Source organism: Carex rostrata, chromosome 17 (genome assembly GCF_964058835.1).
Source record: "Carex rostrata chromosome 17, lpCarRost1.2, whole genome shotgun sequence".
Taxonomy (NCBI): Eukaryota; Viridiplantae; Streptophyta; class Magnoliopsida; order Poales; family Cyperaceae; genus Carex; species Carex rostrata.
In genome coordinates this window covers 4,841,974-4,985,077 of record NC_135934.1, presented here as the reverse complement: position 1 = coordinate 4,985,077, position 143,104 = coordinate 4,841,974, and the positions used below count along the sequence as shown (strand labels likewise).

The window sequence follows — 143,104 nt, the reverse complement described above, 5'->3', positions numbered from 1 at the left end:
GCCAATCCGGATTTTATCCATCTTAATAAATTATCCGGATCCGTATCCGGAACTATCCGCTCCGTTTAAATTCGGATACGGATTCGGAGCGGATATCCGTCGGATTATCCGACTCCGTTTTCACCCCTACTCGTGAGCCATTAGTATTTGTTTTCTTTTAAATCTGACTTGTGTTTATTGGTTTGTCATGAGAAAGAAATGATAACTGAAATTAAAGAAAATCATTCCTAGTTTTTTTTTTATAAAGTTGAAGGTCAGTCACCAACTAATTTAATATTTAATATTAAAAAAAAAATACATTTAACCTATAATCTCTCACACAGAAAATATTATCTTTACTACGTACTAGATCAGAAGACTGATTCTCAATTAATCATCTCTAGTTTTGAAAAAATATTATTCAAGACTAAACAAAAATGGGGAAAATGCATATACAAGTTCAGTTTTTCATCAATTCATGATATAATCAGAACCAACTATTTCAGATCCTAGTTGACGTGGCACATGCTGACAAGAGAGAAATGTGTGATCAGAATTGATCTGAATCATTGATGCGAAAATAGATCGCTCACATTTTTCTGTTTTTTTCTTAAAACCGTGTCAGAAGCTGAACGGTAGATTTTGACAAGTTAGGCACTGTTCGGACCCACTAGATTTGGTGGGATTTTCAATCCGATTAGAATTTTTTTCAACAATCTCTTGGGATGTCATTTTTTTTTTTTGAGATGGAATTTAATATAATTTTCAACTTTATTCTCATTTCCTTTGTTATTTTGTGGAAAAAGAACATTTTGATTGGACTGAATATTATTTTCCACTTATTACTTGTTGCCTCTCTGACTCTCTCTCCACAATTTTCATTCTTAAATTAAGAAACAACACTTTTAATATGTGATAATGAAACTCTCTATAGCCAGGGACGGATCCAGAATTTTCATCGGGGGGCAAAAAAATATCGAATCGGGTGTAAATAACTTATCGGATTTAAACCCATTAACTAATTGGGTACTCGATAAAAAAATAATGTTTGACTTATATTTTCCAATACCCTGACTTATAATTTATGACCCTATAACTTATAATTAATATTACCAATTATAATTCAAGAAATTTATTTTGATTTTAACACTAAATTTAACCTGAATTACAAATTAAACATCCAGAGGAGGACAAATTTTTTTTCAGAGTGAGACAAAGTCAATTAGTACCAATAGATCACCGCTAAAACTCGAAATCTAGGAGGGCGGCTGCCCCCCTGTGCTACAGTAGATCCGCCCCTGTCTATCGCCCCTGTTCACAATTTTCATTCAAGTGACTTTCATTTCAAATCTCTGATAATTGTTTGTAGTTATGTTGTTGAATTTATGTTAAGTCTATTTAATTTATCTATAGTGCGACATTTATAAAATAACATACCGATAATTACAAGATATCATTTATTAATATAAATTATAATAACTTGCAAATTAGTACAAGATACTAACAACCTTCAAATAAATTTAATATATTTTTTTAATAAATATATTTATCTTAAAACAAATCACGATTGGATCAATTTACTAATTTATTTTTTATTTGAATTTTCGGTGTCTGGATAATAAGTTACGGGCAAAAGTCTCATTATGAAATAATATTTAATAAATAATGTTATGTTATAGTTTAACGAGGAGGGCTTAAATGCTGCCATTACTTTTATGCCTCAATTATATCTCACATTTTTATCTTCGATTTCAAAGTTCAAATAGATAATCTGAACTTCTCAAAATGATATCCATATTAAAATGTGCTTAGAGCCTTAGAGACCAAATTTTATTTTTTTTTAAATTTTTTATTATTATTTTAAAGATAGATACAAAATCATTGTTTTTAGATAGTCCAAATTTTTTTGAAAAAATAGTAATTTTGTCCCTATCTTGAAAATAGTAAAAAAAAAAAAAAATCCAAAAAATATAAAATCTGGTGTCCAAGCACATTTTAATGTTGAGACTATGTTGAGCGGTTTGAATCGTCTATTTGAACTTTGAAACCGAAGATAAAAATATGGGGTATGATTGGAGCATGAAAGCAATGGGGTATTTGAACCCTCCTCCTCCTGTTTAAATCATTTTATTTAATTACATTAATAATTACTAATAAGAATAAATATTCTTACGAAACAACTGAACACTAATTTCAACATATGATCATGGGTTCCCGTAAATTAATTTGTGGATTTTCATACCCGTAAAATCCTATCTCGCATAATCCTGTAACATTCGAACATGCCGAAAACACTGGTAGATCTATTATAATTTGTCTTTTAATTTTGTACCTACCTTTTTTTAAAAGGGGTGGTTTTTGTTTAAAGAACTTTGAATAAATGCTTGTCTAAAATTGAACCTAAATGGTCTGATTTGTATCAAAATTCGTACGAACTTATTAGATTCAGAGACTGTTTAATTTATTAAATTTTAAAATTGTTCGCACAAATCTCAACACAATAGAACCATTTAAGTTCACTTTATATAAAATTTATTCAAAGTCCTAAAAAAACCCAACTTTTAATTTATTTTTTAAATATGCTCCTGAATGTGGGGGAAAAGAAGTTACCCAGAGGATGTGCAGCGGAGGAGACCAATCCCATGCCACAATGGACCATGTCTGGATAAATGGGGGAATTAAATAATTACACTATTAATTGTAATTAATGGGATTGATTTAATGAAGGTCCCACTACAAAAATTAAAGAATAATTAAGTGACCACGAGGGGACATTCGAATCCGCATCACCCAGGTACCTGAGGTGCAAGTGATGAATCTGGACCGTTCATTTCACTTGACACGAATCTCAAAGCAGCCCCCTAAGCCTCAACATGCACCGGATTGAGTTTGATATGAATGAAATAGATCTTGGCCGTCCATTGTTTTCAATTGCACCTCCGGTACCTGAGGTGATACGGACTCGGGACATTCTCGTATCAAACGTTCAACCATTAAAGCAATAGACTATAAACATGTTTCACAACTGCATAGACCAGGTCCTTAGTCTATTTATAGGTATCTTCTTAAAAAAATGATTGGCTTAAATGCAATTTATATCAATTTCTTTTATGTTTTATCTCTCCATGACATGAAAAAAAATCATGTTTTTTTCTTCTATAAAAAAAAAAATACAATGTACATTTATGTACTTTTCTAATGTTATGCATTTTCATAAAGTCTTTCATTAACATTTTATAAGTAGTGTCAATTCAATCAAAAAGTTGAAATTACAATTTAAATGCTACAAATTTTAAACGATACATGACAACAACAAAAATTAGTGGAGGAAATGAAATAGAAAATTGAATTTTCAGTATATTATTTGTCAATGAAACAATATGCCTTTTAAGCATGCTATTTGCATTTGATTGAGTTCTATCCACAAGTATCTCACTATCAGTGTTTAAGATAGAATCAATTATCTAATTTAAGTAAATGAAAATTTTGTCTCCAAATTTGCTGAAAGAATTCAAGTCACAATAATAAATGTATGGAAAAAGACAAATAATAACGAACCTTAAAAATTATAAATAGGTTGAACTAGTTGATAAGCCATGCCATGTATTATTTTGTCTCTCCTTGCAAAGATAAATAACATTTTGTTCAGTATATTGTCATATGATATGGTTATGCTTACTTTGTTAGTGTATTTTTGTTTGGAGTATGTGTTCAGATTATGAAATTATTATTTTCTATGTACTTGTATTTAATTCTTGTAATGAAATGCTTACAACTTTTAAATATAAAAAAAAGAAAATGATTTCAAAGGCTAAATCACTTTTATATAAAGTTAGACACAGTTTTAGATTTAACAATTAACATTTTACAAGATATTAAATAGATTTTAGAAGATATAATAAAATAAATATTTTGTTCTTTAAATATATCACTAGAGCTTATATGATTATTCTAATCTTCGCAAAATTAAATTTGATAAATATTCACACCAAGTCAACGAAGCTAGTTATCAGTTATCACTCAACGATCAGTTTGAAATTCATACATCTAATAAAAGACCGAGTGCAGCAAGTAATATCTCCTATTCTACTGTCCTTTCTTTAGTTTTGGAATTCATACATTTCATAATGAACCTGGTGCAGCTAGTAATATTCCTGTCCAACTGAAGCACGAATCCTTTTCACCCCAGGTACCTGAGTGCATGTCACAAATCTGGACCGTTATTTTCATGTGGCACGAATCTCAAAGCAGACCCACCCAGCCCAACTGCCTCCGGGCTGAGTTTGATCCAGCTGGAATTAATCTGGCCCGTTCATTTTTTAAAATTGTGCCTCAGGTACCTGGGTGTACACGGACTCAGTGAGCACTGGGACTGCCTCCTCCGAGACGAGAACTACCATGGATTTTTTACTGAATTGTTAGAGACAAAAAACTTCTTTGCGCTTGTCTCACCTCTTTACCTCACTTCTATTCTCTCCCCTTTCACACTCTCACTACCTCTTTTGGCTCCCATAACTTGGTTTCTAAAAGGGAACGCAGGATCTTCCTTTTACCTTTCTCTATCGATCCTATTCTACGCCACCTAACACATCCAAATCAAAGCTCCCACCTTTGTCCCTTTTTACCACTATTATTGAGAAAATAGGAACTTGGGTTTGAACTGAAGGAACTGAATTTTTTATTCCAGTTCGGTTTGGTTTGCTCTTAGCCTATTTTGTGCCTCAGTGTTAGGTTACCAAAAGTGCTCAAAATACTTCTTCTCTCACTTTCTCTATCTATCTAACCTCAGCTACTCTCGAATCAAAGAGGTCTCATTTATACGATAAGACAATGGGTTTTGGTTGAATGTGCTTAGGAGAGAGATGAATGCTTGAATTTTGGTCGAGAAGCAGAGAATTCGATACCTATCCTTTGTTGTTTCATTTGAAAGGTCCAGGTCTCTTCAATTTTGTTCAATGGAGGCTTCAACAAGTGACGAGGCTTCAGCTCAAGAAGCTTTGCTTTTCTCTGACAGCCTCAAGGTCAGATTCTATCATTTCGAATGTACATTCTATTCCTTTTTGGGCATTTTTTTTATTGTATTGTGCCCAACTTTGGCAACTAGAGATGAAACTTTTCAGCTTATTAATTCACTAGGAAAATGGTAAAATAAAACTTCTTTTCTAATTATGGATAAGAGCTGACCGCTTGACCTTATGCCATTTTATTTTATTTTATTTTGTTTGGGCATAAATTATACTTTCAGGATTTGAAGAATTTGAGGTCTCAGTTGTACTCAGCTGCTGATTATTTTGAATTGTTTTACAGAAATAATTCACAGAAACCTGGGTATGTTCACCTTTTACATATATTTCGATGCAATTTAAGTTTCAGCACCAGTATATTCCAATTTATACTTAGTAGTTTGCATATAGACCCTTAAAGAGAGATCATTTTGTTAGAAAGCTCAAGTTTCCAACAAATAATAAGTCTCTGACATAAAAAGGCTTTAACCAGAAAAAATGGTTTAATGCTAACGTGGCATGTGTAATGTGTTATTATATAATAAACACAAAATATGCCCCCAAGAGATTGAAGAATTATATTGGATTATTATAAATGGAAGTTTGCTGTTGTTTTCATATGTTAAGACCTCTAAATTTAGAAATTCTGTTTGCTTCCTGATTAAAATCCCAGTAACCAATAGAATTGCACCATGTATTGTGTCATTTTATTTAGTGACCGGGGAATTGTACCATGTATTGTGCAACATAACATGATAAAAAATACACACTGAATGTTTTGGATTTTCCTTTTGTCCTTTCTCTTTGAAACAGTATATTGGTTTTGTAACTCAGAGTAGTCAAGTATATAAAGTTGGGATAATAGGCAAAATAATCCAAATGGGACGTTCAGTTGCATGTTTTCACTATAGGTATTTTATCGACACAGCTTATTAGTGAGGTGCTCTTATTAACTTTGTTTCTTTTAAATTTTTTTGGGTTGGTGTAGAATGATAAACGGCTTGAAAGATTACACGGTTGAAGCCCTCGTAAGTACTGTAGACCACCTTGGTTTTGTTTCATATAAGGTGAATAATCTCTTAACGGAGAAGGTTGATGAAGTATCCGAAGCGGAGTTTATGGTTTCCACTGTTGAGCAGGTTCATTTATGTCTCTAATGTGGTTATTTTTAGTTCAATTTGGGGATAATAAATTAGGAAATTAAATTACAAACAAAAGTGTTATATATTTAATGGAATGTACAGACATCATTTTTTAAGGTAGCAAATTAGATGTCATGTCCAAATATGGTCCTAATGTGGGAACTGTTATGTGCTATTTGTTAGTACAATACAATAATGGGTCTTATTTTCCATAAGCGACTTTATATTACTCCTTTTTGCATCATGTATCTTGAATTCGTAGTTTTAGAGGGGTGAATTTGGTACCCCCTTTGGTTTGAAAACTTGAAATGAAATTTACAAATTTGCCTTTCGGTCTTGTGCCAGCATAAATTATGTTTTTTTTTTTTTTAATTTCTCAAGAACCTCACTGGGGATTGAATCATAGAAAATTTACTAGCCTATCTCTTTAGTAATTTTATCTTTACTATCTTATTTTTATTACCATTTTATTGCTTCTTAAATTAGAGAATAAGAACATGCCAAGAAGTAATAGACCAGGAAGGAAGGTCGCAACAATCTCTCATAATCAGAGCACCGAAGTTTCACAAACATTATATTGTTCCAGGCAATTTTCAGACTCTAGATTTTTCTTTCCTACTTTATTCTCCTAGAGATGATTTTAACAAATTATGTCTTTGTTTTTCTCAACTAAAGGTACCAACTTGCTCGACTCAGAAGTTCATCCAATAAAAACATACCAACGACCAAATCATTATACTACGAGTGAGAAATTGGATAAAATGCATTCAGGTAAAAAAAACCTTTCTTACAATATATGAAACAAAACGGTGATTTTTTATTAAAGTTTGACTCTCGACTATTTGTGTTTGTGTATTGCAGTTATAGCACCGCCAATAAAGAGACCTCCTATTGTAAGGTAATTATTGCTCTTTCTCGTGTAACGAGATTTTTGAAACTCTGACATGCTATATGACATCTCTTATTAATTTTTATTTTCACAGGAATATTAATACGTGTTCTTCTTCGAACTCTAACAACAGCCCAAGGTCACGGTCTGTATCTCCTTCTAAAAGGGGGCGATCTCCATCTCCATCCCCACAGATCATGACTCCGTCTTCAAGAGGTGTTTAAACAGATATATATATTTTTTTAAAGTGATAAAATTTGCTCTCTATCACCTTATACTTTTAAAGTGGCGTGATGATTAACTTAGTACCGGAGAAGGTTCAGTTTCTATTTAGCTCACGAAAGTCTCACATTTTTTGTTGTTATTTTTTTTTGCTTCAGTAATGCAAATATTGTGTCGATTTCATTTTTTTTTGTGTTGATCCTGAAGTTTACGGTTTCCCCTTTGTGATTTCTATAATTTCCATACTACAGTACAGTCTAAAAGTAAGACAGGATTTCTAGAATTAGTGTTATGGCGATTCTCATTTTTTATCTAATTTTGGTTGATTTTGACTGTAATCCTTGAATCTTTCTCTTTGTTAAGAACTTACTGTTGTACAAATCTCCCGTTTTATGTAACAAAACAATACAATTTTCTCGATTGGGTTTGACAGTAGGACAACAGTTGCATTGTACCATCCACTATGTTTGTGGACTAAATTGAAATTTTGTCCAAATTTTGGGGACTGAAGTGAGAAATATGTAGGCATAACATTTCAAGGAGTACATTTTTTCCTTCTTTTCTTCTGATTTTATATATTTATTTGAGTTCATGATTTTTTATTCGCAGAAAAGAGATCAATGTCGCCTCTACCAACTTCAAGGCTGCTGTCTCGAGCTGCTTCTCTTGTAAGCAGACCTGCTTCTCCCAACAGAAATCTTGGACGAAGGGTAATAACAGGGACCAATTTTACTATTTTAGGTTTTGTTTTGAATTATTATAAGAGTGAGGCTATGGTACTATGCATGGTACACATTGATCCGTACTTTGGATCAATATCTTTGTTTACAAAATCCAAGCAGCCAATCTGAACCATTTTAGATGATCTCCATATGAAAATGTACTCGTAGATCAAATTTTACATTTTTTTAGAGCTTTTGTAAAAATTTGTAGATAGGTAGAAAATCACTCAGGTCTAAAAATTTTAGACCATTCAAAACTAGTGATTTTCTGCCTATTTAAAAAAATAGTAAAATGATTCTAAAAAATGGAAACTTTAGTCTGCCAGTACTTTTATATGGGGATCATGTTGAACGGTTTAGATCGACTATTTAGACTTTGAAAACGAAGATATATATCCATAGTATGGACCAATGTGCGCTATGCATAGTACCATAGCCTCATTCTATTTAAAATATGGACTATAAGAATCTATGGTTCTCGCAACCTTCAACTTTTGTGCCTTCTTATGTCCAAGTGCGGACCTAATTATCTATTATAATGTCCACTACTTGGAGGCATTGTTCGCATATCTTGTGCCTAGTTATCTGTATCCACTTCCAAAATTTAAAATCATATCCTTATCCGTATCGGCTTAAACCGTATCTGTATCTATATCCATAATCCATATCTACAAATATTCAGATACTGGATATTATTGTCTGCAAAAGTCCAAATTTGGATTTGGATACAGACGTATAATATCCAATCTGGCACCCTTAATAGTAAATATACCTGTTAGCTGTAAATTTTTAAAAGCAAGCATTTAATGATTGTATGCTTTGATTTTTTTTTTGTAGAATAATAATTACATCTATGTATCTAGAGAACAAAAAAGAATGTCATATATATATATATAGAGAGAGAGAGAGAGAGAGAGATGGGCTACGGTGAGTTGCGAAGTAAAACGCGTTTCTACTTCACGCCGTATTTTTATTTTGAAAGTCCAAACGACCGATCCGAACCGTTAGATGTTTAATCCATATTGAAATGTGCTTGGAGATCAAATTTTACATTTTTTGGAATTTTTTTACTATTTATTAAGCATTTTTGAAAATTGCTGTTTTGCTGTGAACAGTGAAAAACAGTAAAATTTTCTGGACCATCAGATCAACGACTTTCAAAATTGCTTAATAAATAGTAAAAAAATTCCAAAAAATGTAAAATTTGGTCTCCAAGCACATTTTAATATGGAGAACAAGATGAACGGTTCGGATCGACGTTTTGAACTTTAAAATCGCAAAATATGAGCGTGAAGTAAAATAGTCGGTTTACTTCGCAACTCACCGTAGCCCATCGCAAAATATGATCCAACGGTGGCTTCTGATTTTACTGTTTTGTTAAGCCACCGTTGGATCAACGATTTTCAAAGTGGCTTAATAGATAGTAAAAAAATTCAAAAAAATGTAAAATTTGGTCTCCAAGCACAATTTAATATGGAGAACAACTTGAACGGTTTGGATTGACGTTTTGAACTTTGAAAATTGAAAAACGAATTGGTAGCACCAAAGCTCAAGAACTACCACTTTGATCTTAGCCAACCTCTATATATATATATATATATCTGTATCCTGGGTTTCTAGAAATTGTTGTATTGCCAATCCATGTCAACATCCATGCAGCATAGATAATGACCTTGTAATTTAGATTCAAACACTAGTCTATTATGTATTATTTTCTTAACTGTTCCTTATTGTATAATTCTCTAGCACTTCTATTATTTAGTAATATGAAAAAAAGTGAGAAAAACCAAACCTCAAAACATGAAAAAAAAAAATTAAAACTAGGATATTCTCTGTAAAATCGCAGAAAGTGGAACCCGAAAAAGGTTCACAGACATTGACCGTGACTTCCTAATTCTATAAATTTGCAATTTTGGGTTCCTCTATTTCTCCTTTTCATATTACTAAATAATAAAGGGGTACTTCCAATCAGCAGTTGCTTGTCCCATGAGTGAAAAGAAAACCCACTTGCTGCTTTTTGTAAAGGTGGGAATTGTCCAAGAAAAAACACAGTAGTTCTGCAAATACCAAACATCTTGGGTATTTATGCAAATTCCTTGTTGATTTGGTAAAAGACCTATTTGGTTTTGTTTGTCTATTTAGTGTGAGCCAATATTTGCAATTGTAGTCATAGAAGCACTAAATATCTTTGCTTTTGTTTTCGATGGTCCAACAGTATTCAATGGAGAGTCAAAGAACGGTACAATTGCACTCTGAAAGGAACTATCAGAAGGAGATGGAAAGGAACTCGAATAAAAGCAAAGGCCTCTTAAAATCCTTGCTTACTAGGCGTCGGTCAAAGAATCCCGACGAGTCATTGTATAGTTATCTAGATGAGTATTAACAAGATTTATAACAACCATGTCAGCTTCCAAAAAACCAGTATGAACTTTTATGTAATTTTCTAAATATTTGCGGTGTCATTTCTTTTCAATATTTTTTTAGAAAGCAAATGTTTTCAATTGTCAATAGAAACTCTCTGTATGATTTAGTTCTAGTCTTATTCATCAACAATTGTTATCGGTTCGATACACAATTCTGAATTTCCTACGAGTTTATTTGAATTTACACAACTCGAGGGTCACATTTGTAAATAGAACCTTAAAGGGTAGCTTTTTGAAAATTTTGAGACAACCTTTAGGCCTTGATAGGGATAGCAGGAAGAACTTTTGATTTCTACCCGCATTTGATAAAAAATAACAATAATATATCTTATTTCAATGAGACCTGGAGTTTAAAGGCATGCATTCATCCAACACATACTGGGAATCTTGAAAAACACAATTACATGATTTTAATTATGTTATTATTCGAAACATAGGGACATTTGTTTTAGACATGATTGAACACAAATTCCATTAGATCTCGACAGATTTTGAATTCTTGGTGCCAGAGCAGCAGGCATAGCCGAAATTTTATTCGTAACTTATAAATAATTCAAATTAAAAACGTAACATCGTTTACGAATAACTTGTTAATGTAACCTTCCCTCTAGATAATCCAGCTGGTTGTATGGAAGGTGAATCCATCTCAAGTACCTGACTCGAGCAAATTACAAATGGCCGGCTCAGATTAATTCCAGCCAGGCCGAAGTCAATCCTGTAACTATAAAAAGTTAAAAACTATAGGAGATTTGTTTTGAGATTCGTGCCAAGTTAAAAAAAACTAACATGGCCTGTCCGTTTGTAATTTGCTTGAGTCAGGTACCTGGGGTGATCTGAATTCAAGGAAGATCCCGCTGGATTATCCAATGGGTCTTACGTAGCCTGGACCCTTGGTCTGGGTAGATAATCCAGCGAGTTTGGAAATTTAATTGAGTTCCCCCATATATTTCTTATTTTCTCTCTCTTCAACCTACAAATTCACTTTGCAAATAACTAGAAGAACATTGAAGGCAATCAGAAGAAAATGAAATACAATTGAAAGAAGATGAAAAACAACAAATACAAAAAAATAACTAGAAAAAGATGAAATACAATCAGTAGAATATGAAAAATATCATGTACAAGATGAAAGACAACTAGAAAATATGAATAACAACTAATACATCATGAAAAAACAACTAGAAGAAAATGAAAGACAACCAGTAAAACATTAAAGAAAACCAGCAGTAGATGAAATTCAACTAGAAGAACATGAAAGAAACCAGTATAAGATTAAAAATAACTATTAGAAGATGAAAGACAACCAGTAGAAGATGAAAGACAACTAGTAGAAGATGAAAGACAACTCGAAAAAAATAAAATACAACTCAAAGAAAATGAAATACAACTTGAACAAGATGAAATACAACTCGAAAAAGATGAAATACAACTCGAAAAAGATGAAATACAATAAGTAGAACATGAAAGACAACCAGTAGAAGATGAAAAACAACTCGAAAAAAATAAAATACAACTTGAACAAGATGAAATACAACTCGAAAAAGATAAAATACAATAAGTAATAAATGAAAAACAACAAGTACAAGATGAAAGACAACTAAAAGAAGTTGAAAAACAATTAGTAGAAAATAAAAAACAACTAGAAGAAGATAAAAGACAATTAGTGGAACATGAAAGACGACCATCACAAGATTAAATACAACTAGAAGAAGTTAAAATACAATTAATAATAGATGAAAGACAACCAACAAAATATGAAAGGCAACCAGTAGAACATAAAAGACAATCAGTATAAGCTGAAAAACAATTAGAAGAAGATGAAAAACAACAAGTAGAAGATGAAAGACACCTGGTGGAACATTAAATACAACCAGCTTTTAGATGAAAAAAAATAGAACTAGAAGAAGATGAAATACAACTAATATAATATAAAAGATAACTAGAATAAGATGAAATACAACTAGAAGAAGATGTAATACAACTAGCAGAACATGAAAGACAAGCAGTAGAACATGAAAGACAAATAATACAAGATAAAAAATAACTAGAAGATGATGAAAAATAATTAGTAGAATACAAAAGACATATAGTACAAAATGAAAAACAACTAGTAAAATATGAAATACAACCAGTATAAGATGAATGACAACTAGAAGAAGATAAAATACAACTAGAAGAAGATGAAAGGCAACCAGTAGAACATTAAAAACAACCAGTAGAATATGAAAGACAACCAATAAAAGATGAAAAAAACTAGTAGAAGATGAAAAACAACTAGAATAAAATGAAAGACAATTAGTAGAACATGAGAGATGACTAGTACAAGATGAAATACAACTAGAAGAAGATGAAATACAACAAATAGAATATTAAAGACAACCAGTACAACATTACAAAGAAGAAGAAGAAGATGAAATGCAACTAGAAGCAGATGAAGGATAACCCATACAGAATGAAAGACAACTAGAAAAAGATGAAATACATCTTGAAAAAAATTAAATAAAACAAGTAATATATGAAAGACAACCAGTAAAACATGAAAGACAACCAGTACACGATGTAAGACAACTTGAAGAAGATGAAAAATAACAATTAGAAGATGAAAGATAACCTGTAGAACATGAAAGAGAACCAGTACAATATGAAAATCAACAACAACAAGATTAAATACAACTAGAAGAAGATGAAAGACAACCAGTATAACATTAAAGACAACTAATACATTATGAAGGACAACTAGATGACGACAAAATACAACTAGAAGAAGACAAATCAGAACCAAGGATAGATTAATGACAACCACAAGAAAATAAAAGACAACTAATAAAACATGAAAGACAACCAATACAAGATAAGATAACTAGAAAAAGAAGAAATATAACTATAAGAAGATTAAAATACAACATGTAGTAGATCAAAGACAACGAGCAGAACATGAAAAAAAACTGTACAAGATGAAATACAACTAGAAGAAATTGAAAAGCAATTAGTAGAAGAGAAAAACAATTACAAGAAGATTAAAGACAATTCGTAGAACATGAATGACAACAAGTACTAGATGAAAGATAACTAGAAGAAAATGAAATATAACCAGTAGTAGAATATGAAAGACAACAAGTAGAATATGAACGACAACCTGTGCACGACGAAAGACAACAAGAAAAAGATGAAAGAAACAAGTAGAAGATGAAAAAAACCCAGTAGAACACGAACCATTAGAACATGAATGACAACAAGAAGAATATGGAATACAACAAGAAGAAGATGAAAAATAACCGGTAGAATGTGAAAGACAACCAGTACAATATGAAATACAACTAGAAGAAGATCAAATACAATAAAAGAAGTTGAAATACAACCATGGGTTGATGAAAAATAAGCATGGAACATGAAAGACAACCAGTACAAGTAGAAAAATAACTATTAGAAGATGAAAAACATCTAAATGAAGATGAAAGGCAGATAGTAAAACATGAAAGACGACCAGCCTTATTATCTTGCTATCTGGAGACACTACTAGAGTACTCCAAACACCATCAATATGAGTGTTGTATTAGGGTTGTAAATGTCCTATTATCTTGCCATATGAAGACTTTACTATTGTGCTCCAAGCACCTTCAATTGGCGTATTGTACTACGGTTGCAAATGCCTTATTATCATGTTATTTGGAGACACTATTAGAGTGCTCCAAACACCTTCAATTGGAATGTTGTATTAGAGTTGTAAACGCCCTTTTATCTTGTCATATAGAGACACTATTAGAGTGTTTCAAACACTTTCAATTGGAGTGTTGTATTAGGGTTGTAAATGCTCTATTATCTTGCTATATAGAGTCACTACTAGAGTGCTCCAAACACTTTCAATTGGAGTGTTGTATTAGGGTTGTAAATGTCCTATTATCTTGCCATATAGACACCACTAGAGTCCTCCAAACACCTTCAATTGGAGTATTGTTAGGGTTGCAATTGCCCTCTTCTCTTGCCATCCAGAGACACTACTAGAGTGATCCAAACACTTTCAATTGGAGTGTTTTATTAGGGTTGTAAATGCCCTATTATCTTGCCATCTGAAGACACTACTAGAGTGATCCAAACACTTTCAATTGGAGTGTTGTATTAGGGTTGCAACTGTCCTATTCTCTTTCCATCAAGAGACACTACTAGAGTGCTCCAAACACCTTCAATTTAAGTGTTCTATTAGGATCGTAAATTCCCTATCATCTTGCCATCTAGAGACACTACTAGAGTGCTCCAAAGACTTTCAATTGGGGTGTTGTATTAGGGTTGTAAATGTCATATTATCTTGTCACCTGGAGACACTACTAGAGTGCTCAAGACACATTCAATTGGAGTGTTGTATTACGATTGCAACTGCTCTCTTCTCTAGCTATCTGGAGGCATTCCAAGAGTGCTCCAAACATCATCAATTGGAATGTTGTATTAGTGTTGTAAATGCTCTATTATCTTACCATCTGGAGACACTACTAGAGTGCTCCAAACACCTTCAATTTTAGTGCTGTAATAGGGTTGTAAATGCCCTATTATCTTGTCATATGAAGACAATAGAAGAGTTTTCCAAACACCTTCAATTGGAGTGTTGTATTATGGTTGTAAATGCCCTATTATCTTGCCATATAGAAACACTACTAGAGTGCTCCAAACACCTTCAATTAGAGTGTAGTATTAGGGTTGTAAATGCCCTATTATCTTGCCATATAGAGACACGACTAGAGTGCTACAAACAACTTCAAATGGGGTGTTGTATTAGGATTGTAAATGTCCTATCATCTTGCCATATAGAAACACTACTAGAGTGCTCCAAACACCATCAATTAGAGTGCTGTATTAGGGTTGTAAATGTCATATTATCACGCCATCTGGAGATCCTACTAGAGTGCTCCAAACACCTTCAATTAGAGTGTTTTATTAGGATTGTAAATGCCTTATTGTCTTGCCATTTTGAGACACTACTAGAGTGCTCCAAACACCTTCAATTGGAGTGTTGTTTTGGGTTGCACCTGCCCTCCTCTCTTGCTATATAGAGACACAACTAGAGTGCTCCAAACACTTTCAATTGGAGTGTTGTATTAGGGTTGTAAATGTCCTATTATCTTACCATATAGAGCCACTACTAGACTGCTCCAAACACCTTCAATTAGAGGGTTGTATTAGGGTTGTAAATGCCTTATTATCTTGCCATATAGATACATTACTAGAGTCCTCCACACACCTTCAATTGGAATGTTGTATTAGGGTTGCAAACGCTCCTTTATCTTACCATATAGAGACACAACAAGAGAGCACCAAACACCTTAAATTGGGGTGTTATATTAGAATTGTAAATGCCATATTATCTTACCATATAGAAACACTACTAGAGTGCTCCAAACACCATAAATTGAAGTGCTATATAAGGGTTATAAATGCTGTATTGTCTTGCCATCTGGATACACTATTAGAGTGCTCCAAACACCTTCAATTAGAGTGTTTTATTAGGGTAGAAAATGCCCAATTATCTTGCCATCTGGAGACACTACTAGAGTGCTTCAAACACCATCCATTGGAGTGTTGTATTAGGGTTGTAAATACTATATTATCTTGCTATCTGGACACACCACTAGAGTGCTTTAGACACCTTAAGTTGGATTGTTGTATTAGGATTGTAAATGACTTATTATTTTGCAATATAGAGCCGCTACTATAGTGCTCCAAACACCATCAATTGGAGTGTTGTATTAGGGTTGTAAATGCCCTATTGAGCCACTATTAGAGTCCTCCACACACCATCAATTGGAATGTTGTATTAGGGTTGTAAATGCCCTATTGAGACACTTCTAGAGTGCTCCAAACACCTTCAATTGGAGTGTTGTATTAGGGTTGTAAATGCCATATTATCTTGCCATATAGAGACACTACTAGAGTGCTCCAAACACCTTCAATTGAAGTGTTGTATTAGGGTTGTAAATGCCCTATTATCTTCCTATATAGAGTTACTACTAGAGTGCTCCAAACACCTTCAATTGGAGTGTTGTATTAGGGTTGCAACTGCCCTCTTCTCTTGCTATCTAGAGACACTACTAAAGTGGTCGAAACAGTTTCAATTGGAGTGTTCTATTGGGGTTATAAATGTCTGATTATCTTGCCATCTGGAGACACTACTAGAATGCTCCAAACACCTTCAATTGGAGTATTGTATTACGGTTCCAAATGCCTTGTTATATTGCTGTCAGGAGACACTAGTAGAGTGCTCCAAATGTCTTCAATTGTAGTGTTGTATTAGGGTTGTAAACGCCATTTCATCTGGCCATCTGGAGACATTAATAGAGTGCTCCGAACAGCTTCAATTGGAGCGTTGTATTAGGATTGTAAATGCTCTATTATCTTGTCATACAGAGACACTACTAGAGTGCTCCAAACACATTCAATTGAAGTGTTGTATTAGTGTTGTAAATGCCCTATTATCTTCCTAAATAAAGTTACTACTAGATTACTCCAAACACCTTCAATTTGAGTGTTGTATTAGGGTTGGAATTGCCCTCTTCTTTTTCTATCAAGAGACACTAATAAAGTGGTCAAAAGACCTTCAATTGGAGTGTTCTATTGGGGTCGTAAATGCCCTATTATCTTGTCATCTAGAGACACTACTAGGGTGCTCCAAAGACCTTCAATTGGAGTATTGTATTACGGTTGCAAATGCCTTTGTATATTGCTGTCTGGAGACACTAGCAGAGTGCACTGAACATCTTCAATTGGAGTGTTGTATTAGGGTTGTAAACGCCATTTCATCTTGCCATCTGGAGACACTAATAGAGTGCTCTAAACAGCTTCAATTGGAGCGTTGTATTAGGATTGTAAATGCTCTATTATCTTGTCATACAGAGACACTACTAGAGTGCTCCAAACACATTCAATTAAAGTGTTGTATTAGTGTTGTAAATGCCCTATTATCTTTCTAAATAAAGTTACTACTAGATTGCTCCAAACAACTTCAATTTGAGTGTTGTATTAGGGTTGGAATTGCCCTCTTCTTTTTCTATCAAGAGACACTAATAAAGTGGTCAAAAGACCTTCAATTGGAGTGTTCTATTGGGGTTGTAAGTGCCCTATTATCTTGTCATCTAGAGACACTACTAGGGTGCTCCAAAGACCTTCAATTGGAGTATTGTATTACGGTTGCAAATGCCTTTGTATATTGCTGTCTGGAGACACTAGTAGAGTGCACCGAACATCTTCAATTGGAGTGTTGTATTAGGGTTGTAAACGCTATTTCATCTTGCCATCTGGAGACACTAATAGAGTGCTCTAAACAGCTTCAATTGGAGTGTTTTATTAGGACTCTAAATGCCCTATTATCTTGTCATATAGAGACACTTATAGAGTGCTCCAAACACCTTCAATTGGAGCGTTGTATTAGGGTTGTAAACGCCATTTTATCTTGCCATCTGAACACACTAATAGAGTGCTCGAAACACCTTCAATTGGAGTGTTGGATTAGGACTGTAAATGCCCTATTATCTTCATATATAAAGTTACTACTAGAGTGCTCCAAACACCTTCAATTTGAGTTTTGTATTAGGGTAGCAATTGCCCTCTTCTTTTTCTATCTAGAGACACTAATAAAATGGCCTAAACACCTTCAATTGGAGTGTTCTATTGGGGTTGTAAATGCCCTATTATCTTGTCATCTAGAGACACTACTAGGGTCTTCCAAAGACCTTCAATTGGAGTATTGTATTACGGTTGCAAATGCCTTATTATATTGCTGTCTGGAGACACTAGTAGCGTGCACCGAACATCTTCAATTGGAGTGTTGTATTAGGGTTGTAAACGCCATTTCATCTTGCCATCAGGAGACACTAATAGAGTGCTCTGAACAGCTTCAATTGGAGTGTTGTAGTAGGATTCTAAATGCCCTATTATCTTGTCATATAGAGACACTTATAGAGTGCTCCAAACACCTTCAATTGGAACGTTGTATTAGGGTTGTAAACGCCATTTTATCTTGCCATCTGGAGACACTAATAGAGTGCTCCAAACACCTTCAATTGGAGTGTTGTATTAAGATTGTAAATGCCCTATTGTCTTGTCATATAGAGACACTTCTAGAGTTCTCCAAACATCTTCAATTGGAGTGTTGTATTAGGGTTGTAAATGCCATATTATCTTCCCATATAGAGACACTAATAGAGTGCTCCAAACACCTTCAATTGAAGTGTTGTATTAGGGTTTTAAATGCCCTATTATCTTCCTATATCGAGTTACTAATAGAGTGCTCCAAACACCTTCAATTGGAGTGTTGTATTAGGGTTGGAATTGCAATCTTCTCTTGCTATCTAGAGACACTACTAAAGTGGTCGAAAAACCATCAATTGGAGTGTTCATGTCCTTTTATCTTGCTATCTGGAAACACTACTAGAGTGATCCAAACACCTTCAATTGGAGTATCGTATTACGGTTGCGAATGCCATATTATATTGCTGTCTGGAGACACTAGTAGAGTGCTCCAAACATCTTCAATTGGAGTGTTGTATTAGGATTGTAAACGCCATTTTATCTTGCCATCTGGAGACTCTAATAGCGTGCTCCAAACACCTTCAATTGGAGTGCTGTATTAGGATTCTAAATGCCCTATTATCTTGTCACACTTCTAGAGTGCTCCAAGCACCTTCATTTGGAGTGTTGTATTAGGGTTGTAAACGCCACTTTATCTTGCCGTCTGGAGACACTAATAGAGTGCTCCAAGCACCTTCAAATGGGATGTTGTATTAAGATTCTAGATGCCCTATTATCTTCTTATATGGAGTTACTACTAGAGTGCTCCAAACACTTTCAATTGGAGTGCTGTATTCGGGTTGCAATTGCCCTCTTCTCTTGCTATCTAGAGACACTACTAAAGTGGTCCGAACACCTTCAATTGGAGTGTTCTATTGGGGTTGTAAATGCCCTATTATCTTGCCATCTGGAGACACTACTAGAGTGCTCCAAACACCTTCAATTGGAGTATTATATTACGATTGCTAATACCTTATTATCTTGCTGTCTAGAGACACTAGTAGAGTACTCCAAACACCTTCAATTGGACTATTGTATTAGGGTTGTAAATGCCATATTATCTTGCCATATAGAGACACTACTAGAGTGCTCTAAACACGTCCAATTTGAGTGTAGTATTAGGGTTGTAAATGTCCTATTATCTTCCTATACAGAGTTACTACTAGAGTGCTCCATAAACCATCAATTGAAGTGTTGTATTAGGGTTGCAATTGCCCTCTTCTCTTGCTATCTAGAGACACTACTAAAGTGGTCCAACCACCTTTATTCGGAGTGTTCTATTGGGATTCGAAATGCCCTATTGTCTTGCCATCTGGAGACACTTCTAGAGTGCTCCAAACACCTTCAATTGGAGTATTGTATTACGGTTGCAAATGCCTTATTATCTTGCTGTATGGAGATACTAGAAGGGTACTCCAAACATCTTTAATTGGAGTGCTGTATTCGGGTCGTCAACTCCATTTTATCTTGCCGTCTGGAGATACTAATAGAGTGCTCCAAACACCTTCAATTGGAGTGTTGTATTAGGATTGTAAATGCGCTATTATCTTGTCATATAGAGACACTTCTAGAGTGCTCCAAACACCTTCAATTGGAGTGTTGTATTAGGGTTGTAAATGCCATATTATCTTGCCATATAGAGACACTACTAGAGTGCTCCAAACACCTTCAATTGAAGTGTTGTATTAGGGTTGTAAATGCCCTATTATCTTCCTATATGGAGTTACTACTAGAGTGCTCCAAACACCTTCAATTGAAGTGTTGTATTAGGGTTGCAAGTGCCATCTTCTCTTGCTATCTAGAGACACTACTAAAGTGGTCGAAACACCTTCAATTGGTTTGTTCTATTGGGGTTATATATGTTCTATTATCTTTCCATCTGGAGACACTATTAGAGTGCTCCAAACACCTTCAATTGGAGTGTTGTATTCGGGTCGTCAACTCCATTTTATCTTGCCGTCTGGAGATACTAATAGAGTTCTCCAAATACCTTCAATTGGAGTGTTGTATTAGAATTGTAAATGCCCTATTATCTTGTCATATAAAGACACTTCTCGAGTGTTCCAAACATCTTCAATTGGAGTGTTGTATTAGAGTTGTGAATGCCATATTATCTTGCCATATAGAGACACTACTAGAGTGCTCCAAACACATTCAATTGAAGTGTTGTATTAGTGTTGTAAATGCCCTATTATCTTCCTAAATAAGGTTACTACTAGATTGCTCCAAACACATTCAATTTGAGTGCTGTATTAGGGTTGCAATTGCCCTCTTCTCTTGCTATCTAGAGACACTAATAAAGTGGTCAAAAGACCTTCAAGTGGAGTGTTCTATTGGGTTGTAAATGCCCTATTATCTTGCCATCTGGAGACACTATTAAAGTGCTCCAAACACCTTCAATTGGAGTATTATATTACGGTTGCAAATGCCTTATTATAATGCTGTTTGGGGACATTAGTAGAGTGCTTCGAACATCTTCAAGTGGAGTGTTGTATTAGGGTTTTAAACGACATTTTATCTTGCCATCTTGAGACACTAATAGAGTGCTCCAAACACCTTCAATTGGAGTGTTGTATTAGGATTCTAAATGCCCTATTATCTTGTCATATAAAGACACTTCTAGATTGGTCCAAACACGTTCAATTGGAGCGTTGTATTAGGGTTGTAAACGCCATTTTATGTTGCCATCTTGAGACACTAATAGAGTGCTCCAAACACCTTCAGTTGGAGTGTTGTATTAGGATTCTAAATGCCCTATTATCTTGTTCTATAGAAACACTATTAGAATGTTCCAAACACCTTCAATTAGAGTGTTGTATAAGGGTTGTAAATTCCCTATTATTTTGCTTTATAGAGTCACTACTTGAGTGCTCCAAACACCTTCAATTGTAGTGTTGTATTAGGGTTGTAAAAGCCCTATTATCTTGCCATCAGGAGACACTACTATTGTGCTCCAAACACTTTCTATTGGAGTTGTGTTAGGTTGTAAATGTCATTTTATCTTGCCATATAGAGACTCGATTAGAGTGCTCCAAACACATTCAATTGGAGTGTCGTATTAGGATTGTATTTGCCTTATTATCCTGTCATATAGAGACACCTGTAGAGGGCTCCAAACACATTCAATTGGAGTGTCGTATTAGGATTGTATTAGTCGTGTTGTAATAGGTGGGGATAATTCTCGTATGCGAGAATCATTGCTCTCATGGTGGGATTGTTTGTCTGGGTGAGGATGTTCAAGTGGGTTTATGACGGGGTTTTCGATTGGAATTTCCTTGTTGTGAATGTCGTCTTCTTCGTCCTCAAAAATCATGGAAAAAGGGTTTCTCCCAAGACTCATAGAATGCTGAAAAAGAACTAAAGTTAGTTTCCAAAACAAAGAGTGAAAGAAAATCTGAAATAAATTTTTTAAATTAAAAAACTTCGTATTTAACTATACTCCCCCGGCAATGGCGCCAAAAAGTTTGATGAGTATTTTGGAGATACGAAATTATGCTTGGATTATACTCTTTTATGCCTTTAAATTTATTTTCCTTAATAGCCAAAGAAAGGTTTGTTGCAAGCGCAACACCTATCTATGTAGTACTTAGGGTGTCGAACCACAAGGAGTATGTTTAGATACTAGGCTTAAACTTTAATAATTAATTTCAGAAAATAAAAGGAAAGTAAAGTGCAAATAAAGTAAATTGGGGGAGTTTTGTTCTAACAATCCTAAAATTGGGTTTAATACCCAAAGAAATGAATTTAAAACAATAAAAATAAATAAAATAAAGTTTGGTTTGCTTTCTAGTTGAGGAGATCTAGGGGTATTCGGTCTACAAGGGATTCCATCTATTTGGTATTTGTTTAAGTTCATGTATGATTTGATGAGGTTTCTAACCTAATATGTCATTAAGGGTCACTTTCGTGAATTAATAACGTGTCTAAGTAATTCGGACTTCACGATTAGGTCCTTCACCCTAGCTACCTAGACCATAAGTTCTTGTTAGTCTCTCATCTCCTCAAATATTGATATTTCACAATAAAGTCAATCATACCAATACCCGATTCGATTTGAGATGTCCTAATTAGGGTTTGACTTCACGGTTAGGTCCTTCACCAAGTCCCTAACCTTAATTTCTATAGTTCCGGCTTAGATTACAAATTGGTTAGATCCTAATTCAAACCTAGGGTATTTGCATTCATAATTTGGTACTATCCTATTGGTCCTAGTAAATTTTGTTTCTTTCGAATCCAAAATGGGATAACTACAATTCAAGCACTAATTATGTAATTAACACAAATGATAAATCACATAAATTAACAATCAAATCCCATAAAATAATCATAACAAAACCAAATATCCAAGTAAAATAGAATTAAACAAGTTCATGCATTGATCTAAACTCCTAGAGAGTCTACTCTCTCTTGGAATCCATTACAAAAATTGGCAAAAATAATAAGAAATAGAATAAAGAAATGATTACACCCTTTATCAAATTAAAAACCTCAATCTTGCCGAAATCTTGGAAAGATCTTCTCATTCTCCTTCCTAGAAAAGCCTCTGGAACGGAAATTGCTGCAGATTTATCGTTGTATTTTATGGAAATGGACATGCACCAAAGAGGAAAGAGAGAGATGAGAGTTGTGTGTTTGAATGGGAATGAACCTCCTCTTTTATAGCCAAGGGCTATGCCCAATTAAGGGGCTAGGAAGTGGAGTTAGTGGGTGCTATATTTGGATTGTTTCCCAGATTGCCTTGTCCACATTTGACTGTAAAAACGCGTCCCTGGTGCACCATAAATAGAAAAACTGTCAAACCGAGTAAATCTGGTTGTCTGCGGGTCCAGTGCGTTCGCACTGATGGTGAGTGCGGATGGATGACCCGCGAAAATATCCTTAGTGCTATTAAACTAAATGCACCTCTAATTGAATAAAAACTGAAATTAAATTGCAATTGAAAGTAAATAGATGAGTTTAGAGAAATTTGACACGCGGGATGTTAATGGAGTTCGGCAAAACAAAGGCCTACGTCTCCGGGGCTTCGTAACCTTGAGTGGTGCGCCTTTCTATTATCCAATACGAAAAGATTACAACTTGTGAACCGTTGAGCCCTTACACACCAAGCGGGAAGTCAAACGGCCAACTTAAAGAGATGAGAACAAGGTCTCTTAGTTTAAGCTACTCAAGAGAAACACTCAATAGATCACTCTAACCTAATCTAATTTGAGATTAGTGAAGCGTGTTTGAGGTTGTTTGAGGGATTTTGAAGTTTTAAGCTCTCACAATAATGGAGTAGTCTTAGAAAATCGCTTTTTAGAAGATTAGGGTCGGCTTAGATTAATTGGGAGAAAAACCCAATCACCTATTTATAGAGTCAGCTCAAAAATGAGCTGTTTGTTCTAAAACGTTACAACGTTTTATCTCATAATGCGATTCTAGGTTTCAATTTTCTGAAAGCTCAGTTAAAGATCAAAAACGTTACAACGATTGTATAACGTTTTTATAACATTTTGCACTGTAAAAATCTTGATCAAAAATAGGATTTTTGAAGCTCAAAATTAATTAAAACGTTATAACGTTTGTGACTCGATTTTTGAATTTGATACAGCTGTTTTTAACATTCTGACATTTTTGAAACGTTATAATGTTTCTATAAAAACGTTGTAACGTTTCAAGTTGTTTCTAAACAGCTGTGCTTCAGCAGTTCTGACAATCCTAAAACGTTACCAACGTTTTTATAAACGTTACCAACGTTTTAGATTCCTTCTGTGTTTTGATCAAGAATTGCTAAAAACGTTACAACGTTTTACCAATGTTTTAGTAACGTTTCTCTCTGTTTAAACAGACTCAAGCTTACTTCACTAAGCTTCTGATTTTACATTTTATGTTCTTCAGAAACGTCTTCATGATTTCTTCAGTCCAAGCTCTCCATAATGTAATTCCATTTGACTTGAACCTACATATCTTTAAAAGTAGAAGAAATCGTAAAATTCAATAATTGTATGTTTTTGCAAATTAGTCAAATAGACGAAAATGATTATTGCATGAGCAACAATCTCTCCCTTTTGACGATTTGCAAAAACATACAATGCGAGTAAGTGCATATAAAAATTATTTTGCATGTCTAGCATTCATTACCCATTTCTCCCCCTTTTTGGAAATCGACGAAAGGGAGAAAAATTAGCACTCATTTAAGGTGCTCCCCCTCAAAATATGCACTCCCCCTTAATTTAGCAATAATATACCGAAAAATCACAAATGAAAGTATAATTGAGGATAAGCTTCAAACAATTTTTATGACAATTTACTATTTTATTTCAATTCGCAAACTTTGAAAGATTTTGGCAAACAACATTTCAATTTATCCATATCACCATGCATATATCATATAACTTGTCAAGGTTTTATATATGTCTATGCATTCACAATTTTGCAGTTTATCCCTTTGACAAATTATTGATTCATGCACATTCAACAATTTTGCAATATCAACCTCGAGAAGTTAACAACTCAAGCATTCAATTCCTTATGTCATCCACACATACATCTCAAATATCAAATGTTTAATTATATAACAATTTAATTAAGTCATGCATTTCAAAAATTATAAACAATTGAAACATTTCACCCAATTGACATTTTACATTTAAAAACCATAAATCATCCAAGATGCACTAATTAATCCATAACTCATTAATGCAAACAACACAAGCAATTAAATCAATTTAAAAACACAATTTAGTCTAATTAAAATTAAAGTTAAACATGCAACTAACAAGAATTGTTCATGCAACCAAACATAGCAATCAAATTAGTTAAGTTTTAAAACTAGAGTTTGAGAAAGTTTTTAAAATGAAAACTAATCATCATGCATGTCATTTCTTCCCGCATCCACATCTTCTAGCTCCTCATCCTCGCCATCATCCTCAAGGACTTCCTCATCAATGGGATCATCAAGCTCTTCATCTTCATTTCCACCTTGTTGAGGTTGAGGAATTGGTTGGGATGCCGACGTGCTTTCGACACCGTATTGATTGATGAATTGCTGTGTGAGACTTGATTGCGATTCACGGAGCAATCCAATTTCCCTGTAATTACGATTGACTCGTAATCGAACTTGCTGCAGCTCCCTTCTCATTGCTTGACTCTCAAGCCGTTGAGCATGAACCTCACGGCAAAGGAATTCCATTTGAGCTTCGGGTCCTTGTGGGAGTACAAATGGACCCATTGGAGGCATTGCGAAGGGTTGAGAATTGACCGGTGGGTCTTGTTCTTGGGTTTCTTGTTGGAGAACTTCCTCGGGATCCCAATATTGGTTTGGTGCGGCATCTAAGGCATTTATCCAAGAGTTTACATCCCTTTGATAGGGTGCATAGCGCCGTAGACCTGAATCGGAATAATGTTGAACCCAACCAATCTTTGTCAAGTGATCAACCATGGAGTAGGCTAAGCTCTCACAACAATGGAGTAGGCTAAGCTCTCAGAAAATCGCTTTTTAGAAGATTAGGGTCGGCTCAGATTAATTGGGAGAAAAGCCCAATCACCTATTTATAGAGTCAGCTCAAAAATGAGATGTTTGTTCTAAAACGTTACAATGTTTTATCTCGTAATGCGATTCTAGGTTTCAATTTTTTGAAAGCTCAGTTAAAGATAAAAAACGTTACAATGATTGTATAACGTTTTGATAACGTTTTGCACTGTAAAAATCTTGATCAAAAACATGATTTTTGAAGCTCAAAATTAATTAAAACGTTACAACGTTTCTTAAAACGTTATAACGTTTGTGACTCGATTTTTGAATTTGATACAGCTGTTTTTAACATTCTGACATTTCTGAAACGTTATAACGTTTCTATAAAAACGGTGTAACGTTTCAAGTTGTTTCTGAACAGCTGTGCTTCAGCAGTTCTGACAATCCTAAAACGTTATAACGTTTTTATAAACGTTACCAACGTTTTAGATTCCTTCTGTGTTTTGATCAAGAATTGCTAAAAACGTTACAACGTTTTACCAACGTTTTAGTAACGTTTGTCCCTGTTTAAACAGACTCAAGCTTACTTCACTAAGCTTCTGATTTTACATTTTATGTTCTTCAGAAACGTCTTCATGATTTCTTCAGTCCAAGCTCTCCATAATGTAATTCCATTTGACTTGAACCTACATATCTTTAAAAGTAGAAGAAATCGTAAAATTCAATAATTGTATGTTTTTGCAAATTAGTCAAATAGACGAAAATGATTATTGCATGAGCAACAAGTGCGTCTGCACTAGATTTTAGTGCGGGTGGATCACCGCACTAGATGATTTTCTGTGTTGTTCCAAAGTTCCTGAAATCAGTTTAAGTCTTGAGTGCGGATGGATGACCCGCATTGGAGAATGAATGCGGACGCATTACGCTCAAACTTTTTCTTCTGAGGCTCTGTGATGCTGGAAATTTGGCTAAGTGCTGAGTGCGTCCGCACTGATGGTGAGTGCGAATGGATGACCCGCACTGAGAGCCTTTTTTCTTCATTTTTCATCTTTTCCTGCATTTTAAAGCCAAACAACCGCAGTAACTTGATTCTAGGTGTATTCTAATAACTTTTCATTCAAAATACATCATATTTGGTATTGCTTTTATAATAAAATCTAGATCGAATGTGTATATATTTTATACTTATCATATTAGGATTGTAAATGCCCTATTATCTTGTCATATAGAGACACTTCTAAAGTGCTCCAAACACCTTAAATTGGAGTGTTGTATTAGGATTGTAAATGCCATATTATCTTGCTGTCTGGAGACACTAGTAGAGTACTCCAACATCTTCAATTGGAGTGTTGTATTAGGGCCGTAAACGTCATTTTATCTTGCCATCTGGAGACACTAATAGAGTGCTCCAAACAACTTCAATTGGAGTGTTGTATTAGGATTCTTAATGCCTTATTATCTTGTCATATAGAGACACTTCTAGAGTGCTCCAAACACCTTTAATTGGAGCATTGTATTAGGGTTGTAAACGCCATACAAGTCAAATCAGTATGAGCCGAGTCTAGAGGTGTAGTCAGGACTTTTATCAGTGACAAATAAAAGATTTTACTTATATAACTAGCGAGTAGCGGACTGTTCAATGGTAGACAATTTAAAAAAAAAAATAGACAACAATTCAATTATACATGACTTATATCTGTTTTTCAAAATTCATGTCTACCCCTAGTTCAATGTGTCTTTGTCACTGACTTAGTTAAGTTTAAACTCAATCTTATGTCAGAACGAGTTCAGCTTATTAATATCTCAAGTAGGATTCAAGTGAAGTAATTATAAAAAAAAAAATCGAGTTAATTTTGAGAGTCATGAGCTACAATTTTTTATTTACTATACCTAAAAACGACTAGCGTAGTATACTAATAATATTTACTGAAAAAGGAACTCAAGACTAGAGGATAATTGATGGGAAGTCACTAGCTATCACCTCCTTTTCTCTCTCATCTGAAACAATTGGTTTGCCATTTTGGGGGGGGGGGGGGGGGGGGGGGGGCAAGGCTTTTTCGAATGTCTCAAAAGAAAATCATTTTATTTCTTTTCATTGATCCAGTGGAGAGAATTTGTACCAAGTGCACACATTTCATTACACAATTTGATAAAAGCCATTCATTTCTCTAGGGACCACTGCACCAGTAAATAATGATAGCAACAAGTTGCCTAGCCAAGTGAATTGTATAATATAAGTTTTTTTTTTTTTTAAAAAAAGAGCCTGAACATTACAATTATTTTACTTTCTTTTTCTTTTTTGCTATAATTATTTTACCTTTTTATTGTCTGCATTTTACAAACATAGCATGCTGTCTTCTTTCCAGCTTTCCACATCTTTTTTTTTTTTTTCAATTTGTTACCACCACCTACACTATTAATAATTATTATTCTTTCTACAAAATTGTGGCTTCGTTGTTTACCTTTTTTTTATTGGTGTAATTTTAGCATCTATTAATTTTTTGTGTACATTCATTTAATATCTTACAGATACCGTTTAAATTGAAAAACCTTGTATTGTAGATATCTTCTCATTTTATGAATACCACATTTATTAAATTTCGATCGATTTGAAAGACTTTTAAATTTTTCCATCCACATTTTTTATGATAGAATTTTAATAGCTCTACGTTGAATAATTGAGAAAATATAAAAAAAAAATTATTTGAACGATATTTTGAGAACATATCAAAATATCGAGAATAGCAATGTACAATGAAAAGTAAAATGCATGCGAAAATACCCCTTTTATTGATATAAAACACAATATTTTCAACACATCATATAAAACCTAAGCATCCTACTAAATTTTATATAATCAAATCCTTGACCAATTATAAGCATACCGGTGCTAACCCTGTACCACCTGCTATGTGCACATTTGCATCAATTCCCTGGAATCAAGAGGAATTTATGCCATGCCCTCTGTTTAGCCTCAATTCCAGCATATCTTGCAAATTGGCCACCGCTTCTATTTCAATCTACAAAGGAATATCTCTGTATTATTATCTGATACCAGATTCTTTTTGCAATAAATCCATTGATCTCTCAAATCAATAATCCAATTTTTTTTTTTTTGAAGGTCAGCTAGCAAGAAGCCAGCTGACAATATATTGATAAAAAAATTATTTACATACAATCATCCAAATTTAGTGTCAGCAATAATCATGGATATCAGAACAATATTACTTATTCCTGATTTCAAAATCTATAACCTTCCACACGGAAAACAAGCCTTTGTCACTCGACTAAAGATTGATTCTGTCTTTTATCTCTTAAAATTTGTCCGTAATATGCTAAATCCCAATTACAAAGCAACTTCCAAAGGAGATACTTTTGTAATATGCTAACCTCTGCCAAGTTGGCTTGATATAATGAACAAGCAAGTGGTCAACAACTTCAACATAAAATATTGTCTCAAGTTCAAAAACAATACCAATCCATTCCTGCTTAAAATATATATTGTCAGTTCAAAATTATATCTTTTCATTAAACACATTAAACATTTCACTCTGAAAGGTACTTCACAATTTCCAAATCTGCCCCTGATGTGCAATATTAATTCTATCAAAATAACCACTTGTACAAAAACTTAACAAAGAAATTGTACTTGCGCATGCACCAATCTCAGAAAGTCTGTGATCGTTCATTATTGGAGAGAGCACCATGAGGTAGAACCAGGTATTTAAATCCAACCATTTTTTAACAAAACCCCTCTACTGTTTAAAAAATTGATATTAGGCCATCCCAAGTCTCTTTCCCAAGAACCCTGGGGATTATCATAATTCATAACAGCTAGTATTGTAAATGTTTACCATAATACCAATCTTCAACAATGGTAATATTATTGTAGAAATAACGTGTTAGTTTATGTCTAATTGTTTTTTTGGATAATTTTAACGTACATTTAAACATTTATTATTCATTTGATATCTTAAAACATGCATATTGTCTTTTTTTTTTTTTTGAGAAAAAATGTGGCTCATGTCTCTATTTGATTTCATTAAGGTTACAAAGTTTTTGTAACTACAAGTTGAAAAAGGAAGACAAAGCTCAATACATTTGACCTACAGAAATAAATGTAAATAAGAGAAACGGAAAACATGAAATGAGTCTAAGAAAAGCACAAGTAAAAATATAAAAGAAAATTTTCTCGTACCAGAACTCTTACCAGAATTCAACCCTGCTGGATCTCCAAAGCCGGTTTTGGATTGCTGCATAGGTGTACTGCCTTCTTTACATTCCCCTCTACTCGTCTGTTCAAGTATTTAGCATAGCAGCGCCGTTTTCCTCCTCCCCCTTTTCTTCTCTGCTATTTTTTTTTCGATTTTTCGGGTATTTTTTTGGACAGGACGATGGTCCTTTCGTCTATCTGGGCATGGAGCACATGAGCCGTCAGGCTGAACCGACAGCGGTCTCCATAAACCATGAGGGACAGCGGATAGACTTTGTTCTAACTCGATCGTTTTATTTTGATAAGCGCGGCTCGTGTGAACTGTGAGATCAGTCGGCGATTCCATTCCTTGCACCGAATCGGAAATAAATCTGCTGTGATTCTTTTTGGAATGCACAAATCTCAACAATACTTATTTTTAATGCACGAATCTCTAAACAAATAAATGGATGGATTTGGAATAACAGGGTCCTGCGACCCCTTTAGAATCACAGCACCGAATCTCTCTCTGTTCCTTCTTGACAAAACCCAGAAGGTTAAATTGTGGGGATTTTTGAGTATATCATAGAATTCCTTTGATATTGAATGTTTATTTATTTATTGGAAAAGTCACGAAATTTAGGGTTTTCGGCATTCTCATACAATTCTTTTGCTATATTCTATGAGTTTTTAATTAAATTAGAATTTGTTTGAAAAATTCATAAAAACAATTTGGCACATTTCGGGCGTGTTCGGCAGACGGACGGGAATAGGAATAGGAATGGGATTGCAAAATTTTTGAACTAAATTTTACTGTTCACGTGGGAAAAAAAAATTCAGTATGAGTGAATTTTTTTTTTCCCACGTGAACAGTAAAATCCGAACACACCCTTCATGAATTCAAGATTCTGGGTATATTCTCTGATTTTAGGGTTTTAGGATCTTTTGTGGATTTTTAGCGCACACATTTTTCTGTAATGCTATTCAGATGATCATTTTTGCTGGTCAATCTTTAATGAATATTATATTTTTCAATCAAAATTTTGTGCAGTCAAAGTTATTTCTCAAAGTGAATGAAACTTAATAGAACAAAGTAAAACAGACCAATAAATATGTATCTTTGCATATAGTATTCATAATTCATTTGATTTTTTTCGTACATGATTTCATTAAATTTTGTAGTACACAAACATAACCATCAACACAATTCAACATATATATAGTGCGCGCGTAAAACTAGAGTGTGATGTGCTCACCAAGAGAGATTGATGAGCACACCTTCAAAGACTATTTCATTGACTTCGTGAGTGATGCATACATATACAAAAAATTTAGCACGTATGCAATTCAAATAGTTGAAATCTATGTACTTTGTGAGTGATGCATGCATATGCAAAATTTTTAAAGTTTTGAATTTATTTAGCACATGGTCAAGCGGTCAAAACAATAAATATTTCATACATTATTTTTTTAATTGTTTTATGTATTAATTTTTCATTATTTTTTTGACATGGTTATCATGTGCTAAATGAATTCGAAACTTTAAAATTTTTGCATGTGCATGCATCACTCACGAAGTACATAGATTTCAATGGTTTGAATTTCTAGTTCAAAGTCAATCAAATAGTCTTTGAAGGTGTGCTCACCAATCTCTCTTGGTGAGCACATTACACCCTAGTTTTACGCACGCGCGCGCACATATATATATGTTGAATTGTATTGATGGTTATGTATTGTGTACTACAAAATTTAATGAAATCATGTATGAAAAAAAAATCAAATGAATTATGTATTTGTGTGTGTGTGTGTGTGTGTGAGAGATGGGCTACGGTGAGTTGCGAAATAAAACGACTATTTTACTTCACGCTCATATTTTGCGATTTTAAAGTTCAAAACGTCGATCCGAACCGTTCATCTTGTTCTTCATATTGAAATGTGCTTGGAGACCAAATTTTACATTTTTTGGAATTTTTTTACTATTTATTAAGCAATTTTGAAAGTCGCTGATCTGATGGTCCAGAAAATTTTACTGTTTTTTACTGTTCACAGCAAAACAACAATTTTCAAAAATGCTTAATAAATAGTAAAAAAAATTCCAAAAAAATATAAAATTTGGTCTCCAAGCACATTTCAATATGGATTAAACATCTAACGGTTTGGATCGGTTGTTTGGACTTTCAAAATAAAAATATGGCGTGAAGTAGAAACGTGTTTTACTTCGCAACTCACCGTAACTCATCTCATATATATATATATATATATAACTTAATAAAATCATGTATATATATAAAAAAAATCATGTATGAAAAATTATTTTTGCATGTGCATGCATCACTCACGAAGTTTTTTGGAGTTGTGCTCACCAATCTCTCTTAATACAGGGGCAGAACTAGAAAATTTGAATAGAGAGACTAATCTATAAAATGTAATATGTGAAAAAAAAAAATGTGTGGTTAGTGGAAGTTGAACCCATAACCTTGCACATACCAACTGAGCTCAAACCACTAGACCACCAATACACTTTTGTTATTTTACAAGGGGACTAGATTAATATAAAAATTAAAAGAACTTTTGTTCAATTATATTCTTATATATATCAAGGGTTTTTATTGAAACTTGTCAACTCAGCAAAACTCTACCGGTTAAAAAAATGTATTATACGATTTTTAATTTGTAATTAATGAAGAAACATTAATGATGAACTTTACATTAATGATACATTAAGAGATGCATGTATAGTATACATTAATGATGAACTTTACTTTTTTATGAAGAAATTATGGTTCTAAATAGCAATTATAGCATTATAGCTTTTAAGGTTCAAAAAAGTTATAGCATAGCTACAGCGCAACCATAGCTAGCTATTTAGAATCATTATAAAAGAAAATCGATAAAAATAACGTTATAGATTTTTAGGTCCAAAAATGCTATAGTGCAGCTATCACTAGGGGTGAAAACGGGTCGGATATTATCCGATCGAATTCGGATCTGTATCTGAATTTTTCGAATTCAAATAGTCGGATACGGATAATTTGCGGATACGGATATGATTTATCTGGATACGAATTCGGTTTTAATTTCGGAAGCGGATACGGATACAAATTCAGATAATTATCCGGATCTGGATATATTGAGTTTTCAGATATCCGAATTTTGCAATTTTCGGATATATTTTTTGGATAATCAGATAATTTTTTAGATATCCAGATTTTTAAATTTTTTGGATATTCGGATACGGATACGGATGGGGTCCGCCTGTAATAGAAATAGACAGAAGAGAAGAAAGATGTGGGATCTGTGTAGCCATCCGTGAGTGAGGGGTCCTGCCATGGGACCCCATTGACATTCAAACAACATTTTGAATTTTTATTTATTTGTTTAAGTTGAATCTTAGGTTTAAAAATTCATAATAAATTTTCAAAAATGCTAATAATCATTTTAATTTTTTTAATTATTTTCTCATTTAATTAATTGAGTTTTGATGTAATTTATTGTTTATGATAGGTCATTTTATTTTTATTAAATAATACATTAATTAATTAGTTTTGTTCTGATTTCAAATGTGGATACTTGTTGTTTTACAATTAAAAAAATTAATTCACTCCATTGATGTTATACAATCTTGTTGTAATATATATATATATATATATATATATATATCCGAATTAGGGATTCGATTTATATCCATATCCGTATTTGTATTCAACTAATATCCGATCCGTATTCGTATCCGATTAATATCCGAGTTGTATCCGTATCCGAAAAATAAAAACGGATACGAATATGGTTTTATCACTATCCGATCTGTATTCGATCCGTTTTCACCCCTAGTATCACGTAGCTATAGCTAGTTATTTAAAACCCTGGAAGAAACACACATTCGATTGAGAAAAACTTTTATTTTAGAAAAAAAAAAATTGGTTAGTCATGAGATTAAAAATTTATAACCCAAATATTCAGAATCAAATTAAAAATCTCAACAAAGGCCGGCTCGGTGTAACACCTTGTTGGCATGTAAAAGTGAGATAATAAGCAATCTTTTTACACTATAAATGATGAGAAGCTGAGAACTTAATATGTATCAGATGAAAGCATAATTTTGTCAAAATAAATTAATTAATTTAAGCACAAGAAGAAAATTTAAAAATATAATTAAATGTAACTAGTCTCATTATGTTTGATCACATCACGTTACATATTATTTTTTTATCACGTAACATGACGTAATATGATTAAATTACGACATATTAATCATGATGCAACACATGTTTTTCTTTAATAGTGTCTAACATATCATATCACAATATTTGTCCTTGCCCTTGAAATTTACTCTTAGTATATAGCGGCGGAATCATAAAATTAAAATCGAAGATTGTACAGAGGAAAGGTACTGTAATAATTCTTATAAAGAAAATTACAAACTTTTAATTTATAAAAGTTGCTTAACATCCTGTCCTCCGAAATTTTTATTTATACCATAAAAAAATCACGTTTTCTTCAAGGCCATCAATTCAATCTGCGGTCTCATTCTTGAGGAACCGCAGATTGAATTGGAAGCTCTCGAAAAATCAAAAATTACATTGTAACATACTGATATTTAGATTTTTGAGACTTTCGAGAAAGGGGAGGTAGCATAATTGGCTAAGAATAAGTCCTAGAATTGTTGTACCCAAAGATCAAGAGTTCGATTCTTCCTTACAATTTCGCAGCTTTTGCGAAGATTTTCAAAAAAAAAAAAAGAATTTTGAGACTTTCAATTCAATGTACAGTCTCTTGATATTTTTCGAATTCTCCAATTTGGAAATATTTTTTTTTATAAATAGTATTAATAAAAATTTCGGTCCTTTTCCGTAGATGTTCTTTCGCCATGCAAATATGCTAGATCCCAATAACAGAGCAACTTCCAGAGGAGATATTTAGTAATACGTTAACCACCGCCCAAGTTGGCTTGACAAAATGAACAATCAAGTGGTCAACAATTTCAGCAACATCACAAAAAACAATTTGCAATGCCAATCCAACCCTGTTTAAAATATTCTCTATAGTTCAGAATTATCTTTCTTTTCACTAACCACATAAAACATTTCACACTCAAAGGTGCTTTACAATTTCCAAATCTGCCCCTGATGTGCAATATTAATTCTTTCAAAATAACCACTTGTACAGAAACTTAATAAAGAAATTGTTCTTGTGTTGTCAGTGTTGGAAATCACCATTGCAAGGACCACAAATTTTTATGTTTAGAAATGTATTCAATAGTTGTAAAGAATAAAAAAGGTGAAACTTTATTTTCAATGTCATAGAAAAAACCGAATTATTAATTCGATTCCGTTAGATATTTTTTGCAAAATCAAATTGATATGATTTCTTAGAGTTTGTATGCAGATTAGATATTTTCCCTCGTTAAGAATTGATACATGCAAAGAAACCAAATTGTTGATTTGGTATTTTCTAATGTATTGAAAAGAGTTTCTATATTTTTCATTTCGTACAAAATATATAAAAATATATCTCTAAAAATAAAAATTACGCAAGGACCAAGTACGTAAACGTCTCTTTCACAACACAAGAACATTGGATATTATCAAGAGACTCACAGTAATATATATGCTCTGTCCTCTTGAAAAATCCAAGGCGCCGAGAAAGGGGAGGTAGCACAATTGGCTAGGAATAAGTTCTAGAGTTGTTGTATTCAAAGGTTGAGAATTCAATTCCTCCTCACGACTTCACAACTTCTGCGAAGATTTTCAAAAAAAAAAATATCCAAGGCGCCACTGAAAGTCGAGTCCATACATGGAAATAAACCTGCTGTTATTCCAAAGGGATAATAGTACCATGTTATTTCGATCTCAGTCGTTGATGTCGTGATTCGCACATGAAAAATATTTTTTTTTTGAGATTTGCACGTGAAAAACTATGATGGTTGGGATAGAATTAGAAATAACAGGATCCTGTTATCTCTTTGGAATAACAGCATATTTATTTCCGTCCATACTTATTCTATGAGGTAAGATAATATTTCTTTTTAGATCCAGACCGTCCGATTAGAATTCTGTCTGATCTGGTTTAAGGTGAAATTCACGTGAATTCTTTAATATTCATATGGATTATGATCGAGCAATTCCGATCTAAACAGTATTAATCTATAATTTAAATAGAGTGTAAACACATCACTCATTCACTCGTGAAATATAACAATTTTAACATATTGAATTTGTCATTTAAAATCAATAATAAGTTTTAGAGTTTAAGCTCATTTTGAGTTTTACTTTTAATTTGATGTTAACAACTGCAAAACTTAATAACACTCCGAATTTTACTTCATAATCAAACTTCGGTGAGTTAAAAACACCCAGATTTTCACCTTTAGTTTGATATTAACAAGTTTAAAACGCATAGAACAAAAAAAAAAGTTCTATTTTAGAGGACTGTTAAGGGGCGGATGTCAATATATGAGGTCAATTGATTTCTATTTATTTAAAAAAATATATATATACTTACACCGTAATCTTCTATATATAATTTAGAGTAAAATGGTATTTAATTGTAAATTAATCTTCATTAGCAACAAATTTTTTTTATATAATTGATCACTATAGCGTAAAAGTCTAACTTCAACCCTAGGGGGGCGTTTGGTTCGCGCTATAGATCATTCCAGGGAATAGAAGGATTCCAGGGAATGTAATGCCAGGGAATGTCATTCCAGGGAATATGTTATTACCATGTTTGGTTCACGCATAGCTATTGCTTTAGCATTCCAGGAAATATGTGTTATTACCATGTTTGGTTCGCGCATAGCTATTGTAATAGCTATCAAGACATGACTTCACTATTTTTAAATTATTAACTAAATTTTTTCAAAAAAAAATATTTTATTTCACATCAAGGAGTTATACCAAATTACTATTGTTGGCCCATAATTAGACTGATTCGAAAAAATTACTGGCAGATAAAAAGTTCTTTGCCTACTAGCACATAAGAAAAATATTGCCTACCATTTGTATATATCTTTCGAAGCAGTACAAAAGAATATTAGCCTGTGCTTGGATCTAAAATATTTGAATTTGTACCAAAAGAAAATTAGATTAATTGTGAAAAAAATCAACACATATCTCTTTAGAGTAACAAAAACAAAATGCTAAATAGATGAAAATAAAAAGGAAAATCCTACAAAATTGTTACATCTTGCAACCACCTAAGACCCAATTCACATACTCTAACTTAGCATCATCTGCTAAAGAAAAAAAATAATTGGTCTTGTTAGTGTCTCCTGAGATGACAGCCCCAGCTTTTATACGATCTAACAGAGATAAGCCTTGTATTTTTTTCAATCTCTTTAGATACTCCATCTTTTTTATTTGCATCATCTGCCATGAATTGAAAACAACCGGCTAATTTTGCGATGTTATCGCTAGCTGTCCCAAACATACTCCCCATAGAGCATATTGATTGAGCAATTGACTCATTAAGCTCCTTTGCACTTGACATTTTTCTTTTTCTAGATTTTTTGGACACGCTACCGTCAGTTCTCTGTGTTGGTGAAATGTTTGCTTGGCTTCCATGAACGGGACTATCAACCAACTCCTTATGATCGCCTAAGTTATCATTCATGTCTACAACATTTCTTGCTCCATCTTCATTAGTTGCTTCCTCTCGATCAATATCTTCTACTGCATCAGCTAAGGACTCTGCTCCTAATCCATTGGCATGATCCCTGCCAAAGACAACAGACCACTCCTCCATTATCACCTCTCCAATTTCCAGATTCTAAAAGTTGAAGCAAGCACTCTATCAACTTCTTATCTTCCTCCTTATCCCACATATGCTTAGTATTGTTTCTACTCTGATTAGTTGGTTGTCCTTCCATGTCTATGCAAGAAATTTTTTCTTAATATTTATGAAGAAAGTAATGTAAACTCATGCACACAGTGTGACCTAGAGTTAACCACACAACAACACTTGGTATACTGGACTCTAAACAAACCCTTAGACTCAACCAAAAGTCGGTACCAGTGACAAACTCAAGGCAATACATAGCAACACTCAACTGGTATGCCAAAGGCATAAAATGACCACCAGCTGAAACATAAACAAGAACTACTGATAAATTGACCAAATAACAAAACCAACATCACAATTGAATAAAGGACTAAAAAAACACACAATCTAGACCAATACTTTGCATTCTTACGATTTTCTAAGCATTTACTAAATATTTTTAAGGTTCATACTTTCAAAACACAAAAAAAATGATATTGCCTGCACTTTTACCAGTATGCCCCTGCATTAAATCACCTGTTAGGCATAATTACAAAACCCCAAAAATTTTGGAACTTGATAAGTATTTAGGTTAGGTCTTTGTCTATATTTCCATAAAAAGAAATAAAAATTTGATGTAGAGGTTTGCTCAGAATTACATCTTTAATGTTGCTTGTCAGGAAATGAAATAACAAAAACAGTGTTATGCAAGCTATAATAAAATACAATAGTCAAAACCTCATAAAAAATCTCGTAGGACATTTAAAACTGATCTAGATACAGTCCTGACCTCAAACTAAATACGAAACAATGATCACCATCTACATGCAAATAGAATCGATTTGTGATTTTTGTATGAAGAAGTCAACTGGAACAGGATAATCTATGTTTGCAAGTTGAACGTCTTGAATGAAATTAATCTAAGCAAATATATCCTTAAGAAAATTTGATTATGACTATCTTTGGATGATCTGAAACTTTGAATTGATGGAACATGTGCTAACAAGATAGATTAGTTTGATTAAGGAGGAATAAAATAGTAAATACTTACACGTATTCCAAAATAGCCAAGTTCGGTACCAGTACCGGCTTCAATTGAACTCAAAATGCTAAATTAATAATTTGAATATATATAAACAACATTGCCCTTACAAAAAACAAAACAGATAGACCCGAATCAAGAAAGTATGCTAAAAAATCTCTATCACAAGCTTTCACAATTGACGGTGGAGAGACGTTCGGACTAATATAATGGTCGTCAATCTCCGACAAGGGCACCGTTGAACTCACCATGACAAGACGACGTTGACCATGTTCGGTGACACAGAAAGCTTCAGTCCCAATTCTACCCAATTTCCAAGATAGAGAGAGATGGCTGACGTACCTCTTGAAATAATGAAAAGAAGCGTTGTTGGACAAAAAGAAGCGGAGGAAAGGTCAGCAGTGAAAGAGAAGAATAGAGAAGGAGAAGGAGCGATGGAAAGAGGAAATAGTTTGGGAGAAAATATTGGCGCGAATGGAAAATAGCGATTCCTGCCAAGCGGTAATTTAGAAAATCCACGTTTATGGTGGCCAGCGTGATAGCCATTGAGGGAATCCGGATGGCAAGGAATAAGGGATTACCATTTTTATTCCATTGTCAATTTCACCAAACATGGTAATAGAAATGTATGGCATTGAAATGCCTGAGAATTTCCTTCTAAAAGCACCAACCAAATGCCTCCTAGGACCGCTAACAATTGTCCGAAACTAGCACCATGCTATTTTCACGCGCAATGCAAAATCTGATGTGGAATTTACATTAACTTAATCTATTAATTTAGAAAGAATTCACACTTAATTAAAATTAGTCAATCAATACAATTCAAATTTAAATAAATTTCTCATTTCTGTTGCATCAAAATTCACACGTGTATTGTATGGATTCACACATATAATGCATCAAAATAATACAAGTGATTCATTAATATTAAAAGTTATTGTAGATTCGAAGAATTAGACATTTTTCCTTACCTTTTTCTATTTATTTTGAAATGTATATGGTCAAGTTTGTAACGCGTTTGTTTCAAATTGAGAAAATTAATATGAACCAATCGTTGAAGCCTATCCAATCCTTTATGTACTCCTGTCAAAATCAAAAGGCTTGCTTGCCCAATTTGCATTAAAAACATGGAAACTAGCAATTGGATGTATCTTTTTTCTTTTGACAAGACAACATTCCATGATGTCTACTAATTTACTCGTTAGTGCATTTAATGTAGTCTTCCACCAAAATGGACAAAGGAAATGAAACATTTTGCAATTTTTTGAGTTTACCATAGACTTTCAAATTTTAGTCAACATGGAGAAGTCAACTTTTTTTAACAAGGTGTAACAATTTTTTTTTTAAGTGAAAGGTGAAGATTTAGCCAATTAAATTTTTTCAAATTTCTGTTTATATTACAAAATATTTTCTTTACCTTGTGGGTTTTAAATCCATGACTTTTCACATGAAAGTCATGTGCCTTTACCATTAGATAAAAAGTTGTTTCTCATGTAGCAATTTTTTTTATTGAGACATAATTTTATAATTATTCTGAATATTAAGTATATTTTTACATATTTTTTAAAGCATAGAAATATAAATATATTTTTAGAAAAAAAATTAAGGTAGGCCATAACTTTATAATTTGTTTGAATCTTTAGTATTTTTATATTTTTTCTGAAAAAAAATAAAGCATATTTTTGAGTTAGAAACACTACGTGGTTCCATCCTGTTAGTCAATAAGGATAGAAATGATTTTTAAATGGTTTTGTTCTAAATTTTGAACTCGCCAAATCAAATTAATATAGATTATTTTTATTAATAAAAAGAGATTGATTTTTTCCGATTTCTGTTGTCCGGTTCAAAGTTGAATGACACGTAATTCTAAATAAACTTCTTGTGCTTTACTTAACTTATTATGACGAAATTCAGCCTTCATTTGAAACAGTTAATTATAAATTATCTTTCATGTTATATATGTAAATATATAGAGAATAAGACAGTAAAACTTTATTAAATTTAGATTGAAATAGTTAAGAGAGACACCAATAAATAAATATTATAAAAAACTTCTTAGTGATGAAAAACAATAATTATAATTTAATTTGTATTTCTATTCTGACATGTATTGTGTAGTCTACAAAGGAAAAAAATAATATTATTGTGGTACTTTCTGAATTTAATTTGAGTAACAAAAAACTACTACAAAATAAAAATATATATTATTGTACTAATATAAAATTATTTATTAGAGCTAATATTAGCCTCATATATAAATTATAGTTTCCTACAGATTATCTATTCATATAAATAATAAATAAATAAACATGCTAGAGATATATATGTTGAATCTCCATTGAGCTTATGCCTCAATACATAAAAAAGTGAAGGAGATTTATTCCCTGTTGTTTATGACTTGATCGCGTCAGATTCGTGTAGAAATTTCTATATCAATTATTATTTATATTATTTTACTAATATACGCCATTTGCAATTTTGCATAGAATATTTCAGTTCCACACAACCACCATCTTCACATGACTAATTTTTTAAGGCAAATTGTTGACCAATTTGTCCCTATCTGGAGGCAGTACATGGTTTGCATTTTAGCAAGTTTAATTTGACATTTCATAAGAATAGATAATTAACAATTAATATATGAGTTCAGAGTCAACTATCATTTTTAACTGAATTAAATTGATTGCAAGCTAATATTTGATCACAAATTAATTTCTATATAGATTGCACTTTTAAATATTCATTATATTCAAAATAATTATGAAAAACATGATGCATTTGTAAACTACTAAACTTTGATATTTTTAACATTTATTACGAAGTTGAGAATCAATATTTGGTCTAGTGACTAAAACAATCTTCTTTGTACAAAGAAATTCAAATGAAAATTTCTTGTGAGATTTAAAATAAACATAATGTAATAATTTTAATATTTGAAATCATCACTACTGATCACTTGAATGTTCCTGTGTAGTGACCCCATCTCTTATCTCAAAAAAGAAGAGAAAAAAAGTTACCCATGAAGTGGGTTTAACATTATTCCACCAAAGCATTAACACAACACATAAAATTTAGTGTCCAATGTTCCTGTGTAGTGACCCCTTTAGTGTTTGATGCATTAACACACCACATTTCATATCACTTAAATCATCACTACTTCACTTGTCAAACATAAAATTTATTTTTAAGAGGAGTTACTGATTTTTAATAAGAACATATTTATTATAAATATAAATTATAATAAGATTACTTTTATATCTTATTATTTAATTCATTTTCAATAAAATAATATAACCACCCAAAATCAAATAATTTGAATCATCTCAATGAATTTGAAACAACTACAATACTATTACATCTAAAAATTGGACAACTACAGAACACAGGAACAGAAGAGCCTGAGAATTCCAAAGTCAACTCAGAAACAACAGGAGGCACTTCTGATTTGTGCTTGTTCCTTTTTTTTTCGCTTTTTCCGTTTTTGTACTGGCAGGTGCTGCCATCAATATAATTAATTAATTCATGGATTCTGATGTGGGTCCCCTTGTCATTCATTGGGCAACATACAGTTTGTCCCATCTTTCAACTTTCCAGCAACCATACCCAAAATATACGAAACCTGGATAAACAAAAGTACAAAACCAAGCATTATATTTTTATATTTATACTGTGTGTGACAAACATTTTATGAACTTGCTCCTGAATCCTGATAAAGACGAAAGAGAAAGAACTATACAGTTAGCGCCACAGAAAATCCCACAAATAAGTTATTCGCCAGAGGTCAAGACCAAGTCTGAAGCTCCTGACCCCAACATTCAGGCGTCTCTTTAATAGAGTTTAGTTTGTTCCCGCCATGCTGTGATGCGGCGGTACGGTGTCCTTTTCAGATCTTGGTCTCTCAACCGACCCGCTACACACAGCCATTCCAAAACACACAACACCCGTACCATCCAATTACAAATCGACAGTTAGACAAATTAATTTATTTTACCAATCAACATCTCGGCCTATCCACTGATTGATCTGCGCAGACCATCAGATCCTGTGAAGGGGGATTAAGAATAAGAATAATTCAGAAACAGCACTAACAAATTTCTCAAGCATCGATCTTTGCATGAGCTGCTAGGAGGTGGGAGAAAAAGAGAAGAGCATCGGAATCATCGCCGAGACACAACCATGGACGTCGACGGCGATGACGTGGCCTCTACCTGGCAGTTTGATTCGTTCTCATCGCCTTCCCAGAGTCTCGTGAATCTACAATTCGCTTCTACTCCTTCACAGAGCCTCTTGAATCTACAGTTCGCCTCCCCGCCTTCCCCCCTTTGGGTTTTTGACGAACGAGCTATGCCTCTGGACGCCTCCAGTTCTGATCTGGAATTCTCTCGCTTCCTCGCTGGTGGGTTTGACTTTGGTATGTTCCTTCGTCTCCTCATTTTTCCTTAGATAATTATGTCTCTTGTTAAGTCTGTTAATATTACTATCAAGTGAACAGTATCTCCGATATTTTAGTTGCAATCAGGATAACTTTAGCTTCAGATGCTTTTATATCTATTCTAAATTGGGAATCTTATCTTTTGGTTATCTTCTACTTGTAAATAATTCTTTGCATGGATCAGTGAGCCATAAGCAATAGGTAAGATACCTGTTTAATTACTAAAATACAGATTGTCTTTCTAAAGTAATTAGGAGACCTGAAATTTAGTTGCCTGAATTAGTAATTGTATAATGATAGTAGTATGCCATTCCAACAATTTTTGGTTTTGAAACATTGAAATTTACTTTCTTCTTTTAGCTTTGTAACGGATCATCTGCAATATATATATATATATATATATATATATATATATATATATTTTATAGCCGTTAACATAGTACTTATGCATCCACTTCAAAATTTGCTTAGCATCTTTTTAATTCCATAAAACCTGTTATTTTTCCTAGTAAAAGGTACTGCCAACCCAACAGAAAGAAAGAATGATGCAACCAGTGGTAAAAACCAGCTTCGGCCGCTGCCATTGGAAGACAGTATGTCTGACAAGTCCCGCTTGATCAAAGAAAAGCTAACACAAGCCCTTCGATTCTTCAAGGAATCAACAGATCAGAAAATACTGGTTCAGGTGTGGGCCCCCATCAGGAAAGGAGACCGGTGTGTGCTCACCACTTCTGGCCAGCCCTTTGTTCTTGACTCGGAAAGCATTGGACTCGTTCAGTACCGAACTGTGTCGCTGACGTATGTTTTCGCAGTTGATGGAGAAAATAATGCTGATCTCGGGCTTCCAGGCCGAGTGTACAGGTATTGTGCTATGCTGCATAATTTTTTTTTTAATATTCTTTATTATAAATAATTCCTTTCAAGACCACCCAACTCACACACTCTACTAGCATGCATTCGCACACACTTCACACAAATGTTTCAGAGCTTGATTTGGTTGCAGGTCAAATAGTATTGTGGTACAATAGCTATCAGTCTGTGATGATACGTGTCAATTGCTATCTAGCCTCTATAGTTGGCAAACGCTACGTTTCATTTCTCTATTTATGCTTGTTGCAGGAATATATATCCTGGAAAATGGAAATACCCTGGGCCCCATATCATTTTATATAATTCTGGTGAGACTCAATAATAGCATGTACCAGCGGGTACATCTTAATACCACCTATGTTGTTGTCCATGATTTAACTCTGATGAAGTTCCTTTGACATACGTGTAGGCAAAAGGTGCCTGAATGGACTCCTAATGTGCAGTACTATAGCGTCAAGGAGTATCCAAGGCTAAACCATGCTGTCAATTATAATGTGTGTGGCACAGTTGCATTGCCAGTGTTTGAACCTTCAACTCAGTCTTGTGTTGCTGTGCTGGAGCTCATAATGACGTCTCCCAGGATTAACTACACAAGTGAGGTCGATAAAGTCTGCAAGGCTCTTGAGGTTGTTCCTCTTTTAGTTTTTTTTTGTTTTATTTTTTTTTGGCAGTATTCCTGCCATATGATAGAGCACTACTAGAAAGGTTTGGAATGATCAATCCTATAAAAAAAAAGGCTATGGAACTATCACAAATTTTTTTTTTGTATCAATGAAATTGGAAAACATTTTTTTTTTTTTAACTTCCAAAAGTTCCTTGTTTTGTTGGAAAATTCAATGGCTCAAGGGTTAAGTTGGTGAGTCTGTTCGACAATGTGAGAACTATTACTAATATTGCAATAGATGCATCTTTTCAGGAAATATGAGATATTTTGTGGCAAAATTCTGATGCAAGTACTATATACTGATTTGTAATGTATTTGTTTCCATTTTTGCAGGCGGTAGATCTGAGAAGTACAGAAATCTCTGATCACCCAAATGTTCAGGTAAATTAATTACATCTCTCAACTTCTGATTTCTTGCTTATTTGTCTTTTAGTTTCGCAATATTTACATGTTAATTGGACCAACTGAAAAAGGGTAGATTATAAAGGGGAATTATGACATTTTCAGATCGGGCTTACCCCTATAAAGGAGCCCTTTGATTAAAAAAAAAAGGGGAGCTTGTCTAAACTTCTCATAATTAATTTGATACATTCCTATTACCAGATATGCAATGAAGGCCGTCAATCAGCTCTCGTTGAAATACTTGAAACGCTAACAGCTGTCTGTGAGTCACAAAAGCTAGCTCTTGCTCAGACCTGGGTCCCATGTTGGCACCGCAGCATCCTAGCTCATGGTGGCGGCATAAACAAGACTTGCTCGAGCATAGACAACACTTGTAACGGTGGCCAGGTGTGCATGTCAGCCAGTGACGTGGCATTCACTGTCATTGATGCCCACTCGTGGGGTTTTCGAGATGCTTGTATTGAACACCATCTGCAGAAAGGCCAGGGTGCAGCTGGCCGTGCCTTCTCGTCTCGAAAACCGTGCTTCGTCAGAGACATCACTAAGTTTTCTAAAGTCGAGTATCCCCTCGTGCATTATGCAAAGATGTTTAAGCTGGGTGCGAGTTTTGCGGTTTGTTTGCAAAGCGACTACACCGGTGCAGATGAGTATGTTCTCGAGTTCTTTCTCCCAGCAGAGTGTAAAGAAGAAGCTGAGCAAATGACTCTTTTGGAGAACATCATTAGGATTATGAAGGACCATTTTCGCAGTTTAAAACCTGTTGATGGTGTTATGATGTCGATTGGGTCTGTTGTGATGGTCTCCTTAGAAGGTGAAAATTCTAATGATACCACATGTAATGGATCTAGTGTAGTTGGTGACACCTTCGAGAGAATGTTGGATGCTAATGATAGTAAAGAAGTGATGAAGGCAAATGGTACAGAGACTTCCGCTCCTGGACCGGTTGTGAAAAGTGGGAAGAAAAGGGGAAAGGCTGAGAAAATGATCAGTTTGGAGGTTCTTCAACAGTATTTTTCGGGAAGTCTGAAAAGTGCTGCCAAAAGCCTTGGAGGTATTTCTCTAACCATTATGTAATTACTCCTTCCAGTATATACATTTGATTTGGGTACTTATTCCCAAGGGCAGAACAATTCATAATGTGTGGCCACTGGGATTTGAACCCAAGTCTCCACAACACAAAATATAATTTAAACCACTAGGCTACAAGCATACATTTGACATTTTATGAGGGGGGCTGAACTATATAAAAACTTAAAAAAAATGATATCTCAATTAAATTTCTATACACAAGCTGAAATTTTTAAATCATGGGGATGGCTAAGCACCCTCTATGTTACCTTAAGATCCGCCCCTGATTGTTCCTTCAAACCTATGAGAGAAAATAATTGCTAGTACTTTAGTGTTAAAGTATTAACTATGTGTTTGAGAAAGTTGTGAATGCCCCTCCTTTATCATTGTTAGCACAAAGTTAACATAAAATGAGAACTAGAAATTAAGCCTCCTACGGAGCCAGTTGTTCGTTGCATCTTCAAGATCATTATTACCTCCCCTCTTCCTTGCATGGAAATCTTGGGATATGACACAATGCATATACTACATGTATTTATTATTCACAGATCACAGTGCATAACATGATATATTTTTATAGCATATATAATATGTATATTGAACTTGGAACCTTTTGAAAATCCTAATAAAAAAAATGTAAACATGATATTCTCTTTTCAAGAAATGCCAATTACATTTCTTTTTTACTGCAATTTTAATTATGTCTCTTATTCTCTCTCTTTTGTCGGTTCAGTGTGCCCAACAACAATGAAGCGCATATGCCGGCATCACGGGATTACACGTTGGCCATCACGCAAGATCAACAAGGTTAACCGCTCCCTCTCGAAACTCAAACAAGTAATTGAGTCTGTTCAAGAGCAAGGCGGGGCCCACGGGGGATTCACTCTCCCCACTCTTACAAGCCCACTCAACATGCCTGGTACCAACATAGAAGCAAGTCTACCGATTCAAAATAATCCCTCAATAGCACCTAATAATATCAATAACACACCCAGTCCACCTTCTAGGTCTAAGAGTTCGTCAGGAGAAGACAGTATAAATTCCCGCACCACTGAAGGGTCATGCCCCATTCCCGAACAATCACAAGCACAACTCGGAAGGATGCTTCTAGAGGATTCTGGAAGCTCGAAGGATCTCAAGGATCTCTGCGGAGAGCCTCCCGTCCACAATTTAATGACTGTAACTATTAAAGCGAGTTACAAGGATGATATCATAAGGTTTCGATTTGTTGTACCCGGAAGTCTTGTTATCTTGAGAGAGGAGGTATCGAGTAGACTCAAGCTTGAGATTGGTACATTTGAAATAAAATACTTGGATGATGACCAAGAATGGGTTAATTTGGCGCGTGATGCTGATTTGGAAGAGTGCATGGAGATTTCAAGGGTTTCCAGTAAAAATGGAATTGTACGTCTATTGGTTAGTGATATTGCAGTTAATTTGGGGAGCTCATGTGAGAGCACTGGTGGAGTAAACGAGTGAAATTTTTACTTGTTATTAATTGTAAATTATATTTGTGTCGGGTTTTTTTTTTGTAAGGTTAGATTTTGTTTGTCAGGCTAGTATATGGTTTTTGTAATTTGTATGAGCATGTGATGTACAGTCAGAAGTTGTATGGTTCTCTATGTGCTGTATATCTTACTTGCATCATGCATTTAAAACAAGTGTTATTATTTGTCTAACTACCATCTGAGACTTAACATGCTTTGTTTCTGAGGTGAATAGCTCACATTTGGAACATTGCATACAAGTAAAATTGAGGGATAAAATACATGACACACTTCATATGTTGTATATCTGACAGCTGTCCGTGCTGGATGTATTGGAAACTGTGCTGCTGATCAAGGAGCTATTCATAATTGTTGGATCTGTGCAGGACATTTCCATGAGAACTTGAAGTAGATGGTAGTTCTGTTCCTGCAACTCAGTTACTTGGTCTTGGGTTGTTGTCAGCTGTGACTGGAGTTGCTGGATGTAGTTTTGCAGGTAAATGACAGCGCTTGTGCAACCATAAACCGGGTCCTGGAGCCTCGCATTGGCTTCATACACCAAACTTTTTACTGCATCCTCTCTTGTTGCCTCAACAAGTGTCTGATTGGGAGTGCATAGTTTGGGACAAAATTAGATAGGATTTCCTTTCATACTTTACCACATAAATTACACAAGGTATCTCCTGATATCTGATATGAATATTCGTCACCAATAATTTTTATAGATCAAGTGAATGGCTAAGATTCGCAAGTGTTACTTTTTATTTACCAATGGTAATATTGCAATGTTTTACTATTGTTTTTCCTATCTAACACCTAAAAACTGATGTGTTAGTGTCAAGAGAAAGTCCAATTAACGCGGGAAAATAATGAAATATACAAAAATCAGACAGTTATCCTCTCACATCCATTGAATTGCCTGATAAACATTCGATCTTTGTTTCAACATTCATACTTAGAATTGCCAGACATGGGTATCAGTACAGCACCAGTGTACCCAGTTTGTGTTGTACTAGCATAATTCCAGACAGGTTGTACCAGTATCTAGGCTGACAATGGGTTATGTCTGGTCAAGAAATATACCAGCCTGACTGCTACTTTATGGGGCCCCAAATGTCAGGCTTTCTATAGTCAAATTTAGATGGATAGATAAATTTTATATAATCTGATGTACAAATAACAACGATTAAAATAAACAGGTCAATTTGAATTTTTTAACATTTTATATTTAAAAAAGTCTGGTTCAAAATTGCAAGCCTTACCAGTGAGTAGCAAGGCCTGGATTGGTGGTACCATTTTCTTTGGTACTAGCTGGAGAATCTGTTTACACTATCCCGAGATGTACTTCATTTTATCTTATGTGGCAATTTTTCTTTTTGGCCCCTGTACAAGTGTCAAAGAGTTTCACAATTCAGGTAAAAATTGGATTGGAGACAGCTTACTTGGAGGATTTTGACGACATTACTTGCGCCAAACACTTTGTGCACGATCACAAACTTGTTGGGTTGATCTGTCGGGAAATGTGGGGCCAAAATGCAGTCAGTGCTGCACTTTCGGTGAAGCAGCCGGCATCCGGCACACGGTAATTCAGGCATTCTACTAACCCTAGAATATGAGCCCATGCACAGCCAATAAGTAGTTGAAATTGTTTAGGTGTGTAACTTTGAAGCAAGAGCTAGAGAGGTGAGAGGTTTTATGACAGTGGAGGGGTTTATATAAAGAGCATGTCTGTCTATGAGGAGGAACAATTTGAGAAATAGAAGGGAAAATGGTCTAATTATTTCTGACTCCCCTCTTGGTTGTTAGCTGTTATATATGAAACAACTGAAGTAAAGAAATGCTGACTACCACAAAAACCTAATTAAGGATCTTATATTTAGAATTTGAGGTGACAATAACCTACTTCTTTAGAAATAATGAGGCATTTCAAATTTCTCTTGATTGAAGCATGCATGTAATTCCAATTGGATTTAATCTCGGCAAAGAAATTGGGGTTGGAGCCAATAAATTATTCAACGGCTCAACAGCTTATTCTCGTCTGTTTGCATTTAGTCGGTTTCAATTGTGAAATTGAAGGACGCAAGTACGCACGTTGCATTGAATTTTTGATGAAATTTTGACTGTATTATCAAGTTTCTTTGACTTGAGCCATGTAAATAAATATTTGTTTGGCTTTAGTCCAATCATGTATTTTGTTCATTTTGTGAGGGTAGGTGAACTAAACATTGATTGTCTGATACTATGATGTAGCAACTTCAATCCCGTTTTGGAGACCTTCAATTAGGAATGTAAAAATCATATATATATTCGTATTTTATTTAGAGAGTCTAAATAGGGATATAAACGTAGATACGATATATGTGTCTAAATTCATAATCAAAACTGCCGAAATTTGTATTAATAGGAAAATAAATAAATAAAATATTGAGAATGAGGAAAGATTTTGCTGAAATTTGATATATAAGAAAAACGCGATGGTATATGACATCCAGAAGACGTTATAGATGACAACGTTCAGATTAATGAATTATAATTAACCAACTAATTATGTGATGGTCCTGGACGTTAGTCAAGTTACAGAGAATCACGTCCAGCGGTCTTGAAAAAAAAATTAGACGTTATTCTTGAGAACGTCCAGAGATCAAAAACAAAAACAAAAACAAAAAAAGCAGCGGACTAACAAAATTTCTTTTTTTTTTTTATCCTGATTTGAAGTTTGTACTCTGAACGTTGCTAAGCATCACGTCCTTTTTTTCATCAATCGGTAATTTAAATTCGCTAATCAGAACGGGATGGTCTATAACGTTCTTTGGACGTTATAGATCATCACGTTTTTCTTACATATCAAATTTCTCCAAACTGCTTTCCCATTATGATATTTTTTTTTTACATTTTTCTATTAATAAAAATTTCGGAAGAAACGAAGAGACGAAGAGTATTTAGGCGAAGAAAGGTTTTTTTGGGGAGTAAATCTTCTATTATTCCAAAGGAATACAGGAACCTGTTATTCAGACACCAACCGTTGATCTTGGTTAAGATTCACGCATGAAAAAACTTGTTTATTCAGATTTGCGCATGGAAATATTCAGGTTCCTGTTATTATGGAATAACAACAGGTTTATTTTCGTTTTTCGGAAGAGAGAATAAGGGGTCGGATTAAAGAAAACCGTAAACCGTAAACTCTAAACTCGCAACCCGACAAGTTTTACCAATTTAATAAGACCAACCCAAACTATTCTGTGCTTGAATGCAAAAAAGATACATGGCTGTTGAATATAAAAATTGTGACCAGGAGAGACCGAGAGAGCGACTATTATAACTGTTCTATACATAAAGAAATTGTTAACTCAATCCAATACTTGTTCACAAATCACAGGTTCATGCAAACTTGGAATTTGAAATTAAGATTAATTGTAAAGATTTAAAATTGTGAACTGGTCTAATGGACCTAAAAACAAAATATCACTACGGGCTAATATGAGAGTTTGTAGGGAATAAAACATTTGCTTATCAGATAAAGCTATGCCTACCCGTCTGATACGGTCTCCGATACTTGGTTGACCCCTGTCGATACTGCCCGAAACGTCTGATACGGACTGGACACGCCCGTGGACACCCACCCGCTCCTGTGGACCGAAGAAAATAATTGCTAGCAGTGAGATTCGAACCTTGGACCTCTCAAATGAGAGTCAAAACCTTTAACTACTACACCAAACATTCTTATATGTTATGTTTTAATAGTATAATATTTAATATACTTATATGAAGTCTTTATTTTCTAAACAAATTTAATTTAAGTTATAATTATCTAAATACAATATATAAATTAATAAAAAATAATATATATAATAAACGTGTCGTATTCTAGATTTTTTAAAATTACCGTGTCGTTGTACCCGTGTCGTATCCGACACGATACCCATACCTGTATCCATGCAACATAGAGATAAAGAAACACCGAATCTTTCTATTATATCCCTAAAAAATGAAAAATTACAAAAATGCCCAGACTGTTGTGAGAATCCTGACGGTTCTGGCTATTTACATGACGTTCTTATTGTATAAATAAAATAGTCTTTTAAATGTAGAAATCAGAGGTTAGCCACAGTAATTTTGATTGAGTGGCAAAACAGTCTTTTAAATGTTTTATATACATTAAACTTAAATTTTAAGTGGTTAAATTAAGATATAGGGATATAAATAAAATAATTGAGTTTTGATGGCGAAATAACTAAATTTTGAATTTCAATGGGGATATATATAAATTTCTCATAAAACAATAATGTCTGGGTGGTGTAGTTAGTTATAATGTTTGCATCACATACGAAAGTCTCAAGTTCGATTTCCAGCTTTAGACAAACTTTTTCATTTTAAAATGAGGTTCATATTTTTGAAATCACTTTTTCATTTTAAAATGAGATTCATGTTTTTGAAAATCAGTCTTTTAATAAACACAAGTGATTTACATTCTTTTGAGTTAATGTTTTATCTTTCTCTCTCAGACAAATTAATTTATTTACATTCTTTTGAGTTAATTTATTTACATTCTTTTTAATTAATTCATTTACAAAAGGAACCTCTACATTTTGTGTCAATGACAAATTCATATCCTCTACATTCTTTTGAGTTAATGAATCTCAACCATTCGATTTGTTTTAAGATTCGTGTGAGCTGAATTGACTCCGTTTTTTTGAACGGTTGATCTCCTCCCCCCCCCCCCCCCCCCCCCCCCAAAAAAAAAAAAGCGCCTAAAACCTCTTCATTTCTTGACGCCCCTACCAAAAAAGGAGAGAGAGAGAGAGAGTCTAAAACCTCTTCGTTTCTTGACGCAAGCACGGCTTCCAATTCCCAAATCAATCACATCCACAATCTCTTTTAAATAATTTAACCACCATTCTTGAGTCCGTTAGATTCGAAGTTCCAGGCAACCGCCGCTGGAACCAAGCTCAATGGAAAACAACAACGAAGCACACTCGGCTCCGGTGAAAATTGAAGCTCTTGACGAAGCCCTCTCTGTGTCTCAGGCGGCGCCTCCATCATCACAGCTGGCGGTTCATTTGCTGGCACCAGAATCTGGATGTGGAAACCTCGACCTACCACCGTCTCCACCTCCATTACCACTCGTCTCTGAGTTGATAGTACCCGAAATTCACGAAGAACTCTCTATGGAGATGGGCCCACCTGCACACCAAATTACAAATGAGCCACCACTGAAGAAGCGGAGAAACATGCACCAGAAGCCTGACCAATCGATCGAGTCATGTAAAATTGAGGTCGAGATGGTCCCACTTGTGAGTGGAACAGCTGAGATAGATACTCATGAAGAGGAACAAGTTGGGTCCCCACAGATGGATCTGAATTACTGGGAAGATGAGGTCTCCGACAGATCACCGGAAGAGATGGTCCCACAGGAGAGCATTCCAAGGAATTTGGAGACACATGCCTCATCTGGAAGTGATACAATAGATTCAACTGGTCAAAGAGGAACGATTACTCAGGATACTCCTTCAGGTGGGTCCCACTCTAATTTAAATTATTTTCTTCATATCTCTTTAGATAAATTGATCATGCACCTATCAAACTTGTGTTATTAGATTTGATATTTCACAATGCAACTGCAAACTCAAGTTTGCTTAGTATTTCTAAAAGGCTGATCAATTATTTAGATGAAAATAACTTAATTAAACTTAAAAATTTAGACATTGAATGCTTTGAAAGGTGAATATCAAATTCAAAGTTTTGATGAGAAAATTGACAATGACCAAATATTTGGTATATGAATAATGATTCTTGTTTCAATGAACAAAAGCAAATCCATGAAGCGTGCTTTGTCATGTTAAGCCTTTCCAACTATGAACTTATTTGTTGCAACAGTAACGATGTCAGATTCCCACCTTTTTAATAGATGCTGGCTGCCACCTACTATTTTTCACTCCTGAGATCTCCTCCTCTATCTTCACTCAAGTTCTGACATGTTTCCTAAACTCTGACCCCACAAGATCCTCTTCTTCCTCTGCTCTCCTCCCTAGACCACCACTCTAGCCTTTCTCTCTCCTTGCCTCGCTTAACCTATTTTTCTTATTTGGTAGGGGCTGGTGACGCAACGACAGCATTATCACAAGGTGATGTTTGTCATATTCAGGTATTTTTTTCCCAAGCCTCTAATTTTACTGGTATTGTATGAAGTGGTTTGAGTTTTGTAAATTTGCTACAATTTTTAATTGTAAGAGTATGGACATATATTGTTGTTAATTATGGCATTCAATTTTAGTTATTTATTAATATCCTTTAGTTGTTGTCAACTGTACAAATTGTAGTTAGCTTAAAGGATTTGTTTTACCTTTTTAATAAATTGTTTCTGGAGTTTAGTTGACACATTAGTTCCAATAGAAAAGTATATACTAATTATTCATTCTATTATTAGTTTAATTGTTGATATTTTGAATTCTAACACAGAATTGTTATTTATGAACAAGTTTAATTTGGTAATTTTATTACAATATTTTTTCTAAGTAGTGGTATTCTAGTACCACTAATTTTGCATTAAAAGTTTAAAAACCTAGTACAATAATAGCGACAACAATGTTTGTTTATTTCCCTCCTATCCAGGGCCCAAGGAGGCAAGGCCAAACCAATGTAAAAAACAAGAGGCCAGACAGCAAAGTCCTATCACACAAAATACATCAAAAGAGGTATCAACCTAGCCGAATTTTTTCTTAGCATTTTAAAAATAAAATCTAAATTCAAAAGGTAGCCAGCCTTTTAAAAAAAATCGAAACGTAGCTGGTACGTAGACTGGATCTACGCATCTCAAATGGGGAATTCGTTTAGAAACCATAATTAAAAAAAAAGTAACTAAAGGGGATGATGGCGGGTAAATTTACAAAAAGCATCAGTACCGAAAGTAGAATTCAGTACCACACAGGGGGTATCGAAATCTAGGTTCGATACACCCCTGTCATGACCTCCACACTACACCCGGCTATAGAGAATCCCAAATGAGGAGGTACTGAATTCCTTGTTTGGTCAACCCCCCATGTACCGAATTTTAAATTTTGTCCCCCCCCCCACACACACACACATTTTTCATATGCCATAACCTCTCTCTCTCTTTCTCTCTGTCTCCTTCCTCCAACAGCCATGATTTTTTTAAAAGTGCCATAACCGCCAGGATTCATGGCGGTTCTTATCCTTACTGAACCTCGAGTAATTGTGGTGGTTCTTAAAGAATAGAACCGTCAGGAATTCTGGTGGTTCTATGGTCTATAAATAAGTGTGCTCTTCCACCGAATTTGCCCCATCTCGTTTCAATTTTTTGCACTCTCTCTCTCCTCTCTTTCTCTTTTTCTCCATCAAATCTCCAGCACTTTTGCAAGTAAGTCCCTCAACTTTCTTTTTATCTATTTTGTAGTCCAAAATGTTAGGATATGTTAGAAATTGTATATTAGTTTATAAATGGTATCTTTTGTAGTCCAAATTGGTATATATTGTTTAGAAATTATTATAATTGATATAAATGATTATAAATTGTTATAAGTTATTATAAATTAATATAAATTGCTGTAAATGGTTAGAAATTTTTTTTTAAAATTAGCATGCCTAGAGGACGGAGACAACATGAGCCAACAGAGAGTTCTGAGGCTCCCATTCCGTTACAGAGCTCAGAGCATTTCAGTCCTCTTTTATGGATCCCCCACCATCAACACCGTGTTATTTTAGCTTCTTGCGAGGTACGTTAGCATTTTGCATAATTTAAATATTAAAATTTCATATGTTATATAAATAATATAAACTATTGACATCATTCTTCAATTTAGGATGAGACGCCTCTCACTGTTCGACATCGCAAATGCCTGCTGAAGTACCACCCTAAGATTGAGCGGTATATCCTTAACCTTGGTTTGTATCAGATAGCCCTCATGCCACAGAGCATTATCGATGCAGCTCTGATTCATGGTCTAGTGGAGCGATGGCGTCCTGAGACCCATTCATTTCATCTACCGGTTGGGGAGATGACCGTTACTCTGCAGGATGTCAGTGCCCTATGGGGTTTACGGATTGATGGCGTCCCCATAGGTGGTGTCTCTGATAATCCCGACTATCTGGGTCTGATTGAGGATTTGTTGGGGATGCTGCCAGAAGAGCTCCAGAAGAAGAGGACAAAGAATGAAGAGGAGAGTAAGTATTCTGAGTACCATTTGAGTCTCGCCTCCTTGCGCGAGCACTTCAAGGGAGGTCTTTCAGAGGATTCCACTGACGACGATGTGCAGAGGTGATATTAAATATAGAAAAGTTCAATTTGGTTATGTTTTGAAGTAAAATTTGCTAACTAGATTTTTATTGCAGATATACTCGGGCGTTTGTGATGGACCTATTAGGTACCGTCATGTTCCTTGATTCTAGTGGTGATAGCGTCCCGATTATGTATCTGTCTCTATTGGAGGACCTTGAGTCGCCTCCTAAGTACAACTGGGGTGGGGCTGTTCTTGCCTACCTCTACCGGCAGCTGTGCTCCGCTTGCTTAGTAAGTCCCTATTTATCTTCTTATTTTCTTATTTTTTTAGACTTGGTTCATTTGGTGAAAATATTGTTTTAATAAAATCAGACTTGGTCCGAACCTTGATTTTAAAAATATCAAAATTCAGGTTAAAACCAAGCAGATTGCTGGGCCCCTTCTTTTACTCCAGCAATGGTCATGGTCGCGGCTACCAGTTTGTCGGCCGCTTATGGCCAACCCTCCTCCCCTCTGGGGCATCCCAGACCTTGACAGAGCCCCAGCATACGGTGCGATTTGGGGCAGTATGCACAACTATCAGGGTACGGGCCACGGAAAAACAATAGGGGTGGTGTATGTCCGCAATCAGCTGCAGAGTCTTGTTGAGGAGAACATTGAGTGGGAGCCATATCGTCTGCACTACAAACACAAGTGGTTACCGCAGATGACACTAGATCAAACAGAGGGCTGGCGCTACCAGGGACCGCTCATATCATATTGGATAGTGGAGTATCATTACCCTGAGCGGGTACTCCGTCAGTTCTCACTTGACCCGTTGATCCCTGGTCCACCTGCATTGAGCCTGTCCGCCACAAAAAAGCTACACAAGTTAGTCATACTACTAAATTTATGATCATTTTATTACTTTATTCATTTGATATGTAACTAATGTTAATTTATTTATGTACAGGACTACGCACATGGCTCAACGTACAGACTGGAGCCAGCATTTTAGTGAGCATTACGAGATTGCGCAATGTCCAGACTGGAGTCGGCACTTCTTTACGATGCCACTGGTCACAGATGCTACCCCACGAGGTTCCTTGTTGACATATCAGGTCTGGTTCGAGAGGACGTGCATGGCATCTGTCTACCTGCAGGGTGAGTACGGTGAGGCTCTTCGCCAGAGGCTACGAGGTGATGGGTCGAGGGGTTACTTGTCCAGCAGTTCATTCAAGGCCCGTGCGGTAAAAATTCCTAAATCCGGACATATTTATTAACTTACATGTTTATTTATTATTGACCTAATTAAAAAAGAAATTGTTTGTAGGTTTTGGTGGCTATGAGAGCATGTGCCCATGGCATCAAGATTATGTCGGTAAAGGGGTGGAGGAAGATAGGTTGTTCCATTCTCTGCAACAACGCTATCATTGTGGAGGATGCCGGGTTCGAGGGGCGCCTCATTGACATGTTGCGAGATGCTAGAGAGAATATTCACTGGCGTGAGATAGACAGTCACGAGGACGACAAGGTCCCTATCTATGGGGACCAGATGCCAGATGCCCCACGTGAAGATACGGAGTGGGATTACCACGATTGGGTACTGTCCACTAGAGGCTGGACAGCTTACTACTATAAGGACGGAGTACCAGTGCAGGAAACCTAGGTATGTCATACTTATTTTTTTTTTTATCAAGTTACTAGTTATCTGTCCGTACCAAAACTAATAATATTTGTGTGTAGGGTACAACAGGATACGCAGCAGAAGCCTCCAGAAGTTCAATTTTGAAGCCTTGCAGCCTGATGTGCTAAGAGGCATTTGACAAATTATAAGTCTGTTTTTTATCAATGAAAAAGATACCTAGGTTTATTGTTATCATCTGTTGATGTCTGAACATATATTTTTTTTGTTGGTTTAATTAGCTGTTCTTTTGTATATGTTATGATGTATGAACAGTGTAAACATTGGCACTTGTTTTAGGTATTTATTTCGGATACCTTTGCACTTTGCAGGTGCTATCAGGTTTCAATATAAAATCGGTGATACCACTACTACTACAAAAGATATGCAAATATATATTTTCATGGAACGGATATTATACCCTTACATTGAGAAGATGCTTGTCCGATAACGTTACATTACATTATTGTTATATCCTGTCTAGGGTGTTCAAACAGTTTGGTTTATTTGGTTTTTAACTGAATCAGAAAATTTCAGTTTAATGGATTGGTTTTTCAGTTGAAATGGATCGGTTGGGTTGAAATTTTGAATAATTTCGGTGTAAATGGATCGGTTCGGTTTAAACTTCTCAAAACCGACTAAACAGAACCGATCGGTTTTTATTGGTTTGACTCTAATTTCATTAAGTCAAACTGGACTGAATCAAACCGAGCTTCAATTGTTGTGTATGACAATGTATTTTTTCGTTAATAATAGTACCCATAGGTTTAATTCAGTTTGAATTGAACAAACCGAAATTTACTTCGGTTTGTTCGGTTCGATTCGTAATCGGTTCAGTTCGGTTCTATTTTTGAAAACCGAAAAACAATTAATTTAATCATTTTACTTCAGTTTGAACCGAACTGACCATTTGAACACCCCTAATTCTGTCAATTAAGATAAAGTAATAATGGATTCCGTGAAGACCTAATTTTCATGAAAGAAAATAATTTCAACGAAGTGCACCCTTTTTGGTTTTCACAATATTGTTTGTCTCACTTAAGACTAAGCCCGTACTAAACCATTTTTAAAATCACATGGGCTTTTTCTTTGTCTAATCGGGCCCAATTAGACAAAGAAAATGATTTGACTTTACCGATAGAAAAGTTCCAAGTTTTTGTTCCATAAAATGCTTAGATATATGAATCATCTAACAAATTTAAATTTATATAGAGTTTATACTTAATAAATATAATTAGACAAGATTTACATGTAGTAAATGTTCATTATTTTTCAAACTTGTTCTGATACATCTCATACATATCAACTTTGGATAAATTCAAATCCATGCAGAATTTATATTTCTGCAAAAAGGAGAGGCTAATGTTGATATTTAATATGTTTTGTCAAGTGTGAAACCCATTTTAAATTAAAATTACAAGGTTTAAGTAGCTCAGAACCTGGCAAGGTTATTTTGTTCTTAAAATTTCATGATAACTCAATATTTGGATACTAAAAAAGATCCTACTTACCGTCACCAGCAATGAATATAAAACATGAAGAATTGAAATCTTAAAAGTTTCAATTAAACCCCAACCACTCAGCAAGGCAGATGTGAAATGTTTCAATTAATATATTATGTCCTTTTGGAAAGAAATACTTGACTTTTAGCATTTAAATTTTTTGAACTGCAGTGCTCTTTCATTGCAGGAGACTATGACAGTTGATTAGAAACACACCAAAGGCAAATTGAAAAAGCAGTGGTTTACCAGTTTACCTACACCTTGCCTACACAGGCCACCTCACCATCGCATCTGTTGAGAGTCCAGATCTTCTATGGCAGACAAATCTGAAATGCACCATGTAGCATTTCACTGAGAGAGCTACAGAGATAGGGAAGTAGGAACAATAATAACTCACTACATGCAGAGAAACTTATTTTTCCGCTACAGAGGATGATGAACCTTTTTAATTTGTTTTGTAACTCTCTGTGGATCCACATCCTCTGTTGTTGTCTCATATTTTAAAATCCTACAAAAATATTTTACCAAAAAAAATGTTATTCGTTGACAACTAAAATACCAATAGGACATCATTTCCTATATATTAAAAATGTGACAAAAAGATTAATAAAAAAAGATTTCCTTGGTAGAAGATTTCTTGGTTAAAAATATTGTCAACTAACAATGTTTAAAAAGATTTATAAAAAAATAGCAAACTTATGCAATTATAAATTTGAAATAACAGAGGAATGTGGTCTCCTAAATTCTACCAAGGCTAACCTCCCAGAACTACTCCTATCAACCTTATGTAATTAAATTAGCATTTAATACCCCATCAAAAGTTCAATACCTCTCTCTCTTCTTCTCTTCTTCTCTTCTTCTCTCCTGCCACACAAATTTAAACCCCCAAAATTCACAGCATCTCTTTCTTACACAAAATAAGAAAACCATCAGTAGATACAAGAAGAATATGAAAACAATGAGCAAGGCATTGAGAGGTCTCTCTATTTTCATAAGAATTGGCATAGCGGCCGCATGTGCAGCAGCGGCGATCATAATGGCAACGAGCCACGACTCCACGAGTTTCTTTGGTGTGACCATGGAGGCCAAATATCAATATACACCTTCCTTCAAGTAATTTGAATTACTTAAATTGCAATTATCTTATATAATGTATAACAGAACTAAACCATTTTTTACCAGTACCAGTGAATGCTAAGCATTTTGCTCATATCATTAATTTATTATATTTTTCTTATGATCACTATTGATAGAAACCCATGATGTAAATGTATGTTATTTGTTTATTTTTTTTAATTTGGGAAAGAAAAATGTTCATTGTCTTTTCTTTTTTTCTTTTAAAAACTGTTCACTGTAATTATTGTTTTTCTGTTGTAGGTTCTTTGTGATTGCAAATGCCATTGCAAGTGGATATAATGTGCTAGTTATTTTTGTCCCTGCTGCAAGCCCTTTCTCAGGACTTGTTATCATGAGTGATACAGTATGTTTTTATTTTTACTAAATTTGTTAAAATCAGTGATACAGTATGTTATAATTAAACAAAGTACTAATTAAAATGGAGTATAGAACTACTGTGTTCTTGAGCTCACCAAGTTCTCGATGAGCTTATCTCCAAAATCTATTGAGAATTGAATTGCTAATGACGAATTCAAATCATTAAAATTGATGTACTTCACGAGCAATGTGTTTATATACAAAATTTATTTAGTATAAGATCAAGAGGTAAAAAAACAAAGGTTCATAAGTTAATTGTAATACATTTATTTTTCATCACTTTTGATTGTTTGACTTTATATTAATTAATTCAAAAAATTATAAGTTTTCTATATAAACGTATCACTCGAGAAGTAGACCAGTTTCAATAGTTTGGATTCATCTTTTGAAATCCATCTGATAAGTTTTAGGATTAAGCTCACTAAAATGCAATTAATTGGAATTTTTTTTTATGATTGGCATAGTATAATAATGAATTAATTAGTCCTCTATTAAATAAATTGTGTCACCTACTTCAGTCAATTCAACCCTGTTTTTCATTATTATTTTTGGTCTATAATTGTGAACTAGATTATGGCAATGCTTTTAACTGGCGCCTTGGCCGCAACGGGGGCGATATCGGAGATGGCAAAGCACGGCAATATTCACGCAGGATGGCTACCAATTTGCAGACAAATACCAGCTTACTGCGATCACGTCTCGGGGTCGCTCATCTCGGCATTTGTAGGTCTCATCGTCTTTGTGGTGATCATACTGTGCAACATCTATAAAATCGTCAGCCTCGACCTCCATGTGTGCCATTAGGTTTTCAGTTTCGTAATTTTATTTTTATTTTTTGTGAGTTTTCATGTAAGTTACATTGGGGAAGATACTTATGGTGTTCAATAGAATCTTTGTGCTTAAATTAAAATATGAGTTTCAACATACTGTCTATACAGTTGTCTGTTGGTTTTGAGTGCAAATTTTTTATTTACCTTTCTATAATTATTTACCGTTTCCAGACCTATTTGAAATATAAATATTCTGTTTTAAAATTTGTGCAAATTCAAATTAAATAATATGAAATCATGAGATTACAGATTTAGCATAGTGGCATGATCTCCGTCTCTCACAGTTTTGTCTCTCAAGAAAAGTATCTAAAAGATATACATTTCAAAACCTTCTAATTAAATAAAAAAATATTAAACGGTTTGAGAATTAGGACCAGTATTGTAAAAAATGTTTGTTTAAGCTAATTAATCGGTCGATTAGTCGTTAACGGTAATCAAACCGTCACAGTTTTTTTTTCTAATTAATCGGCTAATTATTTTCTATTATGACCGATTATTCTCAATTATTTTCAATTAATCACCTGGCGATACTCTGTCCATCCGATAACCACATAATGTTATTTACAACCCTGATTAGGTCCTATATTTCTTGTGATGCTTTTAACTGGTGTGAAAACAAAACAGTTATTTGCAATTTTTGCAAATCAAAACAGATTTTGATTCGTCTTGGATACGATTTTGATCACGACTGGATCGTTTCGACTTCTTAAATAGATTCCGGTTATGGGTACAACCTGTTGAATATAATATTTAAAACCCAAAAGCGTCGGATTCGGATCATTGCGTAATCGTGTTATTTAGGTTTTTGCAATGGATTTTGGATTGTCTAGTTTGGAATCAACATATATTTCGAGTCATTCGGTTCAAGTCAAATCGAATTTCGAATACTTTAAATTTGAATCGACTTTGATTTTGTATTATTTTAGATCAACTTTGAATCAATTTAACTATTCAAATTAATTAATCAGATGAGTTCAAGCGGATTCCTTGACTAAATTCATAATTTTCCGCATGTAACATGCAAAACCGATATGAAATTTTATTTGTTCCTGCTATATACAAACGAAAAAAAGAGTAGAAAAGATTATAAACTGTTTGTGTGGGTGATCTGTGGCTAATGGGTAAAGATATTATAGCAGTTTTTGCTTCATGCAGCGCTTTTTTTACTCTATTGTTTGTGCACTACATGAAGCAAAACTTATTCTGTCAATACCTTACTCGTAAAGCAGTGTTGTTGTTCATAGTTTTAAACGAAGCAAAACTTAGTGAGGTTGAGTTTGGTAAACTAACTTTTGTCTGGTGATACCTAACAGTATCATGTATCAATTTAAATGATAATTAGGTGAAAATGAAATTTCTTGTTTAAGTAAGAACATATAATAAATTCATAACAAGAACACTCCAGATCGAACTGAAATTTAATAATGCAAAGTAAAACAATTTAGATAAAATTTGATTAAAAGATATTGTAGAAGTGTACATGCGGCACATTATATATGTCATTGAACTTTTGTATGTACTTTGTGCGTAAAATTACATTATATATGTCATAAAATTACATATATGTTCTTAAGTATTATAATAATATCACAAAATATGATTCTTGCCAACTCAATTTAAATTATTTCAAATTTGAAGCAAATGCACGTTGAGATAGAAAAATAAACACTAATAAATAATTATGGATTCGCATTACTTGGATAAGCCCAAAATAATTAATCTATCATATTTTTTTCAAATTTTATTATTCTAGTACAATTACAACTTGTGGGCCTTATTGACAATTTATTATGAAGGGTTTCATGTACTAATTCTTCAACCTAATTAATTCAAAATCAAGTAAGCATGTATCTTATGATCATGATTTATGCCAAAAACTATGCAATTCCGGTACAGTTGCTATGAATCTTGTTTTGCAAGATACAAGCCAGAAATTACTTTAGTACTGGTACACATGATCACTGTACATGTGCGCAGTCATATTTAGAGCTTGCAACATAGCCTCTCCTCTTTTATTGAAAGTGAATACACAAATACCACCATTATTCACATCAATTGCCCGAAACCTACAAATCGGAACATTAAATCGCGACAATGTTATTTGCATTGTCAGATGTTGGATTATATACAATAACCATGTACCCTTAATTAAAAGTGTGATTTCAAAAAAGACAAAAAAATTTACTTGAATGGTATATTTGTGTGATGCATCTTCATTTGATTTTCTGATAAAAAGTGGGTTTCAGTATTTCACAATGGACCAATATCTCTTTAACAAACTTTTTTTAATTTTGGTAATATGAAAATCTTTTACATAAATTCTAATAACCTATATGAGATTATTGTCTCCTGTTTTTTCAGAACTTACCGTTCAGGTCCAAGACCCAAAGCAGTGCAAATAAGTGCCCTCAAAATTGATTTGTGCGTAACTACCAGAAAGCTTTCCCCCTGCTTACCAGAAAGATAATAAAATGAAGAAGCAAACAAGTTAAAGATATGTCACTGATTCCTTTCATGGTAAAAATCTTTAAAAAAAGCTTTTAAAGAAATATACATGAAAAAAGAAAAGTACATACCGGTGTGACCAAAATTTCCTTCCAAGCTTCCCTTGCTGTACCCCAAAGTTCACGAATAGGATATATACCATTTACATGAAAATTCGATGGATCTTCTCTCCATGTGGTGTATAACTCAGGATATTGCTTCTTAGCATCCGCTGCCTCCATGTTTTTATTTAATACAATTAGTCATAATTTCTGAGGCCATCATATTATATGTGTTAAAAGAATTTGAGAACTTTAACATGGTACCATTCTTCATGCCTTCCAGAAAAAACAAGTGTGCCTCCTCTAATGAATTGAGATAACACAATGGTTTCTCTCTCCCACGCCATATTAACTCAGCAGTAGACTGTAAAGGTACTTAAGCAATAACTTTCAGCCTTTCATTTGATAATTTAGTTTAGTCTATCAATATAACTTCAAAAGTGAAGCTATGGTACTATGCATAGCACAGATTAGTCCACACTATGGATCAATATCTCTGTTTTCAAAGTCCAAATGACCGATCTGAACCGTTCAACGTGATCTCCATATGAAAATATACTTGCAGTCTAAATTTTACATTTCTTAGAATCTTTTTACTATTTTTTTTTAAATAGGTAGAGAATCATTACTTTTGAATGGTTTAAATCTTTTAGATTTAGTGATTTTCTTCCTATCTAAAAAATGAGTAAACAAATTCGAAAAAAATATTAATTTTGATCTACAAGTATATTATCATATGAAGATCATGTTGAACGGTTCATATCAATTGTTTGGACTTTGAAAATGGAGATATTGATCTGTAGTACGGAGCAATATACACTATGCATAGTACCACAGCCTCACTCTAACTTCAATATTTTGAACTTACTATAATTGTGAAAAATGTTTTGCACCTTTGCTCTTGAGATAGGGCTAGAGAAACAGACATCAAAGTTCATATTAATTAATGCATCACGGCATCTCTCGGCTTGTTTCAACCCCGTCTCCGTTAGTACGGACAAATTGGAGCTTCCCTAAACAATAATAGATAATAAGGTAAGAAAAACCAAATCATGGTTCTCAGATTTCTTGTTTCATCCTGTACCATCACATGGTCCATCTGGTATCAATCGGGACTTCTTCATCCGTTCTTATTTCTATCATGCTTGTGTTTATTTTACATACACCGCTGGATTTATCCAAAACTTAAATTAGGTATTGGTAATATAAACTAATAAGAATGGTCAATACCGACAAATGCTAGCATAGTACCAACCTGGACGCGACTCTCCTCATTCCACGAGCTCAAACCGTGCCTTACAATTGTGACTTTCTTGGGAGAGTTCAAAATTTCACCTGTCAGAGAAATTGTTGCACCTTTGAAGTCGTAAGCTGCACCGGTCATAGAGGCTTCATTATCAGATTTGGTCTCGGTAGATGCACTATTGACATTACTCCTGACTTTCGTAATTCGGCTTTCATCTTTTCCTGCATATTCATTACAATACAATACTTGAAACAAATTGTTAATACCTTTACCCAGTCATAGTAAGTTAACTGGAGTGAGAAATAATGCTACTCTTGAGCAATTTAGTAGATATTTTTCATGTTTGTTTCATCCCACCCAACCCAAGCTTCAATTTCCTCATGTTCAACAATTGAATAATACTACAGTAGAATGTATGCTGTTACTCCACCATGATAAGCTCAGCTACTGGGAATTGCACACACACATACAAATAAGCAGAGATACCATGTGTGAGACAAGAAGAGGGAAGCAAAGGGAGAGGCGTTGTAGAGGTGAGGCGCCTGGACTTGGCGGAGGAGAGGAAGCACGGCGGTGTGGTCACCGCCAACAAAGCAGCGGTGCCCATACGAAAATCACCAAAGTTTTTGCACTCTTATCCTGTGGCTACCGTTGTCTCTGCTCTGGACGCTTCAAGAGAGATTAAATCAGTCAAATTTACAAATTGGCCCTCAAATTTTTCTCCTTTTACGAATACAACAACAGAGTCTCTTTCATTGAAAATGATTATATCAAGTAGACGTCGGCACGTCGCCAAACAGAGAGCAGGGCAGCATCCGAACTCCAGTATATCTTTCAATGACAGGATATACCTTTTCTCTATCTACTATGCTACAACACTCAATAGTATCCAATAGTATATTCTACCCATACAGTATACATAATTTGGAATGAGTCCGCATCTTTTCGCCTAAGGGCTATTCGGCTATTCCTCAAAAAATAAGAAATAAAAAAATCCGCATTTCTGCATATTCCCTTTTGAGTTGAGTGCTTCTCAACCATTTGATCAGGATCGGAGCCATTCCGACCCACGCATCTCAACCGTTTGATCAGGATCAGAGCCATTCCAACCCACACTTATGAGACAGGGCCCTTCAATATTAGTGCGGATCTCAATCGGACGGTCCAAATCTATTAACAGACATTCCGTTAACGCAGAGGATACGAATTCCAAAATTTGGACCTATCTTGATATCTTTTTTAATCTTTTATTTGTTACTAGAAAAGGTTTCCCTTTGACATTTTCCACACTGAATTTCCATGGCATGTAGGATTAAAAATTTACAGAAGTCATAATGCTAAATTGCCAAATTGGTCCTCGGAAAAAAAAAGAGAAATACAACAAGAAAATAACATGCTCAACAGAAAGAAAGAAAAAAATTCAATTTCAGAACAATCTACCAACCACTCCCTCCTACATTTTTTTTTTTGTGAAACTTTGGTAGCAGCTCTCTCCCTTCTACTTATTCCATGTAAACTGTGTTTAGGACCAATAAATTCGATCCATTAATTAAAAAAAAAAGTCGCTACATATGAAAATTCAAAGAGTGTTGGTTACTAATTTGCACAGAATTTCAAGTAACAAATGGTTTTGCTATCAGTGGAAATAACCAAGGACTTGGCCGCCAACATTTTGCTTGATAGCTTCCTCATGGTCTAGCACACCGTTAGGAGTAGTTAATACAACATAGCCCCACTGCAAACAAAAATTGAAAGATTATTAAAAGAAAGAAAATGTAGAAAGTAGCCCCCACTGCAAACAAAAATTAAAAGATTATTAAAATAGAGAAAATGTAGAAAGGATATTCCTTTTGGGTTGATACATCGGAAAAACCTCATAGACTACAAGTGTTGGAGGTGTTCAAGGTTTATACAAAACATCTCTTAAAGGCATTATTTTTAGGGGTAATGTCATGGAACCCCCTAAACTTTCCACTTGTGACTATTTGTGGCAATTACCCTCTTAAATCTTAATCTTACTTTAAACTTGATAATTTTGAGTATAAAATGGCTATAACGCCCATAATAGTTTTATTTTCTTTGAATATCTTCACGTGTTGTAATGCTGTATATTTTTAATATTGATTTCAAATAGATAACATGTACTTATTTAATATTATCACTTATTGTTATTTACAAATATAAATAAAATACCTGAATTTTGGTCGTTCATGAAACATAATTTTTCTGTAAACGTAAAAATAAAAATTAAATATCTTGATGTTCTTTGGGCATACTATTCAATATATTACAATTTAAAAAAAAAAGGTCTATGTTCTTTTTAAATAACGTAAAGAGTGAGGCTAAGGTAAGATGCATATTACACAAAGGCCCGCGCTATGGACTCATATCTCCATTTTTAAAGTTCAAACAGTCGATCTGAACTGTTCAACATGATCTTTGCTACTAATTATAAATAAACACAGCAAAAGTTCTTAAATGGAAAATTGATGCAATGCTTGCCCGTTACCATATTGTACCAGTCAGATGCTGGTTCTGTTCCCGCTGGTACTGATAGTGCTGGTCCATACCAGTATTTTGTCTATTGACAGAACCATTCCAGACGGTGCTCTCAAGGAAATCAAACTCGCGTTAACAGTACTGAATATAGTTTTTATATCATTGAATTCCCTATTTATTTAAAGTTTAAAATTACTTGCTCATGAAATGCAGTCATTGATATTTATTATCAATGAATCAGCTATCGGTTTCTTCAACTTTGTAATTTGCATATGTCCTCTTCTAAGTATCTATAGAGTTTCAAATTGCTAATAGGTAGTGTTCAAATAATCCTTAACATTAGCCGCTTTGAGTACAATTCATGTTAAGCCATTTCGAAGAAAAGTTTTTGTAGAATATTCTTCAAAACATAGCGACCCTAGTTTTTAATTGGAACTAAACAGTTGGGTGTTATTCACAAATACAGAACATGCCACAAATAATTTTAAAAATTAACCCAATGGTAGTTAATATCGTTACTGTTCCAATACTTACTAATACTGTAATACAGTACCGGGATCATAAACAGACCTGTTGGGTAGGAAGCATGCGCCTTCGGTACTTCTCAATTTCCTTAGCCATCAAGTCTTGTCGGTACGTAAGAGCTTTACATTCCTTTATTCTTCCTTGAAGCTCTACTGTTATCTTTCCCACTCTATGTAGATCATGTACCTCAAAATCCTTCACATAGCCTAGGAGAGAAAAAAGAAAAGAAAAATTACAAAGTTACCACAACACTTTGCCAGGCTGAGAGGTACCCCTACATATAAGATTACAATGCTATTAGCTGAGATATTGATACCTAGGTAAGGTCATTTCACAACTAAAGGATTTCCTGTTCAAGTATCTTATACAAAACTATGAAGCAAGAATGAATAACCCCTTTATAACTCTATTATTTTACTTTTGACTAGACTGCAAATTAAGACTATTAAACTATCTGTAAAACAACAAAAGAAAAGTACCAAACAACTTGCAACCCAAAATGGCTCCATGCACAGTATATATGCATTAATGGAGTGAATGATTCACATTACATAAATTATACTGTATGTACTATGATTCCCTTCTACTCTATTTCAAGCAATGATACATTATCTAAATTTTATCATACGCTTAAACACTGGCCAAACATAATCTGATATTAAAGTCATAGTCAACCCCAAGCACACACTTTGATCCAAAACCTAAACACTCAGAGTGAACTAAAATTATAGAAAAAAGGATTAAATAAATAAACATCAAGAATTATATCATGAAAAAAAAAAATCAAACCTCGATATTTCATGACGTTGAGGAATGAGACCATGACGGAGGAGATTGGTTGGAGATTGGTGCTGGCGAACCCTCTCCTCTCCGCGTTAACCATCTTACTCAGTGCTTCATTTAATATCCTCCTCCCCATTTCCAATGTTCTCTCTCAAATCTCACTCTCTCTCTCTCTCTCTCTCAGTGGAAAGGAAAGCTAGGGTTTATGAGCCCTAATGGGTTCGGAGCAGCAGTCGGAGAAGACGGGCTGGACAAGAGAAAATGATTCGATATGTTCTTGGATTTGGAAGATTTTATCGGGTCGGATTACAAAAACCAGATGGGCTGACATCGCTCATTCTAGTCCAGTAGTTAAATAGGCCCATGAATAATTTAATATGGATATAGATTGAGGTACATGTAGAGCGGAAAAAACGTGCCGGGCTATGTCGTGACTAACACGCAGTGACTTTGGTGTTATGCCATCTCGTGCCATGATCAAAATGTCAAGAAGTGATCACAACAAGCGAACGGTCACATCACGTGAGTCACGCTGTGCCCAAAGGTGCCTTGCGTGATTTGCATGACCATTTGATCATAATTTAAGTTAGTTTAATCAATATCTAATGGTCTTAATTACACGTGACTCACATGACCACGTGCTGTGCCGTGACTAGATTTTTAGGTGACATGCTGTGTCATGCCAAAGTTTCAAAAAATAATCACGGCACGCGAATAATCACACCACGTAACAACACGTGTGCCGTGTCGTAACCATATCAGCTTTGCCGTGCTATTTTTCTCACTCTAAATATGTGCAGGATGCAGCATCTCTTCCCCTCAGGTACTACTGACCAATGATATAAATAATGGTATGTGCTCGTCAGACGGATAGAGTACCGTCAAGCGATTTATCATAAATAATCGATCAATTAGTCGGAAAAATCCGTGACAATTTGATTACCGCCAACGATTAGTCAGTCTAAATAGACATCTTTTACAACACTGCTACTAACCATGTCAGGTTAGATCCAATGAATGTCTTAGCACGATTTTGAAAGCATCCTCCTAACACCTTGTTTGGATGGAGAGTAGAGGAAGGGAGGGAATGGAAAGGAACAAAAATTTTCCGTTAAATTGTGTTTGGTTGACAAAATTATGTCGGAAGTGAAGGATACAGGAGGTGAAAGGTTTAACCCTGTATCATTATAATTAATAGAATCGGTTTTCCTTCCAAATTGGAGTGTAACGGATGGAAAAAAAATTTTGTTACAAATATTTTTAGAAAAAATCACACAAATGCCCAGTCTTATATCTTACATATATAATTCTCATACAAGATTTTTTCCTCAAATCTACAACAGTCACCGAATTTCTCATTAACCTCCTAAATTTTAATCAACCAAACAAGAAATAAGACGGAAAGAAAAGTTAAATTTATTTTCTCTCATTAATCATCAAAATACGAATAGATTAAATATGTTAATCTTCATTTCTATTTTATTCCATTCCCTTCTATTATTTAGCTCCCATTCCTTCCTCTGCTCTCCATCCAAACAGAGTATAAGTCTAAACAGGTTTGAATTCCTTATCCGGCTCGATCGGAAATTAACCTGACGCGGTCAGATATATACTTGATATTAAATGAAGATGCACTATGTATATCACACAAAAGCAACCCACAAAAAGAAAAAATAATGAAAGAATGAACTTAACCAAGAAATTTTATAATACAAAATTTATTATTTAGGATTTTTTTTTCTTCCTTATGCAAAATAATTTATAAGAAGAGAAATGAGGTGACTAGGGTTAATTCATACGCACTCAACAAAATTATGATATGCAGTCATAATGTATTTATTATTATTATTTTTTTTGACAAGAAAAGTTGGAGTACCCCAGATATTTCATTATAAAAAGTTTTAGGAATTTTAAAAAGAAAATAGTAAAAAGTTATAAAGAAAAGATCATGTATTTTTATTAATACAAAAAATAAGATTAATCTTGATCCCCAATTCCTTCGGAAAAATCTCCATTGTGCACAAAAAAAAAGAAAAAAAAACAGAGAGACTGTTTAGCGCTTAGATATGACAAATTCTTGGTTTCCAGTATTGACTGAGATATCTATCATAAAACAGATTCATTTATTTAAGTTCATTAGATAGTTATGGTTCCGTTCAAGTACAGTCAAAATAACTGATTTATCTTTTCTATTGGCAGTTTAAATTATCTAATCTCATTCAAATTTAGAGTTTGGAGATAGACACTAGGACAAGAGGTATATCATGCATATACGTAGGGCTGGCAAAAAAATTCGAGGTTCGTGATTCGATTCGAGTTTGATTCGGGTTTGATTCGGGTTTGATTCGAGTTTAATTCGATTCGAAATGGGTTCGAATTGAAACGAACCAAACCAGGTTCGGTTCGGAATTAATTCAAACCAAACTCAAACCTAGCCTGGTTCGATCGAAATAGGTTCGTGATTTTTTTGTGGTTCGAATCTCATAAAATCACCGGCCATCCATTTACCTGATGAAATTAAAATCCAAGATAGAGAGTCATAATTTAACTTAGCCGACACTCGATCCCTCACTCTCATATCTCAATAACCTAATTCTCTCTCCACCTCTCCCTAACTCACTCTCCCTCTAGCTCTAAAATCTAGCTGAGGCTCTCGGCGACTGGCTCTCTCCGGCTGCCACTTCTCTCTCCGGCCTAGATGATTGTCTCTCCTCTCTCTTCGGTCGTCTCTCATAGTTCATACCAGGAAAGCCGTCTCTGATGTATTTTTTCATGAACAATTTTTCAACTTAAAAACACTTATTTCATAGTTCATATCGGTAAAATAAAGCCATGTGAATTTTGTCCCGCGAGAAAAAATTAATGTATAAACTACCGATATAACTAGGGCTGCTAAAAAATAATTTAGTTTGTGATTCGATTCGGGTTTGATTCGAAAAATGTGTAGTTCGCAATTAATTCGATTCGAAATGGGTTCGGTTCGAAACGAATCAAACCAAACTCAAACCTAAGGTAAGTTCGGTTCGGTTCGGTTCGTTGCCACCCCTACATATACGCTATCTAAACTTGAGACTTTCCTATCAAAGCTGATTATATATGGTTTTTCATTAGAGCAAGAGATAGATTATATACGCTATCTAAACTGGACTTTCCTATTAAATTAAGCTGATTATAATATATGGTTTTTCTCTACCCAGGTACTTTGAGCTTACTGATTTTTATTTTATTTTGTGTATATATACTAGTGCATTTAGCATATGTATACATGCATGTCTTCCTTTTTTTCCCATGAGCTTTTTGGACAATTGTGACACGAATTTTTATCCCCTCAAGTTACCTGACTGAGTAGAATTTGGACGGTCCGAAAATAGAAATTTTAACTTTGCACATATCTCAAAGCACAAATAATACTACCCCTACTGTCATTCCGGCTGAAATTAAATCTGAGCCGTCCATTTCAATTGTGTTGAGTCAGGTACTATAAGGATACGGATCCATGTGACACAGCCATATATGTTAAACTAAGCAGATTTCTTGTAAATTACGAAATTTTAATACATATGTACTTTTGTATATAATGATGAAGCTAACAGCTCTCCAAATTAAATAATACATGCAATTATTTTTTGACAAAGATTTATGAAAACCAATAGAATATATTAAAATAATACATCACAACGTTTCTAAGCGCATACTCTTTGCAAACTTTATCAACCATTGAAATTTTTAGTGAGATTCTTTTTATTCGCAGTTAATCTTTGCAGTTAATAAGATTAACTGAATTTTTTTTCTACATTATAGTTGTTATTGTGATAAATAAATTCAATTGTGTGAAAACTATGAAGAGTGTAAATTTTTAATGATATTTATTGGCTGAAATATACTTAATTATAGTTCAAGCTTAATTATTTTTTGTAATCGCAACTAAGTATTAGCAATGTGCTATTATTGGAACAAAACTTTTTTACAAAACATTTTTTTCTTATTTGACTTATTGGGAAACTTGTATCTTATAAGAGAATTGCAAACTTTAATAACAGCTAAATATTTAAGCCTAACAAAACATAACAAAAACCTAACGAAAAAAAATCACAAAACCTAACAAAAAATTCTAAATTAAGTAGCTCAGTTTTTTCCAACATTCCATATTTTTGGAGTCAAAAGTGTTCAGATTTGCTAAAAAAATATTAATTCATCTCCTTCGTATGATAACACCTCTTCATCCAATAATTCATTAAATTTTAGCATTTAATAAAAAAAGAAATAAGTATTTGAACCTAGTGTTTGCTTCTCAATGGCTTGCTGACGTGTTATAGGTATTTCCTAGACCTATGAAGAAAGGTTGATACCAATTGTCACGTTCAAAATAGCTAAAATTTGTATAACAAATTAAGTTTTTCTAGTCAGTTTGTCTTTAGAATTTGTGAAATTACTGCAAATTAAAAATAGTAACTAAGACTTAAGGCAAATATTTTTAATAACTTTGGTATGGAAATAAACAAAACAAAACAATATTATTTTGTAAGAAAATAAAGATAGTAAAATAAGAGAAATTTCATTCGTTCAAAATTTGAGAAGTTGAGTATAATGATATGGTGCTTAAATAGTAGATAATAACTAAACACAAACTACATGACATGAAATATGCCAGAGTTATGCTACTCATATTGATTCTGTAAACCTACACATTTTTAGAATGACAAGACAAATGCTAGAATATTATAGAAGAAATAAGCCAGAAAATAGTAAGTCTACATGTTGGATTTGGGAGACTGAATCGTCTGCCCTCCGAGGGGCAGAAGTTCCTGCTCCCAGAGTCACTGCGGGTGGGCCCTCATTTAAAAACAGCAACAGTAGTTAAACCCTTTAACAGTAACTGGTCCCACCCCGCAGTGACTCTGGGGGCAGGAAATCCGATTCCTGGATTTGGACCATGTTTGGGCTGAACTCTTTGGAGATATGACAATGGGCTACAACATCTTTCTTTAGAAATAAAAATATGTGACCTTGAAATATTTAGGGATTCATGGCATCATGCTCGTAATTTTCAAGCTCTTTTAATGACTCGAATCTTTCTATTCTTCCCTGATTTCTCTTGCACCACCTCCTCTTCGAGCTTGTACCAATCCCTCACATCTTCTTCTCCATCAGTATCCAAGTCTAAAATAGAATTATGTTCCGTCTTCTTGTGAAGTACATTCAGAAGGCGGGCCTGCTGCCTCATCACTAACGCCGACAGGGATCGAGTCAGACTTTTAAGTTATGGAGATCAAATATGAATGAGGATTAATTATATAAAATTTTCTTGCTGCAAATGATGGCCATTTTACACTAATCGTAATGTTTTACTATAAATTTTATAGAAAATAAGTTGTAAATAAAAAAATTTGGAAAAAAATAAGGGTCAATTAACCCCATATTTATACTGTATATCCGTCCCTAAACGCTGATTTAAGTTATTTATTGTTTATTTAAAGCTTATTTCTTAAGTTGGAGCTGCTCGCCTCCAACCTTACTAAAAAAAAAGAAAAAATAAAATAAGTTGGAGCTTAATTTTTTTTTATTTTGTTGAAATTATTACTTTAGTTATAACTTAAAATTTATTAAAATATATAAATTATACAAGAAAATTAAAATAGCATCAACATTAAAAAGCTAGAGCTGCATGGATAGATGAAGAGACAATAACCCAAAGAAGCGAAATGATAAAAATATCCTAAATTCACATGCGCTAGTTTCAAAGATTTTAATGGATCCAGCCTAATTAATTAATCAAGAGAGGAGTTTAAAACTACAATTGATTAAAATTTTCAAAATAATAAAATAAAAAATGCACATAAGCCTCTCCGACAAGGATCGTTTTTAGAAAATTATAAATATTTTCAGGATAACACTTACAATTTGCAAAATTTTCCAAAATAGGTTCCTTTGTTGCTAACAGTATATCAATACACCAAATAACATCGGTACCAACTGGTACCAAAAGGTGTAGAGAGGCTTAGATCACTGCTCAAATGCACTTGAATAGTAAATAATCAGAGTATTGACTAGGGCCAATCAAAATAGCACAATTAACACACATAAAGGGACCCACAGAACCAGCACAGCAATGGTACCAGTGACATTAAAAAGTGTAAATTAGGTGCCATTTCACACAGATATTCAATCGGCAATTAAGCAAAATCTCAGTCATCAACATGATTAATTTCTCATTAAGCATAAATGATAGGGACTGGCACTGATTGGTACCCAGTCACAATTAGCGTACATAAGAAGGAAGGAACACTAATTTGGGTGAAGATGAACAATCAAAGAAAGTTACTAAAATCAGTAGGCACACAAGGACAAACCTACAAGCAATCATATCAAGAACAATTCACCATTCCAATCAAATCAAAACAATTCACATGAAGGAATTCAATAAATCATCCATGTACATATTTATTGCAACATCTCATTTTCAGACATAAGATTCTTCTTTTCAAAAGAAGAAATTATATTATTTTTTATGGTTAACACAATAATATGTACTATTTTTTTTTTTTACAAATTATAAACATGTTAACATGAACACCTATCCTCTGCATTAACTCAAAAGGGAATCTTTTGGGTTAATAAATCTTGACCGTCTGATTTTAAATAGAACTAAAAAGATTTACTTTGTACATATTTTAAAACGGACATTAACTCAAAAGATTCCCTTTTAGCTAATGGAGAGGATACGAATTCATGTTAACATTGACATAGAATGAAATCAACTTCCTCGATTTGTTATTTACATTTTATATTTTCAAATATTTCATATAGTATCAAATCAATTCAATAAATTCATTGATCCCTTGATCTGTGGCAATTTATTAAGCAATTAATTCATTCATCAATAGCGACGTAGTCTTGACGGTCATAAAATCCAATGCATTGATTCCATCCGTTTCATCATTTAAATTGCGGTTCACCTACTCCACCCCCATAAGACCCGTTAAATGAGTAAAGATTTTAACAGAGTCATTTTGGCTTCAAGCAGCGGACAGATTATAGAATAAAAAAGCATCGCATATGGTGTGTGCGCTGCATGAAGCTATAACTTCTCTGTTAAACAATCCTTACCCTGCTCCTATGGTGCAACGCAACACAAAGATACCCATTAATGCCTCACTCCTTAAAATAACCAAACCAACATTTTTCCTTCTCTTCTCTGTGATTCCATTCCCAGCTAGGGTTTACATCGATTCGCACCTCTAATCTCTCTACCTCTCCTCCGATTCATCCTCAAATCTTTCCTACCCTGTTTCTCTCCATTTCTTATGGCAACGCAAGGTGAGAGGCCAGCGTTGAGGAAACCGGTTTTCACCAAGGTAGACCAGCTCAAACCTGGTACAAGCGGTCACACCTTGATCGTGAAGGTTATTAGCTCGAAAACGGTGCTTCAAAAGGGGCGACCGACAGCCACGTCAAGCGCTCGTCCGACGCGGATAGCAGAGTGCGTAGTGGGAGATGAAACTGGCGTGATTGTGTTCACTGCCAGAAATGAACAAGGTTAGATCTGATCCCGATCCAATTTACTTAATTTTGTTTCCGTTGTGTCTTCAGTGATTAAATAGGTTTCAATTTTGGAGGGTTTGAATGAATTTTGGTTTAGGTGGTTGGAATTTTGTAGATCTGGTTTATGTTGTAATCAGTATATTTCATGAGTTTGTTAGGCAATTTTAGTTCCGATCTGTTCATGTTAATGATGATTAATCTTTAAATCTTCTGAGAAATATAAAAAAAAAATGGACAAAATTGATATATTATTTGATCAAGTGTAATCTTATTTATGTTCAAGTTTTGCATTTAGAAGTGATAATTAGATTGATATCAGTACTTGAGTTGTTAGGCTACAAATATTTATTATTAATTCACATTCATACTAAAACATATTTTAGCTTTAGAGTGCACTTTTTTTTTTTCTTTTTTTTTACCAGTAATAATAGCTTTTCTTTTCCCGTTATATATTATCCTTGACAAGTTTAGAAGAATCAAAATTTATTGCTGCTAATTTTTGAGATCCTTGGTGATGAACAGTAGATATAATTCATAGATCAAAGAACTGCAATGTACAGTACACCACATCGTATCAAAAAATATGGATGGTGAACCAACATTGATTTATGTTTGCATGAATTAACATAAAAATTTGTTTGTGACAGTTGATGTGTTGCAACCTGGATCAACAGCAATAATTCGCAATGCGAAAATTGACATGTTTAAGGGCTCAATGAGGCTAGCAGTTGACAAGTGGGGCCGTGTGGAGGCAGCAGAAGCAGCTAACTTTACAGTTAAAGAAGATAACAATTTGTCACTTGTGGAGTATGAGTTGGTGCATGTAGCCGAGTAAATTTTATAACAAAAGTAAATTAGCTAATAATTTTGCTTGGTCTACATAAGGATAAAAGTTATGGGTATTGAACTTTTATGATTTATCTTTTGCCCTGTTCTGGTGGCAGATATCTGGAAACTGTTGATGGTTTTTGTTAACCGAAGTTATATAGCTGTAAGCTGAATATGTTGTATGTTGTATGACTAGATATGAAATCTAACTAAATCAAGTTGATGCCTTTCCTCGGGCATGATGGTTTATCATTATTTTATTGCGTTTAGTAAATTGAAAGTTTAGCATCGTTACAGGCTTATGGTGCCTGTCAATTATTTCTGGCCGAATCAGAATTTTATTTTGACTGAAATAAGGATATTTTCCCGTGTTGTCGTTATCAGTTTTATCAACAGTCCAGCCAAAAATTGGATTTCATTATGGTGTGTTGTGCTTGCAAAGCAAATGCAAGCAACGAATAGATGCATTTAAATTGCTTTTGTACTGTTGTACATGTTATCCTAAAACAAGAACTATAATTTAAGCTACTCTGTACCTGATTCAGGTATTACATCATCCGAAAAAACAAGGCAGCAGAAAATAGGACTAAAAAGACAAATTATCCTAATAAAATAGAACGGAAATTAAACTAGAAGCAAGAAGGAAAAATTACAAAGCGGAGATTAAAATAAAGAAAAGTTTTCTGCTGTTATATGATGCCGGTGGCATTAGCTGCAATCAGCTGCCAAATCAGATAAAATTATTTTGAGGCTTCCAAGCTATCAACATATCAACAAAAAAAAGCAAACACTTCCGATCTTCTACTCAGTGTCTGATTTCAAATCTGGCAGACTATAAATTATACATCATCATTGCCGCCTGTTGAAAATAAGAAAAAAAAAATCTTAGCTGAAAATGCACAAAGCTTATCAGCTTCATTATATATCAATCAACATGCATAAAAGGAAAACAAAAGTTAACAAATAACATACTGACATGTAATGAAACTAATTTTTTAGAACTTGGACCCACATTTGACAATTTTCAAGAATCTTTAACTTCCAATGTTTTCTAAAAAAGAAAAGGAACTTAGGTATTCCACCTTTTTTGGGATTTGCATTCATCTTGTCCTACTAATAAACGGAACTTTTTACTATAACTAGTTAAATGTTTCTCAAAGGCGTTTTACTTGGTACCTCGAGCATGCTATAAAATTTACAGTTGCCTAAGAGCCTCAGGTTACAAAAAAAAGTAGCATATCCTATTTCAGGTTACAAAATAATCATTTCCAAAATATTGTGTTCCATGAGATTTTCTCATAACATGACAAAGAAGATTGTTCAAAATCTTAATATAAAGTTAAAAAAAAATGTCGGCTAACTTTATTAGAATTGATTGAAAGTGTTGCCACATCAATCCAGTCATTAGTTCGTCAATGGGACATGATAAGTTCTTGCAGTAATTTTTTTTTGATAAAAACTAACGAATTAAACATAAAGGTCAAGCCTCTTTACAAGAAGCAACTCATACAACAACAAAAAGCCAATTGAAGCTCAAAATAATCTAGTTTTTTTGTTATATAAACAAAAGGGTATAACTAATGCTATTCTGGATGTCAATTCAGACCAAACCAACCTGGTATGGCAATTAGGAAAATTTACAAGTCGCTTGTCAAATCTAGACACGACTTGACTCAACCAAGCATGATATTAACCAATGTTATTTATAAATATTAATTAGATAATGCATTGTAATTACCATTGTGACTAATGCAAAACTCCATGGTAAAAAATAAGCAGCATTATATAAATAATGCCAATTACTTTATCATGCTCTTTTCTCTCTTTTTCATTTTTTTTGGTTTAGATTAAGCCAGTTCCTGAATTTTCCATTATTTACATCCAATAATGTCAATTTGAAGCTTTGAATGCATTCCCCATATATCTAAGTACATAAATCTAGTTAATGAAAAAATGGATAATAAGAACAACACTGTAACAATAGGTAATTCCTTTACAGTTAATGAAAATTGGTGGTAGTTTAAAAATAAAGGGAAAAAAAATGATATAATATCAGTTGTACCTTCAGAGAGAAACCCAGAGCCAGATTTTGAGATAGACAGCATAGAGGTCATAAGTGCATTAGCATTTGTACTGTGTAGAGGTAGCATTGACTCCAAACAGAAGCTTGCTTGAGTAGGACACCTTAATTAAGTCACTATCACAAAATTAGTCTGAACATTTTAAATCAGTTATAACACAAATTTTTCATTGTTTCTCAAGCATTTGCTAACAAGTGAATCAGAAAATTCCAAACAAGGTACACAATTATTGGACCATAATTCACCGTTTTCAGGGAGAATAAAATAGTCTTAAGTTTTTAATCCAGGTACATGACTTAGTAGCTTGACTTTAATAAAACAACTTCAATTTCTTTTACTTCTAGTTCTTCTAAATTTTCCTTCTTCTTTTTTCCCAAAATGAATTTACTCGACCACATTGAATCCACCGACAGCTCAATGAACAAACAAACAGACACACACACATCCACAGAAAAACACACAGAGAGGTATGATTACCTGAGAAAGCGACGAGAAATGGAAGGACGGAGTGTAGGAACGCGGGGAGCAGAGGCGGAGCGCGTCTCCGCAACCGCCACCGCTCGGCGGAGGATTGCCGCTGGCCGGATAACAGACCTGAGAGATGCTGCGGCGGCCATTCTTTGAAGGAAGCGATCGCGTGCGCTTCTCCAGCAGTTGTGCGGAGGTTTTTGTCTGACAAAAAAAAACAAAAGACAAGATTTTTATTTTCTTAAATCGCGCCTTAGTTTTTTGGGCCCAAAACCTCGCCTTTTTAAGGCCCAAAAGTCTTCTCCATTACGGCCTGTAAAAGGAGACCCGGATGAAAAACCTCGGGGTCTATTCGGGTAAAGATTTTAACAGATCAATTTTGCCTTTATACAGCGTACGAACCATATGGAGTGCTCTTTTGATTCTATAGTCCGTGTGCTGCATGAAACCAAAACTACTCTGTTAAATAAATTTACCCGTCTCAGTTTCACACCGCACCATAGAATTCAGATCAGCTTGAGCTTGTAAGTTGTAAGAGAGGGACTGGGGACTGGAGACTGGAGAGGATGGGGGACTGGGCGGCGACGCGGCGAGTGTGGGAGAAGTGGGCTGCCAAGAGCGTCGGTTCTTCAGGCGAGCATCCATCCTCTCCATTTCCTTTCTCATTTCTTCCCTTCTATTCCCCTTCTATTCCCCTACCTCTAATCCCATCGACTGGTCGAGATTATCTACTAATTAATTAATTAATAATTATTCTCTTTCAGGTGCACCGCTCAAAGGGGCGCTGCTAATCAACTACGACCCCAGCGCTCCTTCCCGCCTCCTTCCTGTCATGTGAGTATTCTTTTCTTTTTCTCAAATATTCAAGTTACAGTTTGAATTTATGCGAATGGGAATGCAAGTCCATATGCACTTACATAGGAATTGTAGCAAGAACTGTTTGTAATTACATTTGACCCGTTTCAATGGATGATATAGTTAAACAATGTGAAGCAAGACCTACTTCTTTTACTTATCATTCAATAGGCAATTTGTTGTAATTTTTAGGTTGTTTTGGGAATCACTGTATGATTTTTCATGCTTTTTGTTATTGCTCTCTTATTGTAATGTCTTAGAAGGTGAAAAAATTCATGCAAGGTTTTGTAATAGGAGATTGGTACCAGATTTTTTGGTGCCTCTCTCCAACAACATTCTGGTTGAATGAAATCGGTGGGTTTATCCTACTTTTATAAAATAAAGAAGATATATCAGGCATCTGGTCACTAAACTAGAGAAAGGCTACTGCTGTATATCTTTATATAGTCCTGTCCAGTGTGACATTGTTGTTAATCATGTGGTCCAAACAAAATTAGTAAGATGTCCACATAATTGAATATAGATAAACAGACGAGCTTCCTGTATGTATCCTAGGATTGAAGATTCTTCACTATTCTTTTCTGGTTGATTCGTGCAATCATACAAAATTATGATAAATGTTTTTTAGTATTAAGAAAAGGGTTTTATTGACAAAAGTGCAGAGCAAGACGGGACCAATCTAACGGCTATTGACATGCAACCTTTCCTCGATTATGTCAAGCAAAATAATCTCCAGATGGAGTTCTTCACTATTGGAAAAAGCCAGTGTAAGCCTTTCCTTTTTAATTATTTTTAATAATAATATTATTCATTAGTCTTCTCTTGGCTCGACATAGTGTGATCCTTGCCAAGTTGGTAGCAGTATCAAGCTGATTTGTTACTTTAACTAATCTTTGATCCGTGTTCAAAATTTCAACTTGACATGCCAAGAAAAAGAAAATAGAAGTAAATGATAGGTGTTGCCGCACCAGTTCCTGTGGCCTGATCTGACAGATGCAATATTGAATTATATTTTTTAAATACTTTTCTGGTAATAGATCTGGTTACTTCAATGCACGAGCACTGGTTTTGTGGACGCTGCATTAACACATCAAATCCCGGTGGTGAGGGTGTCATAGTCATGCAAATTGGGGCTTACCTATTAGTTGCATTGTGAGAAATTAATATAACTACTAATCTTTACTTCAAGTAAACATGTTGACTTTATTCATTTGAACTTGGAAGAGTTTCATTTCGCGTAGGTATGAAGGATCTCTTGGATCTGCTTCCCAAGCTATGGTGGCAGTTGATCAATTTGAATGGCAGTTGAACAAGAGGAGTCGCTAACTGATTGATGGATCACTCCTATGTAGCAGGAATACTTTTAGAGTCGTGCCATGCCAATATCTTATGTGTATCGTGTCTGTGCCCGTGCTACATAGATTCATGTTAGCAACTGATGTTCTCCTTTACTTTAAAAATTTAGATTTGTTTAGGATTTCCAGTATATATTGTACTTCGTAAATTTTCTTTATAAGTTAGGATATTTTTTAGTGCAATCATTTCTTATTGCTTCCTAGATATAGCAAAGCCTCATTTATATATATTTATCATTGGGTCCCGAAAAAGAGATAAGTTCAGATGTTAGCATTGTCCCATGTTATTCCAGAAGAGATCAACTACATAATATTACAAAATTGCAAACTAAATTATTAAAGCTACGATGTATTAATGGACAAGTCGACGGGTTTTTCCTTTTGGTGAGTGATTAACTGGTGGTCGCAGCAGGTGGAACTTTTGATACGCCTTGTCTGTGCAACTCCACCAATACACTCTCAGTGGAAGGTGATTTTAATCCAAGAGGAAGAGGCGACCATGGTTTCGCTAAAACATCTCCTATGGCGGCGTCTATGCTTTCCTTGGACTGTTAACAGCAATTGAAATTGAGGTAATTAATAAGAAAAAATAAACTGGATATTCTGTAACGAAGATGTTATATTGTCAAAAGAAAAGACTTTTACCGGATGGAAGTCGAGTTGAATTTGCGGGGTTGATTGCTTGGGCGGGAGGGGTGGTACCGGTCTATACATGGGATGAGGTAGTATCCCTGGAACTGGCGCCATAGGAAACCTCTGCATTAAGTGAATATTGTCTGTGTTAGATCAAAACCCAACACCTCTGACAAACAAACACATGCACAGGGTTTGGAGGGGGAGGGGGGGTGAAGAGAGAGAGAGAGAGATTAAATTACCACTGGGGCCAAAGGCTGATGAAAATATGGGCTTCCATGGGGCATCATGTGTGGTGCCCAACCTTGCTTAGCAGCCTATAATGCAAAAACAATTATAATTTATATTGTAAAAACAGTGCTAATTTATATTGAAAAGGTTATGGTTGCATAGTTTTGTTCAGCATTGGGGCAGAGAGAGAGAGAGAGAGAGAGTACCACTTGGTAATGGTGATGCCAATAGGAAGGGTCTCCCATAGGAACAGCTGTGTGGCCAGTGAATGGCAGAGCAGGAGGCCTAGGCACCAGATGTCTCGGCCAAGCATGTGCCATTGATTGATCGGGTGCAGTTGGGTGGCCCCACACATGCAATGGCTGAAAAGGTTGCACTGGAGCAGGAACAGTTGGAGGCGGCGGTGGGAATCCAATGGTTGGAGCGATCCATGGGTCTTTTTTCGTGGTGCTTGCTGTTGGGATTGCTGTTTGGTACATCTGGCGCCTCTGGCTCCAGCTCGCTGCCTCTGCCTCTCTTGCCAGGAGGTGTTTCCTGTGTGACCGGTACTTCTGCAACAAACATATTATAAGAAGATAGTTGGATTAGTTGAGGAATTATGGAATGACTTCTTTTCATTTACGCTTGTATATATACTATTCAGTAGATTATCAGGTTAGTGATATTATTTTGTTGACAAAAGAAACCCATTAGCTTATGTTTTGATTCCTGTTATTGAGGTATCAGCTACTTGGTACCGACCTTTGTAAGAATAGTATGATTTCCTAATAAAATCGGTGGTAGTACCACTGTTATTAAAAAAAAAAAACATCAAACACCTATCCCACTGTACATTAAGTACTGAACAATATTTATCTATTACATTATTTGTAACTTGTGTTGACAATTACTTCTTTTGTCAAAAAGCAAGATGTTAAATTCTCCTAAAATTATGTAAAACTGGAAGTCTGTAACTGGTTTTTTTTACAATTAATGATCACATTGGTACAGTCTATTTGGCATGAATGCTTTTGTACTCAAGCCTGAGCATTTTGTCTGGATTCTCTATATATGTGACACCCTATGCAGGGAACTTTTACGTTATGCATTAACATTTACCAAGGTTCTAAATAGTGCGCGATAACAGCATTATAGCAATTTCAGACCATTAAAGCTAAGGCGCTATCAGCGTTATAGCGCGCTATTTCACGCTATAGCGGCACTATATGGCCATAGTGCCATTTTTTTAACTATGCTGCTATAACGTGATAAATGTTATTTAAATCTTTGACATTTACAAAAGAGAGGTTATATAGACAAATTTTTATGTTATGCAATCACATAAAAACATATTGTAGAGTTTATTTTTATGTTGATACATGCTCACCATTTTCCAATAAAAATGCAATATTACACACAACTCAAAACCTAATTTATCGGGAATAACTTTTGGTACCACCATATATATCCGAGAAAGTATAAAAAGGATAAAGCAGACATGTACTATAGTTAACATTTAGTACGTGCACCAAAATTATATATCACTTTGTAAGATATTATGCTGAGTAAACGAGTACAGTATATATATATACAGTGTCCAAATAACAGGCCAAACTAATTTCTGGACCACATCTGTTGTGTGATGCTGCGGTTGCAGACATGTACGTTTGCATATAACCACTGAATTAAGTTGTTTTGTACTGAAGTACTGGATCTAGGAATCAGTCTCATGACACCACACACACACACACACATACATGTAAATGCAAATGATATTTGAAAAGACAGACTGATTAAACTATTGAAACAACTGTATATGTACATCCACCGAGAACTTAATTTCTTTCCCAACTGTAATACTAATTCAGATATAATAAGAACTACTGTTATTTCCTTTTTTTATCAACTTAGCATGACTTCAAAACCTATACCACAGGCTTTTAAGTTTCAAGTTTTCACTAATGAATGAAAAAATGTATTTTATCTCAGTGAACTTTTAAAATAGAAGTGAAGAGAACTTCAGTATAAACATTTGCTTTCCAACATGACCATGTGATTAACAAAGAGCATGAGAAGTATTTCAAAGGAAAGAAAAATGACAATGCTGACTGTTAAATATGTATCTGTTAAAGTAAGTCATCATGATACTAGGGTTTTATATATAATTTCTACTGTCAGTTTTGTACCACTTTCCTTATATGCACAGCCTATAAATTAACACAACTCGTTTAATTTATAAAACCATAAATATAAGGAGCAGGTATTTTCTTTCAACTTGATAAAATCCGACTAATTTAACACAAAGAATCAGAAATGAAAGAAACTAAGGATATATATCTACTCTAATTTCAGAACAATATTAAAAAGAAAGAAAAGAAAGAAGAAGGAGAAGGTTGTACTTGGAGATGGCTGGCGACGTTGTGTCGAGTAAGGCAATCAATCCCCATGAGCTCTAAAATTTTAGAGGGCACTGCCTTGTCAATTCCAAGCTGCTCCACTGCCTGAACAAACCTTCGGTGCAATTCCGGCGTCCAATCAACCTATATATTTCAAAAATATACAAGCTTAAAGAGAGAAGCATTTTACTTTTACACAACTTGTTCTTTCTTTTAGAAGATAAGAAAGAATGAAAGAAAGAAAGATGAATAAAGAATAATGATCAATTTATTACTATCATGTGAAGAACAGGAGAAGCAAAAAAGTTACAGAAAGTGATTTGAAGGAGTTATCCAAAGAGGATAAGAACATTTGTTCATGCTTCTCGTGATGTCTTATCCATACCATATATTAATTAGTAAAGTTGTCATAATTATATTGGTACTGTACTTCTTAGTTAATGGGTAGTGATTAATTGTGCTTGCTTCTCTTCTTAAAGTCTTATATTCTAAATTTCATGTGTTTTGTTCACGAGATTTTGTCAACTATATATATACTAGTCTTTATATATGAACAAGAACACCTACTTCAGAACGAAATACCCGTTCATTGATCTAGATCTGCAATTCAAACAATTAATACTTGTTAATCACCAGTTGACCTAGCCTGATCAAATGCATCATTTTCTCGCGATCTGTACTTTTACTTTCAGATCTACCCATATGCTAATCTCTGTTAATTAATGGCTTAGTGCACCACTAATTATAGGTTGCACTTCCAATTTTCCATTTCATTCATTTTTTTCTTCTACGAATATGAGAACTAATTCCAAATCACTTTTTAACATAAACCCAACACAAACTTAATTTTTAGTTTCATCTTCAAAAAGATGTTATCAAAATTTCCACATGATGTAGTGGATATTTGAACTCCATCACAATACCTACCTTGACTTTTCGTTTCCCCTGCGAACTCTTCGCTGATGCTTTTGTTGATGATTTTCTTTTACTCTCTTCTTCTCCAGAAGTAGAAGAAGATTTTGTTTCTGCAACAGTCACAGTCGAGTCATCGTCCTTTGTTGCAGTCTCTTCAATTTTACAGACACTTATTTCATCCTCGGTTTCTTTACCGACCTTCACGTCGGTCTCTCCTTTAGTTTGACTCTCAGAACATGCCGTGGTTGTACAAAACTCAGTGAAGATATCAGTCGGATCCACCTCAAGATCTGGTAACAGCTCTCCATCAAAACCCTCAAAGGGTTCGCTGCTGAAATCTATATAATCGAGAAAATTGTCGTCAATACAGAAATCGCCGAATTCAAGCACGGATGTTTCTTCTCTTTCTTTAATCTCGTCGAAAGTGGTGCTTGAATTTCTCAAAGGAGAAGCTGAGAGCATTATACTACTAATAGATAGTATAATAGTAGTGTAGCTTATGACTGGCGTACTGCACGTAGATTCAGAGCATGGGGATTGGTAAAATATTAAATAGGGGATATATGAAGCATGCACCAATTAAGTTTTGGATCTATTTTATGAGAGATAGTGGAAAGAGAGGGAAGCTATGGTGGAATACAGAAAGGGTTTTTAAAAGAGAGAAGGATGCATGTCAACCACAAGCTCAGCAAGATTTCTTTGATTTCATTTATGGGTGGTCCTTTAATTTGTTTGAACTTGAACTGACTGTCTCTCACCGCGTCTCTCAGTAATAAATTTGTGGGTTTGAACTGTGAAAGAGAGAGAAAGATGGGGTCAGAGAGAGAAAGAGAGAGGCTCGTGAACATGTTGAAGAGAAGAGCCAAAAGGTAGAAGGCAGATGGACAGTGACTGAATGCATATCGGCTGCAGACTATCCGACTTTTCCTACTCTCCTCTGGAATCATTTCTCATGGAATAATGCCAAGATATATTTTTTTTTTTTCTAATTATAACAAAATAAAGTTCTACCACTAGTACACAAGACATCTTCAGTGACAATTCATGTAAAAATACAAGAACCGTTTATCAGTGACGGTTCTATTAATTATAAGGAACCATGCAGAATCGTTACTACTCATGTGCATCTGTCAATTTAATTAAGTTAATTTATAGGTACATTCCTTACCGAAACATTACTCATGTATACATCTGTTAATATAATTGAGTTAACTTTAGTCAATAAACAACAGCGGCCTCAATGTGACCTTTATTTAGATAAGATATATAACTGCAACTTTTTTTTAGTAAACAAACATGATACCATTGTAATTAAATTGATTTAATATAGGGCAACTTAATTAAAAGCAGCTGTCTATATATAGATTGTTTATCTTAAGTAATTGTAATTGAAATAAAAAAAAAAAAGATTTCTAAATAAAATGTGTGTGTATCTTATAGGAAACTTGTGATTTTAGGGTAAGAAAAAATTAATCCTGTCCAACTGTTCATAAAAAGAGGCACAGAGGGGGGACACAACAGACACTATATTCTTGTCTTTTCTTATAATGGTACATGCGTCGTTTTCCAGTGCCCAAACTTATGGTCCTTATTTTTTTTCAATATATATAGGTAGTTCAATTTTTAAAATTAAAGTAATATATTTATCTTGAACTATCCATATCTTTGGTGCAATCAGTATAGTTGGTCAGAGATGTAATCAGTCTGTCTTTTCAAATATCATTTGCATTTACTATTAAAAGCACTTAAAAGTTTAATGCATTAATGCAGAGAATTGTACCATTCTACAGTTACTGTTTTAATGTTATAGATCTGTATATATCAAGAGGAGGGATGCACTTACACCATTTTTTGATAACACCCAATTACATCTTATATTTTAAAGTTTTCAAAATTCAAACAGTCGATCTAAACCGTTCAACATGATGGATATATTAAAATGTGATTGCAGATCAAATTTCATTTTTTTTTGAATTTTTTTACTATTTATTAAGTATTTTACAAAATCATTACTTTCAGACCATTGAATTTTTGTACCCATCTTAATAATTAGTAAAAAAAATGAAAAAAAATATAAATTTGATATGTAAGTACATTTCAATATATCCATCATGTTGAACGGTTTGAATCGACTGTTTGAACTTTGAAAATGTAAAGTGTAATCTGGTGTCATAAAAAAAAGATGTAAGTGGATCCTTACTCATATATCAATTGCTCGTATTTAATTTGAACTTGGGGTTTGGCATGTATATTGTGATTACAAAAACAATATAAGTTTGTGAATAATATATTTTCTCTTCAAATTCAAAGTAGCAGAAAAATAACAAGAATCAGAGGAGTCCATAGAAATATTACAGGATCAATGTAAAAATTTGTACTTAAAAGAAGATGTAGGGAACATGGCTAGCTATAATTATATGTTAGGTACACATATTTTTCATTCGTTCTTTTATTTATTATTTATGAAAATTGGAAGGATTCAGAGTATGACCAGTTCTATTATTTGACAGTGCATGAAAGCAAATTATTGAGTCCGTAAAAGTAAGAACTTGGAAGGAATTAGAAAATTTTTAAATTGGAGATAAGTAAAATATATAATATTACGTTGCATTTGAAATTTGAATTCAAATCTCTACAACTATAAAGTTAATTCTAACTATTAAGTTAATACATATTTAGCATTTTATGTGAGGGTTGAACCATATAAACACTTCACAAAAATTCAATTCAATCTAAATATATATAATTAATTTTACTTAATCATGCATGGGTGCCTGAACATTTTTTTGGCTTGATTAGATCCGCTCGGAGAAGTCAGAAGTTAATGTACGTATCTCTTGATATTGTTCCTGTGAAACGTGCATAAAATTAAAACAATATTAATATTTAGCAGGATTGAATAATATGATTCGGAAAATTCTGGTCTATTTTGTGTTGTTTGTGACACAGGTGGTATCATGAGTAGGTATCTGATGTCAATCGTTCAAATGCAAGTTTGCATAAACTTTTAAATGGTTTTAAAATATCATATCATGTACTTTCAAAATATGATCCTATCATGTAGAATGAGAAATATACACTGTTCGTTTTAACATGTATGAATCTTAAATAATCTGGTACGAATCTTAAAGACCTTTGTATATCTACAATTAATTGGCTCGAAAGAATTATTGCTCGACTGAAATGGTGTACAGTAATGCAATACTACTGCGGATATGTCTCCTATAGTTGTTGGGTGGCAACGAGCTGTTAAAGAGCGAGCTAGGTCACACTCGTACTCTGCTTGTTGGTGTATCAAACTGAGCGACTGAGTTTGGATTTTAGGTCCCGAGCTAAAACTATTGCTCAAGACCGACTCGTGACTTGTCCGAGCGAGCCGAGCTAGCTTGTTACTAGCTTGGGAGATTTATAAATTTGTATATTTTCTTTCCTGTTATATTTTAAATTTTCATAACACACCTTATCAATTATAGCTAAAACAAAATAATATTTATATGACTAATTACTGAGGAATACTCTTAATTCAATTGTAATTAAGCAAATCAACTACTATAAATTAAGTTTACAGCTAAATTCATACATACAAATATATCAAAATCCTAAATTCATACAAACATATTCAAAGAATAAATTCATGCATACCAAATCAAACAAATTCATACAAATTAACTTAATTGCTTATAATTAATTCACACATATTTCATACAAAATTACCAATCAACTTAAACACAGTTCAAAGTGTAATTGCCATAACATTGACTATAACATCTATAGATTGTAATATCCCCAATATGAAGTGAACGGATCCAATTAAACTATTAAACTATGTATATTAAATAGCTCGTTAACAACCGAGCCAGGCCAAACTCAAACTCATTAATTCTGGCTCGAGTATGCAGCGAGCAAGCTAATTTTAACTCGATCCACTAACGAACGAACTATTATCGATCGAGTCACAGGCGAATACCAAGCGGGCCACAAGCCACGAGCTTTTTTGCCAGTCCTAGTTGTTGGAGTGTAAGCGAGGCGGTTGAGGAGGTTAAGGCAGTTGAGATCAATATCGGGTGCATCAATTGAATTCTATATCTAATCTACGGCTAAAAGTTAGAGGTCAAACTACTCAATTATTTAATATTCAAAAAAAAATTTCTTTTTAAATTTTGAACTTGTGACTTTCTACACAGAGGACATTGTTTTTGTCACTAAATTGAAGACTAATTCTTCTTCGTTTACTAAATATGAATGAGACAAAAAAAAGTCATTAAAATTAAATTAAATTATATACAACTGTCATAAAAATAATAAAAATTAACTAAGATTGTATTCATTTCTAAAATTAATTAAAAATTATCACGTTGGATGAAAATTAGAATTGAAAGTCCAATGCAGAATTAACAATTAACTATCTGCATGTGAATTAAAAATTATAATTTAACCAATGTAAAAATTAGAAACTGATTTCTTAAAAAGAAATTGTCATGCTAAATTAGAAGTTAAAATAAAAAAATTAAATATAAATACTCTCAAAAATTTTAAGACTCGGCACGAAAAGATGAGAGGTGACGCTGGTATTAAGTGACGAGCAACATGCATGGAACATATTTGACTTCTCTCTTCTAGTCTCTCTTTGATTTTTTGCTCCCTTTTTTCTTATATTTTTGTAGCCACTTATTATTATTTTCTTTTGAATATCTTAGTAGTGGTTACTAAGTTTAGATTACAGGCGCCTGTTGTTAGTTTTTATTTTATTATTATGCACTAATTTTATTTACATAATTAATGAAAAGACATCTGAATTTTTAATAAAAAAAATTCAAATTGTTATTTATAAAATACTGATTCTAAAGATTATCTCAAAGTTATTAAATCATTCTTCTCTTATTTGGACACACAATATCTTGAAAAACTTCGTTCATAAAATTAAATAGAGAAATAAAAGAAAAATACTTAAGGTCTTCATCATCACGTATGAGGAAAACCATTGATAATTAGTATTTATATATGCTTCCGCTTAACAATGTCATCAAACACTCATGAAAATCCATGCAATCATTCAAGAAAAGAAAGAGTGAAAAAAAAGAGAGCCCCCAGGCAATTCAAACCCTAGACAGCCGTCGCCTCCTTTCCTTCTCCACATCTCTACTTTTAATTCAATCATTTGTCACTCCTTTTAGACTTTTCTTCCGATAAAGCGCCTCCTCTCTCTCTCTCTCTCTCGCCTTTACCTTGAGAGGAGGAGAATGAGAGGGGAGGAACTAGAACTGATCAGAGCCAAGAGCGCGGTATCGTCGGAGTTCAGAGCATTGAGTCTACGATATCTTGATCAGAGCACGGTTGAGTAGATCCAGTCGTCAAAGCGTGGCGGCGGTCGAAAAAACGGATCCGGTCATAGAGAGCAATAGAGAAAGGTAATAGGATAATTATGAGTGTTTATATAAGTGAGATTAGAGTTATTTAGAGTAGTTTGAAGGATTTTGTGAAAATAAAATAGTGGATTTAAGTTTAGAGTCATTTAGCTTATTGTAAAAAAAAATATTTATCAATGAAATTGTTAGTTGACACTTAAAGTCACTAACTTAAAAAAAAAAAAAAAAAACGATGTCGTCATTCAGAAACTGTAAAATTTAAATTACATTTATTGTTTTATTTTAGATTTAATAAATTCTGATTTGTTCGTCTTCTAATTACAAACACGATACGATTTTATTATTTCTATCACCTACCCCATGCCAGCATGGACGCGGGTCAAGTTCCAGTCATTATTTGCATAATCCTATACAAACTGTGCCATCCAACATGTTTTGTTTACAACAGAGAAGATAGAAGATAAGGTTGAAAATTTAACTATTCCCCATTTATTCCTCGTACCAGTACACCTACAGTTATCAATTAATTAATCTTAGAAAGTAACGTCTTTGAAGGTGTGTTCGGCTAACGGAGGCGAATAGAAATGAAAATACGATTGCAAAATTTTTGAACTAAATTTTAGTATTTACGTAGAAAAAAAAAATTCAGTCTGAGTGACTTTTTTTTTCCCACGTGAACAGTAAATTCCGAACACGTCCTGATACTTAATTAGTTTTTTTTCTTGGCTGCTAATTCTTGTCTAATTTTGGTCAAATTCAATTATATCCAATATCCATATTGCTGCTCACCTCTTCTCCTGAATAGGTTTTTTTTTTTTTTAACTAAAATTTCTTCTTTATACATTTCTCTGTAAGATAAGTGATTTTGATTGTCCTCAAGAAATTTAGGGGTTTTATCCACCATTTCTTTGTTGCTCACTCTTTGGCAATAGCACGTACTCCGGATCAGTTCCCCCCCCCCCCCCCCCCCCCCCCCCCCCCCCCCGCCCCCGCCCCGCCCTTATCTGTTTTTTTTTCTTCTTCTATGCTTACAGTGTACTGTGCTTGAACAAGATTTTCTGTATTTAATATGTGGTCAAAATAAAAAGCTCATTTTTTTTTCTTGTTGGTTTGTTTCATTCGTATATTTTTTCTTTCTTTCTTTCTTCTTCTTTATTATTATTATTATTATTATTATTATTATTATTATTATTATTATTATTATTATGATTATGATGATGATGACGACATGATAGTAGTCCATCTCTATTTTTTTCTTTTACATCCAATTTTTTGAATAAAAAATTGAAGGTCAAATTATTCAATTATTATTCAAACTTGCGATCTTCTGCAGAGAGAACTTTACATTTATCTTGAATGTGATAGTAGCTAATTGGCTTTAATTAATATATTTCTTCTGTAAACACATAGGTTGTATATTTAACAATAAATTAGTTGTATTATATTTAACGTATAGTCGTAAAAAATTTATGTATGTTTGTGTGTTATTTATTTAAACATTGTAACTCGTAACAATTTTTTTTTTTAAATATTTAGCTAGTTATCTTTAATATTTAGTAATTTATTTTTAAAATTATATAATTATATTTCTCTCAAGTCGAGTGTAATAAACTAATAATAGTATGGGTGTCACATAAATGGGTTGTCATTGTATTTTCGAGATCATTGTTCCTAACAACCTTTCAAACTATCACATGTGTGTGTATCTCACCCCCAAATACGCGCGCACACCCCCATTCATTGCAATACTCTTATGTGATTTCTTAGTTACAAAAAGTTGAGAATAACAAACTAACACCAAAATTAACAAAGATATAGATATTGCAAATTATATAGGAATCTATTAGTATATATTTGTTTGAGTAAAAATGCTTAACAATTAGTATTCTTATAGATACTTCCGTTCATTAATATTTTAATAGTGATATCTTCGGAAATAATAATTTATGTCAAATTATTTTCAATATATAATAATTTTTTTATTCTTGCATATACTAAAAGATTCTTATAGTAATTTACAGCAAATAATTGCGTTCTAAATTTACACCAAAATTTTACCAATTAGAATTAAAGGTGACACTTATGTCTGGTATCAACTCCAAATATTCCTTTTTTATGTTCTTTGTATTGGAGCAAGTTGTTTTTTCTCCAGTTGTAAAACATTTTTGCATGCCTTGCTCACCATTGAGTACAATTTTGTATGGTTTAATTTCTTTTATTATTTCCCATTAAAAAAAATAAAATATCTAACTCATAATTAATAACACCTTCAGAAAACTGTCTCCACAATTCATTACTTCAATTTAAAGCAAAATAAATAAATAACAATTATTTCAATCATGCGTAAAGCGCACACATTTATTGTCACGAAGAGATATAATTAAGAGCGCTTGTGTTTGGTTTAAAACGGAGACGATGTTATTTTTTTGTATACGTATCTTTCAAAAAGTCTACGTCAAAGTCGCTCCAATTTGATTTTATATATGAAAATCTCGATCCTCTAAATCTTGAGGAGGAATTAGCACCGCTGTCTATTTTTGTTTTTGTTTTTCGCCAAATAATCTTCTCCATCTCCTCGTCGGTTGCTTTTTTTTTTCTTTTAATTTTATGTAATTTTTTAAAGTAGGAACCTTTTGTAGCATCAACTGTACACATATACATATATTATCTTACACAATTTTAATACAAAATTCACATATATTACTTCTATATATTATCTTACAAATTTAAGCATCCTTTGTCACCAAACACGTATATGCAAAGATGTGTCAGTTGTACCGAAATAAGACTATTTTGTTATTTTTGAACGGTTCCTTAATTATGTAAGTCCTTTGAGCAAATGACAAGAAAACACTCTCATTGTTTTAACAAAGTTACTTGGGCCTTTTGTTCGTTTCTGAGTTGGGCCATTAATTTGGGCTTTTAGGCTGTCTATAATTTAAATGGGCTTAAATTAGATTTTACATAACTCATTTAATATGATGAAGCAGGCCTGGACAGAAGCAGTGAAACAGTTCGCTACATAAATCACTACAGGGAAATGACAACAGAGAATCAAATACCAAGAGACCAACAAACGCGCATTTAACTGAGTCAAGGAATTGAACCTTCTATGTTATTACGCTATGCGAAGTACGCATGTGGGTCGACACAATTCTCTGCTATGAAAGGGAATTTACGCATTTACCCTTGATTTCAAATCCCTTCGTCTAAATCTGAGGGGTATTTACGTCCTTTTATCAAGCAATTAAACCATCTGACCGGTTCCATCTCTATTTCGTTGTTATATAAGTTTTATATTTAGAGGAGAAAGACTAGAAAAAACAGAGCAAATACGAAAACTTCAAACTTGAAATAAAGAAAGGAGAGGAAGAAGAAGAAGAAGAAGAAGAAGAAGAAGAGAAAAGAGAAGAAAGAGAATGGGAGACTGTAGACCGCTAGGTTTTCTGATCGGGTTGCCTTTTGCCATTGTTGCCTTGGCATTATCTCTTGTAGGAGCCGTGGTGTGGCTGATCGGGTAAGTTAATCTTTAGAGAAATTTGATTGATTTTTCTTTTTATGATTTAGATCTCAACTGGTTTTTGATTTGAAATCGATTTTATGCAGATCATTTTTGAGTTGCATTTGCCCGTGCTTGATCTGCTGTTCAGGGATCGCAAATTTGGCGGTGGGTCTGATCAAGTTACCGATCAAAGTGATGAGATGGTTCACTGAACAGATTCCTTGTTAGGTTTTCTCATCAATCCTTATTATTATTATTATTTTTATCTAGTTTTGACTTATGTAATAATTCTTTCGGGTGTATGGCTGATTGATTTGTTGTAGATTTAGGTCAATCTTTCATTTGTTATTCAAGAAGTTTTAACTTTGTTATATTATTTTTGTTATCCCTTGCTATTTTGAGATGTGATGGTAGAAATATAGCTAGAGATGATTATATAATAATTTTTCTTTAACCTGCAATTGCCAAAATTACAAGTGCAACATGCCAAAAATAAATAATTACATAAAATAACAGGTGCGTGTAAATTAATCACTGCTGCTTTGTTTACATTGTTGAGGCCAAATTAAGATGTTAAAAGCTCGTGCTTTGACTAGCTACGGCACGGCACGGGACATATACTAGTCATGCACGGTGATTTGTGTGTTGTGTCGTGTTCATTTATATGATTTTATTGTATAGGACTTAGACAATAAAGTACTTAATTAGATATAATTTTAAAGTATAATTTAGTGTAAAATGTTATGGTACTTTAAATTGATCCCTTTTTTGCAGAAATTTTATATGAGCGATTTCTATTGTGTGTTTGACCCCATATAAGTTGTTTTTGTGATTTTGTCTCTGTCGATTTGATCACGATATGACAGCCAAATATGACTACACATGACCAAAACAATTTATGTCATTTCTATCCCATATAATTATTCAAGTTCCAAACTAAAAAAAAAATATTACTTTTTATATTCTTTTCTAAATTTCACTTGTTTTTATTTTTTGTTCCTTGAGTAAACTTTACAAAACAAAAGTTAGGTTGTGGTTGGTTTACGAGGTCAAAAACATGACCATTAATTTGTATGTTATGATCATTTTCATTATTTTGATCATATACAATAAGCTAAAATTAAGTTGATTAGGTCACGATATATACAACGCGTGATTGGATATGATACAAATTTTACATTCCTCGGTCAATTAATTTACGGAAGACTTGGGTAGTTAGGAGAGCAAGGAGAGCAATAAGAATAGAATAATATATCATTTTCTAGACTGCACCACGAGATAAGCATAAGCATGAAATTTTCTTTGAAAGATCGAGATTTTTAAATGGCTGGACTAAACAAAAATTCAAATTCAATCTTGTCTGCACAATTGACTTGACTTGCGGCGCAATTTATTTTCACAAGTAGCTTGAAATAGGCGACCTTGAAAGCGACTCCGAATCCTCTGCTCCTCTCGCATAGAAATTTCTTGTCCCCTCAGTCACTGCGTGTGGGGCCGGTCACTTTTAATTTATAAACTGGGGGGTCCACCTCAGACTCACACAACGTAGTGACTCTGGAGGTAGAAAATTCCTACTCTCAGGAGGGCAGAGGATTTGATTCCCTTGAAAGCTAGGAGTCCATATCCTATGAGGTAACATCGTATTTTTGTTTAGATCCGGACCGGTCAGATCATAATTTAAATTAATCTGATTCGAGATAGAATGTATGTAATATTTTTAATATTTGTATAGATTATGATCAAACAGTTCAGACTTAAACATAAATATTTTCTTATTACATTAATTACTTACGTAACTAAAATGACTAAAATGTCTTTATTTTTCTCTTCATCATGTAAGAATTAGTACAAGAATAGAACAACTAAAATTAGTACATGAGAATAGGAAGAAAAAAAGTGACTTTTGAAAGAATATAAGAATAGTATTAATGTGGTGTTATTTTAATTAATAAAAATGTTATTTAGATTATATAATTGAAATAATATTTCAAGTGAAGAGAATAAATAAAGTTATTATTTGTATTTATTTTCTTTGCAACTAATTTCTCTTTTCTTATTAGTTGTTCAATTTACTTATATATCTAACATAATCATTATTACAAATTTGCGGCTTCCAATTTTTTTTTTTTAATCATCATTTATAAATTATAAAAATTGTTTGAAAGCAACTAACAATTAACAAGCTGGAACAGTACTAGTACATGATTACTCTTCAAGAAAAGTTGAGTTTAAAAAAAACAGGGTTCACTTAATTGAGCTAACTTTCCAATCGCTAATTCAATATATTTGTTGGATTAGTGAAATAGTCACTAACTCTTAGCGCTCTACAAATTGAGAGTGATGAAACTTCACTAATGAAAGAGAAAGAGAAGAGATCAAGAGTGAGACTCACCTCCGCACAGTGACCTTACACCTCGATTTGAGATTGAAGATTGTCACAAAAAAATCAACACAGCGCTGAGCTTCCCTCACTTCCAAACAGTGCCCGATCACCTCTGCTCTCTGTCCAGTTCTTTTTTCTGGAGTGGGTTAAACTGTCAGACAGGGACAATCTGGGATGAGGCTCACCCCCGCACAGTGATTCTTCATGCCCCTCCCTCCGTGTACCCCCTTCTGGAACGAACTCTTAGGATATGTTTGTATTGTCTAGAATAGCATTGTTCTTAAAATAGTAGTGATATTTTAAATACAAGTCAATCCAGACACATTATTTACTATTTGCAGAAAAATTAAGAGCAGCGTTCTTCCGTTAATCCAGTTGAAAGTTGAAACAGGTAGAGGTGAGCCTCTTAGAAAAAAAAATTTACTTTTTTTCATTCTTTATTATAACTTTTCACTCTACTGTTAAAAAAGGCCGACATTTTTATTTTTACCCCATTAAAATTTATTTTAATAATAATAACCAAAGTTTAGTAAAATTTTAAAAATACCCCACCCGTAGAATTTTTCCACGATTGGAATTTTAATTTCAATTTTTTTTTTTTTTTTTTTTTGTATTGAAATATTAGAAATGTTGGATATATTTCTTTGAAAATAGATGAAATACAGTATAATTTGATTTATTAGAAAGACTAACAAATAACCCGGATCAATATTTTTCAGGCCGGATTTTTCGCGGTTGTAAAAAAAATTAATATATTTCTTTATGTATTATTGGAAAAAAAATAAAAATGCTTAGATTCTGAGTTATTGATCCCGGTTCAAAAGTCACTTCTATATAATCTAGAAAATATTGTGATCCTTCTAGGACATTTAATTTATAAAAAGTTGTATCTATTTTGAGAATTCTTTTTGAATAATAATTATTAAATAACTTAAAGTTTTTGTTTTTTTTCAAAAATAGATACAATTTTTCATAAATTAAATGTCCTAGAAGGATCACAATATTTTCTAGATTACATAGAAGTGACTTTTGAACCGGGATCAATAACTAATAATCTAAGTATTTTTATTTTTTTTCAATAACACATAAAGAAATATATTAATTTTTCTTACAGCCGCGAAAAATCCGGCCTGAAAAATATTGATCCGAGTTATTTGTTACAGTCTTTCTAATAAATCAAATTATATTGTATTCCATCTATTTTCAAAGAAATATATCCAACATTTCTAATATTTCAATACAAAAAATAAAAAATAAAAACAAATTTCTGTTTTATAAAAAAAAATTGGAATTAAAATTCCAACATGTGGAAAAAATCTACGGGTGGGATATTTTTAAAATTATTACTAAACTTTGGTTATTATTATTAAAATAATTTTTTAATGGAGTAAAAATAAAAATGTCGGTAAAAAAGGGAGAGAGACAAAGCTGGAGACGAAGAGAGAAACTCGTATCATGATTAATTATTTATAATGATTTCCGTGTTTGGAAATTAAAACAAAAATTGTTCAAAAATCAAGAGTTCGAGATCTTCACAGATTTTGCAATGTTTTCGGAAAATAAAGAATTTGATGTCATTCATATAAAATAAATAAGAAAAAAGATTAATCCAGTAATTTACTTTCTCTGTCCGGCCGTTAATTCATATCATCTCAGGTAACATAATATTTATGTTTAAATCGGACGGTCCGATCAAAATCCACACAATTATTAAGTCCCGGGCCGAACGCCGGAAGGAATTCAATCCTCTGTTATTTTTTTTTTTATATATTCATTTAATACTATTCAATGTCCGAAGGGACAAATGACTTAAATTCTCTGTTTTGTGTCTGTTCGGATGGTGGAAGTTGGGATTTTAAACTCAGTAGAATATTTTTTGTATTTATAATATTAAATAATGATATGTTATTAATGTAATTGTGGGTCGTCTATTTATTTTGTAACTTTCAATATTAATCTTCAATATTATTTGAATTCATTTCTCCATTTATTTATTGTAATTAATTTTTATAGTTTTTCATTTACAATTTGTGACTTATAAATAGAAATTTTGTAATCTTGTATTGTACATATATGAAATATATGAAAAATGATATTGACATCTTTTATATGTTCTCTATATCTTGTTTTTTTTTTCTTTATTTTATAAAACATTATCAGCACAAGATTTTTACAAAATTCAAGATAACTTTGATATCTTTTATGTTAATATCATTTAAATAATTGATACTTTTAATTGGTAAATTTTAAATGAATTAAGTTATAAATTTATCTACATTTATTTTAAGATGTACAATATTGTTCATATTAATTTTATACGATATGTAATTTTATTCCCTTTCAATAATTTATTTTTTCCGAAGAAGATTTAAAAAAATATTCTTTTTTTTTCCTTTCAATAATTTATACAGTTATATTCATAATATTCATTTCAATGAGCCATATTCTTATATAATGGACATCCAAAAATGAGTATTGTGTATATAATTGTAGTTAGTCCATTCAATTTATCTCTCTCGATATTAATCCTCAATTTATTTTTTCAATATTCCATTACTATTAAAATTATACTATGCTTTTATTAGAATTTATTTTCCCATTTATTATTGTAATTAATTTAGATGATTTATTATTTGTGACCCACAAATAAAGACTTTGTTAGTATATATATAATATATATGAATAAAGAGATTGATATTTTTTATATGTTCTTTATAATTTCTTTTCTTTATCTTTATCTTTATCTTTATAACATAATAAACTGTATCGATGACATTATTTTTTCTCAAAATTTTTAAAAAGTAGCATGGTATTAAGATTTATTACCGCAATGAATCGAGTGAGCTGTAATAAATCGTTATGACCTCCAAGGGAAAATACGCTCCTCTGAGATATCGCATATTTTACGTGAATTTTTTTTGGAAAATCACAACCGTTCAAAAATGTTCTGCACGAATCTCAGAGTTCCAATAATAATAGCTTCCTTCACCATCCCGAATAGGCACCGGCCATGTCGATCGCGCAAAATATGAGATATCTCAGAGGATACACACTCGGCACAAGGAGGGAAAAAATAACAGCAAACTTGAGTGGGTTATAATCATTCATTACGTTTATGAGTCACAAAGATGAATTTATGATCATATTAATTTTTAATTTTAAAAATAATAATGTTACCAATTTAATTTATTATTTTTAATACTATAAAATTAAAAAATATAAATAAATTGAAATCGATCGTGTCCAAATTAATTAACTTCATCTCTGCCTGTAGCGCTGGCCTACACTTATTGATTTGTTGCTATGGTCTCTCCCCCAAATCACTGCCCGTGGGTCCCATTGCTCCTGGCCTATAATCAGGTGCCCATTAAATTAAACGAATCCGACCCAATACCACCTTTGTCTTCTAGAAACTTCCATAGTTCTAGGCTTCTAGCTACACCTTAGATACTGACTAATGGGTCCCACCAAAAGGACCCTTTATCAGTGAAAGTTGTGACTTGTGCATTTACGCAAGGGTCCCATTCTCCCAGCCTTTTCGTTCACGTCTCTATCTTTTTTACTGAAACCTCGGAAGCAATGGGACCTTCCTATTCTCCAATCCGAACCGTTCAAAATCGATCAAACGGCTTCAATTACCTTTCTCTTTATATCAATATAATTTATTAAAACAAATCAGATATAATTGAAGCCCTTTGATTGATTTTGAACGGTTCGAATTGGAGAATATGAGGGTCCTCCTTTTCTCAAGAAAATGAGCAAAAGGAGCAGATTTCATTCCCTGAAACCTCATATCAGGAAGAAAAAATATACCTACGGGTTTTTCTCAAAAAAAAGAAAAAAAGAAAAAGAAAAAATATATTAAAGAGAAAGCAGAAGAATTTAATAAGCGCCATAATAAAAAGGAAACAAGCTCCACAGAAACGCTCGAAACCGAAGAGCACGAAGAGGAGAACCAGACACAACAGGAAACAGCGAATTGTAGCTCAAGTAGAGACTAAAGAGGACGAGTCACGAGAGCGGTTGGCCGTGCAAGCAGAGGAAGGAGGAGGCGATGGGATTGGATTACTACAAAATTTTACAAGTCGATCGAAATGCGAAAGATGAAGACTTGAAGAAGTCGTATAGGAAGCTGGTGATGAAGTGGCATCCTGACAAGAATCCGTCGAATAAGAAAGAGGCGGAGGCTAAATTCAAACAGATCTCTGAGGCGTATGAGGTGAATTTTTTTTTTTTTTGGGTCTGATTTAGTGCAGATAGGTTGCCCAACCTGTTTTGATCTCTTCAATCTGAAGTTATTACTTTTCGATTGAAATAGGCCTGTCCTTTAAAAATTATCTTCTTTAATCACCTCAATTGGCCAATTAAAAATTGAGGCATAGATTTGGCTGCTCAATTTATTCTTATTATTCTTTTAGTTGGGGTTCATACATTCAGACTCTTGGTTTAGGTCGATATGAGTGTGGTGTTACCCAATGCCAGTGGAAAATTAAATTCAGTTTGTTTGTTTTTGGAGTATCTTTGTATCCTTACAACCTTAATCTCAAAATCAAAAAAGGTCATCCTTTGATCCTTATCCATGCGTTTTAGACAAGTAGAGATTCATTAGATCCTCTAAGCTTATGAAGTAGCATAGGTCGATCTTAAAATGTGCAACTTGTCTGGTAGATGTTCTACCGCAACAATCACACTTGAAAAATATGGTAATGGATATTTAACTAATTTCCATTTTTCACTCATGATCCATAAGCTGATTTTTAAATCTCAAAGAAATATGTTGTTATCTAGTTTCAATTATGAATAGTGAATTTAGCTCCTCTACGGATTCTTGAGAGGTCATGTGACGCTTCTTTATTTGATAATATGAAATTGAGATTCAATTGGAACAGAAACCCAAATCCGACAGTTTTGAAAATACGAACAGCTCTTCTTTTGTGTTCGCACCCAATATCTGCGATCCTCTGCGAACCAGCCAGCAAAGCAGGATCACAGACTTTGTGTAGCAAATAAATAAAAAATTCTAGAGGGTCCAAATTCTATAAGTTTGCAAATTCAGGTTCCTTTTCTGACACTAATCCTTTTCGTATTACTGAATAATGAAGTGGTCATTTGATGCATTAGAACTAATTTTAAAAAAAAAAAACCCTCAAAGGTCAGCTTTACTTAGATGTTAAAAAAATGGCAACTTTGACGGTTCGTCACTCATCTTAATTACAGAGTTCTAACACAGACAGCTGCACAATTTGAGGTATAATTTTCTTTTCAGACCTGTACTATTAAAGCCACGTCTATTTGTGCAACCATTTCTTTCTGTCGACATGCAACAATCCTATCTGGTATTGGTTTGCTGACTACCATCAACATTTTTTTTACCAGCATACTACTGTCATCATTATATTTGTGTATTCCTTTTTTTTTTACCATATTAAAACAGCGATTTTAAAAAATTATAAAAAAATAGCAAAACAATTTCCAAAAAATGAAAATTTGGCTTCCAAGCACAGTTTAATATGGAGAATATGTTGTACAAATGTTTGAAATTTGAAAATGAAGATATGAGCTGGAAGTAAAAGGGGCACTTTACTTCCCAAAGCATGATAGCACAGCTCATCTATCCTATTAACTGTCTGATATAAATTTTTCCAATCCATGTTTAGGTGTTAAGTGATACCCAAAAACGCACGGTCTATGACCAATATGGTGAAGAAGGTCTTAAGGGCCAGGCCCCCCCTACAGGTCCTGGCGGGCCATCCTCTTTCTTCTCCAGTGGAGGTGGCCCTGGAGGCTTCCAATTCAACCCTAGAAATGCTGATGACATATTCGCTGAGTTATTTGGTTTCTCTGGCAGGGGAAGTGGGAGAGATGGGGGTGGTGGCGGGTCTAGGTACCCAGGTTCTATGTTTTCAGATCATTTACTTCGCACAGCTTTTGGAGGCGATGCAGGCCCACAACGGGCCCACAAGGCGGCTCCTATAGAAAAAAGGCTTGCTGTTAGTCTTGTGGATCTATATACGGGTACCACCAAGAAGATGAAAATTTCTCGGGAGGTTTCTGATGGTACTGGGTAATTTTTTTTTTTTTTTTAATTGTTATTATATTTGAATTTGCCTGGACTGTTTTAAGATGATGGCATTGATTACATCTATCCTTCAGTTAGATTATTTATCAATTAGCGTTTATTCAACTGGTAATTTATCCATTAAAATTAGATAAACAATGGTCTTATCTTAAGAATAAGAGTATTCCCAAATGATAGGATGCATTTAACAGAAGCATGTTAAATTAGAGAAATTCCATCTGTTGTCATTATGACATCTCGTTGGGAAATGATGGGTTTAATTTAAGCATCTTAAAAAAAAAAGAGTTTTCTGTTTGTTATATTTATTGCTAAAGTAAATATTCTAATTATAGCACACATTATTCTGGGAAAGATGAAAGTCAACTAACACGTTTTCTTTTATTGTTGTTTGTTCAGAAGTAGCCTAATTGTTCAACATTATCAATAACAGGAGAATAAAAGAGGTAGAGGAGATCCTAACAATTGACATAAAGCCAGGCTGGAAAAAAGGGACGAAAATAACCTTTCCCGAGAAAGGCAATGAGGCTCCAAATGTAATACCTGCAGACATCATCTTCTACATAGATGAGAAGCCGCACGATGTTTTCACACGTGACGGCAACGATCTGGTTATGACACAGAAGATCTCGCTGGCGGAGGCATTGACTGGCTGTACTGTCCAGCTAACTACTCTTGATGGTAGAAATCTGGCGATTCCTATTACTGCGGTGGTGAGTCCTGGGTCCAAGGAGGTTGTGCCGAAAGAAGGCATGCCGATTCCAAAAGAACCTTCTAGAAGGGGCGACCTCAGGATCAAGTTTAATATCAAATTCCCTTCAAGATTGACTAATGATCAAAAGTCTGGGCTTAAAATGCTATTGAATTAGCTACCCAAAAAATTAGGTTAGGCTTTCTGTGTGAGTTGGGGGGTTTAGATGTGAATATCTGTGTGCTAAAGTTCTTGTCATATCATTATCTCATTAATAGTACCTAAGGCTTTTAATACATGGGCTTTTTTATTCACTTGCAATCAGATTATTAAGGTAACAAGTCAATTGGCAGTTTTAATTTCTCGAAATATTATCTTTTTAGGCAGCTTTTTCTGTCTCTCTCTGCAAGTTTTTATCTTAATTTCTGATATATGAGATACCAATATTACTGTGGTACCATTTTATATACGCAGCTCACACATCTAAGTTTTTGATACTGCTACGATTATTTTCAAATCTGACATTCATTGAGCTTGTTATTCATGTTGTGGTTGCCCTCCTCTCTGGCTAATGTATTAACAAAGATTTTCCTATAGGAATAGGATTTTACTGGTACAAAGTACATAAATAGCGGAGTTGCGCTTTTAATATTAGTGGTACTGTAAAAAATTTGTAAATGTACATTCATTTTTCATATTGGTCCTTTTACTATTTGTAATTATTCAAAACAGCCGTCCTACCATTCAAATAGAGATAAATGCCTGTCAAGCAGACTGAACTGTTTAATTTCTTAGGGGGGTTGTTTGTAAATTTGCATTGCATAAGTGATAAGTGTGACACGGGTTGGAATCCAAGATAGTCAACGTTTGCAATAAGACGCCAGCATTTGCGGCAATCAGGTATCCTTGGTAGTTGGTAGTTGGTACGTACTAGGACTAATTCCAATTACACATCCAAAGCTGACTATTATACTAAATCAACTTTTGCATAGAAAATTATGTACACATAAAGTTTACAAGTAGAAAAGTTTAGGGACCAATTTGGGTGAGGAGTTGATATTATAGGGATCATTCGGTGAGGAGTTGATATTATAGGGACCATTCGTGTATTTTGTTCTTCATTAATTTAACAACACTAGACATTTTCTTTATATACACTATCTTTCCATTTTAGCTTTTGCTTGCCTGCGAGTACATGAAAAAAATAAAAAAAATTAAGGATCAGCTCACTCTCACTGGGGATGTCAATGGTATTCTTTTATCTATTTATGGGATCTGTACCAGATAAGGTAAGCTTAAAGCATTTTCAATTAGTATAACGGGTGAAGGTACAACTTAAAAACTATTTTTTTATCTATTATCTTGTAGGATAATTATTAAAAATAAAATTATATATATAGATATATATTTATATGAAGATGATACACATTATGATAAAATTTTGTACTTTATCAAATTTTTGTAATATAAATTAAAAATATTTTATCAAAAGTCAAAAGCATAAATTATAATGTGAATAGCACATTTTTATCCGTTTATTTAATCCGTACCGTATTAAAAAAAAGAGAGAAGGGTCAGACTTGTTTTTGTTAGTTTATCGGATAGGGTAAAAAAAAATTATTGTACGGATGCATGTATAAAAATGCTTTTGCCTGACTTGTATTGTATCTGTTGACACCTGTAACTCTTAGACAATTAATTCCAGAAATTTGAAAGTAATACGAAAGTAGTATATAAAATAGAGTAGAACTAGGGTGTTGACCGTGTTGTTAAGCTCATCAAGCTGCTTAGTAAACTTAACTTAAAAAAAAACTATCAAATTGAGTTATAATTCAAACTGCTGAAACCGATCTACTTCGTAAGTTATACGCTTACATGCAAAATTTATAAATTATTAAGTTGATATAAAGTCAGACTTTTAAAAATTTTGACAAAAAAAATAAACGCATTAAAATTAATTTATACACTTTTTTTTTAATGTTTGACTTTATACACAATTAATTCGAGAATATATAAATTTCACATGTAAATACATCACACATATTAGGTAGAATAGTTTTAGCGGATTTGAATGCGTTATTTGAAATCCATCCGATTAAATTTTAAAATTAAATTGCCAAAGAACTTGCAGCTATAACAACTTGTACAAAAGCAATAAAACATTGATCCAAGCTGAAGAATTCACCCTCTGATCGGAAACAATGGAGCATGAGAAATGAGTTCATTTCATTAAAGGGAGATGAATAGAAATGATTCTGATTTGAAATTTTCTGATCGGAAACTATTTACAAGTGAGTAGAATTCATTTTCAAGAGTTAAAAAACCATCCATTATATTTATTGAATTTACAGAAATTGTCATTGTTAGGGTTTCACAGAACTAAAAAAATGGATGTTAAATTGAAAAAAAGAAAGTTACTCGAGAATGATAGAAGTTTGGAGAAAGCAACTCAATACTTTGTCGGACCTCCTAATGTGAAGAAAAGAGATCGATTTCACCGTGCAGTTGATGAAGGAAGAGAAGAACGAAGAGGGTAGATAGGTCTTCTCACGAGCAAACAGTCAATTCTTGCCAAATACCTACGTTTTGGTGAAGATTTGCTGACGCGATTTGATGGTCGAAAAGTCGCGTGAATTGAACTCTTCTCTAGCTTCTCTTTTTTTTTTGATCAAAAATCAGGCAGAGTCTAGATGCACTTCTCTAGCTTCTCCTTCGCTTCCAATCACAAACGCGACAGGCAATTCTAAATCTATTTCGCGTTTGTCGCTCCCTTCACCTTTCCGATCAGAGAGGCAATTCTAAATCTATTTCGCGTTTGTCGCTCCCTTCACCTTTCCGATCAGAGAGGCAATTCTAAATCTATTTCGCGTTTGTCGCTCCCTTCACCTTTCCGATCAGAGAGGCAATTCTAAATCTATTTCGCGTTTGTCGCTCCCTTCACCTTTCCGATCAGAGAGGCAATTCTAAATCTATTTCGCGTTTGTCGCTCCCTTCACCTTTCCGATCAGAGAGGCAATTCTAAATCTATTTCGCGTTTGTCGCTCCCTTCACCTTTCCGATCAGAGGGTCAATCTAAAATTATTTCAAGATGGAAGAGATTTTGGAAGAAAGCTAACGTATCTTCTGTGGTGGCAGATTCGTTTGAAAGATGTGTACTTGACTACTTTTGGTTCGTCAATTAGCCTAGATGTTTTTCCATGTCGGATATCTAGCCGGAATTATCCATGCTAATTTGTTAAAATAATCTCATTTTAATATTCTTTATCTGGCAAATTTTCAAATTTTGGACAAAGCACTCATGGTGGATATTGCATCTTTGCTTAATATTGCAAACACGTGTGAAAAAACAACAAGAAAGGAAAAAAGAACACTGAACTGTTGGCTTTAGTTACAGTTTAAAGGAACAGTAACTTACATACTGGATCTTGATGAAGGCACAAATCTGCAGCATCTTTTAAAGAAAATCAACACACAAAAAATGCACATCTATTAGCGCTGAATGAATTAAGCTAATTGTATTCTTTCTACAACTATTGGAGTAAAGCAACGCCATATTAGGGTAACTATGTCCTTTCCATGTCTAAGAATCATTGCTTCACCTGCATCAAAAAGACCATGAATTAGAAAAAAGTGAAGAATTATTGGAAGAAAATTATCGAATAACACATATTTGCACTTTGCAGTAGTACCTTCTAATAGCATTAAGGGGAATATATATGCTATCTGTCAATGAAACAAACCCATAACAAAATCAAAGGTTACATAGGCAATAATTAGATAAGTCACATACCAGGTAAGTTATAAATTGTAAATGTATATAGGCAATAGTTAGATATGTCACATATGCTATCTGACTCAAGCAAATTACAGACATTTACAACCATTCAAACAGTTTGGATCACCCCGGGTGCTGACTCAAGCAAATTACACACGGACGGTCCAAATTAGTTCATTTAACTTGGCACGAATCTCAAAACGGACCCCCTACAGCTTCTATAGGCACTTGATTGACTTTGGCCTGGCTGGAATTAATCTGGGCTGTCCGTTTGTAATTTGCTTGAATCAGGTACCTGGGAGGATACAGATTCCACCCCAAGTTCCATCTAATGGTTTCTCCCTGTGGGACCCACAAATTCACATGTCATATCAGCAACCCCTGCTAGGAACATGACAGATCTGACTTAATTGGTAAAACTAAACAAGAAAATCCCATTTGAACAAACCCTTATTTTCAGAGACTCACTGAAAAAAATATGGAAATATCTTGAAATTAATCCCAAAAAGGGAGAAAAACTTGGGATCCAAATACTAGTCCAAATAAAAAAAGCAGTGCATTTGATATATGTTCAAAGCAATATACAGAATAGGAAATCACCAGCAATAGAATTTCATTTATAGAAAATATTATAACATAATAGAGGGAAAAAGAAAGAGAGCCTTAGTTTTTTGATACATATAAGGATTGGTGGAATTTTTCCAGATCCAAACTTTGGATCGGAAACTTTTTTTACCGATCCAAAGCAATTTTTTTTTTCCCAGTTGCTTTGGATTCTCTATAGTACTTTCTTTCCGACTCCAAACTATGTTTTTCTCCACAGGATGGAGGTCCTAGAGGATCCAAGGCAACTAAACAAAAAAAAAAAGTTTTGGATCGGTGAAGTTTTTGCATGGAAATTTCAAGGTACTCTTCTCTTTCCCTATAATATATTTGATAAATAAAAAATTCTCGCAGCAACACATACATTATTACATATTCAAGACAACCTAAAGACTTGTAGTAAGTGTGGAAACAGTATATTAGATGGGTTGTGGATATTGGCAAGGTTATGTGGTAAAACCGTAAAAGTGATTTCTGCTTTTTTTTTGTTTTACTTTAAAAAAAAAAATTATAGTTTCATGGAGGAGGCTATGGTACTGGTGGGTTTCATTTCTAGCCTAACCCAACTTGTTTGGAACTAAAGGCTTGGTTGTTGGAGGCTATGGTATTATGCATAGCTCATAATGGTTTGTACTACAGACCAGTATCTTCATTTTCAAAGTCCAAACAATCGATCTAAACCAAGCTTCTAAATATCTAGCTATAGCGAAGCTATACCGGTTTTGGACCCAGAAAGCTAAGCTACGGGCTAAAACTGCGCTAATCAAGCTACGACCGCTATAGGGGTAATAGCGGTCCGCTATAGCGCGTAGCGGCAATAGCGGTCCGCTATGCTACATGGGTTATGATTTTGCAATTTTTTTTTTCTGAAAACATGATTTTGCAATTTTAATGGGCCTTAATATCTAGATTGGTTTTTTTTTTTTACTTTATTAAGCTATATCAATACAATGGAACATGTGCGGGCTATACCGCTATATCAATTAAATTTTGTATCATGCATTAATATACGGTAGTGGTATATTTTGAATATAAAATATATCGATAGTTTTTGAATTAGGGATATTTTGAATGACAATTTGAACTTTGTATTGGTTTAATATGAATAATATTAGAACTTCTTAATTAATTTGATATTTGTTTTCTTGATGAGACATTTTTACTAGGCAAAGCCTTCTATGGACATAAGGACCTATTTGTAAAATGAATATATTTTTATTTTTAAAGTTCAAACAGTTAATCCGAACCGTTCATCTTGTTCTCCATATAAATATGTGCTTGGAGACCAAATTTTACATTTTTCTGATTTTTTTTACTATTTATTAAGATGGGTACAAAATTCAATGGTCTGAATTTAATATTTTTTATACCCATCTTAATAAATAGTAAATAAATTCAGAAAAATGTAAAATTTGGTCTCCAAAGATATATTAATATGGAGAACAAGATGAACGGTTCGGATCGGCTGTTTGAACTTTGAAAATAAAAATATATTCATTTTACAAATAGGCCCTTATGTCCATAGAAGCATCACTCTTTTTACTATTAGTAGAAATATAAAATATAATTTTTGAAATAAAAAAACGCTATTTATAATAGCTTTCGCTATAGCTCCGCTATTCGCTAAAGCTTTTTTTTTTTGTCTCCCCGCTACACCGCTATAAACGCTATTTAGAAGCTTGATCTAAACTGTTCAACATGATCTCCATAACAAAAATGTACTTGTAAATCAAATTTACATTTTTTAGAATTTTTTTACTATTTTTTTAGATAGGTACACTTGATCTAAAGATTCTAGACCATTAAAAAAGTAGTGATTTTCACCTATCTTAATAAATAGTAAAAAATTTAGCCTGCAAGTACATTGCCATATGGAGATCACCTTGAACGGTTTAGATCGACTATTTGGAGTTTGGAGACGAAAATATTGATCAGTAGTACGAACCAATCTGCACTGTGCATAGTACCATAGCCTCACTCATAGTTTCATATAACTTACATCTATTCCATCCTTATTTGTCCTTTGAAGTGACTTTTCTAGAACTCCCAGAAACAACCTCATCCATGGTTTGCCCCTGGCGCCGGTACCGGCCACCGGATGACACAAAGCCAGGGCATGGCCGGTAGGCTTTTATGGGCCACCAACTGAATCCAGGCACTGTTGCTATGCCTCCTTGTATCCTCCCCTCTCCATTGCAACCACTCTCTATCTCCTCTTTTCCACAAGCTTTACATCCCCTATTATAGATAATATATCATTTCAGTACCTTGTTGCTATTAGAGTAAATTACATAAATGAATCCTCGAGTATGATCAATTTCATATTCTGGTAGATATTGTTTCTAATATCCATCAAATTCCATTTACACTGCCAGTTATTTATTTATATATTTATTTGGGGGGGGGGGGGGGTTGTTTAAATTCTTTCATTGTTGGTGTGTCTGGCTTTTGCCAGTTTAGATATACAGAAATAGTTGATTTCAGTGAATCCTATTCCATTTATGCAATTGCCAGGAACGAGATTTTGCTGTATTTTGTTTTTGTTATTGGTGACATAAAAATCCAGACTTTTAAGTAAATATTCCAAATATACACCTCTATGGCAATGATGATAAAGAAGTGTTATTCCACAAGAACTATTTTCATCCCAAACTGAAGATTTTCCTCTCAACTGCCCTGTAATTATTTCATACTGTATATAATCTCAATACCATCCATTATGAATCAAAAGTCATTTTCAAAACATAGTAACACACTAAGTTTGTTAAAAGCAATTGGATTAAACACAATATTTTTTATTTAAATAACAGACAACAATGCAAAATCCATAGATATTAATATGATTATTGCCTATCATATAAAGCAATTTACTATCGCAGCACAGTCCAGGAAGGAGAATGAGACAGCCAAGGGTTGGATGGAAATGCAGAGGTGTACAGAAAATAATGAAAAAGGGAAGCCAAAGGATATAAGAGACTTTGAGACACAGAAATAAAAAGGCAGTCAAGCAGATTGAACTGTCTAATTTTCTCAGTGGGATTGCTTGTAAATTTGCATTGCATAAGTGTGATACTGGTTGGAACCAAAGAGAGCCCAGTGTCACATTGGTAATGAGATGCCAGTATTTGTGGCAATCTGGTACCTAGGTACCAAGTCGGAATAAATCCAATTCCACATCCAAAATTAACTAATACACAAACGAAATTTTGTTAATAAAAAATATACATATAAAAGTTACAAGTAGAAAAGTTTAGGGACCAATTTGGGTGAGTATGTGATATTATATGGACCATTTGTGTATTTTATTCAACATTAATTTAACAACATTCAACATTTTTTTTATGAACTATCTTTCCATTTTTAGATTTTGCTTGTCTGAGAATTCATGAAAATAACTAAGGGTAACTCGCTCTCACACAGTTAATTCCAAAAATTTTAAAGGAATACAAAAGTAAATGGAGTATATCAAAATATAGTAATGTGACAGAAATTAATACTGTGCTGCATTTACCATTGAGAGATTTCAGTTCCCAATTGGGGTAAGTGTTTGTAGTTCTCACATGTCACGTGTAAGATTAGACTGAAACAAGATAATAACAATTACCTGAAACCAGGGTCTTCCATATTTGGACCGCTTGCCTCTTCTTTCACCTCCTCCTCTTTAGTCACAACCGAGGAGGTCTCAAGAGAAGAGCAAATGAAGAATCTTTGTCTATTTAGCTGTGTTCTGGCAGGAAAACGCGAAGGAGAATAGGAACGGGAGGGGCAAATTGGGGAAAGAGGAGTTATCGAAAGAAGAGATATAGCCATTGTTAAGCTCAGAGCCTAGGCTAAGGATGAAAGGTTTGGAGAGGGGAGAGGGGAAGTTGTGGTTACTGGCGACAGAGATTTTGTGGAAAAAAAATAAGTGCTAATAACGGGTGGTGAAGTTGTAAAGTGTTAAAAAAAATATAATTGTAAAACAAAAGAAGGTTCCACCGAGACTTGAACTCGGGTTACTAGATTCAGAGTCTAATGTCCTAACCGCTAGACCATGGAACCATTTGTGAACTAATTCTAAATATTTTATATATATTGATGTATTAATCTAGCCCCAACCTTCCAGTACACAGTTAATTAAAAAAAAGGTGTAATAATGTTTTTTTTTCTATTAGAAGTCCGGTACACCTCTTTGTGATAATTGAATCTGAAAATTCACACCAATGCGCTGCATTTAAAAAAAAAAATAGCGTGCTAATGCTTTTTTATATTTTCCCAATTTTATTTTTAAAACAAAAATAAGTCAAACATGTAAATTAAAATATTTAAAAAAAATCACTTATTCGAATTTGAAACCTACAATCTACAATATTTTTTCTACATTGTTTATCATTACTTATTTTCCTTTTGAAGTTTTTCTATAAGCACCATGTTCTCCAGTCCGTTTCAAGTTTCAACCCTCGCAATTTCCACCGCACAGGAGGCACCAGAGCTAGGAATTCACAACAAACTTGATACAATCAAGCACCCGGACGAAAGAAAACGGAACTCTCCAGTTTGATAGAAACAGAGAAAAGTTAAATATTTACAAACTTATGAAAAAAGAAAAGGGCGCCTGTTCGAAGCACCCGTCCAGTTGTCCCCCAGTAACCACCCACACACCTCACCAGTTACAACTACACCTCTCCAGATAAGTTCTACATTTCCATATTTATACTTATACCCCTAATCTCTCAGCCCTAATCAATGTCTAGTTAGAGCAAAATTACTGTTCATTGCGTACTGAGAAAAAGAAAATAAATATGAGCAACCTTCACCTCTCTCTCTATTCTCTCTCTGCTTCCTCAGGTGAGACACCACCCCTCAAGTCCAAGCGAACAAAGAAGAAACCTAACACTAACCCTAACCTTTGCACTGAGACCTCCATTTTCAAAACCGATAATGTCTCGCCATGCTCCGAGTGCGGGAAACAGTTCAACACGTGGAAGGCATTGTTCGGGCACATGCGCTGCCACCCGGAACGGCAGTGGCGTGGCATGAACAAGAAGCCGAAACCGAAGCCAAGGCAGAAGCAGCAAGACTGGGAGGCCCACGCATTAGATGAGGTAACGAATGCTGCATTGATCCTCATGCAGATGTCAGGTCGTTCATTTCGAGAGATATTTGCGTGCATCGAGAGTTGTCGCGAGAGGAACAAGCCAAGCAACTTGTGCCTTGATCTGAATTTGCCTCCTCCTGTGGAAGAGGATTGAATGAATTATTATGTTGGTTAATTTTAATTGATTGGTAGTATAGTAGTAGTAGATAGATAGATTTCATGTACTTATTGAAGTTCTTGCTTTCTGTTACCACACCTTGTTTAGTTAAATGAGTAGAAAGTGTTCTTAATTCTGATTTTCAAGAAGCTCTCTTTACAGTTCTTTTAAGTCTTGATGCCACTGTTAAGTAAATTTCTCCTAAAATTGTGAAGTTAATGTTTCATATATATATTAATTTAATAAACTTGATATATATATATAGAGATGGGCTATGGTGCATTGCAATGCATAGGCCATGGTGTGCATTGGACCATAAATCACCGATTCAAAGTCCAAATGACCGATCCAAACCGTTCATCTTGTTCTCCATATTAATATGTGCTTGGAGACCAAATTTTATATTTTTTGGAATTTTTTTACTATTTATTAAGCCACTTTGAAAATCGTTGATCCAACGGTGGCTTCTGATTTTACTGTTCCAAACAGTCACCGTTGGATCAGCGATTTTCAAAGTGGCTTAATAAATAGTAAAAAAATTCCAAAAAATATAAAATTTGGTTTCCAAGCACATATTAATATGGAGAACAAGATGAACGGTTTGGATCGGTCATTTGAACTTTGAATCGGTGATTTATGGTCCAATGCACACCATGGCCTATGCATTGCAATGCACCATAGCCCATCTATATATATATATATATATATATATATATATGTTTCATACTTAATATCTCTATTCATATATGTTGGAGTATGTTCCTTCTTTTTAATCATTTTTTTAACCTAAAAACGACATATTCTTGCATCTCCATCCATATTTTTATTGATTATGTATTTGATCTTTCAATCTATAGTCAACTAATCCCAGCACATTAATTGCTAACCCGGTATGAGCAATTATGAAATGACTTTGATCAAGTAAAAAATATAATAATGTATGAATTAATGAATGATTCAAGATAGTGTTATTTAATCCAAAACGCCCATGCAGATGGTTTGTTTGACCCCAATTGTTTGATTGTAGTTATTAACCAAATGGCAAATGTTATAGTTGGAACGAATTCGTATAGTCTGCAGCAATTTAAAAAGAATTCGGATCAAATCCAATCCACATTGGCACGGATATTAAAGAGATTTAAATTTCAATTTGGGCCAAAATAATTCTACAGATTCTGGTCGAATGGTCCGGGTTATCTTATACTTAAAATTTGAGGTAATTGGGTCTTAAGTCTTTAACCATTTGAAGTGGCAAGACAGGTGCTCTTAATGGACCTGGTCATGGATTTTTAAACATAATCTCGGCCCAATACCATTTAACCGGACATTTAATTCTATGCTCATTTATATCTTTCGAAAGTTGCCCTCTAAAGCAATAAGGCCCTTCAATCCAAGTGCCTTATATGAACCTGATTCAGATTTGGAGGATCTCAAAGATCCATTTACAATGGAGGAAATAGAAAATTCGGTTAAGCAGCTTGCAAAAAACAAGGCGTCCGGCCCTGACGGATTGCCCAACGAGTTCTTGCAAATATATTGGCCGGTTCTGAGATTTGAAATTATGCAAATAATGCAAGGATTTTATGAAGGTGTCATTGATTTATCTCATGTGAACATGGCCAATGTGGTCATGATTCCAAAGAAGGAAGTCCCTCTATCGGTAAATGACTTTAGACCGATAAGTGTGATTAATATCATACCCAAACTCATATCCAAGATACTGTCTAATCGACTGAAGCAAAAAATGCCGGGCTTGATATCGGCAAGGCAAACAGCATTCATAAGCGGTCGTCAAATCTCTGAAAATTTTGTTGCAACTAGAGAGGTGCTTCAACATATCAAAGAATCGGGAAGGCCCGGAATTTTTCTAAAGCTCGACTTTGCAAAGGCATTTGATTCCATTGAGTGGGATTTTCTAACTAAAGTCATGATGGCAAGAGGGTTTCCGCAAAGATGGATTCATTGGATTCTAATGCTTCTTAGAACTTCATCTTCGCGGGTGTTGATCAATGGAGATGCCTCTACCTTTTTCAAACATAAGCGGGGTTTGAGGCAAGGCGATCCGCTTTCTCCGATGTTATTCAATATAGCCGCGGATGTATTACAACAAATGGTCATTGCTGTCAATAAAACAATTCAAGGAGGCATCACAAGGAAGATTAAGGATGCTATCCTCGCCTACCAATATGCCGATGACACGGTTTTGGTGGCCAAAACAGACATCACATCACTGATATCTCTCAAAATTGTGATTCGATTGTTTGCATCAGTCTCTGGCCTCAAGATAAACTATAAAAAAAAGTAGTTTCATTCCTATCAATGTGAGTGAACAAGACCTGCATTGGGTTCAAGGTGTACTTGGATGCTCAAGAACTGATTTCCCTATCACGTACCTTGGGATGCCTCTGTCTATCTCTAAGCCAAGGAAAGAACACTTTGGTCCTCTTACAGAAAAAATGGAAAGAAAGTTAGGAGGCTGGATGAGTAAAATGATCTCAAGAGGAGGCCGTTTGCAATTAGTTCAGTTGGTTCTATCGACTATGCCAATCTATTACATGAGTTGTTTTAAATTACCATGTTGGGTCATCAAAAGAATTGACAAAATAAGAAGGTCATTTTTATGGGCAAAGCTGGGCACCGGTGCAAAGGGAATGGCGCTAATGAAATGGTCACAGGCATGTACACCAAAGCAGTGGGGGGGCATGGGGATCATTGATCTCAGCTGGTTCAATGTGGCGCTATTACTGAGATGGTGGTGGAAAGCTTTTTTCGATAAATTCTGTCTTTGGACGGTTACCATAACAGCTTTGAGAAGGAGGGGTACTGCAACACAAGGCCCCGATGTATGGTTGCTCTCAGGATCCTTCTTCTGGAAACAATTATATGCAATCAAGCACCTTTTCAACATGTTTATCAAATGGATAGTTGGTGATGGACAAACAATTTCGTTTTGGTTTGATCCTTGGAATGGATACCCAATAAGATTGGGTAGTGTGCATGGTTTGCAACAGCCGTCAATTTGCCTAAAGAATGCATGGACGATCGCCCATGTCTTGCAACCGGAACTAACCGCATCACAGATTTCCTTTAATACTGACAAGGATCTCATTGTCTGGAATCTAGAGGGGTCGGGTGTATACTCATCTAAATCAGCATATAGAGCTTTTATGGGAATAGGCAAGAATAAATGGGATTTTTTGTATGTTTGGAGATGCCCGGTACCACCTTCGGTCAAGGTTTTTACGTACCTGGTATTGCATGACAGAATTTTATCAAGGGATGTGTTAAATATTAGAGGCTTGTTGATCGATCTAAGATGTGTAATGTGCAGTACATGTCAAAGAGAAACAACTCTGCATCTATTATTTCAATGCAGGTATGCTGCCACGGTTTGGAGGAAAGTTTCACACATACTTCAAAAAATAATTTTGGTACCGGCTGATTCGATACAAGAGGTCTGGATCAGGTCCTGGGAAGCTGTGGGTCTAGGTGGAGGGATGAAACACAAGGTATGGGCTGCTAGTTTCATATGCACAATGTGGCATATCTTGAAACAAAGAAACAGAGTTGTATTTGGGGATACAAGGCTAAGCTTATCAGTGGTAGCAGAGAGGTGTGCTAATGAGATAAAACTTTGGCTGTCTCATTGTTGAAAGCAATTAGGTGCTTTAATTTTTTTCATTTTTCTGCTTTGTTTTGTTTTCTTAAGATTTATGATGTGTAAGAGGAGCTTCTATAAGCTATGTGGAGGATTGTAAACTGTAACAACTTTTAATTTTATATAACCTTGGAAGCCACTTTCAAGTTTTCAAAAAATAAAAAAAAAGTTGCCCTCTGCATTGTTCATTTTTCTTATGGAGGAAGGAGGATGCTATATTCAGTGTTATAAAATGCATTTTTTATGCGATATGTGGAAGGTCACCACATACTGCATATACGGTATACGACCGCATATGCGAATTTTTATGCGAATTTATATATGGAGATTTTAAAATAAGAATTCATATATATTTAGAAGCATAATCTCACAACAAAAATAAGAATACACATGTTTGTAGAACTATTTTATATCTATTAGTCTCTAATATAAAAGCAACATACATATATAAGAATACATAATAACAATAACATATGCGGATCACATGCGGTTCATATACGAATCATATGTGGTATATGTGGTTCATATGCGGATCACATGAACTCATATGTGGTTCATATGCGGATCATATGTGGTATGCGGTCAAAAATTATGCAGCACCGCATATTAGACCGCATATTAATTTTCTATGCGGTTTAGAACTGCATAGACCGCATTTTGTTACATTGGTTATATTACACGAATTCGTATCCTCTGCATTAACTCAAAAAGAATCTTTTGAGTTAATGAATCTCAACCGTTCGATCTATTTTAATATTCGTGCATATTAGATCTGCACCAATATTACAAGACCTCCTACGTTATAGACAAAAGCCGAATTGGCTCCTTTTAAAATCAGACGGTTGAGATTCATTAACTCAAAATATTCTCTTTTGAGTTAATGCAGAGGGTACGCATTCATATTACACGGATCAGTGTTGTCAAAAACATCTACTTAGATTAATTAATCGGCTGATTAGTTATTAGCGGTAACTAACTGTTATTTTCAATTATAATCGATTATTCTCGATTAATTCATTGGTGATACTTTCTCCTTTCGACGAGGCGACGACCGCATAGACACGGACAAATTGAACTTTTAAGTGCTGACTTTTTTAAATTCTTATTTTGTCGCTGCTCTCATTTCCGACTTGATTAAGAAACGAAGCCGATTTTTTTTTTAATTTCCAACATTAAATGAAAAATAATAAAACTGTCTAAATATTCTGAAATTTTTTAAAAAGAGTGAGTCTATGGTACTATGTATATTATGATTTGGCACCGTGCTACGGCTCTATATTTGAGTTTTCAAATCCTAACGGTCGATCCGAACCGTTCATCTTGTTCTCCATATTAATATGTGTTTGGAGACTAAATTTTACATTTTTTTTAAAAAAAATTACTATTTTTTTAGATATTTAGAAAATCACTTGATCTGAAAATTCTGGACCATCCAAAAACAGTGATTTTCAATAAATTTCAAAAAATAGTAAAAAAATTTCAAAAAATGTAAAATTTGGTCTCCAGACACATATTAATATGGAGAACAAGATGAACGGTTCGGATCGACTGTTAGGATTTAAAAACTCGAATATAGAGCCGTAGCATGGTGCCAAATCGTAATATGCATAGTACCATAGACTCACTCTTTTAAAAATGTCTGGACTGTTAAAAATTTTGACGGCCGAGAAAAAAATTGGACCATTGAAATTTTTGATGACCGAGTAACATAAATTTTTCACTTGATTTCTGTGGTTTCTATCGAAAAAGTTTTTTATATTTATGTTTTTTATTTAATTAAAAAATTTATGAATTTTTCTATTAAAATATTATAAATATTTTATATATTTCTTGAAATACTATATAATTTGATTTATTAAAAATATTGTAACAAATAACTCAATTAATATTTTTCAGGCCAAATATTTTGCAGCCGTAAAAAAACAAAAAAATTGTTTGGTGTTTTTATTTACATTAAGGATTTTGGACGAAGTCCTATTCAAAGTCCTATTTGGAACTTTTCTAACTTGATTTATATCCGATATTACACCTTGATTTTATTTTGGGTTTATTTTGCATGTTGGCATAATAGAATAATCGCATCATGGCATCATTCAAAAGTATTATAAATTCTATTAGCTATTGATATAGGTTCACACATGTGCATATTTTAATTGTATTCATTTTATAAATAAAAATGCTTTGACCGTAGAGGATCCCTGAGGGGATAATTCTGGATCACATACTGAGCGATTCGTCGCTCACCCACAAGTTGTTTCGTGGGTTTTAGGTACAGGTTCTGGCGGTCCGCAGCAGGAGCTGTCCCCGAGGGCCACGCCACTTGACCTAGTTAGGGTTAGGCTTTTGATTAGATTTACGAGTCCCGTATTTCCTGTGTTATATATACGGGCTCGATTGATCATGTATCCCCTTCTATAGATGGTGGTATTTGGATCCGAAATGGATCGAATTATATGCTATGTATGTGTATGTTTATTTATTTGCTATGTGACTGATGCTTGATATTTATATTATTTTGCTTCCGCTGCTGTTTGATTTCTTATTTATGATTAGCCTTGCGTGCTTAATGATTAATTAAGCACGAGGCGAGGTTGATCACACCTTAACCCAGAATTCCTGGTTTGGGGTGTGACAGTTATGACAACCAGAACCTAGATTAAACAAGTTTGAATGATAGAATGTCTGATTCCCTAGATGTTTATTTATTTGCTATGTGACTGATGCTTGATATTTATATTATTTTGCTTCCGCTGCTGTTTGATTTATTATTTATGATTAGCCTTGCGTGCTTAATGATTAATTAAGCACGAGGCGAGGTTGATCACACCTTAACTCATAATTCCTGGTTTGGGGTGTGACAGTTATGACAACCAGAACCTAGATTAAACAAGTTTGAATGATAGAATGTCTGAATCCCTAGAAGCTCATCTTCTAAACACTTAATCTATTATTACTTCTTTGTTGTAATCCAACATTACAACCGAGAAACCAACAATCCATCAACCAAACACACTCAACCCATCTAAAATAACTCATAACCGAGACCTTAGTTTACATCTTAGATCTCTTAATACACCATCCCTGCGGATTGACACCCAAATCTATACTATACGATAGATTCATATGCTTGTGGATCGACTGTAGAGTAGACATTAGGATTATAAATAGCATTGATTTCCACCCTATCACCTATCCGATTGGTTGAAGCAACAGGGGCCCAGCTGTCGGTTTAATGAGAGATATAGCTGCGCCTTTAAAATCGCCGAAGCTTTGATCAATTATTTAGTTCGGCCCATTAATAATGCCCATTTCAATTTGAAGTGATTTTATTTCCTTTCAAAGACGTGAGTCTCCCTTATGATTTAAATAGATGTATATTCTCCATTTCAAGTATAATGGATACATCCATTTCATCATTTTATTTATTCTAAATGAACTCCAATGTTAAGGATCCCCAAACTCGTGCACCTGGCTGTTCATATTAAATGCTATGAGCACACTATGCCATGTGGCACCAATCAGAATTTACCGTTTCATCATAATCTTTAAAAATTCATAACTCTTCAATTATTTTGAGTTAGAATATGTATAATATATCAAAATTCACATTTCACATGTAGAATATTACTATGAATTTTTACATGCCATTATCAATTTATCTTGAAAAGACTTCATGCATTTTTGGCATTTTTCCAAGCATTTTAACATTGTCAATTTCCATTTATTTAATCCTGGCAACAATTTAGGATACAACACTTCGGCAATTAGATCTATCATGTATGTTATGCTTCGTACACGTCCCGATGTTTCTTATGATTTGAGTGTCACGAGCAGATACCATTCAGATCCAGGTGAGGGTCACTGGATAGTAGTGAAGAATATCTTTAAGTACTTAAGAAAGACTAATGATGTATTTCTTGTTTACGGAGGTGAGAAAGAGCTTGTTGTATCAACTTACACAGATGCAAGCTTTCAAACTGACAAATATGATTTCAGATCGCAATCTAGATTTGTATTCTGTCTCAATAGAGGAGCTGTTAGTTAGAAAAGTTCCAAATAGGAGATAGTAGCCAATTCTTCAACAAAAGCTGGGTATATTGTTGCTTCAAAAATAGCAAAAGAGGCTGTTTGGATAAGGAAGTTCATTGTTGAACTTGGTGTGATTAAAAGTATTATAAATCCAATGGATCTTTATTGAGGATAATAATATAGCAATCGCACAGGCTAAGGAGCCAAGATCACAACAAAAGTCCAAACACATACTTCGACGTTTTTACCTTATTCGATTGATTGTGAATAGAGGTGATGTTAAAATATGGAAGATAGCAATAGATGCAAATGTGGTACATCCTTTGACTAAACCTCTCTCGCAAGTTAAGCATGATATGCATACTGGAGCTATAGGTATTAGATATATAAGTGATTGGCTCTAGTGATTATTGTTATGCTACAAAGGTTGATAATTTAGACGTTTGTTTGTATGTTTATGTTTTATTAATAATATGTTGTAATGTTCCTTAAATAATTTATTACTTATTATTCATCATCAATTCGATAGAAAAAAAAATATTAATCTCTAATTAAAAAAAAATATTAATGTCTAATATGTTTAGAGTTTTTTTTTTAAATTAAGGACTTTGGACAAACACTTATTTAAAGTTATGTCTAATATATATGTTTGATCGGCATAAAAATTTACAAGGACAATTTTGATTCATGAGATCTTTTAAATTAATTAAGTTTAAATTTTTTGCACAAATCTCAAAGCTGATTGGACGTTTTTGATCTGATTTTGAATAAAATTGTCCAAAACCCAATTTCTTTGTTTAATGAATGATAGAACACAAGTGATCATATATCAAATATTCAAAATGTCAGATTTTAATTAATAACTTATGTCTAGGTTGTCAGTAAAGAATGAATTAATTTTTTCAGTATTTAAGACTGCATTTGTGACAATGTTAAACTCATTTGTGACAACAATAGAAGGGCTAAAATCAAATTAAAAACTTTAGTGTTATGATTACAAAAGGCTTAAAATAATTCAACGAATAAATATCTTTTATAATTAAATTTTATTTGTCATGAATTCTTCTAATAAAATAAAAGCAGAGGAAAGTTGACATTCCAAAAAGATTTAATACTTCATTTCACGCAAAAATTAGAATTCAACATATATATCAACTTACGATTTATTACAACATAGCTAAAAAAATAAACAGTTTTTTACAATGATTTGAACAAAACACACAAAAACTATGCACATCTTTATTTCACAATTATTCAAATTAAAATTTACACTTTATATGCACATAAATCAACCACATGCATCTTGAGATTTCAACAGTATAGAGGCCGAGTAATACCGCATTTACCCGGCACTTTTCTGACTTGATCAAAACTAACTCCCAGCCAAGGAAACACAGCATAGTGTCGGATATGACAAAAACATTTGTAATCGGCTCCTCTTGCGGCATGGCAACATTTAGGTGTTGGATGTGGCGGATTGGCACCTCTCACCGATGGCAAACATGCATTGATACCATCACGGTCCATCCCACAAAATATGAACCCCATACTATTATTGACTGTAAAACATAATAGTAATATTGACAAAAAAACCAGCTTAAATGATGGTTGAAACTCCATATTGTATATTTGAAATTTTCAAATTGGATTCTGCTAGATCGTCTTAGGTTTGGAATTTTAGAATGAGCAATATGAATTTATATATACTGCAAATGTTGGATACATGTATGGTGGTTGTACTGTTGTGATTTTGTTAAAAATTTATAATTGCAATGTGTACATTTGTTACACGAGCGTAGCTAATTTTGTTGAGAAAAAAGTTAAAGACAAGGTTTTATCTTTTATTAATGGACGTACTTAATTTTAATTACAAATTATTTTAGTTCAAAATAATAGAAAGAATTATATTTTCTAAATTTAGAGTGTGCATTTTTGTTTTGAATTTGTTAGTTGTTGTAAATCAAATAATAATTTTGACACAGCAGTTGTTTCTGAAGATTCGGTTGTAACAATTTTTAAAAGTTTGATTTATTTTCAAGTTTGGTTGTGTTAGCAGTTGAATATTTAATTATTAATTGGTATATCAGTTTTTACATTAATTTTCAAAAGGATATGTATAGCGTATATCCAACTTCTATGATTAATTCATTTAATATATATTTGAAAATTTTAATAATACATCTTCTTTTTGCTCGTGTGTTACTATGTAATAATTTAGAAGCCAATAATACGATAATTTTATCATATATATTTTGTTCATGATTTGAATGATTAATAAAATGTCATTTTGTTGCCTTGAGTATTATTACATTTATGAATCATTTCGAGTTCATAACTGAAATTGTTAAACTTCATAATATAGATGATTTATACTTTTCAAAGTCTTTAACCGAGGTAATTAGCAGAACACTAATTAACCGCTACAAGGTTAGAATGTGGATTGAAATATGGTCAATTTTTACAGACCATAAACAAGAAATGTCATTTTAATCACATAGATAGATGTTACAGAAACATGGTATTTGACAGACTTCGAATGAAACATTAAATGAAATTGTGTTCGTGTCATTAATAATTTCATTAAGTGTTAACTTCTAAAGTATATTTTTCACATCAAGTATAGTCCAATTAGTGCTTGGCAAGTGGAACCGTTTCTTCTCTGTTTAATTTTGGCGCTGGCAGGGAACCGTTTCTTCTCTGTTTAATTTGTTTGTTATGTGAAAGAAGATGCTATCAAATCGCATAGACATGGAGCATCATGAGCTGTGAGGCTGCCCATTAATTAGTCTATATGAACCATGTGTACAACTTAGAGGCAACGCTATTTGCATGAGGCGCTTCCCATTTGAATTCAGCGATCCTATCCGATTGGATGAAGCAACAGGGGCCCAGCTGTCGGTTATGAGAGATATAGCTGCGCCTTTAACATTGCCGAAGCTTTGATCAATTATTTAGTTCGGCTCATTAATAAAGCCCATTTCAATTCGAATTGATTTTATTTCCTTTCAAAGACGGGAGTCTCCCTTATGATTTAAATATATGTATATTCTCCATTTCAAGCATAATGGATAATCCATTTCGTCATTTTATTTATTCTAAATGAACTCCAATGTTAAGGATCCCCAAACTTGTGCACCTAGCAGTTCATATTAAATGCTATGAGCACACTATGCCATGTGGCACCAATCAGAATTTACCGTTTCATCATAACTCTTCAACCATATTGAGTTAGAATATGTATAATATATCAAAATTCACGGTTTCACATGTAGAATATTACCATGAATTTTAAGATGCCATTATCAATTTATCTTAGAGAGCCTTAATGCATTTTTGGCATTTTTTTCAAGCATTTTAACATTGTCAATTTCCATTTGTTTAATCCTGGCAACAATTTAGGGTACAACACTTCGGCAATTAGATCTATCATGTATGTTATGCTTTGTACACGTCCTGATGTTTCTTATGATTTGAGTGCCACGAGCAGATACCATTCAGATCCAAGTGAGGGTCACTGGATAGCAGTGTAGAATATCTTTAAGTACTTAAGAAAGACTAATGATGTATTACATGTTTTCGGAGGTGAGAAATCGCTTGTTGTATCTAGTTACACATATGAAAGCTTTCAAACTGATAGAGATGATTTCAGATTGCAATCTGTATTTGTATTTTATCTCAATGGAGAAGCTGTTAGTTAGAAGAGTTCCAAGCAGGATACAGTAGTCAATTCTACAACAAAAGCTAGGTATTGTTGCTTTAGAAGCAGCAAAAGAGGTTGTTTGGATAAGGAAGTTCATTGTTGAACTTGGTGTGATTAAAAGTATTATAAATCCAGTGGATCTTTATTGAGGATAATAATATAGCAATCGCACATGCTAAGGAGCCAAGACCACACCAAAAATCCAAACACATACTTATTCGATTGATTGTGAATAGAGGTGATGTTAAAATATGAACGATAGCAACAGATGCAAATGTAGCAGATCCTTTGACTAAACCTCTCTTTCAAGTTAAGCATGATATGCATACTAGAGCTATAGATATTGATAAGCCGAAATTGTATCTATTGAAACCTAGGGTTTGTTATGTAAATTAAGCCAAGTTTTGATTAAATTAGGTTTGATTAGGTTAGAAATGTCTAAAAGTTCAAGTTACTGCCCTAGTTATGTTTATTTTGCAGGTAATCAAGTGCTTGGAGCTTAACGGAGCAAAACGGGTGATCTGTAGCAAGTCAACACGAAATTTGGAGCATCTTTCACATTTATTGCGGACCGAAATGAAGTTATTGCGGGCCGCAACATTATCAGACAGAGCAAGCTTCCAGACAGCATTTTTCGAACCTTTATTGCGGACCGCAAGGACCTTTATTACGGCCCGTAAGGACCTTTATTGCGGCCCGCAACCAAACAAGTCAGAGCTTTAATTTCTGCACTTTTATTGCGGCGCGCAAGAACCTTTATTGCGGCGCGCAAGAACCTTTATTGCGGCGCGCAAGAACATTTATTGCGGCCCGCAAGGACCTTTATTGCGGCCCGCAATTAGGTCGGTTCAGAGCCCGAATTTGCTATTTTTGGTTGGTTATTTCTAGGTTTTAGATGAGGGTATAAATAGAAACTTGTAGAACAGATTAAGGACGTTTTTTAGGCAGAATTTTTAGGGTTTCAACAAGGAAGAGCAAGGAAAAGCTAGAAGAGAGAAGAAGGAATAAGAGATCATTGATCAACTGGTTTTATTGTTTTCTTTCCTTTGGAACTCTTTTATTCTTTTGATTTCATTTGTGCTTTAGCCATGACTGGCTAAAGGCTTTTCTAGGGTTGATTAGGGTTGTACTTGAAACTTTTGTTATGATTTAGTTGGTTTTATTTTTATATATTCTTGTTCTTTGTTATGATTTATTCTTTATTTTAATTGATTGTGAGGACTTAATCGAAATCACATGAAACCCTAGGATTTGGTATTTGCAATTGAGAAATTGAATATTAGGTCCAGACCATAAGGAATAGGGTATTTGATAGGCTAAGTACCGAGAGGTGACGCGTGTCTTATACGGGCTTTACCTAATAGTTTAGAGAATTGTGCCAAGTACCGAGAGGTGAAAGATAGTTTTCTAGATTTATTGGGACAGTAAGAACTTAACGACTTTAGATTAGAGTAGCCAAGTACCGAGAGGTGACGTTTATTCTAATCGAAAGATGGTATTAATATAGAGATATCCCTTTGTACCTACAACACCCAACTGTGCCTTCATAAATAAAAGAACAAATTTAATAAACCAATTAGTCGTAACACTAGTGAATAGGAACCCTAAGAAACCTTAATTTCTCATACTTGTTAAAAACTCAGATTTTGCTTTAAGACTTTAGTTTAATTCAATTTAATCACAACCAAACCATCCTAAAAACAAACAAATTCCTTTTATTTTCTTTTACTAAATTAAATTGATTAGGTTAGACTTGAAATTCCGACTTGTCCCTGTGGAGACGATCCCTAAGTACTCCTCGATAAGGTTGTACACTTGCAACCAAATTGAGTGCAATTTAGGATTTATTACTTGTGTAGTAAAAATCACATCAAGTTTTTGGCGCCGTTGCCGGGGACAACGGTGAATATTATTTCAGACCTAAGTAATTTAGTTAGTAATTGTTTTTAGTTTTCTTTTGCTTTCTTTTTCTCTCATCTTTTTAGGTTGAAATCTGCAGACGGATACAAGTTGGTGGATGACATGGCTCTCAACCAAAGCCAATGGCACAACCCTAGGGAGACACCGATCATCATGCAGCGGGGAATGAAAGAGGTGAATTCGAACCCAAACTTGGCTGCAGAAATCGCCGCTTTAAATCGAAAAATTGATCAACTGAGCGTAAATGCGGTAAACAATTCCTTTCCTCTTCCTTGTTCAATTTGTGGTGGTACCGACCATCTAGCAATTAATTGTGGTGTAGGTAATTGGGGTAGTTTTGAGGAAGTTAATGTTGGGGTTTCGCGCGGTGTGCTAACCGGAAACCCGTTTTAGGCTTAAGTTGCGGAATGACCGTAGAACAAAAATTTCTACGGCCAACTTAAGCTCAGGATTAAACGGGGTATGTCAGGAAACTTTCCAAGGCGGTCCACCTTCAGTATTCCTTTGGCATCAAAACCCAATTTAATCCTTTTACAGATCTACTCCATGATTGATTTCTAAAACTTTAATCTACTTACAAATTAAATAGATTAATATAACATATTTATACCTTGTTTCCAAATCACAGTTGGAATGCAGACCGAGCGAGTAGAGCCTCACCAGGGAAGGAATCGACTCGGAGTATCACACGTGTGATACCTCTATCGGTTATCCACCAGGACTAACCGGAGAGCGGTTTATTTCTTCTGCCAGAAATACCGTAAACCGCGGAATTCTGCAAAAACACTATTCACGGGGAAAAGACGAAAACCCGTAAACACGAATTTTCGGTTGCTCAGTTTCATCAATATGCAAAACTGACATACCGCTAAATTCGGTAAAACACTATTCATCGATCCCGTAAATATTCTCCACAACAACCCGCAAGATTATACGTCAACTACGTATAACTTTCTTTTCTCAACCGAAACACTATTTGGGAGAGAAACCGAGAAAGAGAGAAAATACCGATTCGTTTCTGCACGAAAAGATACATGTGAATGTGCATATGTATATATGTGAATATATATCTCTCTCTCTACCCCTCCACCCCTATTTATAGTGTTTAGATTCGGTTGCAAAAGACCAAAATGCCCTCCAAGTTCGGCCTATTTACAAGATATGTCATTGACACCTCATCCTTTTATATGTGAAATGACCAAAATACCCATTCCACACCCTTCCACATTCTTCTCCATGCTTCTACACATGCAAGGTGGCATAGGTGTGAAATGACCATTTTGCCCTTGTGGATAGGATTGATGACATGTCATCTGGATAGGATCAATGACGTGTCATGCGGATAAGCACGAATCTGAAAAGACCCGAATGCCCTCGGCCCGAACACAAATAATATTCGTATAATTATTCTGAACAATTATATATATATTTTTCTTTCGGTTATTTGTTTCGGTATCGATGACGTGTCATCTGGATAGGATCGATGACGTGTCATGCGGATAAGGACGAATCTGAAAAGACTCGAATGCCCTCGGCCCGAACACAAATAATATTCGTATAATTATTCTGAATAATTATATATATTTTTCTTGCGGTTATTTGTTGTTTCGATAATTTATACAATGTGTCCTGCACATTTATAAATTAACCGGTTAACTTTTATACAACGTGTCATACACGTTTATAAATTAACCAATGTTTTTGCTTGTTATTTTTACATAACATTTATAATTTAATTATAACACGTATAATTAATTATAACCATCTTAATATTAATTATAATCAATTTATAATTAATCAGTAAGATTCTCCGAGTAGCTCCTATATGGTGTGACCCAATAGGATCTGTGTTATGTTGGTAAACAGAGTTAAAACTGTTTTAACTTCTGTTAGTCATGGGTGGCATCTGGCAACACATCATGACCATCCAATTACACAGATGATGCTGTACTGTACAATATCACGATCCAGTAAACAATTTACTTGTGTCTGTTCTTCTGTCTCATAGCTATCAGATTAGTTTCAAGGTAGATGTGTGTCATCCTTGCTAACTTAATCTTTTCTTGATCTTGAGCAGATTATCAAATATAATTACTCTTGTAATTATACCGCTAGCAGATAATCTTACTCTATCAAGGGGCTCAGTGATGCTATAGCTCGTATAGAGATACGAGGGACAAATAGTATTCTTGGTAAACTATCACTTCCTCAGCTAAGCTATACATATGGAAAAGCTACCGTTATGACTGCTTTTTACGGACAGCGGTGGATAACAATCACACATACATATTTCTCAGTGGGAACGATAAATACCTCATACTGTAGAACGTGACACTGAATGAAAACATAAATGACACGAACACAATTCTATTTAATGTTTCATTCGGGGTCTGTCAAATACCATGTTTCTAAAACATGTATCTATGTGATTAAAATGACATCTCGTGTCAGGTGGTTTGTAAAACTTAACCATCTTTTAATCCACATACTAACCTTATCGCGGTAATTAGTGTTCCTGCTAATTACCTTGGTCAGTGACCTTTTAAGAGTATATATCATCTATATTATGGAGTTTCACAATTTCAGTCATGAACTCGAAATGATCCATAAATTCAATAATACTCAAGGCAACAAAATGCTATATAAATAAACATTCAATTCATGAACAAAGCTTTATGATAAACTATCGTATTATTGACTTCTAGATTATTACAAACTAACAATCTCCCACTTAAGCTAGGAGCCAATCATCGTAGGCCCTACTTATATACAAAATTCTTTATTCTCTAAGATCTCGTAGATCCTGAGAAAATCTCACAGCCAATCTTCTATGTGTTCCAGACCCATAGAAGCATTAAGCATCTCGTGCTTGGCTTGAGGAAGAGATTTTGTGAGTGGATCAGCTGTGTTGCTGACTGTGTCAACTCTACTTATCTTTACATCACCTTTATATTAATTATATCTTTTATAATTAATTATAAGCATCTTATGATGTTTACGATCTCTCGTATTAGGTGATAACGTTGTAGACGAGAAACATATCCTTAGTTCTCCTCAAGAACTTAAGGATATTATTTACAGCATTCCAGTGCTTTATGCCTGGATTAGCCTGATATCTACTCGTTATACTCAAAGCATACGAGACATCTGGGCGAGTGCACAACATGGCGCATATGATAGAGCCAATAGCCGAAGCGTATGGTACTCTACTCATAGTGCTTTGCTCATCAGTTGTCGAAGGAAACTGAGTCTTGCTAAGCAGTGCACCATGATTCATTGGCAGGAATTCTCTCTTAGAATCCTGCATGCTGAACCGATTCAGCACTTTGTCAATGTACGTGCTTTGACTTAATCCTATAAGTCTCTTTGATCTACCTCAGTAGATCTTTATGCCTAGTATATAGACATCCTCGCCCAAGTCCTTCATCGATAAAACTCTTCTTTCATGAAGACTTGGCTAATTGCAATAGAGGAATATCGTTTCCTATTAAGAGTATGTCATCTACATATAAGATTAAGAAAGGCGATGACACTCCCACTAGTTTTTCTGTACACATAAGATTCTTCTTCGCATCTGACGAAGTCAAGCTTTTGACTTCTTTACCAAATCGAAGATTCTAACTCCGTGATGCATGCTTTAATCCATAAATGGATTCAAGAAGCTTGCATACCTTCCCAGCTTTCTCTGGATCTTCAAAACCCGTAGGCTGTGTCATGTACACATCCTCTTCTTAAATTTCCATTTAAGAATGCGGTTTTGACATCCATTTTCCATATTTCATCATCATGAAATGCGGCAATTGCTAGGAGTATCCGAATTGACTTAAACATAGCCACGGGTGAAAAAGTTTCATCAATTCCCAGAATTTGTTTGAAACCTTTTCGCTACTAGCCATGCCTTGTAAATAGTCATATTGTCATCCATGTCTGTTTTCCTTTGAAAACCCACTTGTTAGCTATGGGCTTCACCCCATCAAGTGGTACAACTAGGTTCCAAACCGTGTTGTCATACATGGACTGTATTTCGGATTTCATGGCCTCCAGCCATTTATCAGAGTTAGGCCTATCCATTGCTTCCGCATAGGTCAGAGGATCTTCAGTGTCAAAAACTGAGACCTCGTGCAGTCCCAAGTACCTCTCGGGTGCATGGACTGTTCTTGTTGACCTACGTAGCACTTGTTCTTCAGGCTGTCGAACTTGATCCACAACTGTCTGCGGATCCAGTTCTACTTCAACTTGCGCTGAAGCACTTGAGCTCGAGACTAGAACCTCATCCACAACTACTTGTGGACTTGGTACTTCCAGATGCTCATCAGCCAAAAAATCAAGAGGTGGGTTAATCTGATCTAGTTCAGATATTGTATTGTGTGATGTATCTTGAATTTCTTCAAGTATTACATTACTCCCACTACTTCCTTTTGCAAGAAACTTGTTCTCCAAAAGTATACCATGACGAGCAACAACTAATTTGTTCTCGGACTGGTAATAGAAGTAATATCCTTTCGTTTCCTTAGGATACTCTACGAAAAAGTACTTGTCAGATTTGGGACCAAGTTTGTCAGACGTCAGACGTTTGACAAATACTTCGCAACCCCATTTTTAAGATAAGACATATTTGGGATTTCCCAAACCATAACTCGTATGGAGTCTTTTCAACTGACTTGGATGGAACCATATTTATCGTTAGTGCGGCAGTATCTAGTGCGTGTCCCCAAAATGATTTTGGGAAGGGTGGCGTTACTCATCATGGAACGAATCATGTCCAGCATGGTTTGTTTCATTTTCTTGGCAACACTGTAACATTGCGATGTTCCTTGAGGTGTGAGTTGTGAGACTATCTCACATTCCTTTAAGTACGTTTTGAAAACCATAACTCAAGTATTTGCCTCCATGGTCCTACCGTAATGCCTTAATACTTTTGTTCAGTTGATTTTCTACTTTAGTCTTAAATTCCTTGAACTCGTCAAAGGATTCAGACTTATGTCTCATGTAAGTCAATACTTTCATGAAACGTTTCGAGTCTTTTGTTATTGATGTTAAACACGGGGTTTTCCATTTCTAGCATATAAAGACCATTTAACAAGTAAGATGATCCATAATACGTCTCATTTTTATAAATAGAACATCTATTGTCCTTTATAACAAACGAGAAACCATTCATCTCTAAACACGAGATTGATATGATATTTCTAGAAATGGTAGGAATAAAATAGACATTTTCTAGTTCCAGAATAAACCCGCTAGGCAAGTACAATTTTATCCTACCGACTATAACGGCAGCAACTTGTGCTCCGTTTCTAACTCGGAGTTGTACTTCCTTATTGCGTAACTTTCTCTTAGTGCGTGCATATTCGTGCAAATATGAGCACATGATCCGGTATCCAGTACCCAATCATTAAGAGAGTTCGCAACATTAATTTCAATAACATAAATACTTGAGACTGAGACTTTTGAGACATTCTCAAACTTCATATCTCCAAGATACTCCGGGCAGTTTCTCTTCCAGTGACCTTTGCTATTGCTAAAATAGCAGTCAGAGTTAGCAGAAACATTTATCTTGGGAGAGTTCGTTCCTGGAACCAACTTCCCTTTGCCTTTGTACTTAATCGCCGTTTTTCCCTTTTGCTTTCTTGATCTTCCTCCCACCTTCTTGGATCATGAGGACATGAGAGCTATTCTCAATGTCTTTATCAGTGATCCTCAGCATCCCTTGGAGCTCCTGCAAGCTCTTATCCAACTCTTGCTTATGGGAGTTCACAATGAACTCCGAATAGCTGGGAGGAAATGAGTTCAGGATAACTTCCGTGGCCAACTCGTGGCTCAACGGACAGTTAAGCTTCTCCAGTTTCTCATCATCACTTGTCATACGAAGTGTGTGAGTACTGACAGAGCTGCTCTCTACTATTTCAGCAGGGACCGGTGTATTTAGGATATATTCCTTTTTCTCACGTATGTCTACCTTTCGAATAGAGAGCGTAAAGAGAAAGACGTTTCTTTAACCATATTTCTACAACGTTTAAAGTAAAGATTTTAGCTTTGTTCATGTAATGTTTTATTCCAATAATAAAACTCCCACTGCAAATTTGTTCTATTCCCGTTTGCAGTAGGACCAAGATCCATATTTTCACTAATAACCAAGGCAGTGTATGCATATCATGGCTATTAGTTATCTTAGGTAAGCAAACTTGCTAATCACAACTCTTTGTGATTCTTAGTTTCGTTAAAACATCACGTGTATTTAACGAAGACTTTGCCCCGAGCCCAAAACTGTTTTGGAAATCATCGGTAAGTAACCTCACTCTATTTGGTTTGATATGTCGGACATAACCCTCGACCACCAAAGGTAAAAGGCGATGTCTACTGAGTAGTTTAATCATCAACCAATGAACAATGGTTTGAGGAGGATAGAGTGGGAAGGGCATACTACTTAATATTTAATGGGTTGGTGTTTATGCTTAACAGTGATAGCAATATCCAAAGGAGTATGTCAGAAAGAACGACTAATGTGATTCTATTCGTATCTTTATAGCGACTTCTTTCATATGCTTCATTAAGCAATTATGGAAAGAAAGTCTTGAATACTGAATGTGATCTCCATTTCTTTTCTTATCTTATGTTAGAAAGAACGATTAATGTGATTCTATTCGTATCTTTATAGCGACCTCTTTCATATGCTTCATTAAGCAGTCGTGGAAAGGAAGTCTAAAATATCGAATGTGATCCCCATTACTTTCTTTTCTCAACATATGTAAGAATGACTAAATGTGATTCTATTCGTATCTTTATAACGACCTCTTTCATATGCTTCATTAAGCAGTCGTGGAAAGGAAGTCTTGAATACGAAATGTGATCTCCATTAGTTTATGTTCTCATCAGTACCTCTTTGATACGCTTAGCTTTGTTAAGCAGTCAGTTCTTGTAACTGACTTTGGACACGTGAAAGTCGTCTGCCAGAAAGACAACGGTGAGTTCCTTCACAAATCTTTCTTTGACATCACGTTCTTTCACGGTTCCTTTGAAAGCAATAAATCTAATTTATTGAATTCATATCAAAGCAGTAAATCTAATTTACTTATATACGGGAGCAAGTCAGGTATATTATTTATCAGTTCCTAATTCTTTATTTTGCAGCTATGCTCAGTTCTTATTTATACCATTTAAAGCACATAAACAATTTATATGTTTTAAAATCAGATATTCTTTTCGGTCCATAAAGCAATTTGGTAACGTGACAAAGTTCCTTTTGGGCTAGCCATTAGGACACGTGAAAGGGGCTCCCAGGAAAGATTGGGGTCACGAGGACCGCTTAGACTCAATCTTTCCTAGACAGAACCATCTCTTTCTTGTGTGGAAATGACAGCTCTTACTCAGGTACTTTATTGCTTCATCACATTCTTCGATGAACTTTACTTATCCGAAGGTTTTCGAAAAGGCAAAAACTTACACTAAATTTTGCCATTTCAAAAGCGTTAAAGCAATTTGGTAACGTGACAAAGTCCCCTTTGGGCCAGCTATCAGGACACGTAAAAGAGGGTTAGACGAAAAGCCGAGACTTTTGTTGTCATTAACCTTGTCGTTTACGGGTGGAGATTAGCAGTTCTTACTTGGGTACTTTATTGCTTCATCACATTCTTAGATATACTCAAACGCAGTTGAAAGTTTTGAAAAACGAAAACATAAAGAAAGCATAAAATCCTATTTTATCTTTCTCGGTCGGAAAACCGATCCAAGAAATGTAAAAGTTTACATTTCATAAGAAAGCATAAAGAAAGCTTAAATCTAATTTAACTTTCTTAGTCGGTAGAACCGATCCAAGAAAATCTCATTTCTAATCGGTTTTGGACTTAAGCTGCAAATGTAAGAATTAAACTGATATGCGGTATATGCATCTAATTTGCATAAGTTATAACATTTAGAAAATCAATCAGCGGGAGAGCCTTGTGCTCTGATACCACTGTTGGGGTTTCGCGCGGTGTGCTAACCGGAAACCCGTTTTAGGCTTAAGTTGCGGAATGACCGTAGAACAAAAATTTCTACGGCCAACTTAAGCTCAGGATTAAACGGGGTATGTCAGGAAACTTTCCAAGGCGGTCCACCTTCAGTATTCCTTTGGCATCAAAACCCAATTTAATCCTTTTACAGATCTACTCCATGATTGATTTCTAAAACTTTAATCTACTTACAAATTAAATAGATTAATATAACATATTTATACCTTGTTTCCAAATCACAGTTGGAATGCAGACCGAGCGAGTAGAGCCTCACCAGGGAAGGAATCGACTCGGAGTATCACACGTGTGATACCTCTATCGGTTATCCACCAGGACTAACCGGAGAGCGGTTTATTTCTTCTGCCAGAAATACCGTAAACCGCGGAATTCTGCAAAAACACTATTCACGGGGAAAAGACGAAAACCCGTAAACACGAATTTTCGGTTGCTCAGTTTCATCAATATGCAAAACTGACATACCGCTAAATTCGGTAAAACACTATTCATCGATCCCGTAAATATTCTCCACAACAACCCGCAAGATTATACGTCAACTACGTATAACTTTCTTTTCTCAACCGAAACACTATTTGGGAGAGAAACCGAGAAAGAGAGAAAATACCGATTCGTTTCTGCACGAAAAGATACATGTGAATGTGCATATGTATATATGTGAATATATATCTCTCTCTCTACCCCTCCACCCCTATTTATAGTGTTTAGATTCGGTTGCAAAAGACCAAAATGCCCTCCAAGTTCGGCCTATTTACAAGATATGTCATTGACACCTCATCCTTTTATATGTGAAATGACCAAAATACCCATTCCACACCCTTCCACATTCTTCTCCATGCTTCTACACATGCAAGGTGGCATAGGTGTGAAATGACCATTTTGCCCTTGTGGATAGGATTGATGACATGTCATCTGGATAGGATCAATGACGTGTCATGCGGATAAGCACGAATCTGAAAAGACCCGAATGCCCTCGGCCCGAACACAAATAATATTCGTATAATTATTCTGAACAATTATATATATATTTTTCTTTCGGTTATTTGTTTCGGTATCGATGACGTGTCATCTGGATAGGATCGATGACGTGTCATGCGGATAAGGACGAATCTGAAAAGACTCGAATGCCCTCGGCCCGAACACAAATAATATTCGTATAATTATTCTGAATAATTATATATATTTTTCTTGCGGTTATTTGTTGTTTCGATAATTTATACAATGTGTCCTGCACATTTATAAATTAACCGGTTAACTTTTATACAACGTGTCATACACGTTTATAAATTAACCAATGTTTTTGCTTGTTATTTTTACATAACATTTATAATTTAATTATAACACGTATAATTAATTATAACCATCTTAATATTAATTATAATCAATTTATAATTAATCAGTAAGATTCTCCGAGTAGCTCCTATATGGTGTGACCCAATAGGATCTGTGTTATGTTGGTAAACAGAGTTAAAACTGTTTTAACTTCTGTTAGTCATGGGTGGCATCTGGCAACACATCATGACCATCCAATTACACAGATGATGCTGTACTGTACAATATCACGATCCAGTAAACAATTTACTTGTGTCTGTTCTTCTGTCTCATAGCTATCAGATTAGTTTCAAGGTAGATGTGTGTCATCCTTGCTAACTTAATCTTTTCTTGATCTTGAGCAGATTATCAAATATAATTACTCTTGTAATTATACCGCTAGCAGATAATCTTACTCTATCAAGGGGCTCAGTGATGCTATAGCTCGTATAGAGATACGAGGGACAAATAGTATTCTTGGTAAACTATCACTTCCTCAGCTAAGCTATACATATGGAAAAGCTACCGTTATGACTGCTTTTTACGGACAGCGGTGGATAACAATCACACATACATATTTCTCAGTGGGAACGATAAATACCTCATACTGTAGAACGTGACACTGAATGAAAACATAAATGACACGAACACAATTCTATTTAATGTTTCATTCGGGGTCTGTCAAATACCATGTTTCTAAAACATGTATCTATGTGATTAAAATGACATCTCGTGTCAGGTGGTTTGTAAAACTTAACCATCTTTTAATCCACATACTAACCTTATCGCGGTAATTAGTGTTCCTGCTAATTACCTTGGTCAGTGACCTTTTAAGAGTATATATCATCTATATTATGGAGTTTCACAATTTCAGTCATGAACTCGAAATGATCCATAAATTCAATAATACTCAAGGCAACAAAATGCTATATAAATAAACATTCAATTCATGAACAAAGCTTTATGATAAACTATCGTATTATTGACTTCTAGATTATTACAAACTAACAATCTCCCACTTAAGCTAGGAGCCAATCATCGTAGGCCCTACTTATATACAAAATTCTTTATTCTCTAAGATCTCGTAGATCCTGAGAAAATCTCACAGCCAATCTTCTATGTGTTCCAGACCCATAGAAGCATTAAGCATCTCGTGCTTGGCTTGAGGAAGAGATTTTGTGAGTGGATCAGCTGTGTTGCTGACTGTGTCAACTCTACTTATCTTTACATCACCTTTATATTAATTATATCTTTTATAATTAATTATAAGCATCTTATGATGTTTACGATCTCTCGTATTAGGTGATAACGTTGTAGACGAGAAACATATCCTTAGTTCTCCTCAAGAACTTAAGGATATTATTTACAGCATTCCAGTGCTTTATGCCTGGATTAGCCTGATATCTACTCGTTATACTCAAAGCATACGAGACATCTGGGCGAGTGCACAACATGGCGCATATGATAGAGCCAATAGCCGAAGCGTATGGTACTCTACTCATAGTGCTTTGCTCATCAGTTGTCGAAGGAAACTGAGTCTTGCTAAGCAGTGCACCATGATTCATTGGCAGGAATTCTCTCTTAGAATCCTGCATGCTGAACCGATTCAGCACTTTGTCAATGTACGTGCTTTGACTTAATCCTATAAGTCTCTTTGATCTACCTCAGTAGATCTTTATGCCTAGTATATAGACATCCTCGCCCAAGTCCTTCATCGATAAAACTCTTCTTTCATGAAGACTTGGCTAATTGCAATAGAGGAATATCGTTTCCTATTAAGAGTATGTCATCTACATATAAGATTAAGAAAGGCGATGACACTCCCACTAGTTTTTCTGTACACATAAGATTCTTCTTCGCATCTGACGAAGTCAAGCTTTTGACTTCTTTACCAAATCGAAGATTCTAACTCCGTGATGCATGCTTTAATCCATAAATGGATTCAAGAAGCTTGCATACCTTCCCAGCTTTCTCTGGATCTTCAAAACCCGTAGGCTGTGTCATGTACACATCCTCTTCTTAAATTTCCATTTAAGAATGCGGTTTTGACATCCATTTTCCATATTTCATCATCATGAAATGCGGCAATTGCTAGGAGTATCCGAATTGACTTAAACATAGCCACGGGTGAAAAAGTTTCATCAATTCCCAGAATTTGTTTGAAACCTTTTCGCTACTAGCCATGCCTTGTAAATAGTCATATTGTCATCCATGTCTGTTTTCCTTTGAAAACCCACTTGTTAGCTATGGGCTTCACCCCATCAAGTGGTACAACTAGGTTCCAAACCGTGTTGTCATACATGGACTGTATTTCGGATTTCATGGCCTCCAGCCATTTATCAGAGTTAGGCCTATCCATTGCTTCCGCATAGGTCAGAGGATCTTCAGTGTCAAAAACTGAGACCTCGTGCAGTCCCAAGTACCTCTCGGGTGCATGGACTGTTCTTGTTGACCTACGTAGCACTTGTTCTTCAGGCTGTCGAACTTGATCCATAACTGTCTGCGGATCCAGTTCTACTTCAACTTGCGCTGAAGCACTTGAGCTCGAGACTAGAACCTCATCCACAACTACTTGTGGACTTGGTACTTCCAGATGCTCATCAGCCAAAAAATCAAGAGGTGGGTTAATCTGATCTAGTTCAGATATTGTATTGTGTGATGTATCTTGAATTTCTTCAAGTATTACATTACTCCCACTACTTCCTTTTGCAAGAAACTTGTTCTCCAAAAGTATACCATGACGAGCAACAACTAATTTGTTCTCGGACTGGTAATAGAAGTAATATCCTTTCGTTTCCTTAGGATACTCTACGAAAAAGTACTTGTCAGATTTGGGACCAAGTTTGTCAGACGTCAGACGTTTGACAAATACTTCGCAACCCCATTTTTAAGATAAGACATATTTGGGATTTCCCAAACCATAACTCGTATGGAGTCTTTTCAACTGACTTGGATGGAACCATATTTATCGTTAGTGCGGCAGTATCTAGTGCGTGTCCCCAAAATGATTTTGGGAAGGGTGGCGTTACTCATCATGGAACGAATCATGTCCAGCATGGTTTGTTTCATTTTCTTGGCAACACTGTAACATTGCGATGTTCCTTGAGGTGTGAGTTGTGAGACTATCTCACATTCCTTTAAGTACGTTTTGAAAACCATAACTCAAGTATTTGCCTCCATGGTCCTACCGTAATGCCTTAATACTTTTGTTCAGTTGATTTTCTACTTTAGTCTTAAATTCCTTGAACTCGTCAAAGGATTCAGACTTATGTCTCATGTAAGTCAATACTTTCATGAAACGTTTCGAGTCTTTTGTTATTGATGTTAAACACGGGGTTTTCCATTTCTAGCATATAAAGACCATTTAACAAGTAAGATGATCCATAATACGTCTCATTTTTATAAATAGAACATCTATTGTCCTTTATAACAAACGAGAAACCATTCATCTCTAAACACGAGATTGATATGATATTTCTAGAAATGGTAGGAATAAAATAGACATTTTCTAGTTCCAGAATAAACCCGCTAGGCAAGTACAATTTTATCCTACCGACTATAACGGCAGCAACTTGTGCTCCGTTTCTAACTCGGAGTTGTACTTCCTTATTGCGTAACTTTCTCTTAGTGCGTGCATATTCGTGCAAATATGAGCACATGATCCGGTATCCAGTACCCAATCATTAAGAGAGTTCGCAACATTAATTTCAATAACATAAATACTTGAGACTGAGACTTTTGAGACATTCTCAAACTTCATATCTCCAAGATACTCCGGGCAGTTTCTCTTCCAGTGACCTTTGCTATTGCTAAAATAGCAGTCAGAGTTAGCAGAAACATTTATCTTGGGAGAGTTCGTTCCTGGAACCAACTTCCCTTTGCCTTTGTACTTAATCGCCGTTTTTCCCTTTTGCTTTCTTGATCTTCCTCCCACCTTCTTGGATCATGAGGACATGAGAGCTATTCTCAATGTCTTTATCAGTGATCCTCAGCATCCCTTGGAGCTCCTGCAAGCTCTTATCCAACTCTTGCTTATGGGAGTTCACAATGAACTCCGAATAGCTGGGAGGAAATGAGTTCAGGATAACTTCCGTGGCCAACTCGTGGCTCAACGGACAGTTAAGCTTCTCCAGTTTCTCATCATCACTTGTCATACGAAGTGTGTGAGTACTGACAGAGCTGCTCTCTACTATTTCAGCAGGGACCGGTGTATTTAGGATATATTCCTTTTTCTCACGTATGTCTACCTTTCGAATAGAGAGCGTAAAGAGAAAGACGTTTCTTTAACCATATTTCTACAACGTTTAAAGTAAAGATTTTAGCTTTGTTCATGTAATGTTTTATTCCAATAATAAAACTCCCACTGCAAATTTGTTCTATTCCCGTTTGCAGTAGGACCAAGATCCATATTTTCACTAATAACCAAGGCAGTGTATGCATATCATGGCTATTAGTTATCTTAGGTAAGCAAACTTGCTAATCACAACTCTTTGTGATTCTTAGTTTCGTTAAAACATCACGTGTATTTAACGAAGACTTTGCCCCGAGCCCAAAACTGTTTTGGAAATCATCGGTAAGTAACCTCACTCTATTTGGTTTGATATGTCGGACATAACCCTCGACCACCAAAGGTAAAAGGCGATGTCTACTGAGTAGTTTAATCATCAACCAATGAACAATGGTTTGAGGAGGATAGAGTGGGAAGGGCATACTACTTAATATTTAATGGGTTGGTGTTTATGCTTAACAGTGATAGCAATATCCAAAGGAGTATGTCAGAAAGAACGACTAATGTGATTCTATTCGTATCTTTATAGCGACTTCTTTCATATGCTTCATTAAGCAATTATGGAAAGAAAGTCTTGAATACTGAATGTGATCTCCATTTCTTTTCTTATCTTATGTTAGAAAGAACGATTAATGTGATTCTATTCGTATCTTTATAGCGACCTCTTTCATATGCTTCATTAAGCAGTCGTGGAAAGGAAGTCTAAAATATCGAATGTGATCCCCATTACTTTCTTTTCTCAACATATGTAAGAATGACTAAATGTGATTCTATTCGTATCTTTATAACGACCTCTTTCATATGCTTCATTAAGCAGTCGTGGAAAGGAAGTCTTGAATACGAAATGTGATCTCCATTAGTTTATGTTCTCATCAGTACCTCTTTGATACGCTTAGCTTTGTTAAGCAGTCAGTTCTTGTAACTGACTTTGGACACGTGAAAGTCGTCTGCCAGAAAGACAACGGTGAGTTCCTTCACAAATCTTTCTTTGACATCACGTTCTTTCACGGTTCCTTTGAAAGCAATAAATCTAATTTATTGAATTCATATCAAAGCAGTAAATCTAATTTACTTATATACGGGAGCAAGTCAGGTATATTATTTATCAGTTCCTAATTCTTTATTTTGCAGCTATGCTCAGTTCTTATTTATACCATTTAAAGCACATAAACAATTTATATGTTTTAAAATCAGATATTCTTTTCGGTCCATAAAGCAATTTGGTAACGTGACAAAGTTCCTTTTGGGCTAGCCATTAGGACACGTGAAAGGGGCTCCCAGGAAAGATTGGGGTCACGAGGACCGCTTAGACTCAATCTTTCCTAGACAGAACCATCTCTTTCTTGTGTGGAAATGACAGCTCTTACTCAGGTACTTTATTGCTTCATCACATTCTTCGATGAACTTTACTTATCCGAAGGTTTTCGAAAAGGCAAAAACTTACACTAAATTTTGCCATTTCAAAAGCGTTAAAGCAATTTGGTAACGTGACAAAGTCCCCTTTGGGCCAGCTATCAGGACACGTAAAAGAGGGTTAGACGAAAAGCCGAGACTTTTGTTGTCATTAACCTTGTCGTTTACGGGTGGAGATTAGCAGTTCTTACTTGGGTACTTTATTGCTTCATCACATTCTTAGATATACTCAAACGCAGTTGAAAGTTTTGAAAAACGAAAACATAAAGAAAGCATAAAATCCTATTTTATCTTTCTCGGTCGGAAAACCGATCCAAGAAATGTAAAAGTTTACATTTCATAAGAAAGCATAAAGAAAGCTTAAATCTAATTTAACTTTCTTAGTCGGTAGAACCGATCCAAGAAAATCTCATTTCTAATCGGTTTTGGACTTAAGCTGCAAATGTAAGAATTAAACTGATATGCGGTATATGCATCTAATTTGCATAAGTTATAACATTTAGAAAATCAATCAGCGGGAGAGCCTTGTGCTCTGATACCACTGTTGGGGTTTCGCGCGGTGTGCTAACCGGAAACCCGTTTTAGGCTTAAGTTGCGGAATGACCGTAGAACAAAAATTTCTACGGCCAACTTAAGCTCAGGATTAAACGGGGTATGTCAGGAAACTTTCCAAGGCGGTCCACCTTCAGTATTCCTTTGGCATCAAAACCCAATTTAATCCTTTTACAGATCTACTCCATGATTG

General features: G+C 34.3%; 13 protein-coding genes, 1 long non-coding RNA gene and 1 other non-coding gene across 21 annotated transcripts; 8 read left to right on the top strand and 7 right to left on the bottom strand.

The window, feature by feature from the left end:
* The first annotated feature begins 4,348 nt into the window (after nt 1-4,348).
* On the top strand, nt 4,349-10,430 carry LOC144568467 (putative protein ABIL3). The gene is made up of 9 exons (XM_078318825.1): nt 4,349-5,000; nt 5,225-5,307; nt 5,971-6,121; nt 6,611-6,710; nt 6,800-6,895; nt 6,986-7,022; nt 7,108-7,229; nt 7,845-7,945; nt 10,173-10,430. Exons 1-9 carry the CDS (start codon nt 4,935-4,937, stop codon nt 10,338-10,340), a joined length of 924 nt encoding a protein of 307 aa, XP_078174951.1. The 5' UTR covers nt 4,349-4,934; the 3' UTR covers nt 10,341-10,430.
* Nucleotides 10,431-42,694: 32,264 nt separating this feature from the next.
* On the top strand, nt 42,695-48,001 carry LOC144568026 (protein NLP3-like). 2 transcript variants are annotated; one of them, XM_078318241.1, is made up of 6 exons: nt 42,695-43,288; nt 43,819-44,170; nt 44,589-44,805; nt 45,177-45,224; nt 45,447-46,296; nt 47,047-48,001. In XM_078318241.1, exons 1-6 carry the CDS (start codon nt 43,054-43,056, stop codon nt 47,790-47,792), a joined length of 2,448 nt encoding a protein of 815 aa, XP_078174367.1. In that variant the 5' UTR covers nt 42,695-43,053; the 3' UTR covers nt 47,793-48,001. The 2 variants fall into 2 exon arrangements, with proteins under 2 accessions (XP_078174367.1, XP_078174368.1); XM_078318242.1 differs by having other exon boundaries at nt 42,923-43,288; nt 43,825-44,170.
* LOC144568028 (uncharacterized) lies at nt 47,929-49,534 on the bottom strand. The gene is made up of 2 exons (XR_013515583.1): nt 49,243-49,534; nt 47,929-48,401 (listed from the first exon to the last, which is right to left on the bottom strand). It is a non-coding gene; the product is annotated as an uncharacterized LOC144568028 (long non-coding RNA).
* Nucleotides 49,535-52,619: 3,085 nt separating this feature from the next.
* Nucleotides 52,620-57,951, top strand: LOC144568439 (uncharacterized). Its single transcript, XM_078318793.1, has 10 exons — nt 52,620-53,311; nt 53,890-53,942; nt 54,410-54,492; nt 55,395-55,530; nt 55,618-56,072; nt 56,147-56,324; nt 56,446-56,903; nt 56,986-57,262; nt 57,346-57,681; nt 57,759-57,951. The coding sequence occupies exons 1-9, from the start codon at nt 52,750-52,752 to the stop codon at nt 57,679-57,681; spliced, it is 2,538 nt and encodes an 845-aa protein (XP_078174919.1). The 5' UTR covers nt 52,620-52,749; the 3' UTR covers nt 57,759-57,951.
* Nucleotides 57,952-59,980: 2,029 nt separating this feature from the next.
* Nucleotides 59,981-61,616, top strand: LOC144568530 (CASP-like protein 1C1). The gene is made up of 3 exons (XM_078318893.1): nt 59,981-60,311; nt 60,576-60,678; nt 61,263-61,616. Exons 1-3 carry the CDS (start codon nt 60,148-60,150, stop codon nt 61,494-61,496), a joined length of 501 nt encoding a protein of 166 aa, XP_078175019.1. The 5' UTR covers nt 59,981-60,147; the 3' UTR covers nt 61,497-61,616.
* A 1,592-nt stretch (nt 61,617-63,208) lies between these two features.
* LOC144568522 (putative 2-carboxy-D-arabinitol-1-phosphatase) lies at nt 63,209-65,988 on the bottom strand. 2 transcript variants are annotated; one of them, XM_078318883.1, is made up of 7 exons: nt 65,801-65,988; nt 65,324-65,535; nt 64,962-65,081; nt 64,333-64,432; nt 64,099-64,238; nt 63,891-63,970; nt 63,209-63,588 (listed from the first exon to the last, which is right to left on the bottom strand). In XM_078318883.1, exons 1-7 carry the CDS (start codon nt 65,919-65,921, stop codon nt 63,462-63,464), a joined length of 900 nt encoding a protein of 299 aa, XP_078175009.1. In that variant the 5' UTR covers nt 65,922-65,988; the 3' UTR covers nt 63,209-63,461. The 2 variants fall into 2 exon arrangements, with proteins under 2 accessions (XP_078175009.1, XP_078175010.1); XM_078318884.1 differs by lacking the exon at nt 64,333-64,432 and having other exon boundaries at nt 64,099-64,242.
* A 706-nt stretch (nt 65,989-66,694) lies between these two features.
* On the bottom strand, nt 66,695-69,395 carry LOC144568065 (small ribosomal subunit protein uS8my-like). Its single transcript, XM_078318297.1, has 3 exons — nt 69,128-69,395; nt 68,384-68,544; nt 66,695-67,049 (listed from the first exon to the last, which is right to left on the bottom strand). Exons 1-3 carry the CDS (start codon nt 69,255-69,257, stop codon nt 66,951-66,953), a joined length of 390 nt encoding a protein of 129 aa, XP_078174423.1. The 5' UTR covers nt 69,258-69,395; the 3' UTR covers nt 66,695-66,950.
* Nucleotides 69,396-76,223: 6,828 nt separating this feature from the next.
* LOC144568318 (uncharacterized protein At4g28440-like) lies at nt 76,224-77,718 on the top strand. The gene is made up of 2 exons (XM_078318625.1): nt 76,224-76,657; nt 77,311-77,718. Exons 1-2 carry the CDS (start codon nt 76,426-76,428, stop codon nt 77,496-77,498), a joined length of 420 nt encoding a protein of 139 aa, XP_078174751.1. The 5' UTR covers nt 76,224-76,425; the 3' UTR covers nt 77,499-77,718.
* Nucleotides 77,719-78,074: 356 nt separating this feature from the next.
* Nucleotides 78,075-80,235, bottom strand: LOC144568064 (protein NUCLEAR FUSION DEFECTIVE 6, mitochondrial-like). The gene is made up of 3 exons (XM_078318296.1): nt 80,050-80,235; nt 79,554-79,675; nt 78,075-78,350 (listed from the first exon to the last, which is right to left on the bottom strand). Exons 1-3 carry the CDS (start codon nt 80,187-80,189, stop codon nt 78,331-78,333), a joined length of 282 nt encoding a protein of 93 aa, XP_078174422.1. The 5' UTR covers nt 80,190-80,235; the 3' UTR covers nt 78,075-78,330.
* Nucleotides 80,236-80,449: 214 nt separating this feature from the next.
* On the top strand, nt 80,450-82,433 carry LOC144568063 (Profilin family protein). The gene is made up of 5 exons (XM_078318295.1): nt 80,450-80,673; nt 80,805-80,874; nt 81,553-81,662; nt 81,933-82,047; nt 82,137-82,433. Exons 1-5 carry the CDS (start codon nt 80,607-80,609, stop codon nt 82,219-82,221), a joined length of 447 nt encoding a protein of 148 aa, XP_078174421.1. The 5' UTR covers nt 80,450-80,606; the 3' UTR covers nt 82,222-82,433.
* A 70-nt stretch (nt 82,434-82,503) lies between these two features.
* Nucleotides 82,504-87,217, bottom strand: GPRI1 (GBF's pro-rich region-interacting factor 1). The gene is made up of 6 exons (XM_078318294.1): nt 86,417-87,217; nt 85,493-85,633; nt 83,321-83,665; nt 83,126-83,200; nt 82,896-83,006; nt 82,504-82,798 (listed from the first exon to the last, which is right to left on the bottom strand). The coding sequence occupies exons 1-6, from the start codon at nt 86,864-86,866 to the stop codon at nt 82,643-82,645; spliced, it is 1,278 nt and encodes a 425-aa protein (XP_078174420.1). The 5' UTR covers nt 86,867-87,217; the 3' UTR covers nt 82,504-82,642.
* Nucleotides 87,218-95,097: 7,880 nt separating this feature from the next.
* Nucleotides 95,098-95,667, top strand: LOC144568400 (taximin). The gene is made up of 2 exons (XM_078318748.1): nt 95,098-95,287; nt 95,377-95,667. Exons 1-2 carry the CDS (start codon nt 95,190-95,192, stop codon nt 95,498-95,500), a joined length of 222 nt encoding a protein of 73 aa, XP_078174874.1. The 5' UTR covers nt 95,098-95,189; the 3' UTR covers nt 95,501-95,667.
* A 5,894-nt stretch (nt 95,668-101,561) lies between these two features.
* Nucleotides 101,562-104,826, top strand: LOC144568453 (uncharacterized). Of its 3 annotated transcripts, none has more exons than XM_078318808.1 (3): nt 101,562-101,874; nt 103,313-103,719; nt 104,165-104,826. In XM_078318808.1, the coding sequence occupies exons 1-3, from the start codon at nt 101,710-101,712 to the stop codon at nt 104,598-104,600; spliced, it is 1,008 nt and encodes a 335-aa protein (XP_078174934.1). In that variant the 5' UTR covers nt 101,562-101,709; the 3' UTR covers nt 104,601-104,826. The 3 variants fall into 3 exon arrangements, with proteins under 3 accessions (XP_078174934.1, XP_078174935.1, XP_078174936.1); XM_078318809.1 differs by having other exon boundaries at nt 104,131-104,826; XM_078318810.1 differs by having other exon boundaries at nt 104,134-104,305.
* Nucleotides 104,827-107,773: 2,947 nt separating this feature from the next.
* Nucleotides 107,774-112,747, bottom strand: LOC144568712 (uncharacterized). 3 transcript variants are annotated; one of them, XM_078319082.1, is made up of 4 exons: nt 112,405-112,716; nt 110,800-111,038; nt 108,112-108,145; nt 107,774-108,021 (listed from the first exon to the last, which is right to left on the bottom strand). In XM_078319082.1, the coding sequence occupies exons 1-2, from the start codon at nt 112,608-112,610 to the stop codon at nt 110,813-110,815; spliced, it is 432 nt and encodes a 143-aa protein (XP_078175208.1). In that variant the 5' UTR covers nt 112,611-112,716; the 3' UTR covers nt 107,774-108,021; nt 108,112-108,145; nt 110,800-110,812. The 3 variants fall into 3 exon arrangements, with proteins under 3 accessions (XP_078175208.1, XP_078175207.1, XP_078175209.1); XM_078319081.1 differs by lacking the exon at nt 108,112-108,145 and having other exon boundaries at nt 112,405-112,747; XM_078319083.1 differs by lacking the exons at nt 107,774-108,021; nt 108,112-108,145 and adding an exon at nt 108,495-108,578.
* Nucleotides 112,748-112,769: 22 nt separating this feature from the next.
* TRNAQ-CUG (transfer RNA glutamine (anticodon CUG)) lies at nt 112,770-112,841 on the bottom strand. The gene has a single exon. It is a non-coding gene; the product is annotated as a tRNA-Gln (tRNA).
* Nucleotides 112,842-143,104: the final 30,263 nt, after the last annotated feature.

Bases quoted from the DNA above. Each gene is read 5' to 3' on its own strand.
- LOC144568712 (XM_078319081.1), bottom strand. From the start codon at position 112,610: ATGGCTATATCTCTTCTTTCGATAACTCCTCTTTCCCCAATTTGCCCC. The intron at 111,039-112,404 runs GTAATTGTTATT...TATCTATAATAG, and splicing joins ATGGAAGACCCTGGTTTCAG to GGGATGTAAAGCTTGTGGAA.
- LOC144568063 (XM_078318295.1), top strand. From the start codon at position 80,607: ATGGGGGACTGGGCGGCGACGCGGCGAGTGTGGGAGAAGTGGGCTGCC. The intron at 80,674-80,804 runs GCGAGCATCCAT...ATTCTCTTTCAG, and splicing joins CAAGAGCGTCGGTTCTTCAG to GTGCACCGCTCAAAGGGGCG. The intron at 81,663-81,932 runs GTAAGCCTTTCC...TTCTGGTAATAG, and splicing joins CACTATTGGAAAAAGCCAGT to ATCTGGTTACTTCAATGCAC.
- GPRI1 (XM_078318294.1), bottom strand. From the start codon at position 86,866: ATGCTCTCAGCTTCTCCTTTGAGAAATTCAAGCACCACTTTCGACGAG. The intron at 83,666-85,492 runs GTACAACCTTCT...TGTTTGTTGCAG, and splicing joins ACGTCGCCAGCCATCTCCAA to AAGTACCGGTCACACAGGAA. The intron at 82,799-82,895 runs GTAAAAGTCTTT...TGCTGTTAACAG, and splicing joins TTCAACTCGACTTCCATCCG to TCCAAGGAAAGCATAGACGC.
- LOC144568530 (XM_078318893.1), top strand. From the start codon at position 60,148: ATGAAAACAATGAGCAAGGCATTGAGAGGTCTCTCTATTTTCATAAGA. The intron at 60,312-60,575 runs GTAATTTGAATT...TTTCTGTTGTAG, and splicing joins CAATATACACCTTCCTTCAA to GTTCTTTGTGATTGCAAATG. The intron at 60,679-61,262 runs GTATGTTTTTAT...ATTGTGAACTAG, and splicing joins TTGTTATCATGAGTGATACA to ATTATGGCAATGCTTTTAAC.
- LOC144568064 (XM_078318296.1), bottom strand. From the start codon at position 80,189: ATGGCCGCCGCAGCATCTCTCAGGTCTGTTATCCGGCCAGCGGCAATC. The intron at 79,676-80,049 runs GTAATCATACCT...GACTTAATTAAG, and splicing joins ATTTCTCGTCGCTTTCTCAG to GTGTCCTACTCAAGCAAGCT. The intron at 78,351-79,553 runs GTACAACTGATA...TATTTTCAACAG, and splicing joins CTCTGGGTTTCTCTCTGAAG to GCGGCAATGATGATGTATAA.
- LOC144568065 (XM_078318297.1), bottom strand. From the start codon at position 69,257: ATGGGGAGGAGGATATTAAATGAAGCACTGAGTAAGATGGTTAACGCG. The intron at 68,545-69,127 runs GTTTGATTTTTT...TTTCTCTCCTAG, and splicing joins CAACGTCATGAAATATCGAG to GCTATGTGAAGGATTTTGAG. The intron at 67,050-68,383 runs GTCTGTTTATGA...TTTTGTTTGCAG, and splicing joins GCATGCTTCCTACCCAACAG to TGGGGCTATGTTGTATTAAC.
- LOC144568453 (XM_078318808.1), top strand. From the start codon at position 101,710: ATGGGATTGGATTACTACAAAATTTTACAAGTCGATCGAAATGCGAAA. The intron at 101,875-103,312 runs GTGAATTTTTTT...ATCCATGTTTAG, and splicing joins AGATCTCTGAGGCGTATGAG to GTGTTAAGTGATACCCAAAA. The intron at 103,720-104,164 runs GTAATTTTTTTT...TATCAATAACAG, and splicing joins GAGGTTTCTGATGGTACTGG to GAGAATAAAAGAGGTAGAGG.
- LOC144568439 (XM_078318793.1), top strand. From the start codon at position 52,750: ATGGAAAACAACAACGAAGCACACTCGGCTCCGGTGAAAATTGAAGCT. The intron at 56,904-56,985 runs GTTAGTCATACT...ATTTATGTACAG, and splicing joins GCCACAAAAAAGCTACACAA to GACTACGCACATGGCTCAAC. The intron at 57,263-57,345 runs GTAAAAATTCCT...AATTGTTTGTAG, and splicing joins GTTCATTCAAGGCCCGTGCG to GTTTTGGTGGCTATGAGAGC.
- LOC144568400 (XM_078318748.1), top strand. From the start codon at position 95,190: ATGGGAGACTGTAGACCGCTAGGTTTTCTGATCGGGTTGCCTTTTGCC. The intron at 95,288-95,376 runs GTAAGTTAATCT...GATTTTATGCAG, and splicing joins GCCGTGGTGTGGCTGATCGG to ATCATTTTTGAGTTGCATTT.
- LOC144568522 (XM_078318883.1), bottom strand. From the start codon at position 65,921: ATGGGCACCGCTGCTTTGTTGGCGGTGACCACACCGCCGTGCTTCCTC. The intron at 63,971-64,098 runs GTATGTACTTTT...TCTGGTAAGCAG, and splicing joins AGGAAATTTTGGTCACACCG to GGGGAAAGCTTTCTGGTAGT. The intron at 63,589-63,890 runs GTAAGTTCTGAA...TCCGATTTGTAG, and splicing joins TTGGGTCTTGGACCTGAACG to GTTTCGGGCAATTGATGTGA.
- LOC144568467 (XM_078318825.1), top strand. From the start codon at position 4,935: ATGGAGGCTTCAACAAGTGACGAGGCTTCAGCTCAAGAAGCTTTGCTT. The intron at 5,308-5,970 runs GTATGTTCACCT...GGGTTGGTGTAG, and splicing joins AATAATTCACAGAAACCTGG to AATGATAAACGGCTTGAAAG. The intron at 6,711-6,799 runs GCAATTTTCAGA...TCTCAACTAAAG, and splicing joins CAAACATTATATTGTTCCAG to GTACCAACTTGCTCGACTCA.
- LOC144568026 (XM_078318241.1), top strand. From the start codon at position 43,054: ATGGACGTCGACGGCGATGACGTGGCCTCTACCTGGCAGTTTGATTCG. The intron at 44,171-44,588 runs GTATTGTGCTAT...ACATACGTGTAG, and splicing joins CTTCCAGGCCGAGTGTACAG to GCAAAAGGTGCCTGAATGGA. The intron at 45,225-45,446 runs GTAAATTAATTA...TCCTATTACCAG, and splicing joins CTGATCACCCAAATGTTCAG to ATATGCAATGAAGGCCGTCA.
- LOC144568318 (XM_078318625.1), top strand. From the start codon at position 76,426: ATGGCAACGCAAGGTGAGAGGCCAGCGTTGAGGAAACCGGTTTTCACC. The intron at 76,658-77,310 runs GTTAGATCTGAT...TGTTTGTGACAG, and splicing joins CACTGCCAGAAATGAACAAG to TTGATGTGTTGCAACCTGGA.